This window comes from Oryza sativa, chromosome 9 (genome assembly GCF_034140825.1).
Source record: "Oryza sativa Japonica Group chromosome 9, ASM3414082v1".
Taxonomy (NCBI): Eukaryota; Viridiplantae; Streptophyta; class Magnoliopsida; order Poales; family Poaceae; genus Oryza; species Oryza sativa.
This window is the reverse complement of record NC_089043.1, coordinates 13,938,867-14,045,515: the sequence shown is the minus strand read 5'-3', so window position 1 is coordinate 14,045,515 and position 106,649 is coordinate 13,938,867. Positions and strand designations below refer to the sequence as shown.

At 42.9% G+C, this 106,649-nt stretch overlaps 13 protein-coding genes and 1 long non-coding RNA gene across 29 annotated transcripts; 7 read left to right on the top strand and 7 right to left on the bottom strand.

Moving 5' to 3' along the window:
• Positions 1-17,209: 17,209 nt before the first annotated feature.
• On the bottom strand, positions 17,210-30,601 carry LOC4346750 (putative disease resistance protein RGA1). Of its 5 annotated transcripts, XM_015756684.3 has the most exons (8): positions 30,253-30,601; positions 28,506-29,660; positions 25,732-25,784; positions 25,597-25,638; positions 24,373-25,528; positions 18,012-18,071; positions 17,788-17,872; positions 17,210-17,678 (listed from the first exon to the last, which is right to left on the bottom strand). In XM_015756684.3, exons 1-8 carry the CDS (start codon positions 30,544-30,546, stop codon positions 17,389-17,391), a joined length of 3,135 nt encoding a protein of 1,044 aa, XP_015612170.1. In that variant the 5' UTR covers positions 30,547-30,601; the 3' UTR covers positions 17,210-17,388. The 5 variants fall into 5 exon arrangements, with proteins under 5 accessions (XP_015612170.1, XP_015612171.1, XP_015612169.1 ...); XM_015756685.3 differs by lacking the exon at positions 30,253-30,601 and having other exon boundaries at positions 24,373-25,460; positions 28,506-29,574; XM_015756683.3 differs by lacking the exon at positions 25,732-25,784 and having other exon boundaries at positions 24,373-25,638.
• LOC107276964 (uncharacterized) lies at positions 21,119-22,834 on the top strand. Its single transcript, XR_001540061.3, has 2 exons — positions 21,119-21,285; positions 22,456-22,834. It is a non-coding gene; the product is annotated as an uncharacterized lncRNA (long non-coding RNA).
• A 7,159-nt stretch (positions 30,602-37,760) lies between the features above and the next one.
• LOC9272502 (putative disease resistance protein RGA3) lies at positions 37,761-45,565 on the top strand. Its single transcript, XM_026020098.2, has 7 exons — positions 37,761-38,156; positions 39,180-40,228; position 41,177; positions 41,872-41,967; positions 42,170-43,486; positions 43,930-44,089; positions 45,107-45,565. The coding sequence occupies exons 1-7, from the start codon at positions 37,842-37,844 to the stop codon at positions 45,241-45,243; spliced, it is 3,075 nt and encodes a 1,024-aa protein (XP_025875883.1). The 5' UTR covers positions 37,761-37,841; the 3' UTR covers positions 45,244-45,565.
• Positions 45,566-46,799: 1,234 nt separating this feature from the next.
• Positions 46,800-48,984, top strand: LOC9267432 (uncharacterized). 3 transcript variants are annotated; one of them, XM_015795998.3, is made up of 6 exons: positions 46,800-46,842; positions 47,013-47,135; positions 47,233-47,409; positions 47,737-47,859; positions 48,038-48,181; positions 48,270-48,984. In XM_015795998.3, the coding sequence occupies exons 2-6, from the start codon at positions 47,049-47,051 to the stop codon at positions 48,723-48,725; spliced, it is 987 nt and encodes a 328-aa protein (XP_015651484.1). In that variant the 5' UTR covers positions 46,800-46,842; positions 47,013-47,048; the 3' UTR covers positions 48,726-48,984. The 3 variants fall into 3 exon arrangements, with proteins under 3 accessions (XP_015651484.1, XP_015651486.1, XP_015651485.1); XM_015796000.3 differs by having other exon boundaries at positions 46,989-47,135; XM_015795999.3 differs by having other exon boundaries at positions 46,940-47,135.
• Positions 48,985-49,510: 526 nt separating this feature from the next.
• LOC4346748 (altered inheritance of mitochondria protein 3) lies at positions 49,511-50,686 on the top strand. The gene has a single exon (XM_015755643.2). The coding sequence runs from the start codon at positions 49,511-49,513 to the stop codon at positions 50,684-50,686; it is 1,176 nt and encodes a 391-aa protein (XP_015611129.2).
• Positions 50,687-53,359: 2,673 nt separating this feature from the next.
• On the top strand, positions 53,360-56,985 carry LOC4346747 (putative glucose-6-phosphate 1-epimerase). The gene is made up of 10 exons (XM_015795965.3): positions 53,360-53,470; positions 53,589-53,708; positions 54,619-54,732; positions 54,809-54,860; positions 55,269-55,406; positions 55,524-55,622; positions 55,708-55,805; positions 56,317-56,424; positions 56,511-56,592; positions 56,727-56,985. The coding sequence occupies exons 1-10, from the start codon at positions 53,388-53,390 to the stop codon at positions 56,790-56,792; spliced, it is 960 nt and encodes a 319-aa protein (XP_015651451.1). The 5' UTR covers positions 53,360-53,387; the 3' UTR covers positions 56,793-56,985.
• Positions 56,986-57,503: 518 nt separating this feature from the next.
• On the bottom strand, positions 57,504-60,281 carry LOC4346746 (bifunctional protein FolD 1, mitochondrial). Of its 2 annotated transcripts, none has more exons than XM_015795885.2 (5): positions 59,946-60,281; positions 58,965-59,284; positions 58,422-58,658; positions 58,163-58,330; positions 57,504-57,830 (listed from the first exon to the last, which is right to left on the bottom strand). In XM_015795885.2, exons 1-5 carry the CDS (start codon positions 60,217-60,219, stop codon positions 57,642-57,644), a joined length of 1,188 nt encoding a protein of 395 aa, XP_015651371.1. In that variant the 5' UTR covers positions 60,220-60,281; the 3' UTR covers positions 57,504-57,641. The 2 variants fall into 2 exon arrangements, with proteins under 2 accessions (XP_015651371.1, XP_015651372.1); XM_015795886.3 differs by having other exon boundaries at positions 57,504-57,819.
• A 1,617-nt stretch (positions 60,282-61,898) lies between these two features.
• Positions 61,899-68,174, top strand: LOC4346745 (pentatricopeptide repeat-containing protein At4g02750). Of its 4 annotated transcripts, none has more exons than XM_066304195.1 (4): positions 61,899-63,572; positions 63,936-65,108; positions 65,198-65,586; positions 66,099-66,348. In XM_066304195.1, the coding sequence occupies exons 1-2, from the start codon at positions 62,112-62,114 to the stop codon at positions 64,740-64,742; spliced, it is 2,268 nt and encodes a 755-aa protein (XP_066160292.1). In that variant the 5' UTR covers positions 61,899-62,111; the 3' UTR covers positions 64,743-65,108; positions 65,198-65,586; positions 66,099-66,348. The 4 variants fall into 4 exon arrangements, with proteins under 4 accessions (XP_066160292.1, XP_066160294.1, XP_066160293.1 ...); XM_066304197.1 differs by having other exon boundaries at positions 63,936-65,374; positions 65,474-65,586; XM_066304196.1 differs by lacking the exon at positions 66,099-66,348 and adding an exon at positions 68,037-68,174 and having other exon boundaries at positions 63,936-65,586.
• Positions 66,594-68,931, top strand: LOC4346744 (ras-related protein RABA1f). Its single transcript, XM_015795704.2, has 2 exons — positions 66,594-67,007; positions 68,037-68,931. Exons 1-2 carry the CDS (start codon positions 66,790-66,792, stop codon positions 68,467-68,469), a joined length of 651 nt encoding a protein of 216 aa, XP_015651190.1. The 5' UTR covers positions 66,594-66,789; the 3' UTR covers positions 68,470-68,931.
• On the bottom strand, positions 68,035-71,245 carry LOC4346743 (uncharacterized). The gene is made up of 2 exons (XM_015755913.3): positions 70,761-71,245; positions 68,035-70,677 (listed from the first exon to the last, which is right to left on the bottom strand). Exons 1-2 carry the CDS (start codon positions 70,929-70,931, stop codon positions 70,042-70,044), a joined length of 807 nt encoding a protein of 268 aa, XP_015611399.1. The 5' UTR covers positions 70,932-71,245; the 3' UTR covers positions 68,035-70,041.
• Positions 71,246-74,411: 3,166 nt separating this feature from the next.
• On the bottom strand, positions 74,412-77,974 carry LOC4346742 (eukaryotic translation initiation factor 5). Its single transcript, XM_015756429.3, has 2 exons — positions 77,841-77,974; positions 74,412-76,318 (listed from the first exon to the last, which is right to left on the bottom strand). The coding sequence occupies exon 2, from the start codon at positions 76,048-76,050 to the stop codon at positions 74,698-74,700; it is 1,353 nt and encodes a 450-aa protein (XP_015611915.1). The 5' UTR covers positions 76,051-76,318; positions 77,841-77,974; the 3' UTR covers positions 74,412-74,697.
• A 2,784-nt stretch (positions 77,975-80,758) lies between these two features.
• On the bottom strand, positions 80,759-83,034 carry LOC9267898 (protein transport protein yos1). Of its 6 annotated transcripts, none has more exons than XR_010735049.1 (3): positions 82,926-83,034; positions 81,843-82,542; positions 80,759-81,162 (listed from the first exon to the last, which is right to left on the bottom strand). XR_010735049.1 is itself a non-coding variant. In XM_015795862.3 (3 exons), the coding sequence occupies exon 3, from the start codon at positions 81,158-81,160 to the stop codon at positions 80,924-80,926; it is 237 nt and encodes a 78-aa protein (XP_015651348.1). In that variant the 5' UTR covers positions 81,161-81,162; positions 81,843-82,055; positions 82,926-83,034; the 3' UTR covers positions 80,759-80,923. The 6 variants fall into 6 exon arrangements, 2 of the variants coding, with proteins under 2 accessions (XP_015651348.1, XP_015651349.1); XR_010735050.1 differs by having other exon boundaries at positions 81,843-82,484; XR_010735048.1 differs by having other exon boundaries at positions 81,843-82,121.
• Positions 83,035-83,894: 860 nt separating this feature from the next.
• Positions 83,895-92,088, bottom strand: LOC4346741 (26S proteasome non-ATPase regulatory subunit 2 homolog A). Its single transcript, XM_015756998.3, has 25 exons — positions 91,842-92,088; positions 91,659-91,759; positions 90,961-91,081; positions 90,816-90,875; positions 90,519-90,586; positions 89,942-89,984; positions 89,391-89,456; positions 89,198-89,236; positions 88,999-89,081; positions 88,785-88,896; positions 88,626-88,706; positions 88,318-88,476; positions 88,104-88,211; positions 87,934-88,038; positions 87,703-87,843; positions 87,497-87,601; positions 87,182-87,403; positions 85,878-85,991; positions 85,563-85,778; positions 85,176-85,235; positions 84,982-85,095; positions 84,788-84,873; positions 84,596-84,704; positions 84,331-84,509; positions 83,895-84,251 (listed from the first exon to the last, which is right to left on the bottom strand). Exons 1-25 carry the CDS (start codon positions 91,950-91,952, stop codon positions 84,179-84,181), a joined length of 2,676 nt encoding a protein of 891 aa, XP_015612484.1. The 5' UTR covers positions 91,953-92,088; the 3' UTR covers positions 83,895-84,178.
• A 1,410-nt stretch (positions 92,089-93,498) lies between these two features.
• On the bottom strand, positions 93,499-103,457 carry LOC136351692 (uncharacterized). The gene is made up of 2 exons (XM_066303955.1): positions 103,172-103,457; positions 93,499-93,857 (listed from the first exon to the last, which is right to left on the bottom strand). Exons 1-2 carry the CDS (start codon positions 103,455-103,457, stop codon positions 93,499-93,501), a joined length of 645 nt encoding a protein of 214 aa, XP_066160052.1.
• Positions 103,458-106,649: the final 3,192 nt, after the last annotated feature.

Sequence of the window (106,649 nt, the reverse complement as noted above, 5' to 3'; positions counted from 1 at the left end):
ACTGTCGGTGACATGGGGCCGGGGGTATCGTGACTAGAGGATTGGGTAGCCGCGGTCGCCCACGTGGCCTGACCCCCTCGGGGGGGGTCGGGCCCGAGGGTGACGTGGCCACCCCTCCCTCTGTCTCCCCGAGGGGTCGGGCCGCTCCCGTTTCGGCCCCGAGGGCTCGGGCGCCCCCGTTTCGGCCCCGGGGGCTGGGGCGCCCCGACCCCCTGTGGTTTTGGCGCCACGTGTGTGGGTTAGGTGAGCACAGCGGGACTCACCTAACCGCATTTATAGCGGGTTGGACGAGCGCGCCACACCGCATTTAATGCGGCGCAGCGCACGCTTATCCGGTCTGTGACCGGTCGTGGTGTGTGACCGGTCACAGACCGGTCAGATCTCGGGTTAGGTGGCAACAGGCGGCCTGTCACACGCCTCGCCCCGTCCCGTCGGAATGATGAGAGCTTCCTGGCTCTCGTCCCTAGCCGGAGCCGGCGTGCTAACTCCTGGAGTTGGTATGTCAGTCCCGGTCAAATCCATTCCAGGCTTCAGCGCAAGCATGGCAAGGAAGTCGCTGGCCATTGAATGAAGGTTGAAATGGGCGTCCACCGGAAAAGCTGGCGAGCGGGGCAGGAGGCGTGTGCTCTGCTTGTCAGAGGTCACTTCCTGCTGTAGACTAGCCCTGATTGTAAAAAGCATGTTTCCTTTCTTAGGCAGCTAGAGGCCCATGTGGTGACCCCTGACCAGATAAAAAGGAGGCCCAGGCCTAGGGGAAGGGGGGTTGGGACTCTGGCGAATGGGTTCTAGAGCCTGAACTCTCTCTCGCTCTCGAGCTCTCTGTATTCCTTCACAAACAGATCCACCAGAACACAGGAGTAGGGTGTTACGCTTCTCAGCGGCCCGAACCTGTCTACGTCACCCGTGTCTTGTGCGCTTCATCTCTCGCTGACGTTCCTCAGATCGAGGGCGAAGAACCTCACTTAGCGCCCCCGACCGAACCGGCAAAGGGGGGCCTGCGCGGTCTCCCGGTGAGGAGCCCCACGCTCCGTCATAACACAACAACAATAGATATCATAAATAACATCACAGAGTTTCACAAATGGTACATAAATCATGATGCAATCGACTGCATACATACGCAGTCCAAATAAGGTTCATCCAAAAGATACATCAAACTAATCATCAATCTACTCGTCAATCTAGGTAAGAGGGGGGTGTGTCTCGCATGCTATCCAAAAACCATCTGATACGAGATCGAAGCTGCAAGGAGTCTGTCAGTCTAGTCCTCCAGCCATCCGCAGGATCCTGGGGCAGGTAGAGGGTGGTCGCTAGCACGCGCAAACCTGAGTCCCCACGGCTCAGAAGTAGTGGCCTCTGGATCTGGCTTGGGCCTCTTGCCCGGAGGTCGTGTGCTCTTGCGAGCAGTGCTGAGGGTGCGAGGGCCTCCGAGGAAGGTGATGCGGGGAACAGGGGTCTCAGCCTCTGAAGGATCAGTGATGTCTGGCTCGATCTCTGGCTCGGTGTCGGTCCCCTCTGTCTCGGAGTCAACCTGGATCGGAGTCTCCAAACTGGAACCCAGCTGCGGAGAAGGTGTAGGGATCAGTGGAGTGTGCACCATCTCCGGGACAGGTGGCTTTGTCGCTGTCGGGACCACTAGGTAAGGTGCTGACTCGGTAGCTAGCATACTAGCCTCTCCCAGAAGAGCGTGGAACGCCGGTGGGTACGGCGAGGTGAGGAAGAAGTAGCGGTCACGGCCTACTGCTGTGGAAGTAGAAGCCCCTGTGGTGCTGATCTTGGCTGCTCGAAGCTGCTCCTCCAGCTGGCTGACGTGCTCCTGACTCTCTCTCAGCTGTTCCTCAAGAGTATCCATCATCCCGCGGCGATCGTTGTACTGGTCAAATAACTGCTGGAACTGGTCGCCGTGGACCTGGAGCTGTGTCTTCAGTGAGTCTATCTCACTGCCCCAAGCCTGGTGCTCCTCCTCCAACTGAAGCTGCTGCACTGAGAGGTCAGTCAACTCAGTCTCCAGCTCTCCCATACGTCTCTGGTGGTCGTCAATCTCCAACAGAGCCTCCTCGTAGTAGTCACCTACTGCCTCAGCCCATCGTGACAACCGAGTCACCATCGGGTTGTAGCAGCAGGGCGTGTCCTGAACTGTGCAAACTGAGTTGCTCTCCTCCCGGAACGGGTGATGAGCAAACTCGGTACTCGCTAACTCAGCTCGGTGGATAGAGCTGAGTCGGAGGAAGGCCTCCCGGGCTGCATCCTGCATCGCGGTCTCTGGCAGGTCTCGGTGGTGACGTGTCTGAAAGCTGTAGTCCAACTCGGAAGGGACTCAGGGGTGAACCTCGACCCGAGCCTCCCAAACTGAGCCACACTGTCTCACTCGGTATGACGGGAACCCAGAGTATCGCAGACGCCTCAACATCCGATGCAGCTCAATGACATACCCCTCTGATTGAGGTAAGCTCAACTCCCAGGTAGCGGGTGAATCCGGATCTGCCATCTAATTTTAAGAAAAACCCAAAGTCAGTTGAGAGTAAAACTTGTTTTGTAAAGAAAATAGTTAAGAGTAAGATGAAAATCGTACCGAGTTTTGTAAACATAGCGTTTTTATTTTTGAAAGTATTACTAAATGGGAATTTCTCCCTTGGCCAAATTAGAAAAGGGGTGGGGCGCCTTTTGGTCTTTTCCTACAGTCGTATGGCTCTGATGCCAGCTCTGTGGACCCCTGTTTTTATAACAGGAATCATTCGTGTAAACAATACCATTTCCCTGGATCAAGTAGTCTGGTACACACGAGTTCATAGCTGAAATACCAAAAGCACATACACGAGAGTCTAGTGCTAATTATTACATCATAAGCCCGTAGGCATTGTCTTAAATCATCGGACCGAGCGGTCCGGAATACATCCAAAAGCAGAAATAGATAAGGCAGCGGAATTCAGGCAGCGGCATGCCATTGCCACAGGCAACGACCGTACTAAGACCTACTGAGCGTCATCGTCTTCATCTCCCTCCTGGTAGTAGGCATAGGGATCCTCCGAAGCTTCATCTCCCGCTTTTGATTAATTTTATATTTGCAAGGGTGAGTACCAACCGTACTCAGCAAGTCACCACAGCAACAATGCATATGAAAGGGGTATTTCAATGGATGGCTATGGCTCTTTTGCGCTAAGCCAGTTTTGTAATTCTTTTCACAAACCTAAGACCTAGCATTGACTGATCAAATTTTAGTACCAGTGTTTGTATTTAAACAACGACGGTTCTGTCCACCATCCATTGTGATCCCAAGGATAGCTTCCCGCCATTGAGTCGTTATGGTTTTCTGAGGACGCCCACCTTCCCCCTTCTCCGGAAGTGGCTCCAACAGCATAAAAATTCGTCATGCAACAACCCATCCCACACAAGTTAAGAATTTAGAGACTAGCCAAGTGTAATACATGTCCCGGTGCTCAATAACCGCGAGCACGGCTATTCGAATAGATTTGGTTCACTCACACTGCAGTGGATGTACACTTTACCCGCACTCCGCGACTGCCCAACACATGAGCCTCGTCTCAACACATGAGGCGCGTCACGGCAAAGCTTTTCGATAACCTCGCATTGGCAGTATCCGCTCCATGAACTTAAATCCTCATGCACTCTAGGCGTCCATGTTTCTAGCAGTGTGAGGAGTTCTGGCGCTCCCGGGAAAGAGAAGTCTCACACATATTAAATTATGGTTCAAGTTAAGTTCTCTCTCTCACACACTCATGGCAGTCCTACCAATGGCGACACCAATGTAGGGCACGCCTCTCGGCTCTACCTCAACGGCTGTCCCATCGTAGCGCACCTGTCTCACTCAGGGGTGAACCATCTATGTAGGGATACTGCCTCCGCTCGGCTATCTAATCCGCTAGGTCTATACCCATTCGAGAAGTACGGTTGTACGGGGGTCGTTTCATGCTTAACTTCATGGCTCGGTCCTTAATTGACCGGGGACGGTACTAGCCTTTCCCAGATACCACCCAAATCATCCGTCCGCCCCAGTCGAAAACAGTTGTTTTCGCTTTATTTTCCTTTCACAAATCATGTTATCAATTTCATGGCAATGTGGCGCTCATGTCTCCACATGCCGCATCTCAATTACCTTCCCAAAGGTAATTGCCCAAGCATTTAGCATTTGATAAATATGAGTATGCATGATCCTAGAATAGCATTTCTAAGCAATTGTCATAATTGACTAGGGACTCATACGTAAACATGGTTACGAAGGAATAACGGATAAACAATAATCAAGGCATGGCATAATCACAAGTAGGATGTTCATCATTGCATGCAATTTTATTTATAAACAAAATAATTTCGCAATTAGGATCAACATGTTCAAGGAATAGTGATGACTTGCCTTGCTCAAGGTCTTGGGGGTCTTGGCCTTCACTTGGATCTGCAACTCCCTCGGGCTCAAGGTCGATTCTTTTATATTAACTTTACTATTCGCGTACTAGGGCAAACCCAATTTCGATTTATATATCCTAAACTATTTTGTGGGTATAAATATTTTGTTATCATAAGTTTTTAATTTAATCTACCCGATCGTTATATCCATATAATAGGTTGGAAATTTCTATCGCAAGCTAAATATCGGACGGAATCCAAAAATTATCTTATAATATTATACGATTTAATTTTAGTCTAGGACTAAACGACTAAATATAATATACGTCTAAAATTCCTAGTGATTAAGTCTGAATTTCTACCGTGAATCAATTACTTATAGAGATTACCCAAAATAATCTATAACAGTCTATAAGAATTCATCTAATCGTTTAGTTCTTAATTACATTTAAACTACTACCGCGAATTGATTTCTTGTAGAAATTACCAAGAATAATCCATAATTTATATTAAATTTCACAATTCTACGACTATAACTAATCTATAACTAAATTCTAATTATTTTAAATTTTCTAAACTTCCCTAATCTCCCTCTAATTTCCTATTTATTTCCCTTTTCTTTTTCTTCCCTTCTTTTTCTTTTTCCTTCCTTTCTTTTTCTTTTCTTTTTTTTTTCTTTCTCTCTCTCCTTTATTTTCTTTTTCCTTCTCTCTCTCCCTTTTCTTTTCTTTTTCCTTCTCTCTCTCCCTCCCAGTTTCTCTCCTCCTTCCTTCTTTCTCTCCCTCGGCTTCTCCCTTCCTCCCTCTCTCTCGGCTCTCTCTCTACCCGGCGGCACAGCGACAAACAGGGGGGGAAGGTAGCGGCTCACCGACGGCGGCGGCGACGACGACGGCGCACGGCGCGGCACACACGGCGGCTTCGTGGCGGCGGCGCGGCGGCTCGAAGACGGCGGCGCGGCGGCACGACGACGGCGACGCGTGGAGAAGGGGAGGGAAAAGGGAGAGGAGGAGGGGATGGAGTGGGGAGAGGGGAGAATGTTGGGCTTTTATAGGGGAAAGAGAGGATAAGGGGGAGAGGGAAGAGAAGGGAAGGGCGGTGGAGGGGGGTGAGGCGACGGCGGCGATGTGACGGCGCGCGGCGCGCGGGCGGAGATGACGACGGCGCGGCGCGGCTCGGGGCACAAGGCGGCGCGGCACGTGGCAGCGGCGCGGGGCGCGAGGCAGCGGGCGCGCGGCGCGAGGCGACGGGACGGCGCGCGGCGCGGCAGCGGCACGGCTCGAGGCGGCGATGGAACGCGCACGCGGCGACGGGATGGCGACGGCGACGGCGCGGCAGTGGTGACGGCGGCGCGGCGGCAGGCGACGATGGCGACGGCGCGCGGCGGCTGGGGGCGCGAGGCGGCGGCGCGTGGTGACGGTGGCGACAGAGAGAGGGGGGAAAAGGAGGAGCTGGGTTAGGGGACCACGTCGAACACCTGGCGGCCGATGAATAGTGACTTTTCCTATTTATCCCGATTTTAGTGTATTTTCCATATAAATTTGATTCCACAATTCCTAATTTTGCATATATGCATTTTACTCAATATTTGTGTTATCTTAACTAATGAATTCACCCTAGATTAATATTACCCATATTTTATTTTTATATAATTTATTTGAGTTTTAATTAGGGTTAATTCTTATTCCGTCATATTTAAATTTAATTGATCCAAATATGGTCGCGATAATATTTTATTTATTTCTATCCACACCTAATCTTTATTTTAATTTGTATTTATTTTACCAATTTGTTTTTAAGGTTTATTCCTAATTAACTATTCTTTACTCATGATTAATAATCTTCGAGATCAAATCCAGATAAAATAGACGAATAAGATCGGCATGATGCAATTAATTTAAAAAGTTTTTGAAAATCCGCATTTTTAGAGTTTTGATTTTGTCGGTCGAATTTTCAGGGTGTTACAATCGGAGTGTCTGCATTCTTCCAATGGAGTTCTGGAGAAAAAGCCGGAATTGTCGGCCTTCTTCTCTCGCTTTGTACCTCGGCGGATGCTTCCTTTATCAAAGTAAGTGTTTGAGTTCCTTTATGTTTAGTTTATTTAAGTGAGATATTCTCATCAGTACAGATTTTTGCTTAGTGTGCAAATGAGTGCCCTAGTATTAGGACTCTAGATAAAGAAAGAAGTTCTTGTGCAAGGCTAGAGTAGCTAGTAATTAATAACTTAGGTGTTGTGTCTAGGTTAAAAATTATCTTGGTTTGTTCTGTGCTCCAAAAAAGTGAGGTAGACGACAGGTGGTGACAGCCATGTCCGTCCTTCGTATTCCTCCATGTTCGGGTACATCGTAGGGCTCATGGCTGTCACGCCCAAAAATTCCCGAATAGAATTCCAAGCAGAATGTGCATTAAAATCATCGTCCAGGACCGGCCGGGGTACACAAACGACAATGTTGACATTCAGATCCACGTCTTACAAACATCATAAAAGTCTTACACAAATGCAGCGGAAAAACAAAAGATAACTGGGGCTAAGCCTGGACTTGAACTGCAGCGGGAACACCACTCCACAGGCACCCTCGACAGCACGGACGAAGCCTACTCCTCGGAGAACCCGCCATCGGACACATACTCGCACTCTGGGGTTGGGAAAAATAGAGCAAGACTGAGTACTACCCACTGTACTCAGCAAGTCATACTGGAATAGGGGTATGATGCAGGGAATTATCAAAGGAGAGCTAGAGTGGTTCATTTGCATGAAGCGAGCATTTATAAACAGAAGTTGAAAGAATTAAACAGTTGCAATAATTAATTAATATTGATCATCCGCTGTCCAACGCTATCCCACGTTGCAACAGGCCCAACCCTTGCCTGGATGCGTCAGCTAGAGAAAAGCTACACTACAAGCCCAGCCGTTGCCCACGCTAGCTTGTGGTAAGTACGATAAGTTCTTCCAGGGCATCACGCGAACCGATCCTTAACTGCCATGGGTGCGACTAGCAAAACCATGCACCCACAGCCCACCATGTGATTCATTTTAATTAACCAACACCAAAACGGTGGTACTAAACCAACCTTACCAATTGAACCTAAAGGCTATATTTTAGTGAGCTTTCCCCATTGTGTGCTAGTGGAACTAAGCATGGCTAAGCAATTCCTAGTCCAAAATCTATTCATGTTATAACCCAAGCTAACAAAGGAGCATGATATCAAAATGGCATGGCTGTAACCAATAGGTAAACACCCCATAGTAACATTATAAAACAATGCAATATTTGAAGAAAAACAATAGAGCATTTGCAATATAGGATCAACATGTTCAAGTGACAGCCATGACTTGCCTTGCTCTGCTGCTGGAGGAACCTCGGCGACTATTTCGAAGTACACCGGAGCGTCGGAAGAACCGGAATCTAGCGACATACAAGGCAAACATTGCAAATAGGCTATAAGACTACTGAAACATGGAACAAAACCATTTTTAATGGATTCTACACATTTTTCTTGATTTACTGAGACTTGAATGGGCTTAAACGGAGCTCGGATGAATTAGTTATGAATTTTAGAAGATTCACTGTGTTTATTACTATAACAAAAAGTCCTTAAATCATTTATTGAGCAATAAATCCCAGGGCTGACGTCATCAAGGGGGGCGCGGCGCCGACATGCGGGGCCCACTAGTCAGCGGCTCGGGAGAGAGGGAAAAGGGGCGCCGGCACACAGGCCCCACACGGCAGCGGCTCAAGGGGGGGCGGTCCACCGTGGACCGGGACCACGCGGGTGGTCCACCGCCGGTCCACGGGACCAACGGCCCAGATCACCCCCGGGGTTGATCGGACGGGCGGCGGCGACCCGGCTTGGCTCGGCTCAAGGCCGGCCGACCGGCCACGACGATGGCGACGGCGCGCGCGCACGCGTTGCCGGCGACGGCAACCGGCGGCGGAGGCGGCGGCGCAAAGGCGACGTGAAGGCGGCGGCGCTAAGCGGTGGCTAGGAAGGAGAGGGAGGGGAGTAGAGGGGAGAGGACGCCTCACCGAGGGTGGCCGGCGCGGAGGAAGACGATGGCGAACGGCGACGGCAAGCCACGGGAGGACGACGACAACCAGCGGACGGGCTTCGGGGTGCCCTAAGGAAGGAGGAGAGAGAGATTAGAGAGAGGAAGATGAACCACGGCGGCCGGCATCCATGGCCGAAGGCGGCGGTAGAGGTAGAACTCACCGTAGCGCGAGGGGATGCGAATTCCGGCGACGAATCCTGACGGAGGAAAGGCGGACGGGGTGGAGTTCATCCTTGCGAACCCGACGGCGGCAACGGCGCGGTGCGGCGGCGAGCCTAGCGGCGACTAGCGGCGGCCGGAGCGGCGGGAAAGGCGGCGGCGAGTGGGTGCACGGCGCGGGAGCGATGGGGAGCACAAGGGAGTTCGGCGAAATGGGGAAAAAGAGAGAGAGGACGACGGCAGAGCTTAAATAGGGGAGGGGAGTCTCGGACGTGGCCGGTAGGGGCGAGATTCCGCCGGCCAATGTGGGGGAGTGGGAGAGGAGAGAGAGAGGCGGGATTCGAAAATCGAATCCCGACCGTCTCGGGAGCGCGGGCGAGCGGCAGCGAGGGGGAAGTGGGCGTGGGAGACGCGGCGCACGCGCGGGCGTGGCCAACGTGGCCCAGAGGATGTCACATCCTGATTTTCGTTTTAGGATTTATAAATTATTTAATAAATTATTAATAGAATTTATATTAAATGTTCTTTAATTTACAAGTGAAGTTAAATGTGGGAAATAAAATTTCCTAAATATAAAGCATGGATGGATTTAATTTTTATTAAATTCTCCATGATTAAGTCAACTCTCTGAAATTTTCTCGGATTTTTCACAGCTCAATTCCTAAATGATACAAAGAACAGTTCAGTAATTATTTGATCATTAATGATCTAATTATAATTGTTAGGAGCTTTTCTTGTTTAAAAATCCGTAAATTATAAATTGTTGTTTAAAAGGAATTATTAGAAATGATTTTAAAAGCCTAAAAGAAAAGATATAATTTTAATTTGTTAAATCTCAATATAAAATTGGGCTAGATAAAATTTTGTTAAATACTTTGCTTAATTCTATAATTCCTAGATTTTTCTGGGACTTATTTGAGCTAAGGAAGTATTGTTAATAAATGGAATTGCATTTCATGAATAATTTAAATTGAAAAAGGTTTTTAAAAGTCTCTTTTGGCTTTGGGCCGAAAGCCGGCCCAAAACCTCTCTTTCTCTCTCCCTCGGCCCAGTCCGGCCCAGTCCGCCGAGCCGCCGCTCTCTTCTCTCTGTCGCTGACAGGTGGGCCCCACCTGTCGGAGCCGTCTTCCTCCTTCGGCCGCCGCCGCCCGAAACCCTAGCCGAGCCGCGCCGCCGCCGCTTTCCAATTTGGCCGCGTCTTTCCTTCTCCGGTGAAATCGATTGAGGGGAAATAATCTCCTCGATCTCCTCTTCCTTTTCTCTTATAGAAACTCCGATCAATTCCCTTTGGAAATAGGCGGATTCGAGTTTAATTCGGATTCGTTTTTCCCAACCTTTCCATCCCGCCGCCGGTCGCCGTGGGCCTCCGCCGCCGCCTCCTTGCCCCTTTAAAAGCACCCCCGGTGTCTCCGCTACCCGCCGCCTCTCTCGCCTTCGCCCGCCGTCGTGTGTAGCGCCCTAGCCTCGTGAGCTTTTGCGCCGCCGTCGCCGCCGTTCGTTCTGCCGTGCGCCGCCGTCGCTACGGTCGTCGTCGTCACTCGGGAAGGCCACCGTCGGGATCGCCAAGTCGCCGCCGTCCCCGTCCACTGTTTCGCCCCCGCCGAAGACCGCCGGAGCACCGTCGCCGCCGTCGACCCGATCTCCGCCGCCGCTTCTTCCTCGTCGCCGGCGCCGTCCGTTGCTTTTCCGCCGCCGTTTTGGTCACCGGTGAGTTCGCCGCGTTGCGCTCTACCCGTTGGTGCCTTCCGTTCGCGCCGCCGTGCCGTCGTTCGCCGGCGAGCATGCAAGCCCGAGCCGCCGAGCCGCCGCCGCCGGTGGTGACGTCATCGTCGCCCTCTCCCGTGAGCCGGTCGTGGACCGGTTGATCTCGGCCGTCTGTTTTGGATAGGATCGATCTCGGCCGTCCGTACCCGTGAACCGTTGCCGTGCGCTCGGTCCACCGCAAACCCTAGCCGCTGACGCAATAATCTTTCTTTTCCTTTTCAAAAATAATTCATTATTGCGTCATAATTCAATAAAAATCCATATAAGTGTTTTAATCCGATTTAATCTTTAAAAATTCATAACTAATTCATTTGAACTCAGTTTAATGTGGTTCAAGTTGAAAAATTATATAAAATAAAGATCTACATATTAAAATTGTCCATAAATTGAATTAAATTTATTTAATTCTTTTTAAATGGGCTTTAATTAGATTTAATCTTGTAAAATTCATAATAAATTCATTTGAAGTCAGAATGAGGCCGTTCAAGTCTCATAATTCATCTAAAATCATGACCTACATGTTTGTTTACTTTATATGTATTGTTTATTTGGTTTTTATTAGTCTTTTTCCTCGTTTTGCGTGATAGCTTGTCGTTTCCGTCGTTGCGAAGGTTCGCGAGTGCGCCGGAAGTATTCGAGAAGATTAATTGAAGACCGATTATTGCAAGGTAAGTCACACAGATCCTAAACACAATCCTTTGAGCATGTTGATCCTATATTTAAATTCTCTATTTATTTCAACTGTGCATTTATTTTCGAATGTCATTGGGTGGAATTAACCTATTCTTTGTTATGGCCCTTTTGATCTTGATTACTTTATTCCTTGATACCTTGGGTGATTATAATTGGACTAGTTGAGCTTTATATATATTGGTTCAACTAGATACTAGATATAATTGCTTAGCCATGCTTAGAAACATTGGCACACTATTGGGATAACTTATGACTTACTATTATTTAATGATGGCTTAATGATAGTTCACGATGGTCAATCGTGATTGGTTAATTAATTACTTGCCAACTAAAACTTGATAATGGTGGGTTGTGAGCACATGGTTTTGAGAGTCGTGCTCATGACAATTAAGGACCGGTTCGCGAGCTACTATTGTGAAACATTAACCGTGCCAACCACAAGCCAGCGTGGGCAACGGCTTTACCTTTTGTATAACATGATTCATTTCGGAGCACCAGACTGAGAAGTGGCGGAGATAAGCCCACGGGGGTCGCTGGGGAGTCCATGCCTTGTTTTATGAGGGGGTGATTATGATCCAGGAATGGTGCACTGTGGTGAGTTGTGTTGTGCAGAGGGTATTGTCACAGCCTCTATTCGGGTACTTTCCAGTATCGCGACGCATGGTAGACATGATGTTGAGGCTGTGTCTTGTGGGTACAGTGGTACACCTCTGGCCAGAGTAAAACTATTCGAATAGCCGTGCCCGCGGTTATGGGCGAGTTGAGCAATGTTTTTCGTGATTAGTCTCACACCTCTCACAATAATTATGGATGTTATACCGGGTAATAATTTGCTTAGCTCCTGATTTGGAGTTAGATCTGTTCAGCCGGGTATGGTTGTTCAGGATGGTTGGGCCTGTGCAGCATGGGTGTGCTGTTCAGTGTTGATTAAAATTCCTGATTAATTACTCCACTGTTTTACTTCTCTTAAATGTTTTGCTAAATGCTGCTTTTGCAAATGAGCCTATATTATGCCATCCTTTGGTATCCTTGTGCACTTGCATATTTGCTGTGTGGCTTGTTGAGTATGTCATATGCTCATTCTTGCAATAATCAATCAACCTCAGTTGAAGAAAAAGGATCCAGAAGGGGAAGACGTTTGGCTTATACCCCAGTTGAGCTGCCTGTGGGAGTGGAGCCGGAGCTTCGCTAGATTTTATTTTCCGCTGCAGTTTTCTTCATGGTGAGGACTAAGTGCCTCTTAAGTAAGTATTTATCGTTTTAGTTAGTTTGATGAATCTGTATATTAAATTGTCAGTTTGTGTACCTCGGTTGATTCCTAGACGAGGATTTTATGCACAAATAAGTTCGGAAATTACTAGTGAATTTCCGGGCGTGACAGAGGAGGTGGAGGCGTGGGCGCGGCGGCGGTTACGGGCGCGGCAGCGCGGCGCGAGGTGGGAGACGGGTCCGACAGGTGGGCCCCACCTGTCGGTGACCCCGGGAGAGAGGAGGGGGCGCGGGCTGAGCTGGGGCGTGGCCTCCGGCCGGCCCAGCAAGGCACGGGGAGAGAGGAGGGGAAGTGGGCCGGCGGCCCACTAAGGGAAAAGGAAAAAGAAAAAAGAAAAAGGAAGAAAGGAATTTCCAGGGATTTAAATATTGCTTATGCTCAATTTTAATTGGTTAAAATTATTTCTAGGGCTCTGAAAATTCCACTAAAAATCCTGTTAGTGAATTTCGACATGTAGAACTCAAGAAAAATTCCACATGTCAGATTCGATTATTATTTGTATTACTTTCTTAGGGTTTTCTCTTGATTTGCACCGGCATTTTCTTAGGGTGATTTATAAATTCAATTTTAGGCTTAGGGGGAGAACTTCAGGGTGTGACAATGGCCGGACTCAGCCTGGCAGACCAGAGGAGGGTCGGTTCCCGAAGCATTCGATGGAGTTTTACCTTGGAAAAAGTACGAATTACCCCCCGGACTATTGGGTGAGTACGAATTAACCCCGTAAACCCGAAAACTAGTAATTTTCCACCCTCAACTACCGATACCAGATAAAAAAACCCCAAGCAACTTTGCAAGCGGTTTTGGTCTATGTGGCAGGCCAGTCAGCAAGTTTTTTTATTAAAAAAGATAGGGCCCACCTATCAGATATCTCTTCTATCTATCACTTTCCCTCTCACCCCCTCTCTCTCTCGTTAGATGCCGGAGGCTGCGGCTCGCGCGTCAGCGGCAGCGGGTGCCTCCTCCGCAGCTGTCCTCGCGGCTCGCTCCGCCGCCCCCCTCCACTTCCCTGAGCGTCACTGGTTGTGGGTGGCCCCTCTGTTGCCTTGACAAGCCACGCGCTGCCGGCTACGGGTGCTCCCTCCGCCGCTCGGAGTTCCGTACTCCGTCGCCCCCTCCTCCCGCCGCTCCGAGCTCCACCGCCCCCTCCTCCCGCCGCCCCGAGCTCCATCCTCCGCCGTTCTCTCCGCTGCCCCCGAGCTCCGCTGCCCCCTTGTCCCTAAGTTCCGCTCACCGCCGTCCCGAGCGTCGGTGGCAACGAACCTCCTCTTTGCCGCCACCCACTCCGCCCTAATCGCCGTCCCGAGCGCTGGTGATTGCAACGCCCTCTTCGCCGCCGTCCACTCAGCCCTCAACGCCGTCCCAAGCAACAGTGGTTGCGGGAGCCCTCTTCGTCGCCGCCCACTCCGCCCTCATTGCCGTCCTGAGCGCCGGTGGCTGTGAGCGCCCTCTTCGCCGCCGCCCACTCCGCCCTCACCACCGTCCTGAGCGCCGTGGCTGCGGGAGCCCTCTTCGCCGCCTCCCACTTCGCCCTCACCGCCGTCCCAAGCGCTGGTGGCTGTGGGCCCCCTCTTCGCCGCCGCCCACTCCGCCTGCCATCGTCCCGAGTTCTACTGCCCCCTTCATCGCCCCGAGCTCTGCTCGTTGTCATCCTCGAGGTAAGGGAGGGAGAAGAGAGAGGATTTTGGAGAGAAATAGAGAGGTGAGGGTAAAAGAGTGTGAGAGACTGACATGTGGGGCCCACTGATTTAAAATGAAAAGAATTGTTAACTGGACTGTCACGTAGACCAAAACCGCTTGCAAAGCTGCTCGAGGGCTTTTTCATCCGGTATCGATAGTTGAGAGTGAAAAATGACTAGTTTTCAGGTTTAGGGTGTAATTCATACTCATTCAATACTCCATGGGGGTAATTCGTACTTTTTTTTCTTTTACTGTTAACTTAATTAACTAATTAAAAGACATAGTAATCCTCTCTAGCCAATTTATTCTAGACTGTTGTCCTTGGATTGAATGCTGATTATAGATCGTTCCTCGTGTTCGATACCCTTAGAATACTCTAAGGGGAAGTGCTATAACGGTGTGGTTAAGTACTTATCTGTGATCTTAAGACTACCAACAATACCTACCCTCATTAACTAACTATATTTATTTCTCAGGCCAATCCAAGTATGTACGGATTCACTATGTGGTCCAACAATGCCAGTCCGAATTATCATGGCCAAAAAATAACTAAGGCTAAAACACACAAATAGAGTACATGCGAATGAAGCAGCAGGAAATTTCAATACGCGCTGAAGAACATAGAAGGGGCTGGTAGGCAAGATCAGGCTCGAGTTGTCGTCACAGATATACTCGTATCGTTCATCTATGAGACATTTTAGCTCTATTATCATATCCTTCTAATGGTTTCTGCTACTGTATGGGTCATGAATAGAAAACTAATGTATCTATTTCATTTTCCCTCAATTACCTAATATAATGATGTGATGTGGTGAGAACGCGCAGCTCAGTTGAGAAGAGACGTGGCGTTGACATGTTAGGTTGATTTATCGGTTTATTAGTGCCGATAAAATTAGAGAAGGGAAAATCCTACCTTTTTTTCTTTCCTAACAAGAAATAAACTAAGAGATAAAAAATATTTTTTTATCGTACAAAACATATTTGAATTTTAATTGAAGACAAACCCCCGAACCACGAGTGTCACTATAAAAGAAAAAGGAAGAAGAAGCAAAAGGTTAACCCGAATTCTCTCTAACCCTAAAACCCTAAACTAATCGTCCGATCAATTTTGACGCTACTAAGGGTTCGTGAGGTATCTCACGCAAGAAGAAGAAAGAAGCAAAAGAAGAAGCAAAAGAGGAAGAAGAGAAGAAAAGAAGAAGACCAGAGCAATCAATTTCAATGGCTTTAAAAACATGTCAGTGGATCGATTAATATTTTGCAATTAGAGAAGGTGATTGTTTTACAGGCTAAAGTAATAAGATATAATTTGAACTCCAACATGACATAGCAGCTCTACTCGGCAGAAAAGAACACGTACCGCGCCTTCGACTTGTCGATTCTTCCTACGTGCTGTCGCTCCCTAGCCTAGCAGAGGTGGGCGTCACCGTACGTCGGGCAGACGGATGAGCTGAGCTGACGGAGTGGAGAGGAGCGGAGCACGGAAGCGGGAGGCTCACACTCGGGGTAGATGTAACAGCCGGAGCAGTTAATTAAGCCACTGGACGAATGGAGATATATATAGCGCAGGCAGCGCCGGATTCAGGGAGTGGGTGGCTGTGCGACTGGAGAGGAGATGCGGCAAGCCGGCAATGGGGTGAGGGCGGCCGCTGTCGACGAGCTAAGCTCGCTCGTCCTGAGGATACATATGTATTACTCGCTCCGTATTTTATTATACGACGTCGTTTTACTATTCATCTTATTTAAAAATATATATATAATTATCATTTATTTTAATATGATTTGATTTATTATCAAATATTCTTTAAGCATGACATAGATATTTTTATATTTGCAAAAAAAATTTAAATAAAATAAATGGTCAAATATTGATAAAAAAATCAACAGCGTCGTGCATTAAAATACGGAAGGAGTATTACATCTTTTTTTTGGTTTTACGTTATTTGTATCGCTAATATATTATTTTACAAATTGACACTATTGCATAGTATTTTCGCAATACATGTTGGGTTTAGATGATCTCTCCTCTTTTGTTATATTAGGGTAACAATATTCAAAGTTTGTCTACAAAACACAAAAATTCGCCACAATTGCTAAAGCTTGTGGCAAGTTCAGTGGCAATAATCCAGACATCCGCCTAGTTCAATTTGCCACAACACAAAGTTACTAACAACCAAACAATGCTATCTATTATATTATTAAAGGAATAGAAAAAAAAGCCTCCACATTTGCTCTCATGGCCTAAAAATTCTCACATTAATCAGAGAAAAAGAAAAAACAGAGTCCATATAGAAATACAATTTAAAAATAGCTGAAATTCGGAATTAAAAAATAAGAAATATTAGAAGAGGAGACTAGAGTCCATATAGATATACAATTTAGAAATAGTTGAAATTCGGAATTAAAAAATAAGGAATATTAGAAGAGGAGAGTAGAATCCATATAGAAATACAATTAGAAAATAACTGAAATTTGGAATTAAAAATAAGGAATATTAGAAGTAGAGTATAGAGTCCATATATAAATACAATTAGGAAATAACTGAAATTCGGAATTAAATAAGGAATATTAGAAGTAGAGTATAGAGTCCATATAGATATACAATTAGAAAATAACAGCAATTTGAAATTAAAATAATAAATATTAGAAGTAGAGTATAGAGTCCATATAAAAATACAATTAGGAAATGACTGAAATTTGGAATTAAAATAAGGAATATTAGAAGTAGAGTATATAGACCATATAGAAATGCAATTAAGAAAAAAAATAGAAATTTGGAATTAAAAATAAGGAATATTAGAAGTAGAGTATAGAGTCCATATAGGAATTTAAAACTAACTAAAATTTGGAATAAATATAATAAAATTAAAAAGTAGAGTTTAGAGTCCGTATAAAAATACAATTTACAAATAACTAAAATTCAAAATTAAGAAAAACATGGGAAGAAGAGTTTAAAGTCGATGAAGGAACACAATTTAGAAGTAACTGAAATTCGAAATTAAAAATTAAAGAATATTGAAAGATGAGTTTAGAGTCCACATAGAAATATAATTAGAAATAATAAAAATTCAGAAATAAAAATAAATAATATTGAAACAAGAGCATAGAGTCTATATAGAAATACAATTTACAGAAAATTAACTAAAATTTGATATTAAAAATAATTAATAACTAACACGTATATAAAATACAATATGAATATTACACATTAGTAGTTTTGTAAAGTTATTGCAAAATTTAGAATTATGTTGTCATTTTAATATATTTGAATAATATAATGAGAAAACATATATGCTATTATATAAGAGAAAATATAATAATGCTAGCCGCGTAATCTGTATGGGCTACCATGCTAGTTTTTCATTATTAAAAAGAACAACCCTATTTTCACCATAAGACTAGCCATGCCACAACTTTAGCACACGCCTAAACTGTGGCGTGGGAAGTTAAGTTGATCGACCAAGCTTTCTTGTTTCACAAACGACCAGCTCTTCGGCCACCGCGGCATCATCTTCATGAAGTTCTTGCTTCCGGAGACTGCTGCTGCTGCCTCGAACTCTTCGGCCTCCGCCGGCATCGTCTCCACGATATCAGCGGCGCCTACATTGTTTCTGAGTTTCTTCAGGAGCTTGTTGGTGTCCACACCCTCACCGATCACCATCAGCAGGTTCCTGTTGCCGCCACACAGCGTCACCGATTGCACGCCTGCATCAAAACGCTACCTCTCGAATCAACGGAATGATGTTCGCGAAGAAAAACGGAAGAACAACTACAATTTCAGACTAGCATATATATTGTGAAGGTATGTGCGTACCGGTGACACTAGCCGCCTTTTTCATCGCCTTTTTCATCGTCTTCTTCATACATTTCTCTTTTTCATCATGTATCTGGATGATGATCTGAATTTTTTTCCCACAAGTTCCATAAAATTCACAAGATTTTAATGATTCTATATTAAAAAGGGGCAATTGTGTTCTTACCCCTACTTTCATATACAATTATAATTTTACTCTTGTTTTTCAGGGTTTGTGATTTTACCTCTACTTTTTCGAAACGAAGCTTCCGTTTACCCTTGCTTTGGATGGACGTTTGGTGGCCCTAAAATAAGAGAGTAAAAAAATAGATTAAATTACTGAAAAAAGTGTGGATGGACCATTATACCCTTGAACCAAATAACAACAGCGAGGCCTCTGTTTTTCTTTTCTTTTTTTTTCTTTTTCCGGTCTCAGTACTGTAGTACTATTTGCCAGGAATTTGCACGATGATTTTTTTTCCCGGTGCATGACTGTATTGATGAATAATTTTGGTGAATTTTTTCCATCCAGTGAATCCTATTAACTTCTGTTCTTGATGTAAAAAAAAAAGAGTAAAATTGCAAAGTTCTCAGTAGAGCATGGGGCAATTTTGCAAGGGCATACATGTCATTTTTGACAAATTTAACACCGTTTGGATGACTTAACATAACAGGGGTAAACCATAGCTTCATTTCAAATAAACAGGGGTAAAATCACAAACCCTAAAAAACAGGGATAAAATCACAATTGCACATGAGAGTAGGGGTAATAACACAATTGACCCTATTAAAAAACAATTCTGAAAAATAGCTCATAAACACAATCCATGGTAAACACGCTTTGAGAATATATTTTGAAATGCTACAAACTGTAAAGAATCAGACAGTTGCAACAGCTATCTCCATCCGAGATTTGCTCTGGTCCAGCAAAATGTATGTTGAAGTACTGGTACCTCACGGTACTAAATCGTTTCCGATGTGCATTGTTACATCCAACGAGATATTTTTTCTTGGATCGAGCAAATCTCATCTGCATTGTCCGAGCACAAATATATTCTGGCCGATACGCCCTAGGTGAGCATAGCAGCGGTAAGATACCGATACTTCCTCTCTTAATGAATAATTGATATTTAGAAAAGTGAAACTTTCAAAACTTTGACCATCAATTTTACATTAAAATAAATCTGTAAATTCTAATATATATAGGTTTATAATATTCTGATAGTGTTCACCAAAGCAAATCTACGCATGCCTCTTTTCAACTAAGCATTTGAAAAAAATATTTGTCATTAAAGTTTGAAGAGTTTCAACAAATGTTCTCCTAAATAGTACTCCCTCCATTTCATATTATAATAACACCTCTTTGTTTAGGCTTATATAAACTGATTTATAAGCTAAGAAGTTTAAGCATAAACAAATAAGCAACATTTTTATTTAGCTTTTTTAAAGCCAAGCCACTCTTACCTTGTTAAAGAAAAGACTATGTTGGAGTAACTAGCTAACTATAATTTCAGACTTAACCCTTAAAATAAAAAATTGTTTGCAAATAAAGTTACAAACAGTATCAAGGAAGTGCATTTTGTGACTTGCCATCAACGAACGGTTGTGAATCACCGATGAAGGACTCTAGGTCCTCCAATTCAATGGTTTCAAAACATAACACACAAAACGAGAAAAAAGCATAAGGAAAACCAAATAAATAGTACATAAAATGCATATAAATATGTTCTTTGTATTTCAGATAAATGGGGTATAGAGACTTTTTCTTTAAAAATATATATTTGGCTAATGCGCATTGGACCGTGCATATGTGCTGCGATCCAGGCACGAGAAGAGAGATAAAAAATAATTACGACAAATTCATTGCAACCCCAAGGTAAAATAGTTTCCATAAAAAAATTTTACACCCTATCACATTGAACGTTTGGACACATGTATGGAGTATTAAACATAGATAAAAAAACTAATTACATAATTTGCGTGTAAATTGCGAGAGGAATTTTTTAAACCTAATTAGTCCATAATTTAACAATGTGGCGCTGCTAATAATAGATTAATTAGGCTTAATAAATTCATCTCGTAGTTTACATGCGGAATATATAATTTGTTTTGTTATTAGTCTATCTTTAATACTTTAAATGTGTGTATGTATATCCGATGTGACACGCCAAAATTTTACACCACTGGATTTAAACACCCCTAAGTAATTTTGTTATTTCTTTTCTTGTGCACCTTCCTAACCTCTTAAGAGGGAATGCAGTTATGCAGATGCCTATAGGTCTGGGCCATAAATAGCTATCCGCTAACGCACCTAGTGGATCGCGCTAGTCGTTTTCTCTAAATTATTTTAATTTAAAAGATTCTTATGTAAATTTCTAAATTTCGCTCTACATTTGTTGTATGCACTAATTTTCTAAAATGTTTTTTACAGGAAAAAGTGAGGGAGATCCCACGGTATTTTTTTTTCTTCGATTAAGCCAAAATTTTGCTCCCTTGGGAGCCAAACCCAGGACTAGAGGTGCTACATAGCACTGTAACCGCTATGCTACAGCCCCTTTTGTAATTTTCTAAAATGTTGTGATGTGTGTCACTACATATCATGTCTAACTATATCCTAAGGATATTACTATTGTCCCCCTCCAGGCTGATAATTAATACTTATCATAACTGATGTCAAACTTTAAAATCTTTGACTGTGAATAATTTATAAAATATTTGTCCTACAAATATGGAGACCACATATATATAGCTTAGTCTTAAAAAATACTGCAATAAAATCATAGGTCTTTATTTGCTCTCCAATTGCTGCTATTATTAGAGCCCCAACCGTTTCACCAACAATTATGGCACATTCAACTTTAAATATACCTTCATGCATGTAAGAGCAATTGTAAAGTCTATCCGTGATTTGTATTCTCTCCATTACGTTGCCGTTTCTTTCCATTAATATTCTTCTTAAATTATTTGTGACATTTAAACATGTATTTACTTCACCTCAAGCACACCGTATGAACTCAAGCTAGTTGTTAGATTCTATATTTTGCCTTCTATTCTCAGTTATCTTCACAACCATGCATGCATCCCTGAGAATAGATTGTTTGTATTGGCCAGCTTCGGTTGATTTCCTTTTGTCTCCGACCATTTTTACTGTAGATGAGTGAGGTCCATGCTGTGGCCAGCCAGCCTAAGTTTCCCCGTTAGGGCTTGTTCGGTTGGGCCGTTCCCGGCTGGGATCGGGGTCTAATCCCCGTGGAAAATCCCGGCGTGGAAAGGATACCAGCCCATGCAAGTATAGGCGTTCGGTTAAGTCCAGGCGAGATTTTATCCCGGCCCACCCCAGTGTTTTCCCCTCGTCATCGGCCGGGAAATATTCAGCTTCTCTGGTGGCGAGGAAAAAATCCTCTCGACGCAGCGACGCAATGAGAGGGGGCGCTGCGGCGGGGACGGCTGCACGGCGCGGCGCGACTACGACGTGACGGCAACGGCACGCTCTCTCCTCCGGTGGCCACCTTCTCCCCGGTGAGTTCATTCCCTTCCCATCTCCCCTAGCCTCCTCTTCCAGTGTTAGGGTTTCTTGCGCTCGTGACCTCGTGCTATTGCGGCGGCAAGGAGAAGCAGGAGGGCATGGATCTGTTCTTTGTTCCTCACAAGGTTTCTTGATTTATTCTTCTTTCTCCCTTGATTTGTTCTGAGTAATATTCCTAACATAGTCTGAAGCTCTGATCATGTCCTTCCTGGATCTGATCCTCTGTTTGTAGTGCCCTAGTGAGAATATGCTGATTCTCCTGGTAGTTGAGTAGTTGAAAGACCACGTTTTCTGATTCTCAATGTGAGTTGTTTTAAATTTGTACATAAAGGTTATGAAAATGGTTTATTCTTAAAATTAGTTGGCAGGTAATAGTAATGCCACAAAAACATGCAGTGCGTAATAATATTGAGGCATCAGAAGTGAATGCTGTTCATTTTTCAGAAATACTAGACAAATGTTGTTCATCAGAAGTGATTCCAACAAGTTGTCTGCTCTTGTAATCTCACCCATACTTGACAGTGCCCATAATACAAGTAGATCAATGAGCCATTCCACATGCCATATTTTCTGAACAAAGTACAAAGTTCAAATTGAAGTAGTAAGAAAAATGAGTCATGTGCAGCTTTAGTTCAGGCCTGTAAAAAGCTCTTGGCAGTCGGCAGAATACAACTTAAATCTGAACTATTTTGGTACATGGTTCAAATGGTCTAAAAAATAATTTCCTAGGTTGGTCCATTTTTAGTAGATCTTGTAGAACCATGTAATGAAGAAATTCTGGATGTAAAACATGATTTTTGCAGCTATTGCTTGCTTAATCTGCAGACTACTGATTTTTGCTTCTACTATAGCTACTATTGAATTCAGTTTTTTGCTTGCTCAATCTTATATGTGTCCTAATTTCATTTTGATATCTGAAGCACTGCTAGCATTAGTCTCATATGCATATCCATGTTTCTAGCACTGCTAGCTATTGGGCAAAGCACACAATACAGCTTACAAACAATCACTTGTCAAACTGAAAACTTGGTAAAAATGTTGCCAAGGATCAATAGTTGGCTGGTTTCAGGAAATTTGAGACAATTGCTCACTGCGCAAAAGCATTGCCTAAATTATTGCATTTTACAACTGAAAACTGAAGGAAACTTCTTTCTTCTCTACAGGCTTTTGGAGGAAGTCTGAGAGGATGGTGGTTCAGATACAGAGTGAATGAGCAAACATGTACAAGATGATGGCTTTTTGCAGGAGCAACAAATGTTGATCTCTGAACCATTGTATATTGCTGATGTAACCATTTGGTCTGGGAGTCCTGGTGTGGCAGCTCACATTTATTTTTATAGCTCAAGTGAATCATGACATAGTTTCATCTTTTTCTTTTTTTATTGTCAAATTTCACTACTATGACTGTATTTAGTTGTCTCTGTATTGTCAAGTGACCTCAAGCTTTGTTGGGTGATGCCTCCTTGCCTTAAACCGGATACAGGCCTTGATGATACTGCAATATTTTTGTTTTAATGATTAATCAATGTGATTTTCGCGTAATTGATGAGGTTACTGCAATATTTTTTTACTGAAGTGAATTTCATCATGTTGCACTTTTCACTTATACAAAAATATCGGTTTGCAATATTTTTTTGCTATTCTAAGCTGCCAACCTGAAAATCAATTTTGCTATTCTAAACTCAATGGACAGCGTGCAACGTTGAAGCAGGAAAGCACCAGTACTCCTTCTGTTGTTGCTGTTGCCTATTGCTGCCTTGACACGGGATTTAAGCAGGCGCACAAAGCCAAAACCGAACAAACGTTTTGAAGACAGGGATTAGGAAAATCAAGGGAATTCATCCCACAGGGATTAAGTGACATGGGAGGGATCCACTCAATCCCTCCCTAGATAGGTTCCCCTTGGGGGTTTAATCCCAAGGAACCGAACATAGCCTTAGGGATGCCATTAACAGGTCAGCTGGCTTTGGAGAAAAATTATTTTCTGTGCAATGGAATTATTCATGTTTCGTCGATTGTTCTGTAGGAAATTATACGGATGAATGATAATTGCAAGACGGTTGAAGGAGCCAACCATTTCAGCCTCAAAATCCCATCCATCAACAAGAGCAATTTTAGCACTTACTCATCTACATTAGTCTTTAATTAATTTTATGTTTAATGGAATAGTTTAAATTTGTTATCATAGTATATATTTCTCCGGGAATTGGGATGCATGGCACCCATAACTATATATACACACTTTCATGGTTTTCATATGATGCTTATGTTATTATATTTTATTTTTTGCGACCATATGCATAGTGCATTTTGCACTTGATGTTTGTCTGTTTATGTGGGTTTGTTGTTTCTCTTAAAAGATTCTTTAGTTGACACCATTTACTGATTTTGATACATAGAAAATTGAAAAGCTAACACCCTAAATCATAATTCAGATGTTTAACTACAAATTGGGTTTTGCTTTAATTTGTTCTTTTCTATAGCGGAATTTTTTTTAAAGTCCTTTTCATATGAATGCAGCTATCCCGCAACAACGTGCGGGGTACCGTATAGTATTTTAGTATACACAATACCACTAGGAGCGCCCTAAATGTTTCTGTGATAGGACACGTCTTGAGTTTTTTTATAGAACGAGAGACTTACCGAGTATATGGGAGATAGTTTATCCTTGCAAATATACCCCACTTTATATATCATTTAAATAGTCATAAAAACATTTGATTTGTCATTCAAATAATCATTAAAAAATAATGAGATAGATTAATGTGATATGTTCCTTTATAAATATACAACTTTATTTTCAATTTATACAAGTTGAAACAGCATAAACAAATACGATTGTGAATATGTGCGCTATTCACAGTCATATTTGCTTTTTAAAAAAGTTGTATACGCCGATTTAAACTAATTTCTGTGGAGTGATATATCATTATGTTTTGTCTACATTTTTACTTTCTTTTAAAGATTATTTGAATGATATGGAAAACGAGGGGACTTCCTTGAGGGATGAAAATGTATCAGCACTTCAGCAGGCTTGATCAAAGAACAAATGAAAGGGATTCGTTCGATAGTTTAATTACCTCATCAAGACGACTGGAAGCAACAAGTTGACGCGCTTGTTCTTGCATCTCCTCTATTTTTTCATGACTTTCTAAATGGTGAATATCGTGGAGATCGCCTAGGTCATGTAAGCTTCGTATTTTCCGCAGAGTAACTCTCTCATCAGATGTTTCCTCCGTCACGAGATTTGCATTATCTGTTGAGCATCGAATATTATGGTGTACATAAATCTGAAATTGCAACACCACAATTTTTTTATTTTTGAGATTGAGAGGCAGCCCTCTCCCATTTCCACCAGTAGAAATGGAGGAACAAGACATTTCAACACCATAACGATCTCTCAACATAATATTGAGATTAGGCATCTTCCGTATAATGTCTGCCAATGTTGGAGGGACGCCTGATGATAGCGGTAGACGATAACCAGTAAGGTCTAGCGTATGGAGCCTTTCCAGCTTGCTTAGCGACTCAGGCAGCTCAGAGATGACATGTGAAAGTTTCAGATACTGCAAATTTACTAGTCCTGTAATAGAATCTGGCAGTGGCAGTCTCTCGAGCCTAAAGCAACCTGACAGGTTTAGATCCTCCAAATTTGTTAGGTTACCAAACAAATGAGGTAACTGTTGAAGCTCAGAGCAGCCAGAGAGATCTAAGAATCGAAGTGCATGGAGACTGCATAAGTAGTCAGCATCCTCACTGACTCCGGGGCAGTATGATAAGTTGAGATATTCTAGTCTCTTGAGATCCCCAAGTGTTCTGGGCAAGTTCCGAAGTTTCTCACATCTCTGAAGGTTCAAATATGTTAGCTTCTGATAAGATCCAATGAATGATGGCAGCTCCTCAAGGTGTGATTCTGAGAAATCCAAAGCCTCAAGGTTTTGTAAGCTACTCATCTGGTTTGGTAATTTACGAATTCTTAAGCCAAAACCAGCAAGATACCTGAGAAGCTTCAAATAGCCAATGGATGCTGGCAATTCTAGATCATAACAACAGGTAAGATCCAAGATCCGCAGATGATTCAATCTTAAGAATGCATCTGCAAGAAGACAGTTTTTGAATGATATTGCCCTGGCCCCGGTGAGAACATCTTTCTGAAGGGTTGAGTGTCCTGTGTGATTTATCAGCACAGCGTAAGTGGAAGAGACCTTTTCAGCTGAAGGGCCCCTTGATAGCTCTCTACCATCAGAAATTACAATGTCACTACCAGCAACATATTTTGCAAAAGCATGCACCAAGCTATTCACCTGGAGTAATGTACGACGATTGGTAGGACTGATTCCAGTGGCCTAAAAAACAAACATATCAATCTCACAATTTGCTCCAAAACAACATGGTTCAATTTGGACTAAATGTTGAAATGCTTAGCAGTAAGCACTGACAGAGACAGGCTTCTGCACAGGAAGCTGCGTGTTTGAATATCTTCCGCATTTAGCTAGCACATCAAAGGTAATTAGTTTAAACACCCAAAAAAAATGTTTCTTTCTATGAAAAAAATTAGCAATATTTGTTTCTCAGCACATTGAGACAAGTACTACCAATTTGCAATCACATTAAAATATAGTAACAAAATCATGATCTGCTATCATGTTTACCATGTGAACTGCTATAGTCATCAATCATCATTAGCAAACTACAGAAGTATATATAAAAACATTCACATCATTCATAGTAAAGACTATTACTAAATGAGCAGAGTTAGATAGAGTGATTTACTCGTAGCTACATGTTTCAGTTACAGAAGGCCCATAGATGATGCTGTAACGTCTTATTTTTAAAGGAAATTAGCACATAATTTACATGCAGTGCCTTACTTTCTGACCACACACCATGAGCAAACATAAAATGGGAAAAACATAAATGACAGGATAACTAGGATACCATACTGCATCAGCAACATCGCAAAGTTTAACTATGTTAATGCTTACTAAATGTCAATTTATTGGAAATATAAATCTCCCCTTTTTTGTACAGAATAGGTAATGTATTTCACGAGGGGTCTCTGCCTCTGTAAATTTACTCCAATGTAATTAGTATTCTGCCTGACAGAAGGGGTTTAAATATTTCCTAAACACATCAGGTTCTCTTTGGAACATGGAATTCTTGTAGGAACTTAATTTTAGACTTCTGTTTCATCCAAAAAATCATGTGATCTAAGCTTCAAATAGGCCTTGAAATTTAAATTGAATAGAAATGCCTAACATAATTTATGTACCCACCCTTCTGTGCCACAGTAATTTTACTAGATGTGACAGCATATTTTGTTCAAATAAAAAATTAGAACAAAGAGTAAAATACATGGAGGGTCATCCAACTTGTTTAGGTGTGTCACATAGGTCACTTTGCTTTTGAGATGCACATGTGGGTTACTAATGTGAGTTAAGTGAGTCATTTAGCCATCTAACTATCCACATGAGCACACCTCGTACACGTGTGCCACATAGGATTGGAAAAAATGTTTGGGCATCCGCAGCCGCTGCCCCCTACGATTTCACCTCCGTTGCTGTTAAGCTTGTCGTCGTTGCCGCCTAGGATTTTGCCTCCGTCACTGTTTATATTCATAGCTTATCATTGCCACCAGCGAGTTTGATGGCAAGTGAGAGAGTACTGAGAACTAGAAGAACTCATCAAAACAATTACAAGTGAAATGATTTGGTTTCCCTAATTCCGTGTATTTCCAAGTGCTAGTGTTGTGAGAAAGGGAAAAAAAATACGCATGCGATTTATGCACATGTCCGAAAGCAATTTTTTCAATCGTAGGTTGCATGCCATGTATACAAGGTATACTCATTTGGATAGTTAGATAAGTAAATGACTCACTTAACTCACATTAGTGAACTAAATGTGCATTTTAAAAGTAGAGTGATCTACCTAACACACCTAAACAAGTTAAGTGACCTTCCATGCATTTTACTCTTGGAACAAAATGGTTGTCAAGGCGTCGCCAAAGCGTCACTATGACAGTAAGGCGCTACCAGGAGTCAGTGCGTCTAGCCCGCCTTACCATATTGCTTATGGTGTCCGCCTTATACCCAATGCGCCGTTATGGCGTCTATATCGCGTCCTTGGCGCTACAACAGCTAAAGGTGACGCCACAGGAAGTCGAGGACACGGTTTTTGCCCCGATTAGTTCAAGGGCCCAAAAAATTGGCGCCATGGGTCCTGGACGCGAAACAGAACTAACAAGCGCCAACTTTTAGGGTGAAAAGGTCCCCACGTGCCAAATCCCACCAAATCAATGTGAAAACAACAGAAAGAGGGTCGCTGGAGCCTGAGGCTGTGGCGATCCATTCGCCTGCAGCTACCCTATGCCTGCACCATCATCCTGGTCCTCTGCACCTGCGCCATCATCCTGGTCCTCACCATTGACACAAAAACTAAAAGCAGGCATGCTCTTCTTTCTCCTCTTCCCTCCACCTCTACTTTCCTCTGTTTCTTTCTCTGTTCTACGTGATCCTGCTTTGCGCCTTCCTCTGCTGCTCTGTTTTGGTGTTTCCTCCCCCCTTTTCTACATCCTATCTACTCTGCTCCCTCATTTGCTACTATGTTGTGGTCTTTCCTCCCTCTCCTCTACATCTCATCTACTATACTCCTCCCTCTACTGCTCTGTTTTGCTCCCTGACTCCCTGTTAGTAGTAGTACTCAGCACATATTTACCCTGCTTTGCTCTTCCCCCATGCCGCCTCTCTCTGTGTATTCATAGGATGGTGTTCTTTTAGTTAATAAATTGATATCTAGTTAAGTAATTACTATAACCATCTAGTGGGCTCAAGATTTGCCAAGAACAAGGTATATATACGTGTGTTGTACTGCTCTTAAAATACAACTTTGATTTGCTATCAGATTAGATTATTTTGTTTGCCACCTAATTAGTATGGAGTGTCTAAGGTGTTGCCTCACCTTGCGCCTTACTGCTATGGCGATAAGGCAGCCCGGGATCATCTTAGGACGCTTTACCACCTTAACAACCATCAACAAATGTAATGTTGTATACTTTTTAAGGATATAGATTTTCCACGTGCTAATACACGAAATTAAAGTAAAAGAAAAGGAGTAAGATAACAATCACCGAAAAATATCATTATTATTCACGTGTAATTTATGTACTGGTACACAAAAGATAGACAAGGCTTTAGCTTAAAAAAAAGTTACTTACAGAGGGTATCTTTTGGATTTCAAGGAAGAATAGTGATAAGAGTTCCTGAATGAACATCTCTCCATGCACATAAGCAGGTAAAGCCCCGTGCTTTGAACCAACCATGTCAAGTGCTATCCACTGTTGAATCAGCTTCTCTCTATCTATTACGAATCCTATGGGGAAGATTGACAAGTAAGAGAAGCATGATTTTAAAGCTGAGGGCATACTGTGATATATTTCACTGAATGGTGCAAGTAACTCAAACCCATTAGCAAATACTTTTGGCAATTCCCATATTTCCTTATCCCTTGCCCATAACCAGGCATTATCATCCTTGTTACGCATCATTGAACCAAGAGAATACGCTGCCATAGGTATGCCTTCGCACCTTTTCACAATTTGCCTCCCAATTTCAGCACGGTCCATGTTTCCGGCTCCATTATCAAATGCTCTCTGACAAAATATTCCCCAACAGTCATCGTCAGATAAAGGGTGCAACTTGTATGATGGAACAGTGCCTATTAGATCTGCAGATACTTCACTGGAAGTCGTCACAATGATCTTGGTGCACTTCTCTGTACCCCTCAACATCTCCTTCAATTCAATTAGCTGATTTTTATCTGTGCTAATCAAGCCATCCAAGACTATCAAACTGCTTTTGTCAGAAAGAACTTCTTGGAGGCGATTCTTCATAAACTGCAAGTTGTTATGAATTTGATCATTCAGGACAAACTCTGAAATAGTTTCTTCTTTTTTGTTAACCTGTGAAATTATATCATTGGCAATTTTATTAAGCTCTAATTTCCTGTCGATACAGATCCATATACGTTGATCAAAGTTCCACTCTTCTCCATAGTCTTGGAAAATTAACCTTGCTAGAGCTGTTTTCCCTATCCCCGCAAGGCCGACAATGGGAATGATGGAAAATTTATCAGCATCATTTTGGAAGAGCAAATTCTTTACATTTTCTCTGTCATTGTCCCTCCCAAGGATTTTATATCCATCAAAAATTACTGGCTCATTGCAATGCTTAAGGTTGGATGGACTGTGCTGCATTAAACTCAATACAACAGAATCTTCTGTTGACAGATCTAACTTTCTTTTGATTATCCTTATTCTTTGCAATCTACTACTATTAAAGAAACAAGGACTTGAGGAACACAACAATATTTCCTGCAAATTATACATTGAAGTCGTAGTTTTAGTGAGTTAATTTCAATTGATAATCATATTTCAAAGGATTCATTTTGGGGAACAGTAGGGGAGAGCCCTTGCTAAAAGTATACAATAGCACTAACACTGCCGTAGCTAGAAGTAAATAATGCGTGGTCATAGAAAGAACCCTTGCTAAAAGGATACAGCAATATAACACTGACACTGCGTAGCTAAGAAGTAAACAATGCATGGCCATAGAAGGATGAAGCAGAACTGTAGGAGTAATAGCATAAGAAATACTCCAGACATCAATACTTTTACAGGTAAAGTATTAGTCACTTGAACGATGGGAACAGCTATAATACTGAAACAATGTCATATTGCATTTTTCAGGTCATCAGCAGTAGAACTTTTGTAATTTGCACAGCCAGTTGTACAGAAAATAAACAATAATTTGTTGAAGGATGAAATAATTAATAGTGAACATTTGACACAGTTATTTTTCTAAAGGAAAAAAGGTAAAAGGACTTAAAATCTCTTAAATCAGGACGTAATCTGAAAACGAAATTCCACTATGGGGGTTACCCCTTTTCAAAGGATTGTGACGAACCTTTGCAATCCAGGAACTGCCCCTTTGAGATCCGGCCTCACTGCAGTCCTCAAATTCATCTAGTAGATCTTGGATGTCATAGGAAATCTGATTGATCTTCCTCATCCATTCCTGCGCCTCCATGCTCATCTTGAAGTATTTCCCCTCCACGCTTAGCAGCACATCTTGCAACCTTGCCAGGGTCCGCCGTACCTGCGCCATATCCTCGTCTATGCTCGAGGGCAGCTTCAAACGACCAGCATCTGCGGCTAGCCGCCGTAGAAGCCGGTCCACGGCGGCACCGGCTGTGGCCATACGGGCATGGCAGTTTTGGAATTCTGTTTTTTGAAAAGAATGGTTTTGGACTTCTGGTTTTGCATTTCAGCAGGGTAGATAAGATAGAAGGGAGGAAGATTCCATCGAGAGAGAAAATTACGAAAACGCCTTCGCTCAGCCCTCCTTACCGAGAGGGAAAAAAAAATCGTACGCATAAACAAAGCGAATGAGTGCACTGGGGAACCCACGAAAGATGTTTTTAATTTTATTTTTTATACATGGCTGACATAGGTCATAGATCACTAATACTCCTACGGTTGTACTCCCTCCATCCCATAAAAAATCAACCTACTACCGGATATAATAGGTTAGTTTTTTATAAAACGGAGACAGTATCGCCGTCACAACAGCCCACGGACTATGTTGGGCATTTTCTGGTTTCATATGGCACCTAAGGGTTGTGTTATTTCAACTTATATATGCAATCCTTATAAGCCTGTGGAATGTCCAGATAACTCATCGGTTGAAAGTTGAAACCCCGATGAAAGCCTTATTGGCAATCCACAAGCAGGCTAGAGATTATAGTTCTAAGCACGACTTAGCAGATCGAATGTACTGATGCAGCACTAAGTATGAAAAGAAACATAATATCTAGACAATCAAGCCTTTGATTGATTTTCAGGGTGGTGGATGTCTAAACTAATCTAATCTAGCAAGACGATTTAACCGATACCTTATCGGTAGAAACCCTAAAGCGAGAGACAACCGATAGAACTAAATCGAGATGTTAAGACTAGATTAACAGAGACATACGATAGATAGGTTCTTACATGCACAAGATCAGAGTGTCGAAACCCTAGCCCCGCCGATGCAAACAACCATGACAAGTAGAAACTCGTCGAAAAAGTAGAAAAGGTAAAAGGTGGTGATACACTAAATTGTATTGATCGTAGAGATAGTTTAGAATGACCCCGGGTGTACATATTTATACCCATGGATAGATACTAGTCCTTATTGAACAAGAAAGAAATTTTTCTAAAAATAAAAGAAAAACATAAAAACCTTATAGGACACTAAACACACTTTCCTAAAGATAAAAGGAAACTAACAAACTATTCCTAATTAATAAATAACTTGCCACGCCGCATCCTCCTTGAACTCGGTCTCTTCTCTTTTAGATAAGCTTCCTTGAATAGATTTAACCGAGTCCTCCAAGAATCCGACTGCTGGCGACTTGACGACTCCCATCGGCCGATTCCAGAACTCTGAAGCCGATATTGATTTTAGGCCGATGATGACCTGGGGGTTTACCAAATTTCACGGTTAACTTATGGATAAGACATACCTAATAGTCTTAGGTTAAACTCGGCAAGGCCCACCATTTAACGAGTCTTATACGGAATCATACCTTATATACGGAGGATTTTCCGGATAAAGAAGGAGAAGCAGAGTACTATATGGAAACTATAATGACTACTCCGAACATATTCATATTTATTTCCCTAGTTCTACTTGGACAAGGGGATATCCGTGGGTATAAATATAAGACTCCCTTGGAGAAGAAGAGAGACCAAGACAATACATGTATAACTATAAGTCATTTTGAATATATACTCTATGTTTCAGACTATAAGTCATTTTGACTTCGGTCAAAGTCAAACTGCTTCAAGTTTGATCAAGTTTGTAGAAAAAAGTAGTAATATTTTTAACCCAAGATAAAAATATTATGAAAATATATTTAATTATTGATTTAATGAAACTAATTTGGTGTTGTAAATATTACTATATTTATCTACAAACTTAATCAAATTTAGAGTAGTTTGATATTGACAAAAATGAAAATGACAGGGAGTAGTCTATGTAGGCCTGTACATCTTTTATATATCAAGGCATTATATAGTGGATATGAGTAGCTGCCACTGAATTATGTGGGTCAGGGCCTATATGCTACAGCAGTCGATAGGGGACTATATGTAAAGTGATGTAAGCGGGTTGTGTAAATTGGCACAGCAGATTTGTGCTTAATGTGGAGAAGAGAAGAGGAGATAGAAAAAAGTGGGCTACAGATTTATGCTTAATGTGGAGAAGAGAGGAGAGGAGATAGAAAAAAGTAGGCTATAGATTCATTGTTAGTTGTAGTACGAGTTCCAATAAATTATATAAGAGATAAATGTGGGGTTGTATTAATGGTGTAATATATATATACAGTTAACTATTATATGTGGGTTATTAAGTTAACTTAAGATGATGTGTGTAATTTTAAAAGTGTAGGATATATCTTTAGTTAACTATAATTTGCTTGGGCTATTACGTTAACTTAAGGCATATCTCCTCTGCACGAAAAACGGAGCGGTCCATTAGCACGTGATTAACTAAATATTAGCTATTTTTTAAAAAAATAGATTAATTTGATTTTTTAAGTAACTTTGGTATAGAAACTTTTTGCAAAAACGTATCGTTTAGCAATGTGAAAAACGTACACACGGAAAACGAGGAATTGGGGTTGGGAACAGGCTGTAACGAACGTAGCATTAAGATGATGTGTGTAATTTTAAAGTTAGTAGTTGACTATATTATTAAATATATTATTAAAATTGCTCTAAACAACAGCTGGAGGTGTTGCACTGCGAGGATGATATAGTGGTCGAGCTGGCCAAGGGGCCAACATGCTCAGAAAAAAAACGAAAAACATCTTGTTTGGTGGTTGCTTGAAATAAATAAGGTGTGCGAGAGACACTAGTGGCCATAGAAGTTTTTTAAAAAAATTTAAATTAAATTAAGCACAGAATACAATGAATTTGGCAACATCATCAAGAATAGACTGCTCGCTTGCCCTGTCTAATTTATTGTCGCGCTGGCCTAGTGGCTAACATGCTCCCAAAACACAAAAAAACAGAGGGTTAATTGGATCATGTCACTGCAAATATGCCAAATTAGAAAAATACCACTACTATTCGCATTATCGGTTGGGTCCCACTAAAATTTTCTAAAATTGGAACCATGCCACTCCTATCATTATTTCAGTCCTTCTCTCTCACGTCGGCACAGAACAAGGCTAAGCGGCGCCGGCGAGCGACGAGGATAAGGCGGCGGGGAGCGGGCGCGGCCGCCGCGCCAGCGAGACGCCGACGTGCACCGTGCAAGCAAGGCTGTGGCCTGCTTCCCGATGCGGCCGCGCACTTGGACCATCGCCATTGCCACTGACCGGGCGGAGGTCCGCGTCCGGGGGGCGCGGTGAGGCATCGTCGGTCTGCGAGATGCGGCGGAGAGAACGTTGAAGCTGGTGTCTGAGGAGCTCCCGGCGAGATGCGTGGATCCGCCGTCGTCGTCGATGACTGAGGAGCTCCCGATGCGTTTGCGTTTGATGCCAGGCGTGGGGAGCATATAGCGGGGAGTAGTTCGGCGAGCGGCGAGAGGACGAGGAGGCGTCGGCGAGCGTCGAGAGGACGGGGAGAAGATGAGTCGGCGTCGGCGAGTGGCCATGGCATCTCCTTCCCCGTCGTTGATGAGCTCTTCCGCAAGATCCGCGCCCCTCTGTGACCATCCTCACCGACGGCGGCCGCGCCCCTCGGCGAACTCCGCACGCCCCTTCGCAACCTCCCCGCGACCGTCCTCGCTGGCGGCGGCCACGACCGCACCCGCTCCCTGCCGCCTCATCCTCGCCGCTCACCGGCGCCGCCTCGCCTTGTCCCCGTGCCGACATGAGAGAGTAGGATGACGAAGTGAGAGAGGAGGACGAAAATAATGACAGAAGTGGCATGGTTCTAATTTTAGAAAATTTTAGTGGCACACAGCCAATAACATGAATAGTGGTGGTATTTTTTTTATTTACCACATTTACAGCGACATGGATCCAATTAACCCAAAACCAAAAGTATCTTGGTGAAGGGTTGCTTACACTAAATAGGGTGAACCGAAAACACCAAAGGCGTAGTTTAAAAAAAAAGAAGAAATTGAGCACATAATTTTGTTCGTACAAAATTGAGTACTTTATCCGTCCTCATTATACCTTTGTCTGTTGCAAAGCCTAAATAGCTAGGGGCTATAGAAAGACCCCACGTCGTCTCCCGCTTAGGCGACACGGGGGTGGAAACCTAGCCACCGGCGCCACCCCTCTCCACAACCTCCCTCTGCCTTGCCGCTGCCGGAGTGAGTGGCTGGCAAAGCCGGCGGCTTGCCATGATGGTGGCGGCGGGACTCGCGGGGGTGGCCACCTTCAACCTGGCGCGGGCGGATGTGGAGGTGGAGGTTGGCCGGGACGACGCCGGTGTCAGGGCTGTGTCAAGCCGATGTTATTAAACACATGTTGCAAAGGTCAATTTTAAGTGGGAGAATTGGTAAGTGGGCATATGCTTTGATTGAATATGATTTGTCTTATGAACCGTTGAAATCTATGAGAGGCCAAATTGTATGTGATTTTATAGTAGATCATCATGTAGATATTGCTTATGAGAAAAAAGTTTGCTCAGTTGAAGTTATACTTTGGATGATTTATTTTGATGGTTCTTCTTGCAAAGAAGGTCAAGGCATAGGGGTAGTTTTGTTTTCACCTAATGGCATGTGTTATGAGGCATCGGTTCGTTTGGAATATTATTGTACAAATAATCAAGCCGAATATGATGCTTTATTATTCGGCTTACAAGTGATGGAGATGATTGGAGCTAAGCACGTGGAAGCGTTTAGTGATTCGGAATTGATAGTGCAACAAGTTGCCGGAGTCTACAAATGCTTGGACGGATCACTAAATAGGTATCTTGACTCATGCTTGGATATTATTGCCAATTTTGATAATTTTGCTATTAGATATATTGCTAGGCATGATAATTCTAGAGCAAATGATTTGGCACAACAAGCATCTGGCTATAATGTGAAGAAGGGATTATTTCTGGTATTAGAAGTGTCGATGCTTGATTTTAAGTCTTTGTGCAAAATTGGTAAAACTGGAGACCAGAGGCGGTCTGACCGGTGACCAGGGGCGGTCTGACCAGCCACATGCCGCCAATCTGACCGGCCACCCCGGGCGGTCTGACCGGCCTTGCACGGCCGGTCTGACCGGTTCTGGACAGAGCACTGGGGGGCACGCCACAATTGATTCAAAGGCCGAATTAATTGTAAATTCGGACATTTGTGCCCAAGATACAGAAGAAGATTGGAGAATTCCTTTTATTAGATATTTGAAAGATCCTACACTTAAGGTTGATCGGAAAATTTGGCGGCAAGCGTTCAAATACACATTGCTTGATGAAGATTTATATCGCCGAAATAAAAATGGTGTCTTATTGAAGTGTTTAGATGAAGATCAATCTAAAGTGGCTATGGGAGAGGTGCATGAAGAAATTTGTGGAACTCATCAATCGGCCCACAAGATGAATTGGTTGCTTAGGAGAGCAGGGTTCTATTGGCCGAGGATGATTGAAGATTGTTTAAAATACTATAGGGGATGCGAAGCTTGTCAATGGTTCGGCAATGTTCACTTGGCGCCCGCCGCCGTGTTGAACCTTATCATCAAACCATTGCCGTTCCGAGGTTGGGCTTTGGATTTCATTGGTCAAATTTATCCTTCGTCATCAAAGAGGCATAGGTTCGTGCTAGTTGCTACGGATTACTTCACTAAGTGGGCCAAAGCCGTGCTGCTCAAGAATATGACTTATATGGAGGTAATTGACTTTATTTTGAAGCATATTACTCATAGATTCGGTATTCCGCAAACATTAACTACGGATCAAAGAGCTTCTTTTATGTCTAAGAAAGTAAAGAGTTTTGCCGAATCTTATGGTGTTAAATTGTTGAGTTCTTCTCCTTACTATACTCAGGCTAATGGACAAGCCGAGTCGAGTAATAAGACGTTGTTGAAGCTAGTGAAGAAGAATATTGAAGAACACCCAAAGAAGTGGCATGAGGTGCTTTCCGAAGCATTGTGAGCGCATAGGATATCTATACATGGTGCCACTAAAATCACTCCTTTTGAGTTGGTTTATGGTCAAGAAGCCGTTTTACCGGTTGAGGTAAATCTTGGTTCTCTTAGTTATATCAAGCAAGATGATTTGTCAAGTGAAGATTACAAGACATTGATGGGAGACAACCTTGATGAAGTCATCGACAAACGCTTGAAGGCTTTGGAAGAGATAGAGAAAGAGAAGAAGAGGGTGGCCAAGGCGTACCACAAAAGGGTGAAAGTGAAGTTGTTTCAAGTTGGAGACTTGGTTTGGAAGACAGTTTTGCCTTTGGGTACTCGATCCAGGGAGTTCGGTAAGTGGTCTCCTAGTTGGGAAGGTCCTTATCGATTATGCGGCATTGTTCGAGGGAACGTGTATTTTTTGGAGACACTTCAAGGGGAGCGTTTTTAGCGAGCAATCAACGAGAAATACTTGAAGAAATACTTCCTGAGCGTTTGGCAAGACGCTTAGGAGGTGCTATGGCCGGTAATTGGATTATCGCCCTAAGACCAAAAACATGTTCTATGCTTTTAGATTCACGTTGTTCATCAAAAAGGCAAGGGGGCATATGTTTACACCCAAATTTGGCACCTAGGATTAAAATAGGAAAAATTGCCAAAGTTTAGAAGTCTACCGATTTCCTCCGAGTAGGCTGGTCTGACCGCCGTGTGTTGGCCGGTCAGACCGCCGGTTGAGGGCCGGTCAGACCGGCGGTGTGTGGTCGGTCTGACCGGCAAGTCCAAGTCCAGGTCTGTTTTACCGGGTCTCGAAGTTTCCTTGCTTGGGAAGGTATGTTTCGGGTTTCCTTTGGATTCTATCCCGAGTTGGACGTGGAGGAGGGCCTGTAAAGGGCAAGACCAACCCCTATATAAGGGACATGGCCGGTTCAATTATAACTAACCAATCTACTATCAATCAATCGACTCGTTTTTCATATTGCTTTTAGTTTTCTCTTAGTTTGTCCATCTTTGTCATTTTGCGCTGTAAATTGTCCGCCGCCGCTGCGAGAGTGCGACACCTCTTTGTAGGTTTGTCCTGAAAACCTTCCGTTTTGCCCACAAGACGGGTAGCTATCTAGAAATCGGCTTCGCTAGTCGGTTTAGTTATCAAAACCCATCTTGGTCTAGTTTTTACTAGATTGAGGTAGTTGGCGACTCTAAGATCATCGCAAGGCGTAAGATGCTGTGATCGTGGTTGTAAACTTGTCACAAAAAGTTGGCAACTGAAACATCAATCGGTGATCCGAAATGAAATTTAATAATGTAAAAACGACGCGAGGACTACAAAGACAACAGTTCCCCCTTCATTCGTCTAGTCAACACCGTTTTGCAATACCTCCCCCATATCTGCATTGGTGTCTTCCCTCCGGTCACTCCTAGCTCCCCCATCCGTTGCAGCATGGTTGGCGCCGAGATGCTTGTGGCCGCGGCGGTGAGCCAGGTCGCCCGGAAGATCAACGGCATCGTCGGCGTCGCGCAGGGCGAGGTGAAGCTGTGCTGCAATTTCAGCGACGATTTGGAGGGCATCAAGGATACCTTGGTGTACCTGGAAACCCTTCTGAAAAACGCCGAGAACAACTCCTTCGGAAGCGACAGGGCCAACCTGCGACACTGGCTCGGCCAGATCAAGTCCCTGGCTTACGACATCGAAGATATCGTTGATGGGTACTACTCTTCCAAGGAGCAGTTCGATGGGGGCAGCTATGCTCAGAAGGTAATGGATGCTCTTCGGAAAGCCAATCTCTTCCCTTTCTTTAGTCCAGAAGAATTCCTTCTGCAATTTCAATTTAATTTTCGGAATTAGCCGGTGATTGGATCTGGAGTGTATTAGTAGGGGCACGTGGCACCACTAGAATGGCTTGTTGCCTAACTGCGAATCAGCTCGGAATTGGGAATTTTTCCTTTCTTCTTTTTTATAAGCTGTATAAAGAAAGGGTCTCATAGGTTGCCCAAAAGCTGATTATAAGCTGTAATGGTTTATTAGCGACCAAATAATAATTTGTGTAAAATTTTTATATATGTGTTCTCAGCGATTTAAAAGTCAATGCTGAAAAAATATGTTGAAAATATCTTATCTTAAAAATCAACTTCAAAATTAAGTTTTAAAATTCAAATTTTGGCTTTGGCTTATTCTTCTTTGGGCAACCTATGGGGCTGAAAGAAGCAATATCATCTTATCTTTGACATCCTTCGATGGTAACTGTTTGGATTAGCCCAGTCTTTGTAGCCTACATCAATCTTTTTTGGGTTGTTGGATTAATCATTTTGTCAGTTCCATATATTGCAATTTTGCAATTGCACTTTACACACCAACATCCTGCAGCAACGCACAGGGTGTCATCTAGCGTAGCTTATATAAGTCAACACAATCGATAATTAGAAGCATCCTTCCTTTTGTTAAGAAATTATTTGGTAATAGTAAGAGATAAGCCGAATACTTACACGTAACTTATCTTTAGACTGTACATTTGCTTGAGGGGGACTAGATAGTGAGAGATGAGAAACTTGTAGGCATGCAAAAAAATGTCCTTCGTATTATATGAGAAAATGCAAGGTTTATACCAAAGACTTGTGTATCTATCAGCTATGTAAGGGCTGGTACCTTCCTTGGCTCCTTGATGCACCAACTCTTGTTTAGCTGTCCCCTTTTTTGTCTTCCAGCAACATCGTTATCAAAATATAAAATATATTTCATGATAAAGACTACTTTTATGTATATATGTTGGTAAATTTACAGGGGTCATTATTCTGCTCACTATCGAATCCAATGCTTCTGAAAGGTAGCATGGTTTATAAGATGAAGTCCAAGAGGGAGATGTTACAGCAAAGGCAACAATTGCCCAATCAGTATCATTTCCTTTCACATATCAACTCAGCAGTGAATTTTGAGGAGAAGCAAACAACATCATACAGAAATACTGACATTGCAATTGTTGGGAGGGATGCAGACTTAGATAATCTCATGGACATTTTAATGGAAAACAGCGCTGAAGAGCTTTCCATTATATCCATAGTTGGGCCTGTAGGTTTTGGGAAGACAAGCCTAGCACAGTTCGTTTTCAATAATACAGGAACAGAGGTATTCAGCTTTAGGATATGGGTTCATGTTTCCATGGGTAATATCAACCTTGAAAAAATTGGAAGAGATATAGTTTCACAAACTACAGAAAAAATTGAGGGAAATATGCAGCTGCAGTCAATCAAGAATGCTGTTCAGCGTGTGCTAAATAAATATAGTTGCTTGATCATATTAGATAGCCTTTGGGGAAAGGATGAAGAAGTGAATGAATTGAAGCAGATGTTGCTTACTGGTAGACATACAGAAAGCAAGATCATAGTGACCACTCATAGCAATAAAGTAGCTAAGCTGATTTCCACCGTTCCACTGTACAAGCTGGCAGCTTTATCTGAGGATGATTGTTTAAAAATATTCTCTCAAAGGGCAATGACAGGTCCGGGTGACCCGTTGTTCAGGGAATATGGAGAAGAAATCGTTAGAAGGTGTGAAGGCACACCCTTGGTAGCCAATTTTCTCGGTTCTGTGGTGAATGCTCAACGACAAAGGCGTGAGATTTGGCAAGCTGCAAAGGATGAAGAAATGTGGAAGATAGAGGAAGATTATCCCCAAGACAAAATTTCACCACTATTTCCATCATTCAAGATAATATATTATAATATGCCCCATGAGCTAAGATTATGCTTTGTATATTGTTCAATCTTCCCTAAAGGAACTGTTATAGAAAAGAAGAAACTTATTCAGCAATGGATTGCACTTGACATGATTGAGTGTGAAACCATGTGTGGTTATAGTTCTTTTGTGATGGGAAATTGACAAGTACTGGAAGTGCAAGAAGTGTGTGCGTGGACTAACATTGGTCAGATTGCGACATCTGTGCCAAGACAACGGTTGTTTGGTTCATGTGTGTGCAGGTGATCGGGGTCGATCTTGGTCAACGGCGGATCGGGACTAGACTCAGGGAGGAGTTGAGGTCCAAAGCGATCAAGGATGCCGGGTGACAAGATTGGACATAAGGTTGCACACGGTGGACGAACACCGTGTGAGGAGGTCTTCGCAACGGACTTCGCAAGGTCAAGTGCAAGTGCCGGGTTCGCGAACAGAATGGAGAATGGAAGAGGAGCTTGTATACATGCACTGGCATGTGCATATGCAAGTATGGACAGTGGTGCTTCGGTTGTGCATGCGTGCACATGGCCGAATGCCATGCACGGGGGCAAGACATGCATGTGTGCATGAGGAGCTTGCTAGCCCATTGGTGCATGTGAGCTGTGATTGGTTGGCAGGGAGGCCAAGCCAATCCAGCCCTTCCTCGTGGCTCAAGATGATGGATGGATCAGCAGGCAGGGAGGCCAGGCCGAGCAGGCCCAAGACAAGACGACGGCCCACGGCATTGGCACCATGCGCGGGCAAGCGCGGGAGATCGCGCGAGGCACGCGCGCGCAGTGGACACGCGGCGGCAAGGAATTCGGCGCGTGCGGGCGTGGGGTCCACGCTGTTTCAAGTGGCTCGGAGGCGGGAGTTGTACTGGGACCCACGCGCGATTTCGCGAGCATGCGCGGGAGCAGCTCGGCGGGACGCGTGGAGGCTTTGGACTGGATGCGCGCAGGTGAGCGTGGGATCCACGCGGTGGAGCGCGCGCTCTCGCATGCTGAGGCGTGACGTGGCGGCTCGTCACTGGTTTGGAGAGGGAGCACGCGGATCAGTGCGGCGTGGAGAGTTTGGATCAACGACGTGGCAAGCATCCAGGAGGCTTCCTTCGGTTCTAAGGAAGAATGGGTGGACCAGATCCATTCTGAGTTAGGGTTTCGCCCTAGGGGTATTTGAGACAATGTCTTATGGGTCTTAGCCTATAAATAGAGAGATGGATGCAAGGGTGGAGGTTGCTTCTTTGGCAATCCTTTTGAGATGCTCGGTGAGAGAGTTTCAGTTTGAGTTTGGAGTGTGTTTGCCCGAGAGGCTTTTGTATTAGGATTAGTTTGAGTGTGTTTGTCCGAGAGATTTTAAGTTTGTGTTAATGTTCCTCTGAAGGTGTATGTTTGCTCCTAGTTGAGCGGTTATTTTGCATCACCTATAAATGAAATGATTTGAAGGATTTCATTTTTGCCTTGTCCATTTAAATTCCGCAATTTAAATTCCGCTTGCAATTTGAACTTTGCGATGATGAGTTTTGCTCTCTCTTCCTCACCTCTCTTCTAGTTTCGGGAATTCATTTTCTCTTCCTCCTCTAGTTTCGGGAATTCCTTCTCTCTTCTTTTTCTCTCTTCTTTTCTAGATCCGGCTTCTCTAATAGCTGCGGTTCTAGTAAGGATTTTGAGAAATCCGGCTTGATGAGTATTTTCGGGGGTAAGATTTGAATTGCTATATTCACCCCCCCCCCCCCCTCTATAGCTGTTCTTGGTCTTTCATTGAGTCCAAACATGGAACCTTGCCACTTGATGTAACTGCGGAGAAATATATTGATGAACTTAAAGCAATCTATTTCCTTCAAGTTTTAGAGAGGTCTCAGGTAAGTTCATGGGTTCTTTTTTACCTTCTCCTGTACATATCCTATGTAACTAGAATGTGGTTAAATATCTCCATTAAGCATAGTAGCTTATACCATTGTTTTATTTCTGAATTCTCAACAAGTTTCCGTAAGAAGATTGACCATGATAGAATGGCCATATAGGGATATCTCAACAAACAAGTAACACTGTTTTCCTCCGCAGAATGATGCAGAAAGATCTGGTGCTTCTGAGGAAATGCTTCACATGCATAACTTGGCGCATGATCTTGCTAGATCAGTTGCTGGTGAAGATATCCTTGTTATTTTAGATGCTGAGAATGAGCGCAATGCCAGATATTGTGATTACCGTTATGCACAGGTGTCTGCTTCTAGTTTAGAGTCAATCGATCGCAAGGCATGGCCTTCCAAGGCAAGGTCACTAATTTTCAAGAATAGTGGTGCAGACTTTGAGCATGTCAGTGAAGTTCTTTCAGTGAACAAATACTTGCGTGTTTTGGATCTCAGTGGATGCTGTGTTCAAGATATTCCATCTCCTATCTTTCAGCTGAAACAACTGAGATACCTCGACGTTTCATCTTTATCTATTACAGCACTCCCTCTGCAAATTAGTAGCTTTCATAAGTTACAAATGTTGGATCTTTCAGAAACTGAACTTACAGAGTTGCCACCCTTTATAAGCAACTTAAAAGGGCTGAATTATTTGAATCTCCAAGGTTGCCAGAAACTTCAACGATTGAATAGCCTTCATTTGTTGCATGATCTACATTACCTAAACTTGTCATGCTGCCCTGAAGTTACTAGTTTTCCTGAATCTCTTGAAAATCTGACCAAACTCCGTTTCTTGAATCTTTCTGGATGTTCTAAGCTTTCAGCATTACCTATCAGATTTTTGGAATCATTTGCTAGCCTCTGTTCTTTGGTAGATCTTAACTTAAGTGGTTTTGAATTCCAAATGTTGCCCGACTTTTTTGGCAACATATATTCACTTCAGTATTTAAATCTGTCAAAATGTTTGAAACTTGAGGTATTACCACAATCATTTGGCCAACTTGCATATCTGAAAAGCCTAAACCTTTCATATTGTTCTGATCTTAAACTGCTGGAATCCTTTGAATGCCTTACCTCTCTTCGGTTTTTGAATCTCTCGAACTGCTCTAGGCTTGAATATTTGCCATCGTGCTTTGACAAGCTTAATAATTTAGAGTCTCTGAATTTGTCACAATGTCTTGGACTTAAAGCACTACCTGAATCACTTCAAAACCTTAAAAATCTTCAGCTTGATGTTTCTGGGTGTCAGGATTGTATAGTACAATCCTTTTCTCTAAGTACCAGAAGTTCCCAGTCCTGCCAACGGTCGGAGAAAGCTGAGCAGGTCAGATCAAGAAACAGTGAAATTTCAGAGATCACTTATGAGGAACCTGCTGAGATTGAACTTTTAAGGAATAATCCAAGTAAAGATTTGGCCTCCATCTCACACCTAAATGAGGATAGAATTGAGGAGCCTGAAGTTGTCACTGAGGTAAACTTACATTTTATTAAAGAAATAAAAACAATTTGCTTAGTGTTTCCTTTGAAATTTCCTTATGTCAATACTTAATTTATCTTTGATAGATTTGAGTTACTGGTGATTGAGAAAGTTGTATGCCAATTTGAACCAGTTTCTCACTACCAACTGAAAATGATGACGAACGGAAACTTTGTTGTATAGTTGTGCTCGAATTGAAGATCCCTTTTCTAATGAGGTGATCTAATTGGGTACCAGAACATGAATCATACTTTTTTCAGTAGTTCTTAACACTTCATAGAGAAAATACTAGAGTGTTCCTTCTATTAAAAAACTCCCTAGAGGCCAGCAAGTTATAAATTTAAATGGGATTCTCCTTATTGCCTAGATTTATGTTTTCACGAAAATTTTGTAATATCATACTAACTAATTGTCCATGTCCTTGTTTCTTGATGTAGTCAAGTGCAACTAGAGGTATGGTACAACAGATTCCAGGAAACCAGCTCTCATCGCCTTCATCTCATCTTTCTTCCTTTGCATCAAGCTCAGCGCCATTTGCATCCTCCTCTTGGGACACCTCAACAAGTGAGCATCCAGTGCCTAATGAAGAGGCGGCAGGTATGGTACTTCAAATAATTTTCTCCCGATTTAATCATCTCAAGATGAGGTTCACTTCTTTATTTGAATATACCATTATAAGGAAATAGATCATGCGCCCTCTTGTTTAAAGGAATTTGATGTTTTTTTATATCCGCTCTCTTTGCGATATACTCCCTCCGTTTCAATGTAAGTCATTCTAGCATTTCCCACATTCATATTGATATTAATAAATCAAGACATATATATCTATCTAGATTTATTAAGATGAGGTTCACATCAATATGAATATAGAAAATGCTAGAATGACTTACATTGTGAAACGGAGGAAGTACCTGTCATCCAGCAGTGTTAAAAAGGATAGTATATAGCTGACAAATATGCTCATATAATTTCCTTGTGGGTAATTTTGATATTCTCTTTCTATCTTAATACGTGTTATGAGCACCGGCTAATGACCGAATGGGATATGAATTAAATACCGGAGGTCGAGGCTTTGGCAGCCTCTTCGACGTCCGGCCCATGATTGGCGACGAAAGCAAAAGCAGGGGATGAGAGAGTAGAGAATTGGAGATGGGACTATAGATTGAATCTTGCTTGGTTTATTCATGATTTCGTGGCCCTTAAGTAGGCTTACAATTGAATTGAATTAGCTAATAAAAAGGGATAACAAACTCTTCTCTAAATGTAAGCAATCGGATCATTATCCCTATTCCGGCATGCCACGTCAGTTTTCAGCTCGCGTGATCTCCTTCGACGCTGCGTGGCCCGGTTGCCACATCCGCGTAGTTGCGTTTCTTCGTGGAGACGATTCCGACCCTAACATTACAACTACTTGGAATTCTTTGAGTGTTCTAAAATAATTTGGATAGTGGTACATATGTGGTTACATTTTCTTAATGGTGACATTTAGCCAAGTTGGACTAAGATTTTTATTTTTTGTGGAATGAGAAAGAGTCAAGACAATTTGATACGTAGAAGTTTGCATATTCAGAACCTTATACTGGTTTGTCTTGGTTTATTTTCTTGACAATGCAGCTTTGACAGTTCCTCGGTCCAACGAGAAATGCGACAACACTCCCATGCCGGTAAAAGATGGCCTGATATCTGAAGATGATGCACCGGTACATCTGCATCAGACGCCCCTGCAGGCGACAGCGATGGCAGCCACATGACTGACCTGTAATCATACAAGAAACCAACTGAAGACTCATATGTGGACTGAATGAAATTATGAAAGTTATTGGAATAAATTGTTGCTCTGTATGTGAGAGCAAGCTTCAGTCCGTTAGCCTGGTTCCTTTTAGTAGTGTTCTACTATTGGGAGATTTTCATCAACATTTTACATGAAACGTGATGTAATGAACCTCTGTTAATTGTTAATTGTCAGAGCTCTAGTTTTTTGTGGTATAAATTTTGTTGCAAGGGGGCAATGCACTCAACTTTTGAATCATTTGATTGGTATGGAAATCATTGCATTTGTGCAGAGTTCAGGCAGAGTTCAGTTCTTGCATTTGCACATCGTATTACTATTACCTGGCCTTGTTTGGCACATCTCCAGTTCCAGCTCCACCTCTCCTAGAGCTGGAGCTCAGCCAAACAGTTTCAGCTCCACCGAAAATGGGAGCGGAGCTGGGTGGAGCACTCTAACAAAATGAACTAGAGAGGTGGAGCTAGGTTAAGCTGTTCCACAACTCCACTTCAGATCTAACTCCTAAAGTTAAATTTAAAAGTTGAAGCTCTACCAAACGAGAAAACGGACGATATGCCACTGTATAGGTTGGGTTCGAATGAAATGCCACTCAATACAATGTATCGGATAAAATGCCACTCAATACGTTGCCTATTGGATGAAATGCCACTTTAAAGATTTTTGTGCTCAAAATGTCCCTGGAGAGAGAGGGAGAGGGGAGCGCCAGGGAGGGCCAGCCGGTGACACCGGAGACCTCGCTAGATGGCGGCGGTGGCGGGGACGACGGGGGAGGAGGACAAGGCGGAGGAAGAGGTGACGGCGGTGGAGCCTCAGACCGTCGTCCCCGTCGCTGCCCAGCTGCTGTTGTTCGCCGCGCCGTCCTCCTCCCCCCGCGTGCCTCCTCCTCCTCCTCCCCCTGCCCCTATCGCTGCCACCTCCCGACGAACACGTGGGTAGGCGTGCTTGCCGCCCCGTCCTCCTTCCCTGCGTCGTCGCCTCCTCCTCCTTCCGCCCCCATCGTCCTCGCTGCCGCTCGCCCCTCGCCCTATCCTCCTCCCCCTGTCATCCCCACCGGCCGCCAAGGCCTCCGCGGCCGCCCGGCCGGCCCTCCCCGGCGCTCCTCTCTCCCTCCCTCTCCAGGGACATTTTGGGCACAAAAATCTTCAAATTGGCATTTCATCCGATAGGCAACATATTAAGTGGCATCTTCATTGTATCGAGTGACATTTCATCCGAACCCAACCTATACAGTGGCGTATCGTCCGTTTTCTCCTACCAAACAGACCCTAATATACCATATGAGCTTTTACTAAGCTACAGTATCCGGCCCATTTTACTCATTTCAGGCCGTAGCCCACTCCCCCCTGAATCCAGTTGGCATGTGGGCCCAGTCTGAGCAATCCTGCTGGATTCGACGTGCTTCCTCCAATCGACCAATCCTCGTCCCTTCCCGTGGTTTCGTGTTCCTCCGTTCAACTCCATGATTGGTCCGAGCAAGAAAAGCCTCTCTTTTTCCTTAGGCCCTTCCATTTCAGAGCCAGTCGCCACCTGAGCCGAGCTCTGATTCTTCCATTTCTCTCTGGTTAGATCTTGCACTTACCTCTCCATTATATTGTGTCCTCTTACTTCAAAGCTCTTTTTTTGGGGTAATTTCGATGCAAGATTGCTTCTTGTTGTAGCCGGGTGCATCAATCTGCTTTCTGGGTCTGAAAGATTGATGTAGCAAAGATTTGGGTTTTGTTCCTGTTTCAGTGACCGAGGGAATCATCTACCAGATTCGGTTTCTTGATGGGAAGCAGTAATCGTGAACCCGTGCCTGCGCGGGGATTCGGTAGCCTCGTGCAGATACCGGATAAGATTCAGAACTCTCTCAAGGTTGTTTTTTTTTCTTCAGAAGTGAGGATTTTTTTTTTTTAGAGGAGTTCGAATTAGCTGGGAAGGTTTGAGTTCGTTTGGTTGGATCTTGCTACAGGTGCATTTTGGGCGTTTCTTGAAGAAGAATGGCTTTGGTGGTGGTTCAGAGGCCGAAATGCTGCCGATGCAAATGCAGGGAACTTGTACTACTGTTGCTCCTGAGGTTAGGTTGGACAAGCAGCTCCAAGCTTGGAAGAACAATCCTATTTGGTCTGATGAACCTCCAGAAATCAAGGTGTTTGTAGTTCTTTCAGTGTTAGAAATGATTGTAGGTCATATACAAATCGATTGAAGTTGGGCTCTTTCAGAAAATGAAATGGTGGTTAACTGATTGTCTGAGAACAACAGTTATATAATATATTTACCAGAACCGCTAACTTTCTTCTCATTGTAAACCCCCGAATATTTTCTTCAACCTCAATTTGATGTATTCAGTAATTTTGGAAAAAAAAACACTTATAGTTGTTCATCATTTTGTGGGAGATTTCAGGAATGAGCAATGTAGGCGACTACTGTCTTGTTGAAATGCTAATGCTAACCTTATATGATCAAATCTTTACAGGTGACTGTGCCACAAGGCTCTCTTTGCAACCTGAATCTGAAATTTAAGGCAGGATTACCTCCAGACGCAGTTTACAACATTATAATTGATCCAGAGAACAAAAGAGTTTTCAAAAACATCAAGGTATGTATAAGCAAGTTCCTGAATAGGGTAACAGGAAACATGAAGGCTCATTCATCATGATATTGTGGCACTTGCTTGATTTCCCTGATTTGGTTACTGATACCAAATGAGCAGAGGAATTGCTCTAGTATCTTAACCGGCCAAGTACTCGTGAGAAAGTTCTTGTTCCAATTTTCAGGAAGTAATATCACGGAAAGTCGTGCTTGATGAAGGACAAAGGCAAATAGTTGAAGTGGAGCAGGCAGCAATATGGAGATTTCTCTGGTGGTCTGGTGTCTTGTCAGTTCATGTTTTTGTCGACCAGAACAGAACAAATCACACTGTAAAGACTTGAAACATTGCTACTAGTCTTTGAGAAACAGCTAAGATACATTCTCTGATATGTGGCTTCATGCAACAACTATTGGCAGGTAAAGTTCAAGCAAGGAAGAACAGGTTTTATGAAGAAATTTGAAGGTTGCTGGAAAATAGAGCCTCTATTTGTTGACAAGGAAGCATGCCATCCTTTAGACCCATGCACATTAGAAAAGTATGATTCCTGCACCAATGGCACAGGAAGAGTTGGATCTTCAATTACCTTGGATCAGCTTATTGAACCTGCTATGGTACCCCCGCCTCCGTTTTCATGGTATCTGAGAGGGATTACCACGAGGACAACTGAGATGCTGGTCAATGATCTGATAGCGGAAACTGCTCGGCTGCGAGGTTTGGCAAATAATGCTATTGACAAGCAATATGTTGAGGGAAAGTGTGATACTAGTAGAGATCATCTAACAGAAGAGTGCAATGATATTAAGGAAAGATGGCGTCAGAGAAGAAAAACAGGACGGCATGGAAACTCCCTTAGATTAACTGCTCAAGGATAAACTAGGCATTTTCGCTTCTGGACAGGATGCATTTTAGGGCCAATTTACCTGTACTCCAATGGTAGGTGGTTTTCATTGTAGAATTTGATGAATTGCAGGGTATTCATATTGATATTTTGTAGATGGCTAATAACATCATGTGACTAGTTTGTGGACTGTTTCACACGACTCTTTCGTACAGTAATAATGTAAAATGGATGTTCAGCTGTGTACAATTGATGAGGTGAATAATTGCCCAGTTAAAATGTCTGCTACTGAACACTGCTCTTCCATTTCTACCATTTATCTGAAGCACAGTTTTTTTTAACGAACCGGCCAGCGCCAATTTGTTCAAAAGAAAAAATATATGTGCATCAGACTGAAGCAAAATTGAACTTACTTGAACCTCACGACAGTTCAAACATGATAAGTATGCCTGACACAACATTTTTATATGTGACAATATGAAATCACAATTTTGGTACCTCTTTTCACGAAAAAACATATGCTAAATCGGTGACTGAAAACTGAAGCTAGATAGAACAACAGATACCATTTCCTGAGCCTGAAGTCCTGAACCAAACTGACGGCAAACTCAAGTTCAGTTGACAACACAAACCAGTTCATCCTTTCTCCAAAGCTGCAAGCCAAGAAAAGCCCCAAATTCCTTACCTTTCTTGACATGCTCAAGGCAACAGCAAACACCTTCCTTGCATTGCATGAGACTTATGAACCTAAAACTCTACATAGCTTCATGGACAGTTCAAACACCTTCGATCACTCGATCGAGCTCGTCGACCCCAGCCATGTCCGGCCAGCCTCCGCCGCCGCCGTCACCGGCGATGCCGTCGCAGCCGCAGCCGTTTCGCTTCTGGCTCCCGTATAGGAGCAATGTGGCGTCATCCTCTCGGCAGCAACCGCGGCCATCGTCAGGGACGGCGCCGGCGCCGCCGCCACCAACTCCGGCAGATCGTCCGCCGAGAGCGTCACCGGCGCCGGCGCGGGCAATGGGGGAAGATATCTCTGTCCATGGTGAGTCGTCCGATGAATCGGACACGATCCCTGTCCAGAGCGTGGACTCGCCGCGGTGGCGCGGAGCTAGGCGGCGGCCGTCCGTGCCGGACATGGAGCTGACGCTCTCGAGGTCGCCACGCGCCGGCGAGGAACGGACCCCGCGCGCCGGCGGCGAAGGCGGCGAAGGCAACGACACCAAGATCTCCATCTCCGGGTTCCCGAGGTCGCGCCTGTTCGACGGCGCGCGCGCGCCGTACCGGCGGGAGATCGAGGACGGGCTCAAGAGCCTTGCCACCCGCGGCCGCGAGGCGCCGGCGGCGAGCGCGGACGGCGTCCAGGGGTACCGCGTCATCACGCTGGCCGGCCACAACGTCGGCGCGAGCATGGTTCTCGGCGGCGGCGGCGGCGGCGGCGGCGGCAGGGAGCACGGCCCGTCGCCGACAGCCGCCGAGGCGGAGGGCTCGGCGCGGCCTGCGCCGGCGGTGGCCGCGAACGTGAACAGCAACGTGCAGAGCGTGAACAACTCGTCCATGGAGGCGAGCACGTGCAACGCCGGCGACCCCGGCGTGCGCGTCGACATCAAGAACGCGCGCGACGAGCCGGTCCTGGTGGCGCCGCCGAAAAAGCAGCAGGAAGAAGAGGAGCCCAAGGAGCCGGTGCCGGTGCGGAGGCCGCCGATCGCCGTGCCAGCAGCGCCGCAGCCGGAGAACCGCGTGGCGCCGCCGCCGCCGCCGCCGAGGGCGAGGCGGTGCCTGCGCGCGCTGATGATGGAGAGCGGGAGCGACACGGAGGCGGCACCGAAGCCGAAGACGAAGCCAAAGCCGAAGCCGAGCTCGTGCCGGTTCCAGTGCGTCGCGGATCACAAGCCGCCGCCGCCGCCGCCGGCGACGACCAGCAACGGCGGCGGCGGCGGCGGTGGTGGCGACGGGAGGAGCGGAGAAGAAGGCGGGAAAGAGAACACGAGGTAAAAATTGAAATGCGTGCGTAATTTACGAAATTGAAGACAGTGTGTGCTTTGATTTGTAATGGTTTTGTGTAAATTTGAAATGAATTCTTCTGGGACAACGAAATGAAATCGCATTAATAATAAGCTGGTTTGAGATCAGAAGAGCGAGAAATTAAGCTGCATTCGTTTTGTAAAATGCTGCTATATCAATGATTCAACAGCAATGGTTATCTCAATGTCTGACAGGCTAACAGCACTAAGATCAAATGATCATTGATCAATGGTACCTTGTCTATTTCATATCAGAAAGTGAGATACATTTCTGAATAAATATAAGTATGTATCAACTTTTGAGCGCTTCTTTTTCGAACATGGAGATATTCTCCTATTCCTGCAACAATTAAACTGTAAAATATGAAATTCATGTGAAAATTCATCGAAATTTCTAGATTTCAAACAAATGCCTTAGCATTCAGGTGAGAGCAGGAATATGGGAGAGAACAGAAATACAGAAGATCGAGAAAAGAATCAAAAGAAAATATGCGTGGAGATATCCTCCAGCCGAGGCCTTTCAGTCGTTCAAAAGGCATATCCCAGAATAAATTTGTTCGGAAGGGACAATTGCATTTTGTGCCTCCCTGAAGGCCACAAAAACATGCTACGCGAAGCATCAAGGATCTTCTCTACAGACTTGGCCTAGGCTCATGTGTGTGCTTTTGTTAAAGAGACGGAGTAGCATGCCGGTATTGCACATTTGCTGATTTGCACAGTTGCTGTGGTTCATGAGATGAAAAGAAAAGATAACTGAACTGCTCTAACTTACCTACACATCTATATTTTTAATTGAATTCGGTTGGTAAGAACTTCCAGCTTAAAAATAATATGAACGCGGTCAATCTCGATTGAAACATGCAAGTTCACTTCCTCCGCCTGATCACCCGGCGCCATCGCCCGACCTCGCCAGCGCATGAAAAAGGCCAAGAGTGTCAGCAAGGCCCACCATACCCCCCCTCCTCCGCCTTCTTAGCTGTCCTCCTTAAGTCAACAACGCTACCCCCATCTCGTCGTCTTCCTTGTCTTCGGCAACTCCCTCTCCTCCTAACCACTCTTTTTACTTTGCCCTCACCGCTAATACAGGTCCACCGTTTGCCGCACATCACGCGTGGAGGCGGATCTGTAGGGTGGTTCGGGTGGTCCCTGGATCATAAAAAAAATCACAACCAACCCCTCTACTATATATAATTTCAGAAAAAAAAGAAGAAAAGAAACCAAAACAAAGTGCCGCTACGTTTAGGTAATTGCGGCATCGGCACATCGTGTTGGATTGGATGCCACGTCTTCCGCGCCCCGCCCGTGATTCCGCACCGCATCAACCAACAAGTCGACCCGTCGCCGAGTCCGAGACTCCGATCGCCACCTCTCGCCGTCGCTGATTTGACACGCAACCATGCCAGAGTGGGCGAATACCATGCTCCTCTCTCTTCTCATGTGAGGTTGCAACTCATGAACTCAGCAAAGAGGCGGTTGATCTCTTGGCACCGATTTCTATCTCCGCGGTGAGCACTAGGTGCAAGGCCGAAGCAGTGCTGGCAGCACCTACAAGTCTCCAAATCTGCAGGTACAAGCTCCCGTGTTCTCTCTCTCTTTCTCTTTTTCATATCTCCTTTCTACAATCTGCATTGTTCTTGCCTGAAATCCATGTGCTCTGCTGTAATATATGCTTCTACTGTGCAATAGTAATACAACACCGACCAGAACTAATGCCAAAGAGATCATAGATTCAAAGTTGATCTCATGTCGCTGCTAGGTAATTCGGTTCTGTTTTATTAACGTGTGTGTACTGATTCGGTGAAACAACCACCGAGTTGATCTACTGAAATGTAGTGCTTGTTGATCTGCTGCAGTGCAGTGCTAATTGATCTCACCCTTAAAATGAAATTAATTGGTGTCGAAAAAAAGAAATTAATTGTTTATATGTACTTCTATACATTTTGTGAGTCGGACCACCTATACCCTAAATTTTAGATACATCACTAATCACGTTGCTTCGATGACACCTCCTTCTTGTTCCGCCGCCTAACTTCCCCCTCTTCCTCCTCCCCCAACCCCCCTTCCCCCCTAACCCCAACCTAAGATGCTAACCGATCGGTTTGCCACCATCATGCCGAAATCCCCATTATCTCATCGGAGCTAAAGCCAAAATCCCCACTATTCATCTTCCTTTGATCTGGTTTAGTTCCTAAAATTTTTTTTCTCAAAAATATCACATCGAATCTTTGGACACATGCATGGAGCATTAAATATAGATAAAAACAAAAACTAAATTGCACAGTTCGCATGGAAATCACAAGACGAATATTTTGAGCCTAATTAGTCCATGATTAACCATAAGTGCTACAGTAACCCACATGTGCTAATGACGGCTTAATTAAGCTCAAAAGATTCGTCTCGCGGTTTCCAAGCGAGTTATGAAATTATATTTTTCATTCTATCCAAAAACCATTTCCAACATCCAGTCAAATATGCGATGTAACACACAAAAATTTTCTTTTCGCGAATTAAATACACATTTCTTTTTTTTTTTCAAAAAAGAACATGAAGAAAAGGCACAATGATGACAACAGACAGTTTCCCACAGAAGATCCAAGACGCCTGCCACTCTAAACTAGGCAAAACACCTCCGAAGTCTCAGCTCAGCTTCTCCCCTCCTCAACCAAGCAGAAATGGCGGCTTCTTGCGCGCTCACCCTCCCCTCCGCCATCTCCGTCTCTGTCTCCGTCTCCTCCAATTCACCTCGACGGTTCAGGTACTAATCTCTGTGCCCCTGACCTGTACTGGTTCAAGTCGATCTCCTGTGCGTGCGAAGGATTGATCCCTGGTGGTGGTGTCTGTGTTTTTTGGGGGGCGTTCTTGGATGGATGCAGGCGCTCTAGGAGGGTGGTGGCCATGGCCAGCGTGGGGCAGAAGGTGTACGCGCCCGGCGTGGCGGTCTCCGAGGGCAATGGCGGGCTGCCAAAGATCGACCTCAAGTCCCCGCATGGGAGGTAATTCTAGGTTTGGTTGATTTGGGGTTTCTTTTTATTTTAAGGTGAAATATTTGGGGTGGATAACTTGTGTGAGATTCTTGGAGGGATTGTGGTAGTTTGGTTTGTGAGTAGGAATGTTAGATGTATGGTGCCAAAGGTGGAGGAACTTGGTTGTGTTTGTTTGCTTGTTTTTTTTTTTTTTTTTTGTAGAGATGGGATAAATATTTGTACTGCATTGAACTGGGTAATGCAGCATGAGTAGCAGAAGAACTGATTCGGAGAATAATTTACCATTCGGTTGCTTTTAGTTTCTGGATATTTCTCTGGCCAGTACTCAAAAACTGGAAAAGAAATGAATTTTTAGAATGGTGATTTTGTATGGTTTGGTCTTCTTATTTTCTACAACGTACTTGATTGTTGGACTGTGAAGATTACGGAAGTGGTTTCACAAGGCTGGAATGGAAGGTTCATTGTTCAGAATTTGGCGCTGTGAGATGGAACTGTGCACTACATAATATAATCATACAGTTGCTATGATACTGAAAAGCTTTGAGATATACTGAGAGAACAAAATGGTTTCAGTGAAAAATGAAGCAGGAGCATTTGCCACGTGTTTTCAAAAACACACAGATGTCACAATGATTTATTGTGCAACTTGCCATTCAAGTCCAATCTTTTCCATTGTGCTGTGTGATTAGTCAGCTAGTACAAAATAACACTACGAGCCATGAATTGCTAGAGTTGGATAATCTTGAAATAATATTGAATGGTCCAGATTTGTATAATTTGGGATCTTGGGTACCTCCTAACTTACCCTTCAAAGTTTCAAGTTACTATCGGTTTCTTTCAATTGACACAACAAAGGTGTGTTATCAGGTTTTGTACTTTTTTTCAATTTGTTAATTATGTGCTCATTTTATGCATGAAGTGAGGCTGAAATTTATCTATTTGGAGCCTGCGTAACATCTTGGAAAGTCCCCAGTGGAAAAGACCTCCTATTTGTCAGACCAGATGCGGTGTTCAACGGCCAGAAACCCATCAGGTTGGCGCTGAAGTTTAGGATAAATTATCTGAAGCTTAACAAATGTCATGCTAACCATCTTCTTTCCTGAAACCAGTGGTGGAATCCCACATTGCTTCCCCCAATTCGGTCCTGGTACCATGCAGCAGGTTTGTGAAACCCATTTTCTGTTGTAGCCATTTAGATAGGAAAGAAACTAATATATTTAAATTCTCATCAGAGCATATGACTAAACAGACTTTGATACAGTCAAGTGAATGATATCATATTTCAGATTGATGTCACATTTAATATATACATCAATCTGGAAAATGCATGTAGTAACATGTTAAGCAGGGAACCCAAGTTAGCCTGAAATGAACTACCTGCAGCCTGCCAACATTATACATTCCTTTACCTTCTGTGCAGTACGTGATACAACTAATCGTTCTTAAATAGTTTTACATGTACCATGGTGTTGACAAGTTAATGTTCATGTACATTCATCAGCAACTGCAGAAAACACGATTTATGCTGAACCCTTTTTTAAGTAAATCTAATTTCACTTTTTTTTACAGCATGGATTTGCAAGGAACATGAATTGGTCTATCACTGATTCAGAAGCTAATGAAGGAGATCCAGCTGTAACTTTGGAACTAAAAGATGACTCTTATAGCCGTTCAATGTGGGATTTTAGCTTCCAAGCTCTGTATAAGGTTAAACCCTGCTATCGTACTATGTGCCATTGTGCCTTGCTGCACTCTGCAAAACCAGAATCTTATCAGCACTATCCAAAAACTGCAATTCACCAATTCCAATTAATTATCTTGCAGGTTGCATTGCACTCTACAAGCCTGTCAACAACACTGAAAATAACAAATACAGACGATAAGCCTTTTTCATTTAACTCGGCACTCCACAGCTATTTCAGTGTAAGTAGCAGTTTCATGAAGGAAACAAAATCTTATTTGTTTATCAAGCACATCATTATTAATTCTCAAGTATTTGGTTGTACAGGCTTCAATTTCTGGTGTTTCAGTGAAAGGTCTCAAAGGTTGTAAGACCCTAAATAAGGATCCCGATCCCAAAAACCCTTTGGAGGGGAAAGAAGAGAGGTCAGTTTTGCATTTTGATCAGTCTTTTGTTATTTTTGTTTATATTTTGTTCTTCTATACTACAGTAACATTTGAAACTCCCATGGTCCCACATTTTTCCAATAATATATTTCTTTCCCTGAATTGTTCACTGCATTGGTGGAAAATAAGAGCTATATTCTGAATTTCTGATTCCTCCTAGGTGTGTTCATTCTTGGTTTTAACGGGTTGGGAAAAAAATAACATGACGTCATTTATTTGTTCCTAGATCACATATGTCCAATCTTGGAGGGTTATGAAAAAAATTTAATGAGCAACCCTAGTTCTTGCCTTGTCTTATCTTACTGGATTTGTCACTTTTCTAGACGGTGGGCACTGTTAGCAGCTTGGTGCTGTTGGCCATTGCATTGCTTGTCTTTTTATCCTACCCTGTGTTGAACTTGGGAACAAATGTGCACTCCTTTTAATTGTGTAATATGTTGAACACAACGTAAATATTAGATATACTTCTCAGCCACTTCATATGATACAGGGAAGAGGTGACTTTTCCAGGATTTGTCGATTGCATTTACCTTGGTGCACCGAGTGAGCTCACCCTGGACAATGGATTGGGTGACAAAATTGTGATATCAAATGCGAAGTATGCTAAATTGATTTGTTACAAGAGGAATCGTATAAACTCTGTAAAGATTGCATCATAAAATTGTGGTTAATTTTTAAATACAGTTGGTCAGATGCAGTGCTGTGGAATCCTCACTTGCAGATGGAGGCTTGTTACAAAGATTTTGTCTGTGTTGAAAATGCAAAGGTATGACAACTAATACAACAAATGCACATGAAGTTTCGCTAACAATTATAGACACCACAAATGAAAATTTAAGAAAAACATGTTGATAATTAGTATGTAGTTTTCTCTAATGATATGATCAATTGCTGATGCAGATTGAAACATTACAACTGGGGCCGAACCAATCTTGGGTGGCAGAGCAGAAAATTGAACTGATATGAATTATGAAGCTAAACTGGGCAAAACAATAGAGTACAACAATTATGTTGCAAAAATGAACTTCTCTTTTTCTTTACATCATGAAATGCAAATGTCATAGCCCCTAATGTATCATCTAGTAGGTGGCATAAGTCATATTTTTGAAATTGTTTTATGTAATAAATAAGTAAATAAATAAATTCAGTTCTCCCATTATTTCATCCTCTCCTTTTTATTAATGAGCGGCCTGCTAAGTTTTAAGTTTCAAGCTCTGTTTTTCGCATATCTTGCAGTATGCAATTGGAGGCTTTGAGCTTCAGATCATCTTTTTTTTTTCCATAAGATGACTGTTGAAGTGCACTGGAATTAGCATTTTGTTCATGTTTTGTCGTAGGGAAGTGTTGCAATCAGCTTATTCTTCTCTGTTCCAGTTTTCCTGGATGTCCATCTTTAAGTCCGTGAAATCTTTTATAAGTTCATTACAAACACTCTTGCATGCAGTGTGGTTTTAAAGTGAATCACAGCTCATAAGATCCTTAGGTTCATAGATTCAGCCAGTGCAAAATTGTTTTCTGCACTCTCATAATCATATATCAAGACTCCAAATGAAAATTAATAATGATATCCAGCCCATTTGGAAATAAAACTAGTTGTGTTTCTGTTAATTTCCTTTCTGAATGCTGGTTCATATTCTTCATACGATTCATTACCAGGAGATACTTACTGCAAGCATGGACATGCTAATCATACAATATTTATTCAGCAAAATGTATGTTACACTTACATCCCAGCTCTCAAACAGCCAAAAGTGAGAGCAACGAGCGATAAAAAGGGGAAAAAAAAGTAATTTACAAAGGCAAAGTGAAGCAAGATTACAATTCAGGGGATTCAGTAGCTAAGCCGTAAGCTAGTTTCGCTGAGTCAAGTGTATTCGCAAGAAGCATCGCAATGGTCACCGGTCCCACACCACCAGGAACTGGAGTTATAGCAGAGGCCAACTTCACAGCTTCTTCGAAGCAGACATCTCCAGTTAATCGATAGCCGTAATCACTGGTTGGATCCTATGAAAGAGTATCATGAGTACTAAATGGGCAGAAATAAGTAGTGTAAAAAAAAAGGGGAAAGTGCATTGATGCACAAATCCAGAACTGCACTCATGAAAAAAGTTCAGTAGGAGGCATGGTTAGCTGTCTATATCAATTCACATTCAGGACATATCATAGGTAGAGACAAATTCATACATAGAATACCAACTAAACCGGAAGGGTTCAACAAGATGCTATTAAAAATGGATGTGCTAAATAATAACACCAATAATGCAGTAAGCCAGTAATGTTGTAAATCAAGCATTTCTGTTCTCGGCCCGAACTACTATAAACAACATTTCCTTTACCTCAATTGGGTTTGTTCCAACATCGATCACAACTGCACCTTTCTTCAACCAGCTTCCTCTTACAAGATTGGCCACTCCAGCAGCTGAGATCACAATATCAGATTGACGGGTAATCTCTTCTGGATTTGTTGTGAAAGCATGGATAATACTAACAGTGGCATGGTGTCTCTGGGAGAAAAAAAATCAAAAATACTATTAGTTTGTCACAATACTGGCCTTGTAATAATGAAGAATAATCAAGGTAATAGCTTGGCTTTACCTGTAAAAGTAAAGAAGTGGGCAACCCAACAACTTTGCTTCTCCCAATCACAGTGACATGTTTCCCCATGAGTTCAATCCCAGACTGGAGCAATAACTCAAGGCAAGCCTTTGCAGCACAGGGCACAAATAAAGGCTTCCGGCTTCTGAGGGCAAGATTACCAACATTCAATGGATGGAAACCATCAACATCCTTCTCTAGGCTAATAGCGCTCAGAATCCTTTCTTCATCCATATGCTGATTTAGCCAAAAACTAGCATGTTAAATAGCTAGCTTGATGTTCATTATGTCAATATTGAAAATGAAAAAGGCAAAGCTTGGATGTAAAGTAAACTGAATCTTAACAAAACATACTAAAATGAAAACAAAATAAAGGATAGCTGAAGTTGGCTGTCTATTACAATGACAACAAAAGTAGTTTGCATTAGTCATCGAACAAAACAATCATCTAATTGGTGCAAATGAAAGGTTTTCATAATATAAATCTACAAACTTAATCCAACTTCCTGCAGCTGCAACACTAGAACACTAGACAGTAATTACCTGTGGTAGAGGTAGTTGCACAAGAATGCCATGAACAGATGGATCTTCATTGAATCTTGACACAGAATCCACCACTACGTCTTCCGTACAGTTCCCAGGCAACTCCGCCAACAAGGACTTTATTCCAACCTCCTCACAGCCCTTAATTTTGTATCGCACGTATGACTCAGAGTCCCTTCTATCGCCGACCAATACAACAGCTAGGCCAGGCACATGCCCCACTGCATTTTTCATTTGACGAACTTCTTCAGCGATCTGAAACCTTATGTCTTCCGCGACAGACTTGCCATCAATAATGGTCGCAGTGGAGTCATAATCAACTACAACAAAGACAAAAGCACAAGTACAGAACATCAAATCATTAACATAAGAAGCTAAACGACAATAACATAAGGCTCCCTGTATGACCAATCAATAGTGAAGAACTGAAGCTTCACAGTCTTTTCATGGAAATGGAAGCGTCCACAAGCATGAAGGGTATCAACCTAGAAATTTCCCTACAACCTTTGCACCAACTAAACCAAAGATTATTGCAGCCGCCAAATAAAACTACTCTATACTCTACAGCATGGTTTCAGGCTTTCAGCTTGGCACAAGTAAATCTATAATTTTTTTCCCCACTGCACCTTTCCATTTTTCAGCCTTACACTAGCATTCATTCCATTTGAATTAACATTCTGTTCTACCAATAGCTCCATTCTCGGATGTCATCATTCATTAGCAACAACAGCAAGTCTTTCGACACTAAACTGCTACAGGATCTGGAGGTGGGTTCAGCACCACTAAGCTGCTAATCTCCAAGTGGGTTCTGCACCAATCAAGCGAGAACCACTGAATTTAAGTATCCGCAGCACGCTCTCAAAACCCATGTACTAAACCCCAAAACCATCCGAATACTTCGAATGGCATCTCCCGGCGAAACCACTGGTCGACGAAGCGCACGCCTAGCAAAAGCTTCACATCAGCAAGCCCGCCGGTTACCTCCGGCGCCGCTCGGGGGAGACGGCCGCGCCGCGGCGCGCGGGGGCGAGTCCCAGGTGTCGGGGATGTCCGGCCCGAGAAGGCGGCTGCTGCTGCTCCTCCTCCTCCGCCTCCTCCGGGTCCTCCCCTTCTCCTCCTCCGCCGCCGGAGCAGCAGCCTCGTGGAGCCCCGCGCGGGCCGCGCGAGGGAGGAGGAACGCCAGCGGGCCCGCAGCGGGGCGCCGGCGAGTGGCCGCGAGCAGGGCCACGGCGGCGGCGGCGGCGGCGCCGCCCATCTCCGTCGAAGCGGCGGCGAGCGCAACGTGTGTGAACTCGGAAGCGATGTGGATGTGTGGATGGAGGATTTGGGCCTTTTGGGCCCTCGACAAAAAGAGATATTTTTGTCATGATTGTTTTCCCTTTTCTTTTCTTTTTGAAACTTTTTTTGTCACATTTTTGGGCCACAGGTTTGAGTTTTTGATGCATTTTTTCTGAAAAAAAAAAGATCTAAAGTAGCAGGAAGATACTGTGCTTGTGGAAGATGCTGTTTCTGATGTCATTGTCGGGGTATATTCTGATGAAATCTTTGCCTGATACTTCACAACAATCCATCGAAATCGTTGTCGATGTATTTATTTTGAATGAAAAATCCTTGCTAAGAAAATAGAGAACACTGGATTGAATTGTAAATTTAAAATTATGTTTTCTTAAAAGGTTTTGAAATTAAATTAACTCGAAAACCACCATATACTTTATGCTCGGACCAAAAGAAAAACCAAGGGGTAATATGTTTGGTGAATGTCCACCATGTCAACCATGAGTCATCTTTTGCGTTTCAACTTACTAGTCACAATCAAAATTCAAAATTTTACAGTTAGTTGATTTTAATGTTTCTTTATTTTAATTTAATTTCTAAAACACAAATATAAAAAGTTTTATGCACATTTTTTTCCCGCCAATAAGCATAACGGCTTATGGGCAAAACGATGGAACTGAAGTCATGTACAACACTAATGTGACCAGTTGAGGTATTTTGTTGTAAATCATGATTCATTGATTTGAAGTAATTTATTTTAGCACTTTATTTTGATGTTGTTTTCTGTATGGAAAATGAGATAATTCAACATCTTTTTATGGATTGTCATTATGCAAAGTTTATATGGAGAGCAGTTCAGTTATCTTTTATACCTTCCTATTAGCATATCTCATATTTTTTATGGGCGGCTGTTGGGGTGAACAATAAAAAGAGTAAACTTATATTAGTGGGAGCTTATGCAATATGTTGGGCTTTGTGGTTGAGTAGGAATGATATGGTTTCTGACAAATCATCATCTATTTTATATATGCAGATAATTTTCAGGGCAACATATTTGCTCTGGTTTTGGGCACAACTACAAAGGTGTGATGAACTCGAAGAGTTCTTAAAAGTTGCACGTCGTAAGCTTGAGACAACGGTTATGCAACTTTTGCCAATTATAGATGGAGATTCACAAATAGACTTCAATAATGTGTTCTCCTTATCTTATATTGGTTAATTTTTATATTTGTGTGGTGTTTTTTTTTCTTATTTGAACTAAACTCATTTTAGAGTGTTAGATTGTAACAATAAACTGTAACTCTCCTGAGCAGAGGCCAGGACGTTATATTCCATTATTAAAAAAAAATAGATCTCACCCTCTTTAGAATTTATTATAACCCCGTCACGATTGGATAGAAATTAAGTAATCCGGCTAGGGCTGAGAATACTCGTTAGTACAAACAGATCTCAAAGATGGTCTGAATTTTAGTGAGTACTCTACATGATACATTCAAAGTCGCTCGTAAGAATAAGGTGCGCGCGTGTTACGAGAGTTTCTTTTTCTCGCCTGTCTTTGGAAAAAAAAAGTTCACCCGTATATATTCTTTCCGACCTGGGCCCTGCAAAATTCCTTCGAAGCCCACACAACAAAATACGACAACAGTCGGGCCACTCCGCGAGTTGGGCCTAGCAGCCCAACCTCTTCTCCGCCCCACTGCCGGTCGCCGCCTCTCGCCGTCTCGCGTCGCGCGAGCTCTGCCTCTGCTCCGGCCTCCACGCCCCATCGCCGCCGCCGCCGCCGCCAGCCTCGTTTTGCGCCACCGCCATCAAGAATCGGTGACACAGATGCTGTTTCCTACGGAGTTTGAACTTTGAAGGCGCCAGCCAACCATGCTCCCTTCCCGCCACCTCCGTTCCGCGGCGCGGCAGCGGAGCCACCGGCCGCCGCCGGCCGCCGGGGACGCCTCCTCCTCTTCCTCCTCGGGGAGGCTCGAACCGGAGGTGATCCGGAGCAACAAGGCCATCACGGCGCACATGCGCGCCGGCCGCGTCGCCGACGCCGAGCGCCTCTTCGCCGCGATGCCCCGGCGCTCCACCTCCACCTACAACGCCATGCTCGCCGGGTACTCCGCCAACGGCCGCCTCCCGCTGGCGGCGTCCCTCTTCCGCGCCATCCCGCGGCCGGACAACTACTCCTACAACACCCTCCTCCACGCGCTGGCGGTCTCCTCGTCCCTCGCCGACGCGCGCGGCCTGTTCGACGAAATGCCCGTGAGGGATTCGGTCACCTACAACGTCATGATCTCGTCCCATGCCAACCACGGACTTGTGTCGCTCGCGCGGCACTACTTTGATCTTGCCCCCGAGAAGGACGCCGTCTCATGGAATGGGATGCTTGCGGCGTATGTCAGGAATGGACGGGTTGAGGAAGCGAGGGGTTTGTTTAATTCGAGGACAGAGTGGGATGTGATCTCTTGGAACGCACTGATGTCGGGGTATGTGCAGTGGGGTAAGATGTCAGAGGCAAGGGAGCTATTTGATAGGATGCCTGGGAGGGATGTCGTATCCTGGAATATTATGGTCTCGGGTTATGCAAGAAGAGGGGATATGGTGGAGGCAAGAAGGTTGTTTGATGCAGCTCCAGTGAGGGATGTATTCACATGGACAGCAGTCGTGTCTGGGTATGCACAAAATGGAATGTTGGAGGAGGCCAGGAGGGTGTTTGATGCCATGCCAGAGAGGAATGCGGTGTCTTGGAATGCAATGGTGGCAGCCTACATTCAGCGGAGGATGATGGATGAAGCAAAGGAACTGTTCAATATGATGCCCTGCAGGAATGTGGCATCATGGAACACAATGTTGACAGGGTATGCTCAGGCAGGGATGTTGGAGGAGGCAAAGGCAGTTTTTGACACGATGCCACAAAAAGATGCAGTCTCCTGGGCTGCAATGCTGGCTGCATATTCTCAGGGTGGTTGCAGTGAGGAAACCCTGCAGTTGTTCATTGAAATGGGGAGGTGTGGTGAATGGGTGAATAGATCAGCATTCGCTTGTGTGTTGAGCACATGTGCTGACATTGCTGCACTTGAATGTGGAATGCAGCTTCATGGGAGATTGATTAGGGCTGGTTATGGGGTGGGATGTTTTGTTGGGAATGCACTCCTAGCTATGTACTTTAAATGTGGGAACATGGAGGATGCTCGGAATGCATTCGAGGAAATGGAAGAGAGGGATGTAGTTTCATGGAATACTATGATTGCTGGTTACGCACGACATGGTTTTGGAAAGGAAGCACTTGAAATTTTTGACATGATGAGGACAACATCCACCAAGCCAGATGATATTACTCTGGTAAGAATTTGTTTCTTGGAACATACCACATACAATTAGTGCTAGCACACCAATTTGCCGATAACTAAATTCAGTTTATCTCCTATAAATGGTTGATTAAATCTGTAGAAAGTTCACCCACTTTCGATAAAATATTTATTATAAATGCTAACAGTGAGAACTGTCCCAGTTTAGTAAAAAGCAATAGTAAAAAGAACTCCCTGGTTTTTTAAAGGTAATGGAGATTTCATTAAGCAAATGAAAGCATCTAGCTTCTGCACAAAAGTGTACTCAGCCAGCCTGTTTTCTTTTTTAGTAGTAATAAACAAGAAGATTTGTTCCCTTATTCTATACTCATGGTTTTGGGGTAACTTTAACTTTCAGGTCGGAGTGCTTGCAGCATGTAGTCATTCTGGCTTAGTTGAGAAAGGCATTTCATACTTCTACTCAATGCACCACGATTTTGGTGTGACGGCAAAACCTGAGCACTATACGTGTATGATAGACCTCCTTGGGCGCGCTGGACGATTGGCTGAAGCACATGATCTTATGAAGGACATGCCATTTGAGCCAGATTCTACCATGTGGGGTGCATTGCTCGGTGCAAGTCGGATCCACCGCAATCCTGAACTTGGCAGGAGTGCAGCTGAGAAAATATTTGAGTTGGAGCCTGAAAATGCTGGCATGTATGTCTTGCTTTCAAATATATATGCATCTTCTGGGAAATGGCGAGATGCGAGGAAAATGAGAGTTATGATGGAAGAGCGGGGTGTGAAGAAGGTGCCTGGATTCAGTTGGATTGAAGTACAGAATAAAGTCCACACTTTCTCAGCTGGTGATTGTGTGCATCCTGAGAAAGAAAAGATATATGCTTTCTTAGAAGACCTTGACATGAGAATGAAGAAAGCTGGCTATGTATCAGCTACAGATATGGTTTTGCATGATGTGGAGGAGGAAGAGAAGGAGCACATGCTCAAGTACCACAGCGAAAAGCTTGCTGTTGCTTATGGAATTTTAAATATTCCTCCTGGGAGGCCTATCCGAGTTATAAAAAACCTCAGGGTATGTGGAGACTGTCACAATGCTTTCAAGTATATCTCCGCAATTGAGGGCAGGCTGATCCTATTGCGTGATTCTAACCGATTTCACCACTTTAGAGGAGGGTCTTGTTCCTGTGGGGATTACTGGTGATGGCTAATTAGATTTCTTGTGCAATGAATCCCTGAAGAATCTGTAGTTGACAACGCAACAAAGATGGTGCAATGCAGGCTACAAACAAAATATTATAGGCATCTTGATGACTCACTCGGTCCACAGGCCTTCTACTAGGCCACCATTTCAAAAAGATTACATGAGTTGGTGATTGTTTCCATGCTGAGTGAAGAGGTGATACCTAGACAAAAGCATAATATACAAGATCATAATTCCAGTGTCAAGTGATAGACTGATGGTAACTCAGGTGAACAGTCTCAAAGGACAAGTTTGCTGAGGCAGGTTTAGATTGGAAGAAGTTTGGACAACAAGGTGTTAATCCTCCCCTGTTAGTGACATCTTAAGGTACCAATTCAACTGAGATATACTGAAAATCAAGGGGTCATAGTTGTTTTTAGGCCATCAACAAATTATCTTTGTTTCTATGTGACCAGGTATGCTATTAAAATCAAGGATGGTGTAAATATTCAGTGCAAGTATTCTCTGTTGAACTCAAATATTGGTGTTACAATGGATATTTGTTATTCCATTTCTGCGAAAATAAGCATGCCAGAGAAATGGAGCGCCTGACGGTCTTACACGAGCAGTTGGGGTTCACATAAAGATTCATTGTCAGTGCAGCTAAACTTTGCATGATATATCAGATGCGGCTATGAAATCGTGAGAAGAGATAATCTGTGGTATCTGATCAGGTTGCTATCATGGTGCAGCAGGCAAGTAGCACAGTGGCTGATTATGTGTTGCCAAGCTGAAGATTCTGTTCAGTGAAGTCTAACAGTGGAGCTGTGGACGCATCTTCATATCTGTGGCTCCCTCTGGTGTTGTAAGTTGTACATTTCCTTACAATACTTCATCAAACTAGTTGCTTAATTCATATACTTTGCCTGAAAGTTAACATGGAAAGCCTAAGGAGGATATGTGTTGGGTCATGGCAGCCTGATAAAACAAAACAATTTCAACCAATGGTTTTGAATCGTGATTTATACGGTTCCAGGGCAGTGTGCCCAAAAGGCGGTTAGTAACATCACAACAGCCCTCAATTTTTCATTCCACAGCCACCACGATTTTATATACACATGAGCTTATCATTTGACCACCAAAAAACATGATAGCGCCATGACAGCCCCTGATTTGAAAAACACTGGTTGCAAGTTTCAACATCTTGTTTAGAAAGCTGTGTGCCAAACATGCTTCTTAGTTCTCAGCCACACCGCAAGCAGAAACGTGCACGCACGCACGCACGCACTGGTAACAGAGTGTCATCATCTTGTCCCAAAAATCACTACGTATGCGTTTCTGAACTTTGACTGATCAAGGTTCATTCACTTTGGGCAGAGCCTGGATTGAGCTGATGCTGAAAGTATCTGGCAGAACATTCCCAGCCTGAACCGGAACTGAAGAAAAGGATCAGAGGAACATGGCCTGCCGGAATCCGGCACCGATCGCCACCCATGTGAAGGAGAAGAAGGCTGGCCGCATCGCCGGGTGGACGCATGTCGCCGCAGCCCGCATGTGTTGGGTGCAGGGATTTAGCTTTGCGAAGATTTCAAAGTAAAAACCGCTCCTCACCGGTTTTCCAAAATCTGATAAAAAACCCGGTAAAAACCAATGACTTTGGGTTGACGCCCGTGCGAAAACCGTCTAATACCAATCGGTTTTCATAAACCAAGACCTAGCGGTTTCACGAAAGTCGATCGGTTCTCGCTAAATTCCATCGGTTGGGTGCATAAAAAAAAAACAGAAGGGCGAAACAGCCATCAGCAGGGAAACCTGATTAACTGACAGCTCCACCCCGTTTTGCTATTCCAGGGGGGCCCTCTGCAACAACACAAGGTTTGCCTCCACCTCTCTTGCATTTCCTATTCTCTCAAATACTAGGACGCGCACCCCGCGCGCCATTCCGCTTCCCCCTCCCCTCCTCTCGCTCTCGCTTGCGGCCGCGCGCGCGGGCCCCCGGTGGTGCGAGCAGTCGTCGTCGTCGTCGTCATCGTCTTCGTCCGGGGCCAGGTGGTCGGGGGGCGAGGCGATGGCGTACAGGGCGGAGGACGACTACGACTACCTGTTCAAGGTGGTGCTCATCGGCGACTCCGGGGTCGGCAAATCCAACCTCCTCTCCCGCTTCACCCGCAACGAGTTCAGCCTCGAGTCCAAGTCCACCATCGGCGTCGAGTTCGCCACCAGGAGCATCCGCGTCGACGACAAGGTCGTCAAGGCCCAGATCTGGGACACCGCCGGCCAGGAGAGGTGAGGTCCCTTCTCTCTCTCTCTTTTCTTGCTCGCGTTCTCTTGTTGTGCCGCACGCCCTCTGTTCTGATCGGTTCATCATCCAGCATTGCTTGGTTCGGCACTGCGGCCAATTAGGTTGATCACGCTTCGTTTCTTCAGGAAATTCAATGTTTTTCTGTAGGATTCAGTCTGCGCGATTTGTGCGTATAGTTTAGGAAATGCGCAGGTTGTTTCTGGTGCGCTCTCTTCTGTGTGGTTCAGGATTAGTAGGCACAGCATATTGGTTTAAGATTGATATTTCTTTGTTTTTTTTTTTTGCCCCATGCATTGGATATGTGGATAGTTTACATCACGTCGTGTACAGTCAGCAAAACTATAGCCTTTCTTAATTATGCTCTCTCTCATGCGTCATTATTTTTGTTTTTCATGTAAAATCCTTTATTTACCTATCTTTGAATGTGAGCCAGTGGGGCATGCTATCTTCCTGTGAAGGAAACGTTGCTCTATGACTTATGTTCTGAGAGAGATTCTAGTTTATTTTCTAGCATCGCTATCGTGCAGTTTTATTCTACACCTGCATTGGTGATGTCCTGTTGTTGCCATGTACTATTTGGCATTTGATAATTCGTATGGACATTTACATGATTTCAATCCAACTGTCTCCTCACATTATTTAGAAAATTGTTCTGCTGCAACATCTGTTTGTCTTATGGCTCTAAATAAAACCTTTTCTGGCAGTTGACCATCCATCCTTCAAATAGTAAATACCATGAGTGGTCGTCCAATAACTATAGAATCACTAGGAATATTCTTTTTTTATTTACAGCTCTATGCTGATGTTTACAGTATTACTCTTGTGCCATTTACAATCAAATTGCTGTCCCTAGTGTCTCAAAGAACTTCATGCATTTGATATGGAGTATTAGGCATATCCTTTGGGATCAATTTCTTTGGAATCTGCTCCATGTATTTGATGACATTTCAGTCATGTTGATAGTTTCAGTGCTCGGTATGGACTTTGAAGTTCCTTCTGTACTCTCTCAACAGGTATCGGGCGATTACAAGTGCATACTATCGAGGGGCAGTTGGCGCACTTGTCGTGTACGACGTGACACGCCATGTCACCTTTGAGAATGTAGAGAGGTGGTTGAAGGAGCTCCGGGATCACACAGATGCAAACATCGTCATCATGCTTGTTGGCAACAAGGCTGATCTGCGTCACCTTAGGGCCGTATCGGTTGAGGACGCCAAGGGCTTCGCCGAGAGGGAAAGCACCTTCTTCATGGAAACGTCCGCGTTGGAGTCCATGAATGTAGAAAGTGCCTTCACTGAGGTGCTAACTCAGATCTATCGCGTGGTCAGCAAGAAGGCCCTCGACATCGGCGATGACCCTGCTGCTCCACCAAGAGGACAGACCATCAATGTTGGTGGCAAAGATGATGTTTCTGCTGTGAAAAAGTCTGGATGCTGTTCATCCTAAATCCATTATGTCCATGAGAAGGAACCATATGCTCACCTGATTATATCATGAGTAATTAAAAGGATAACTTTCTTTTGCTGCCTAACCTGGTTGCCTGTGAGATTTTAGTGTTACATCAAGAAGGTTGGGGCTGTTAAACCCAGGTTGGGAAAAAGCTAACTTTGAAGTGTCAGTGGTTTTATGGTTTGCATTTGTGGTTTCTTCATTGGTGTACTATTGTTCCATGTAAATTGACAGGATTTGAGATCCTCCCCACCTTTCACTGCATAACATATCCCAGTAAAATGTTGTTGTAATTGGATATCAGACTGTAGCTGATTGGCAGCAAGAGTTCTAATTAGAAGGGCTATTATATTCTGTAACTCCTACTCACAAATGTACAAAAGTTTGCATCCTTGAACTTCTTACCAGCCTGTATATTACGGTACTGAAAGATTGTTTAAGATAATTTCTTCTATTTCAGTAGATGTGCGTAAAGGCGTAAACTATAGCATTTATCATTTTCTGCATATCTCTGTTTTGCAATATTACTACAGATTGTGACTGACCTACAAGATGTTTCCTTTCATTTTATCAGTATTAATAGAGTGAAATGATCAGCTTTGAATGTCTGTTGTGTAGGAGTACTACATTCTGGCAGATATGAACAGGTTGCACTGGTTAAATGACCTTTCGAGAGGGCAGAAGAAGAGGGTATCAAGGTCTAGTTGCAGTGGTTAAATGACCTTTCATGAGCAGTGGTTGCAAGGTAGCCTTAATACAATTCAAAGGACAGCAACATTGGTTAAAGCAAGTTCAATTTAGTGGAATATGGTTGGTCCGGTGATTGCCCATGTTCTGTAGTTACATTGCCAAGTGTAAGGTAGGATGCAATGCAATGGTTATGGCATGACAAACCTAACTGCATTGCTTTAGCAAAAATGATGAATTCCTGATGGCCATGCCTGGCGCCATGATCCTGTTAAAGAAGTAACCTATCTCCATTTTGTGAATACCGTTGCATTTTTTTTGACCGATTTAAGCAGCACTGATCTGACATCATGTTATCAGCCAATTTCTGAAGCCATACATTTTTCTGTAGCAAAATTTGCATTTTTTAGAAGCACAGATCTTGAGTTCTTTGACATTAAGGACTTGTTCACATTGTTACCACTTTCAACCATAGTAAATTTTGGTATTATCAAATTTTAGTACTGCTACCTTGCCAATGCTAACAAACCAAACAAATCCTTGCCAATGCTACCTTACCAAACTTTGGTAATTATAAAAGTTCCCACTCTTAAAAATTCTATCAAATTTTGATAAGCATTCAAACTAAACACAATCAACGATACCAAAATTTGGTAGCAGTAATGCCAAAATGTGCTACCAAATTTTAAGCAAAGCCAGTGAGAATTCGGTGCTTCCGAAGAAAATGCAATTTAATTCTTCCATGGTCATTCAGCTCCACGCAATTCTCAGCTACAACGAAAATCACCAAACAAAAAAGAAAAATCTCCACACGATTTTCAGCTAAAACGAAAATCACAAAAAAAAAATTGTAAGATGAGTCATGGAAACTATTTCTCACTATCAGCAAAGAAATGTAGCCGTGGAGAACGCCACCGTGTTGCCATTGCCTGCTCTGCCTCCCCTTGCCACGGCTGATCTCGCGGCGGCCACCGGCGCCGTCGCCGGCGACGCGTCCGTGCTCCTCGCCGTGAACCGGTGGTGGTGCAGCGGCATGGAGTTGGCGTCGAGGCGGTGGAGCGCGGCGACGGTGAGCACGGAGCAGGCGAGCATCGGGACGGGGCCGAACACCCACATGAGCAGCGCCGTGGCGAGGTAGAGCGCGCGGAGCCCCGCCGCCCAGAAGTTGCCGCCGCGGACCACGGCGCGCTGCGCGTCGCCCACCGGCGGCGCCGCGTCGCCGGCGAGCGCGCTCATGAGGAAGCTCGCGTGCACGAAGTACCGCGCCGACTGGATGAAGCAGGTGAAGGAGGCGAGGAAGCAGGCGAGGAGCGCGACGCACTTCACCGTCGCCGTCGCGTGGCTGCCGTCGCCGTAGCCGAGGACGACGACGCCCGCGGCGCCCGGCGCCGGCGAGCTGCTCACCCACGCGCCGATCAGCGAGCCCAGCGCGATGCACAGCGACGCCAGCGTCGTCGCCGCCGAGATGTTGTCCGAGATCACGCCCAGCGCCAGCGCCGACTCCTCCGGCGCCGCCGCCTGCAAGAAACCACTAGAATCTTTCGTCACCATTGATCAGTTCTTGAACAAACAAATTGAATTGATCGAACAAGATGATGAACCTGCAGCATGCGCTCCACCCAGGCGAGCTTGTTGTGATTCTCGTAGCCGATCACGGTGGTGTGCGGGTGGCGGAGAATCCGGTGGAGGAGCATGAGGTGGTAGCCGACCATGATCGCCAGCCCGCATGGGACGAGCACCAAATCCATGGAGCTCTTGTCAACAAGCATCATGAACTGACTACCTCAATTTCTGTCTCTCAATTTCTCAACCTATATATCAATTAACCTCTACCTAGCTAGCTTAGCTCTATAGCTAATTTTTAGTTGCTGAATCTTGCTGTTCTTCTCTTCTACTCTTATCTTGATTCGATCTTGCTCCCTTTCTCTGGCATGATTGCAACACGATGGACAGAATGTGTACAAACTGTACTTGCCATTGCTTAGATTGTTAGGTCAATTAATTTGTGTTAACTTGGTAATGGGCACTCTCGTTTTCATTCTGTCCGTGATACTTGATAGTAGTTGCTTGTGGGTCTCAGCAGAAAAAAACTATTGTTGTGGCTTTGGATGCAAGAGAAAATGACAAGATGAAAATTTCATCCTATGCAATGTTTGCACCATCTCAAAAGGAGGAGGAAAAAAACAAAAACTGTACTTTGCAGTTAGGAGAGAGTGGCTTTTGCTTGCACTTAAAAGCAACATGGGATTACAAGAAAGAATAATTTCTTAATGGACTTCCTCAAGCTAAGCCAGCTGCATGAATCCAAATTTGGTACTTTTTTTCGTATTTTATTTTTTTTCTCGTGCATGTGCTGCAATACTTTGGCTCTAAAATTAGGGGGAAATCTCACAAAGGGGGGTATTTGTGCATGGATAAAAAGTTTGGGGCTGTTCAGATTGATGCCATTTTCAACCATACCATTTTTTTTGTAAAGTTGCCAAAAAAATGCTTACGTTTTGTTTGTTACTAAATCCTGCCAAAATTGGTAATGCCAAAATTTGGTAAGATTTATTTTGGTAACAATCTAAACAAGTCCTTTATACCTTGCAGTTGTGCATGGTTTGGGCTGTCCGGCCCACTACTGAGCTGCATGCCTCATGATCAATCGCACCTGTATCCCAAGGCCCAATGCGGTCAATTAAACAAGAGGTTTTTCCTACATTACAGCGATTTTGCTATATATTTATCGATAAATTTTCTTCCTAAAATTTGACAAATGTAAATATACGATCATAGTGTAATTACATTATAACTTGTATGTAACTTTCACATAATTTTAAACCGTTATATTTGCTTTAAATCTTATATATGCAAGCGAGAAAGAAAAAAATCACAGCGTGCGCACATATGATAGGATTTGGTCCTCCACTTTACGAAAATAATATGTTAATGAGGTATTTTTAAAAGTTATATACGAGTTATATGCAAGTTACAATATAATTACAATTTTTTTAGGGAAATTTGTCGACAAATGTACGAGCAATCCCACATTACAATATTTGGGTTTAGTTTTTCTAATATGCAAGGACTTAGGACAGTTGAAGTTATTAAGCAAATTAATTTAATATAGTTTACCTTTCAAACTCTACAAGCAAACATTTTTTTCCGATTGCACGGATGATGCACAGATGCACACCTATGATGTTGCCCTCTTACTCTCGCAAGAAGGGGCCAGTGGCAAATCTATGACGGCTTGATTTAATTGGATTTTTGTTCCTTTATTGCTTCCCTGAGCCTTTTAAAAAATTACTATTTGAATGGAAATGTCTGTTATTATGAAGGACAATTACGTTCTTATCCATGTTACGTTCATTCACCAAGAGGGTCTCTTCAAGATTTTTGCTCATATCCATGATCCATCCACAGATTTTGAGCTTGTTTCTAAAAAGGGACATCGAGAGGAAATGGATTAAAATTTGGAAGTACATATACTGATATTTTATACCCACATATTGGTACAAATATACTCGAGAATGTTTGGAAAGGAACGAGAAAATCGTGAATTCAGAAAAGATTTCTGTTGTATTCTACTAGCTTCAGTTGAAGTTCGGAGACATTGGATGTAGTACAATTTGTGAAATACCATTAAAGATCCCGGTTGGTCAGGAGACATAATAATGGCCCAGTGACAAGAACAGCCGGATCATAACAAGAACTAAGCTTCTCCAGTACTGACATGTGACTGACTCGCTTTGCATATCTGTCGCCTCCGTTATTATCTCTAGCGGTATACTCGATTCATTTCAGGAACTTTGTGTGGGAAGCAGAAGGTGTGTTATCACTTACCTGGTATATATGTGTAAAATTAAGATTGGTTGTATTTCAGGGGGGGTATTTAGTTGTTCCACATTCTTTAAGTTGGTCATCACCATGCAATGAAATATAAGGAAAGTATATTACCTCTGTTGATCAAAATGATTGAGGCTAATTGAACCTCTCAAATTTCTATATACATATATTCTTGCATCCTATATCTATAATTTTGTACGGCACTAATGCAGTTTACCTTTTAGGCGTCCACATGTTCAGCTGTATATAGAAACTAGTAGAAAGCTTCTTGTCCTGTAAAAGCAGTCTCTGGATGTTGCAGAGTGTGTATGTTCACTTATGGAGTTCAGGAGAATTGTATGTTCCAGTTATTCCCCTTCTTGTAGATCCCGGATTACTGGCTACCTCGATGAATAGAAAGGCAAGAATGTTTACTAGTAACAATTTACCAGGTGGGAAGTCCATGACAGATATGTTGGGAACTTGCAAGTCTGGACCGGAAAATGTTGGCGTGAGCACCTTGTTGAGATGTCGGAAGCACTGGTAAACTGAAAGATTTTTCAGGAGTTTCCATGCAAGGCACAACATGAGAACACCACAACCTGGAATTCCAGGTTTCTGCATTGTTCAGGCACTGCCGTTTATCCTAGCATATGTCATCAGATTACCACTGGTTTGTTCTGACGCACCTCAACCACGGCAACAAACTGAAGGATATGGACGCAGTCTGCAACTTACACAGTAGAGTTCTCACTAACAGATGTAAATCGGACTGTTCAGACAAGCGGTCACACTGTTCATCGTACAGCAACAAAAACATGGTAACAAGGGATATTATTGAGATTAATTTTGCGCAGTCCTTAATCCTTAAGGCATAGTGGCACTTATAACTGCACCTGATCTGAATCGTTTACCTAGTATAGCCTACTACGGTGCTCCTCCCCTTAAAAAATAAGTTTATTTTTCATCTATTCCACACATACTACTTTCACAAACTTTAATATAATGATTACTAAAAGATAAGATTTATTTTAAACAAATAAGATGAAACAAAATGAACATGGGAGGGTACCAGATACCCTTGCTACTTGGAAATATATTGGCACAACGTTACTACCTATCCTTGTGTACAAATAGCGGTACATTTCGATCAGTGTGACGCTCAGTATCACTATTGAGATCATAATACATACTGATCAGTGTGTGAATTTCAGTTTAAGTATGTAGATTAGTACACGTCGAACACAGCGTGACGCTCAGTATCAGCAGAAAGATTAGTAGCTGGACAAACACATGTAATTAGACCAGAAGCTTATTAAGACCTTTCCATACTGAAGCAACAAAACCATCAAAACACCAGCACATCCTGCATCCAGCCGCTAAGAACACAGCGCAAGATATATTAACACAGATAATATCAAGCAAGTAACAGATGCAGCCAGTAATCTCACAAGAGCCAACATGAGACTCCGATATTAACCATTGACACGTGAAACACATTAAGGTTTGATAAATAAAAAGATCTCCAGCTGGAGTGTGACACCACATAGTCTCTGAGGACTGTCTGGGACTCTGGGTTTATTTATTGACCAACATTACAGATAAGAAAGCGCACAGCACAAACAAACTCGAAGCACTCATGACGCGAACTGGAAATACTCATGACGAACGAAATACTGAAAAGACGATAAGGCGAAGTAGGCGATGATTGGGAGGAGATTCGGCGCATCACTCTTCCTCAGATTCAGAATCCGCGCTCTGGAGCCACTCCACGAACGGCTTGGCATTCTTCACCACCTGGGACTCCTTGCCACCAGCAACAGATTCATTATACCACTGAGTTATCACTTCTTCATCCAGGACGTCCCCATCATACAGGGCCTTGAGAACAATCGGCACCTCCTTCACAGCTTCGGGGCTTGACTTGGCGCCGAAGGCCACCAGCGCTTGCAGCAGGACCATCTGGGAGGCTTCATCAGGCACAGCAGCAGCGAGGAATTTCTTCTTCTTCACAACCTCCTTGGCGAATCCTTTGCCGAGGCCGCCAAAGAGTGCATCAAAAAGAGCATTCATAGCATCCTGGGGTGGCAGCGCTGAGGAAGTCATCAGACCCTTGAGCTGAACAGCATTGGCACCCTTGCTCAAGTTATCCTTCATCTCCTTGACCAGATCATCATAAGGACTGCTTTTAGCCTCTTCAACCACATGTTTTGTACTTCCGTTGGAGGCACCCTCCTTGTGTGAGGCCTCATGCTTCTTCTTCTTCTCAGGTTCTTCAGTGGACAGCATTACCATCTCAGCAGTTGCAGCGCTCAGTTGTTCCTGCATGCGCTGTTTTGCAGCCTCCAACGAAGTGTCAGTCTGCCACTGGACATCATCATCATCATCCTCATCTGCAGCCACATTGTCACCATCATGGCTGCGAGTTGGTGAATTTGAATGATCCTCATCAGAGCCAGCAGCAGCCTTCTTCTTCCCAGCACCACTTTTAGAGGAGGTACTTTCCTTGGATGCACCTTTCTTCTTTGCTTCCTTCTTTAGCTTCTTCATCTCCTCATCAGCAGCCTCACCTTCCTTTAGACGCTCCTTCTCAGCTCTCCTCATTGCCTTCTTGTCTTTCCCAGCACCCTTCTTCTGTTCAGGTGGATTCTTCAGGATAAAAGTTGTGAGCTTGTCCCTCATGTCAACATCTGACACAAAACCACAGGCAGCACACTTCAGTGTAATCATCTGGGTCTTGGAGATTAGGACCTCAGTCTCAGGGTTGCCACATCCATAGCATTGGACATACTTCTTGATGAAGTTCTCAAGGAGACCAGCCAGCTTAGCAGTATCATGTGCCCCATTAACCAAGGAAATACCAGTCTTCTCATCAAATTTAGACTGTGCACCAAGCTCACATCCAAAGTACTTTGTTGTGTAGGAAGCAGGCCTGGCTAGGGCTTTTGCTATATCCACCATGTTCACAATGTTAGTCTTGATGCCATTGCCACGGCCTTCTATTTTGGTGATCATCCTGGGCATCTTATACCTGTAGAAGGCATCATCACGGTTTGAAGCACCAATGTTTTGCAGAGCCATCTTGGATTAATTTTCTTTCGCTGAGATAATATCAGAAGCACCAAGAGCCAAAAGGAACAGTAGTCTTGTATCCTTGAAATGAATCAGCAGAAACCAGTGCGCAGCAGGGCCTTCCAAGCGAGAGCTTGTGCCTTTTTCTCGTTGTCCGAGAATATTCTCCAAGCAATCCAACTGATCCCAAGTAAAGCAAGTCTTGTTCAGACATAAAAGAAGCTTCAACTTTTAGACCCTCCACTTTGTCAGATTGCAGCGAAACTGATGTTGCCTCCTGCATCACACGTCAACATCAGATTCTTCATTCAGACAGACACCATAGAAATGGAGTACTTATGTAGGAAATAATTCAAATGCAAGTAAAATATACAATATACAACATATCTGATGCATATATGATACCAAAGTTCAAACAAATACTATAAATCACTTAATCACATAAATATTCACTCCATCGACAAAGTAAACAATCTATCTATTTTTATTTTACTTGCATGATCCTGTATAAAATATTGGGATAGTGAACATTACGATGCCAGCAAAAGTTGAAAACCACAAAGCATACTGAAAGCTCTAATATATCAGACACACTGAACAAACAGTCCGTACCATTATACAACTGAAGCACGTATTACACATTTGTCGCATTCAGCATATACTGGATTAATGTGACATCTAGCTCAACTGCTTACTACTGTAATATCAAACCTTTCACCACTGAGAAACTCTATGGACCTAACAAATAGCATAACCGTATCCATCAAAAGTGTAACCATAGCTAAATAGACAAGGAGACTATCACTCAGGAAAAATAGAAAACAGAAGCTCGTAAGTGCGACATAACTATGAGTAAAGAAGTAACCATGCATAAGCAAATAAAACTGGGATTTTGCTGGCCAACATCAAAAGTGCACACTTGGCATAGTAAACAATGCCATAAATAAACTCAGCCTAGCAGATTGATGACATCATGGAATAAATGAATACAAAAGGAAGGATAGCAAATAAGGAACACGATAGCAATTGGCAAAAACAATTTCAGATGGCAAACCATTGCAGTAGTAACTGGGAAATGGTTGTATTAGCACGATGAAACGCAATGTACCAGTACAACTACTACAAGATTCATTTACACAATGATAGATCACTCTCTAAATACTGGACTGGCTAATTCAGCATACTATGAAATATAGGAGACACAAGTCTTTTGCAGAGTTCTACATTCGATGAACAGTCATAAGTTTCATAACAATCACAACAATAATTAATGATAGTAAAATCTAACCAATAGATGGTAACCAATGCAATCGCAACATGTTTAACACATCCTAGCAGCATGAAGTACAACAGTATTAACTGAAAAAACTACACGAGGCACAACAATCCAAGTTGGATGAACTGCAACAGCCTGAGCCTGAGTATATGAATCATCCACCCAACATCACATGACCGAGCTGACACACAGATAATAGACGCAAAATACACACACAAGCATTTGTGTTCCCCCAAACTCCCATTACTAGCAAATTAAAAATCAGTACTATCAAATGACTTTCCAAGCCTTAGAATCGTTCGATCCGACGAGATTTGACCATGAGAATTCCTAAAAGCAAGGGCGGATCCAACTTGGGACATGGGGGAACGAACAAACAAACTGCTATACAGGTTAAGGCTCTGAAATTAAGAGAAGAGCTTCTTCCAGATCTAGGGTTAACGAACGCAAGCAAATTCCAGACAAAAGTTAAGTCCCGGTGGGAGGGGGAGAGATGGATCAGGAGGAGGATGTGGGTGCTCACCAGGATCCCCTACCCTGCTCTGCTCGCCGGATGGAGATCGGCGCGCCCCTCCCCTGCTCAGCCGCGGCTCGTCTTGGGCGCAAGGAGCGGAGGAGACGACGAGATGGGGAAGATTTCTCTCTTTCTTTCACGCCGAGGGAATGTAGGAAGGGGAAGACACTCGACTGCTCCACTTTTTATCTTTCGACGGATTTTCTTCCTAGGGTTTCACATCATCCAGCCGTAGGATCAAAACGAACGAATGGACGGGATTTAATGGGCCATCCACAAGACATAAAATTCACTGGGCCAACACCAGGTCCACTTTTGCTCCCTTAACTAGTGGGTCCGATTCGTATCCATGAACCACATTACCACATATCTCGACCCCGAACTATTGAAATCGGTGTAATTTGATTTCCTCGGTAGTTTTGGTGAGTGTTTTGGCTAGCATGGAGATTGCATGGTGGTGTTGACTTGTTTTTTTTGTCCCACGTGGCGTTGATGTGGTGTTTAGGTGGTATTAGAATTAAAAAAATATATATGGGATCCATTTTTCATTCACACAAAGAAAAATTGTAGGACCCACTGATTATGTGGGGTCCACATGTTATCCCCTCTTCTTCCTCTTCTTCCTCTTCTCTCTCTTTCTCTTTCTCTTCGTATACTTATTGATAGGCTATTATTTCATTTTCAATTGCAGGAGACAGGGATTTGCTCTACTAATTGAGTTCATATGATATTTCAGGAACTACGGTATTACAAGGATCTTATTCTTATGGTGGACAAATGCTATATGATGAATATTGTCGATGTTTTAGATCATAACTACGGTATTTACATGGTATAGGATCGTTGGTACCGGAGTACGTGCGATATAGAGGTAAAATAGACAGGGACAAGGATTTTTATACATATTCGGGGCCCTTAACTGGCAGTTAAAAGCCCTACTCCTACTGGTCGAAGCCGGTGTTGCTCTTATTCATTAGAATCACACAGGTACAATATTTGGGATAACCTATCTAGTCGTCGTCGACTTGACGACATGGAACACTAACACGTAGTCAACGACGGGGTAGTCTTCCTCCTTGAATACGTACTCGGCGAAATCAGAGATAACGCTAGATCCCTCGTCGGCCTCTGTAGGCGCCTGATTGGGTATGTCTAGGCTAATCTCTCATGTCGATATCTGGCAACACGTATTGGTGTCTATTCTGACTGAGCGTGTTGGTCTGTGCTGGCTTATCTCCCTCCCCCTCCTCCTAGGGGGTCTTGTATAAATGTTTCCTTGTCCAAGTAGAATTAGAAAGACAAATATAGATATGATCCGAATAGTACTTATAGTTTTCATGTAGAACTCTACTTGTCCTTCTCTATCTGGAACTCCTTCTATATACGAGATATGATTCCGTATAAGACTTGTATATTGTAGGCCCCGCCAAACTTAGTCGACTATTATTGGGTATGTGTTATCCATAACCCTGACAAATATGGCTTACTAAATTCGGACGTAAGGCTTGTAAAGAAAAAAAAAACTTATTCGCTAGTGTAACTAAATTCAAAAATATGTACTACTAATATGAACATTTCCGGGGGCAGGGAGGGGGGGGGGGGACTCAGCTACACAAATATGATGCAACATGTAGGCCAAACTCGTTGCATTGGATTGCAAGGCAATAATGTATGTATTATTATGCAAAAAATATTAAAAGAATAATCAGAAAATAGTTTAAAAACTTTCTACCAATGCATGGAGGACTACAAGAATTCAGAAACCTACTTCAAACACCACTAGGATTTCAGGTAATACATGCAATTACTTGAATATAAAAAAGATAAAAGAATACAGTACTAACGTATTTTATATCATTTTCTCTTGTAGAATTTTATGATTTTGACAACAAGTAGATTTTCCCTAGAAGCAACAACTCAACATATGCAATCAGCAGAACTCAACATTTTCCCTAGATGATCAATTATTATTCCACTGGAAAAAAATATCATTTATATTCAAAATGACATGAGCTGAATAAATTAGTGTCATGTATAAACTCATCAATCGTGCTTACTCACACTGCCGCAAGCAATCCTGGCCGTTGATTACAATCCAACGACACAGGCTAATAGGCCTACGCGCACGTTCGCTCGTGTCTAGGCCATCGCGCTCGCCCGTGGCCTACTCGACTGCCTGCACGCGTTACGGGCCACACGTGCCTCCGTGCGCGATGAAGGGCGTCCTCGCTTAACGAGCCGCGCCGACCAAGCCTCGTGAATTATCATACTGGCGTACACTGTTTTGGGCCACCGCCAGGTTTCGGGCCTTATTCATTTCCCTTTATTGCCAAAAATACCATTTATTATTTACAGAATTAATTTTTAATCACTTTGAGCTATTATTTTAAGATAAAATTGCAGTAACTTTTGTATTTGCGAGATATGTACAAATTCGAGATTTTGTGAACATGTGTTATAACTTATAAGTACACATGCAATCTTAACCATCTGTATTTGTTTTATATTCACCGGTTACAACGCATAGGCATATTTGCTAGTTATCTAAAAGTTAAACAAGTCCATGATGAGTTAATAACAGATGGCAGTGATATCATTGATCAATGTTAAAGCTAATTGAGCATGGCCATATACTACAAAACATTCCTCAAAATAAACTACATAATATAAGAGGGTGGATAAAAATACATCTCTGGGAATCATGTATACAATTGGCAAAGATAATACTCAATTAAGGCCGGACATAAGGCATGACCATAGTAGGTAATATTTCCATTAAAAACGGCACCTGAAGGCTGAAAATCTGAATGTCAGATAACCCCTGAGCATAACACACACCAACAAGCAAACAAATGTGTGATTGATTCAGAACAGAAATAAGGAAAAGGAGCCCTCACAACACATCGCCAGACCACATACTCTCATGGTTTATGTGCCAAAGAAACAGTTTGCGGCTCAGAATTAATTTACTAGAACAGTAACAGCATACATTAGAGACAAATTAACATAACTGCAGCAATCTTTACTGTGATTACTTTTACATTACGCTGTAACAGAAATTAAATCAAACCCCAGAACTGAAACCTGCAGTCTCAGCCAGATACCAACTTCACAACAATGATAAGAACATTAAGCGCTATCAACGGCATCCTCAAGAACTGTGTGGCATAGATGAGCCCTACAATCTGACCCTTCAGTGACTTGGTTTGTCCATTTCCTGAGACTTCAGACATGCTCCATCCTCTGGGGCCAAGAAAGCGGTCTTCATTTAGTATCGCTAATGCATTTGCGAGAAGCAAAAAGCCCTCCAGCAACGTCCACAGGCCCATTCCTGCAGGTAGTAGGTATTTTAGTTCAAATAAATATATACCAGTACAACTACCTGCCAAAACTATCATATCAAACAAAATATTCTCCATAAGCAACAGCAACATCATCCTGAAATGTTAACATACAGGGTGTGTTTAGTTCACGCTAAAATTGGAAGTTTGATTGAAATTGGAACGATGTGACGGAAAAGTTAGAAGTTTGTGTGTGTAGGAAAGTTTTGATGTGATGGAAAAGTTGGAAGATTGAAGAAAAAGTTGGGAACTAAACCAGGCCACAGTATGGTTTTCAATAGCACAATACGAGCAATTAAATCTATAAGCATACATGTAGAATTTCCATGAAAATCATAAGGTTTGCACTGATAAAAAAAAGAAATGTGATACTGTGATAAAAGATCGGACATGAGTAGATCATTTGATCACGATGCAGGCATAGTGACCAGTGCCATGAATTCACCCAGCTATATGACATCTGGAACGAATAGTAGCATACATGCAAGGGATTAGCTATGGTCCCTACCTGCTCAACCAAACAGATCAAGTCATACACCCACCCAGCGCTCTCAGACACACCAGAAGAAACCACACTAAAAGTGGGATCTGGATCAATTTGCGCAAGGAAAGCCTTCTACAGGACAGGCATGTACCTAGCAGGTAGGGGAGGAGAACTGATAAGTAGTACCTCGTGGCAGGGATGACCGCTGGATCTAGCCAGCCAGGTGAGAGCAGGCTGGGAAACTCCCAGGCCGCTGCACAGGGACGTCTAAGCAGGGAGAGGCTCTCAGCTTCTTCTCCTTCCTCACCTTGGCTGCCTGCCTGGTTCCTGGTCGATCGTGCTTTGCTTCCCCCTCAACCTCAAGCACCGATCCAATATATTACCAGGCTGGGTTGCCTCCTGGATTGGATAGATTAGGCCAGTAGATTAGTGCCTTTGTGGGCTCTTTGTATTTGGTACGTGTCACTGTAATAACAAAATGCTGGATTAGCATGAAGAAACACAATGTACCAGTAAAATTAGAAGGAGATTGTACAAGGCTAGGCTATTGTCTAAATACTGAAAATGGAAGTAGTCTTTGAAAGCCAGGTAAATTTGCCAGGCTTTCTTTGAAAGCCAGGTCTATATATGATCTGATTTCCAAAAAAAAAAAAAAAAAGCCGGCATCGGGCACCCGCACAGAGGCAGCCCGTGCGCGGCAAGGCAGCGATTGGCGTCGTCGTCAGAGCTCTTATCCAAACAAACAAAGAAACCATCACAGTATGGGAGGGGATTAGCCCAATCCCGTCTCCGTCGATCTCCGCAGGAAAATAATCGGAGCTGGATGAACTGCAACACAGCAACAGCCTGAGTATATGAATCATCCACCCAACATCATATGACCGACCTGGCACATAGAAAATAGACGCAAAATACTCACCCCAAGCATTTGTGTTCCCCCAAACTCCATTACTAGCAAATTAATAATTAGGACTATCAACGACTCTCCAAGCCTTAGACTCGTTCGATCCGACGAGATTTAACCATGAGAAATCCTAAAAGCAGGGGCGGATCCAACATGGGACATGGGGCGTTCAGTTCAGTTGAACCCCCAAACTTTTTGGGGAACAAACAAACAAACTGTTATACAGGTTAAGGCTCTGAAATTAAAAGAAGAGCTTCTTCCAGATCTAGAAGAGAAGCTAGGGTTAACGAACGCAAGCAAATTCCAGACAAAAGTACTCCCGGTGGGAGAGAGAGATGAATCAGGAGGAGGATGTGGATGCTCACCAGGATCCCCTGCTCTGCTCTGCTCGCCGGATGGAGATCGGCGCCTCCTCCCCTGTTCAGCCGCGGCTCGTCAGGAGACCACGGGACGGGAGATTTCTCGTTCTTTTGCGCCGAAGGGAAGGAGGGGAAGATACTCGAGTAAACTGAGGTTTTTTCTTAGGGCTCACACGATTTTTCGGCCATTGGATCAAAATAAACGAATGGACAGGATTGATACACTAAAATGTACATGCAAATCAAACTTCTGCATATAAATGGGCCATCTGCAAGACATAAAATTCACTGGGCCAACACCAAAAGTAACTTATTTAACAAGCCCAAACTTGCCATATTAATGCGAACTAAAGCCCAAAGCTGTAATAAAAGAATAAGTTTATTTGACTCCCTTTACTAGTGACCAATAGATTCATATCTCTAAACCACAATATTTAGACCTCCCAACCGTAAAATTTAACTCCCTCAGTAGTTTTGGAGGAATGCATTGTATCTAGTTTTATGGTTTAACGGTTTAGGTATGCAATTCAAATTGGATGTCAAAATGAAGGACCTAAAGTGAACTTATTCCCCGGAGACGACGATGATGTCCACCACGAGATGGAGCCCAAATTTTTCCCAAGAAAACGGCACGAGAAACCAGGGGAATTTATATCCTCTGTGATGCAGCAATTAATGCCGCTCTAGCAACCTACCCCTATCAACACAAACACAAATTTCTCAGCTTCTCGATGCAGCGCTAGATTACTATATTTTGATACGGACAAACTAATATTCATGCAGTCGGTGGCATATTACCATCAGGATATCCCCAGCTGTATATCTGTACTCAGTGCACAACATCACATAAAGTACAGCGTTTCTGCTGCTAGAGTGCGAGCCACTGTAACAAATGACCCAAACAAAAAACGATCAATTCAAAAAAAAAAAGGAAACATCAGACAACCGAGTAGTAGGGCTGCATATACATGGACGTGGCAACAAACTCTTGGGTCATTTTCATTCTGGTATAGTCAAAAACATTTTCGGCCATGCCATTACACCCACAGATTCTATTCCTAATTCTTACAAAGTTCTCCTGTCATATTGGCCCCATTATACCTGAACTCTTTGTTACAACTCAGTCCTCACCGTATCAAGTATGCATTGTCTTCATCGTGCTATTTGTTCATTGCTTTGTGTGACAATTAGATATTGATCCAAGCCTCTTCCTAATACTCCAGGCCCTTCCTGCATTTTGCGTGTGCCATATCTATCCCTTAATCTTCATGATACTCTGGGTTATTTCTTAGGATCACAAAACCCTCAAGAACTGGTGTCAGTGGAAGATATCTGCATATAGAAAGAACATAAGCATAAGCAAAGATCAACTGACAAATTTGAAAATTGTTCTCCAGATGTTTTAGTTTACTTTTCAGTTGCCAGCTCTGCTCGTTCCCCTGCGGCAAGTAATACAGGCGTTGAATGCGTCTGGAATCCAGTAATTGTCTTGGGTCGACCCGCCTGACCGACGACGTCAACTGCTTGACCAACACAAACCGGAACAGAGAGGGGCTTGAGATCCTCATCCACAGTCAATAGCATCCGAGGCTGTTTCAGTAGAGAAAAAACTGAGAATCCATGTGACTGGTTTAGCTAATATGTCCACTACCAAGATCTTTGAACGAGATATATACCTGCATAGCTAGGGCAAGGATATAAAGCATGTAATGGTACTTCCCCAGAATGATGGATTTCATGTCAAGGCAGGCATGCAGAACCGTCACAAGACCAGCAAGTGCTATGCTGAAAAGTGAAGAATGGACTCTCTTAGAAAATGTGGTTCCAATAAGATTGAAGGAGATTCAACAACTTTGCAAGTTACTCACGGGGACAGAAGGAACCGGTCAGAGTGATATGGCGAAAGGGTCAGCAAACCCTTCCCAAGGTGAACAAGACCTTGAGCAATCCTCACCTGAAAGTCAAATGAAAAAAACTGATATGAAACTTGAATACAACAGCATGAGATCAGAATAATTGGCAAAACAAAGATAAAAAATGTTTATTTTAGATTTGAACTTACACAAAACAGATGTCCTGCTTCTTTGTAATAATAACTTGAGAGGTTCCGAAGCATCCCAGCTATTCGGGCATTGTTTGTACCAGCCCCTATCAAGCCCAGGGAGATTATTGCAGCCTGCATGTACCAATTTGATTGAATAAATATCAATGCTCATAGAACTTAATATGGTAGGTTTTGTTAGTGAGGTTACTAACCATAGAAACTTCCGCATCTGCATCATGGCTCAGTCTGCTCATTGTGTCCATAACATTTACCTAATTGACAGGCAAGTGGTAGAAATGTAGACATCAGAAAACTATATGAGATATTTATCTAGCCAAATGATACAATCTACTAATTTTAACTAGAAATATGCTACTTTTCCTCGAATAACCAGGATCAAATAGTAGTCGTGTGACAAAGCACATTCTCAAGAGTAGTGAATTGAAATTGATGATGTAGCAGAGTGCAAAACTAACTGTCATGGCATGGTATCGAATAATTCTTTATCAGCAATTCTATATATTGAATGATTGTGTGCAACGGCACAAAGATAACAAACATTTGACGTTACTACAAAAATAACAAATCATGTACCATACCTTTGGATTGGATATGCAAAGCAAGCCCAGAGCTAGAGGAACCGCCCTTCTAATATTCTGCTCGCCATACTGTAAAAGACGTTCAAGGGAACGTACAGCCATTTCCGCCCCTAATTCTTCAGCCATGGAAATTAGGGAGATTCCAAGAACTGCTGGTCCTTGGTGGGTTTCACCTTTCTCAAGATGCTCGGAACAGATTCCAAGGAGTTTTTGAACCTGCAAATCAAACGGAAAGATTCGTCAAAAACAAATAGGCACTAAAAAATATTGTAATCCTATAATCCATGCACAATTCTTCTGTTGATTGGGAATCACCTTAAGCACGTTCCCTGTCCCAGCATATGCCAGCGACATCAGTGTCACGTCACAATAATTCCTTATCTTCTCATCAAAGGTTTTAGAAACCTCAGCGGTCGCCTCCACACTTTCCTGAGAACAGTACTCAAGAATGAGTATAATAGTATATAAACAGAAAAATGGCTAAAAACAGACGGTGTAGGTTGCATGTTACATTTGCAAGACAGCTGACAGTGCTTAATCCAGAGAATATAGCAATTACCGAAAGAGTAAAATTGTACTTTGGATGCATGAACCTACATGGTAGGTGCAATTCAGCACAACTAAAAAACATTTGAGCCAGTTCAACTACTTGCATGGTGCGTGCGAACAAGGCCAAAATAGTCCATGTTAGCGAATCGGAGCGTTATGCTGCTGAATGCATGCATGAATCTTGTGATCCAGAAAAGATAGGGATAGTTCTCCTATGCCTTTTGGAAATTATCTTGCTAGGGAAATCTGCAGAAGATTGATAGCGGTGCCTGACATTCCTGATAATGATGGTAGAATGAGTCACCATACATATGAGGTTGTGTGCCTTGTCTTTGGATAATCGTTATCTCATCCTTGAGCTGTCATCATTGCGGACATCCCGTGCCTCCACCCAGAAAAAACGAAATTCCAGTTTCTTTATCCTGATTGATCTCCCTCACTGCACAAATCTTTCATCTCACAACTCGGTGCCCTGGTTGCACTATTTGTGCCACACTGCATGAGTGGGCCCCATGCGTCATGTAAAAAATATTCAAAGAGAAGGTAGCCTCTAGCAGGAAAGAAGCAAGTTCCGGGAGGGCATGTTACTGTTCACTCACATGCCTTATACGCATTTACATGCTTGCTGGTATGGCATCCTAGTCAGCACTCAAATGATTTGATTAACCAAAATGTGGACTATTCTCACCCTTGGTTCACACACACACAAGTCATTGCACTGATTTGAGCATTTTACAACTCATTGTACTAAACTGCACCCATCTTACAAGTTTGTGGACCGCGAGCAGTTAAGATCAACGATTATAATAGACAAAATGCACAAGGATAAGCATACATAAAACTGGTAACTATTATCGCTTAATAGCATCAAAAGATTATCAAACTCATTATGGGAAAACAAAGGAATCAACAAGAGACTGGTTGTGAGACATAATCATGAAACAATGTACAGAGCAGTACAAAGGCAGTATTGTATAGTTAATGTGTTCATATGTACTATATGGTCCTTGACCTCAATAAAAACATAAATGTAGAATTTGGGAGTATGAATAAGTATACAGTCAAATTACCTGCTTTCCAAGATATAGAAGGCCAAGGGCAACAGGAAGCAAGCGTATAATTGGCTCTGCAAGCTCTGGCTCACTATGCTCCATTAAGACACATATGATTGTCTGTGCAATCTCTTCATTACAAGAACCAACGAACACCAAACCTAAGGAGATGGCAGCGAAGACTAAGACCTCCAGAGGTACTTGGGAGTCACTCAGAAAAGCTGTAAGATTCTCTCTAACCTGAAATGTTTGGAAACCATGTTAACACAAAATAACACATGGTTAATAGTTTTTAACCAGTGGGATAGCAAGGCCAAGAGCAAGGATTTTGACCTCCTCTTTCTGGGAGCCAGCATAAGCAATACCAAGACCAAGGATTGCTCCAATTCGTATAATTGACTCATCCCTGCTGAAATACTCAGAAATAAGAGCAAATGCCTGGAAAAGATGTCACAACATCAGTACAGAGTCTTGCGCATTAGAAGTTTTAGAAGATGTACAGAGACTTGCGCATTAGAAGTTTTAGAATATGGACATACCGGATCGCAGTCACTCTTCACACCACAAGAAACAATTCCAATACCTAGCAAAGCCCCAGCAACAACATGAATATCATTACTGTGCAGGTACTTATCAAGTTGGGCAAGTCCTGAATCAGAATCCCACAGAAGAATCATTCCCTGAAAAAGATTGTTTTATCATCACTATGATCACCTAATAACCTAAATGCCATGTATAAGGAAATAAACCAAGCTGTTGCATTGCATTACCAGACTAGCGGCTGCACTAGCTTTCCCATGTTCCTTGTTCTTGAATAACCAGTTTCCAGAAGAACCACTGCCCGAAGAATCTGATGGTGCGGTCATGAGTTTATCCTGCAACAAGAACATTGAGAACTTTGCTTGCCCTGGAAACCTTTGATGAAATTCGCATAACTAACCTGGCCAAATCCAGCATTCACGAATGCATTGACAAATGTTGCCGCCAGATTCTGTCTTGCAGAATCAAGACTGGAGCTTGTAGCCCCTCGGCCATCAATCAAATGAACCTAACAAATTAGCATGCATTTTTTAATCATTAATAGCAAGTTCATAAACAAATAAATAAGTAGATACATGCAATCAGCAGACAGCATTTCGGGGAAACAAGTTAACCTTATATATGTCTTCTGGAGATTTTGGCTCCATGACCTCAATATCTCGTGCAAGTGTAAGGTACCCCTCACTCAATTTAATATTAGAAATTATGTCCTGCAAAGCCTCCTTCTCATTTTCATCTGCAGCTATGTCATCATCAATGTCGGTGCTTAAACCCTTCAGCAAAGGAAAAAAAGAAACCATTGAACACATAAGCAAAGAGGAAATGTGAACAATGCAGACTACCAATAATACTGAATTGTAGACAAGAACACAATAGAAAATTTGCTTCTGTTGCATGTTTATGTGCATGGGATGAGGCTCACATGGCGTGCTATGATAAACGCGAATTGCTTCTTCAGGTGAAAATCATCAGTTGCTGTAAAAATCTGCTTCAACTCCAGAGACTAACAAATCAATGAAATCTTTGTCAGTGTCATTATGTACTGGACAGCAAACAGGAATGATAACATTCATTCACCCACCTTGTCATCAAGCAGAAGTGCAATACGCAAAGCATTTGCAAAATCTCCAAATTTCATGTAAATCTCAAAAGCTATTTTAAGTGCCGACATGTCATCAGGAGCAGGAAGATATCTGCAAGTTTGCATCCCAACACAAAAGAGTGAAGAAAGTTCAATTCAGTAAAACTAGAGAATACTAAGCTTTAATCAAGTGAGATCAATTTCAGTGGCATACTTAGAAGAACTAGTGAGGTACAAGCAGGTCCTTTTGTAGTTTGTGGAGTCAACGTGCTTAACTAGCAAATCAAGCTTTTCGACCTATGAAGTAATTTGATATCACACATCAGTTGTGAACCAATGAACAAATAATGAGAACTCTTAATGCAAACAAAGGAACATTTTTTTATACGTTTAAAAATAGAAGTTTCACATACCTCCATTAGGAGATCCACAGCTTCAGGTTCAGCATTATGCTGCAATATAAATGATAATCAGTATCAGTCCATCCATTGATCGAGCACTAGTAGTTTATTTGCTAATATTTAATGCATTACACCAAGTGTAACAAGACATTTGCAATGAAATTTTTTTAAAAAATGACACCCATGGACTCTACTCAAAATTGACCTTCATGTGGAATGAAACAATTTGCTCCACCAGTTCCTTCAGGGAATCAGTTGTCATGCCATCATCCTGCAAAGTGCAAAAACAAAGTTAGGATGATAAAAATGAGGTCCACACACCTAAACTTTTCACTGTCTTAGTCCATACACATGTGATAACATAATTGACAGAAGAAAACATGTGTGGGGCTTCTAACTGAACCAAAAAAAAAGAAAGCAATCAAGCTATCTCAATTCTTGCCAAATAACAATGGTGTATACATCAATCAGTACAATATAGATGTGGGGTACAAAAATCAAAAAGGTCTGAGGGAAGATCACTTAAAAACACTTGTTATTAAAATCAACAGCAGCTAGACTAGACAATGGATGTTAAACTAAAGAATATAGTCATTTAGATAATATAAACAAGGGTGATCTTATCTTGTGGCTTTAAGACCTATTGCTAATGGAATTAAAGTTTTGTTAGGGATTAAAACAAAAGTTAAAATATTTCTTTCTTTGGGGTGAAGAAATATTATGCAATTCATATGATGATATGGATAAGGGTCCAACCTGGCGCTTCTGGAATTCCTGTGCAATTTCACCAGCCAAGTTTCTAGCAAGTGAGACATTGACATTGTTAGAAAATCCAATCTAGATTCGAAAGACAAACATATGTATTCCAAGTTTCCAACAGCAACAACCTTATTCTCAATAACAAACAAAGGAAACAGAAAAACTGAAAACTCCAAAGTTATTTCCAGATACAACCTAAATCCGCAGCATTACTAACCAATCATTTCTTTTGATTAATGATTAAATCAACTAATCAAATAAGCATGCACTTGAAAACCTGAAAAGAATAACTTCTTATCTATAATTTCCTGAGTTACGATTCAATATTATTTAATACACTGATAACAGTTAAATATTTGACCGTACCATAAATTCTAAATAAGCCTAAGGATTCAACTTCAAACATAACAGGGAAAAACATCAAGTTGTCAAACAGGATATGAAGGTACTGTTTGGTAGTTCATCATAAACTATCTCAGGAATAAATGTTTACCATTAAGATTCACAAGAAGTAACTGTCTCGTGAATAAAAGTGAGTGCTAAAAAATTTAGGAGGCCTGGCAATTGATGTTACCTCACATATTCATGACCCCATGAACCAATGTCACCTTCAGAGCCTATCATTCGGTACTTGAGGCTCTCCTGAAACAAAAAAAGAAAGCATATTAGCCAATTCTTGAAGGATTGATATTGTACAGTTAACAGTGAGAAAAAGTTAAACTCTATATGTCTATCATTTAAAACACACACAAAAAATGTATGACTATTTACAGAAGTAAATCATTCTCAGAAGTTAGCATACAAGCAAATTAAAAAAAAACACTAGGAAATTGACACAAGGAAAAGACATCAGAATGGCATTTTCACATACTCTTTCTCCTTCAGCGGACATTGTCAGGGCCAATACTGACAAGATATCAGCCATATACTTCTGCAAAATAATTGAAGAATACCATATAAGCATCAAGTAGTATTTGAACCATGACTCAACCTAGAGATCGAAGATTGGTTGATACCTTCAGCTCAGATTCTGGCATTGTCTCAAAGTAAGCCTTGAGAATTCCATAGTGCGGGCGAAGGAATTTGAGAGGCTTTGGGACAGAGGTCATTGAACTTGTCGCAGAACGGATCTCCTGCCTGTTAAGCATAAATCACCATTAACAAGAGATCAATAAGACAAATGTGAAAACTGTGTATGCACTAACTGGTTGAATAATGCAAAGTGATGCCACCAATAGCAGCAGTAGCCACTAGGATGCGAGATTCCAGCTGAGCAGATAAAACAATCTCACCATGATGCAGTAGAGATTGGAGAAATTGAACAGTTAAAGCATGACCTCATGGTAATTGTGATTACGTAGTATTGTACCCAAGATTTAAGGGCAAAAGGATAAACAAGCCTCCAACAATGTGCCGCCAAACCAATAGCTTGGGCCGAATTTATGCGCATTTTAAATTCTCACGACAGTAAGTTTGCAGAACAACGAACTCTTGCACAGGACAAGTAAGCAGTGCAACCAAAATACCTATGAGTTAATTAGTCTTATAGTCTACTAGATGACATGATCATCCTCAATTGGCTAGCTCCTCTCTCATCCAAACCATAAGTAGTGTGATAAATGCATCCACCCAAACCAGATCACACTAAAACATAAGTCATCACGAACTATCAGAATTATACAGTTACACACCATCAGAAAATCCTCCTCGTTACCTCATGCTCTCGAGGGCGAGCTTCTGGACGCCGGGATCGGGGTCCTGCGCCCGCACCACGTAGAGCTCGAGCTGCTCCTTGAGCGCCTGGTCCTCCTCCGACTGCAACCACGCAAAGAAATCCGTGAGAGAGAGAGAGAGTTGGGGGGGAAGGAGACGGCGAATCGGGGGGTGGCTAGCTCACCAGGTCGTCGTCCTTGTTCTCATCCTTCTTCTTCCCCTTGGCCTTGGCCGGCTGCGGCGGGGCGGGCTCCGAGGGGAAGGCGCCCCCGTTGGGGTCCTTGCGCGGCGGCATGGCGAGGGCGATCTCCCCGGCCCGCGGCGGCGGCGGGGCGCGGCGAGGTAGGGTTTAGGAATCGAGCTCCGCGGAGGCGAGGGAGCGAGAGGAGCGCGGCGCGGCCCGTTGGGATCCTTTCTTGTGTGCTTGCCATGACATTCGCCTCTTCTTTTCATATCTTTATCACACGATTGCTGCACCCCACCAACGAGAGGGCAAAACTCCGAAAATGCTCCAGTTGGAACGTCCAATTAGATAAAAAAACGTCGGACGCTTGTGACCAGCTCACTCCTTACTTTGCTATTCGCTACTTTCTTAGAGCATCTTCAACGGCCTCTCTACTAGCCTCTCCAAGCCAAATTTTAGCCATTCAACCACAAAAACGAGGTCCAACAGACTGGTCAACCGGATGGCCAAGCCTGGCCAAAATCGCTGGCTGGCTGGCTAGATTTGGCCAGCCAAAACGCCTCGCCAAACCGGCCCGCAGCAACTGTACTCCTCGCGAGGTCGTCGGGGCGCCGTCGTCGTCGTCGGGGTCGTCGTCGCGAGCCGCCGCCGCCATCGCCATCCCCGCCCCGAGCTCCGCCGCCGCGCCCCTCAAACCATTGTCGCCGTCGCCGCCTCCCGCCTCCCAGCGCCGCTGCCATCGTATCCTCGCCCCGAGCTCCGCCGCCGCGCCCCCCAAATCGTTGTCGCCGTCGCCGCCTCCCCGCGCCTCCCGCCTCCCAGCACCGTCGCCATCGCCATCCCTGCCCCCTAAACCGTTGTCGTCGTCGCCGCCTTCCGCCTCCCTACGCCGACTCCCGCCGCCCCGCGCCCGCCGCCTCCCTCCTCCCAGCGCCACCGTCATCGCCGTCGCCGCCTTCCGCCTCCCCACGCTGACTCCCACTGCCCCGCGCATGCCGCCTCCCTGCGCCGCCTCCCTCCTCCCAGCGCCGCCGTCATCGCCGTCGCCGCCTTCTGCCTCCCCACGCCGACTCCCGCCGCCCCGCGCCTGCCGCCTCCCCGCGCCGCCTCCCTCCTCCCAGCGCCGCCGCCATCGCCATCCCTGCTCCCCAAACCGTTGTCACCGTCGCCGCCTTCCGCCTCCCCGTGCCGCCTCCCGCCGCCCCACGCCTGCAGCCTCCCCGCGCCGCCTCCCGCCGCCCAGCGCCGCCTTCCGCCTCCTCGTGCCGCCTCTCCGCTACGCCATGCGTCGGCCGCCTCGACGGGAAGGAAGGGGAAAAAGAAGTAAAGAGAGAGGAAGGGGGAGAGAGAGAGAGGAAGAAGAGGGGGGTGAGGCTGACACGTGGGTCCGATTTTATTTCGGAGAGGATTAATAGAGAGTCTGTTGGAGTGAGTATCTAGTTTGACTAGCTAAATTAGATGGAAAGTTGGCTATATGGGTGTTTGGAGAATTCGATTTGGAGATGCTGTTGGAGATGCTCTTAGAGCATCACCAACAACCTCTCCATCCCACTCTCCAAGCCAAATTTTAGACATTCTAGTTAAAAATCATGCTCCAACAGCCTTTCCAACCGGATGCTGGCCAAAACCCTCCCTCCACTAGCCAAATTTGGCCACTCTATTTGGCTGGCCAATGGCGGGCCCCACACAACCCATCTCCTCCATCCCTAGTTCCCCACACCACAACCGCACGGAAGGAGCACGAGGAGGAGGCGCTCGCCACAACCGCCGCCCCGCTCGCCGCCGCCGCCGGCCCCCGCGCGGCGCGGCCGCTGTCCCGCGCCCACGGTGCGGCCACCGGCCTCCGCTCGCCGTGGCCGCCCGCCCCGGCTCGCCGCGGCCGCCGTCCCCCCGCGTGGCGCGGCCCGCCGTCACCCGCTCGCCGCGGCCGCTGGCCCCCGCTCGCCGCGGCCGCGGCCGCCGTCCGCCGCACGCCGCACCCACCGCCTCCGCTCACTCCCAGCTTGTCGGCGCCGCCTGCTTCCAACCAACGCGAGAAAAAAGAGAAAGAGGGGAAGGAAGGGGAGAAAGAAGAAGGGAGGGGCTGACATATGGGTCCTGATGTCATAGAGTCAAAGTAGAAAGGGTAGATAGAGAGGCTGTTGGAGTGAACAACTAGTTTGACTAGCCAAATCAAATGGAGAGTTGGCTATATGAGTGTTTGGAGAGTTAGATTTGGAGAGGCTGTTGGAGATGCTCTTAGAAAATACTACAAATCGGTAGCCTGTGGATTGGACGAACCCCTGTCACTGTAACAGTGACATACATGCCTAGCCGTTTTTTTTTTCATTCTTTCCTCATCTCTTTAAATATTTTTTCTCCTAAATTATTTATCCGATCTATGAACCGATCACACCGTTGTATTCGTTGCAATTAAATCTTTACAATAAGATATCACATGATTATATTATGTCAAAAGAAAAACATGTGTTTCAAACCGTTATAACAAAATGTTTCATACGTGATGAAGCATCTAGGCCCCCGGTGTTAATTTTGGTAATTCATGACAAGCACTAATTGTGGACTAACTGTTGTCTTTGAGCTATATATTTTAAGTTAGGTTCACATCATGTGTGCGCATGGATGATTATCGATGAATTAAAATTGACGGCACAAAGCAAAAGGAAGAGAAGACGATAAACTAGTGTTTTCATTTTTAATTGATCGATGCGTTGGGCGATCAAAATTATGGTAGTTTATTTATAGCTTTGCCGTACTATTAAGAGGGGAATGACCTAGCAAAGAGATGATTTTAATTGCCACATTAGGTCATTATGCATTAAGACGTGTGCTCGCATTTAGACTCCCCATATTTCAATTTACGTATTCACTGTGTGGCCTGACCAGAGCCGGTCTGACCATGGCCTAATGGCTAGTCTGACCGGCCTATGCAGCCGGCCTGACCGCAGGGTCACTACCGGTCTGACCGCTGCCACATAGCCGGTCTAACCGGCAGGTGTTGCCCGGTCTGACCGGCCGGTCATATGGCCGGGATGGCATGCTCTGGGATGGCCAATCCCGAGCCGCCGGAGCCGTATTCGGTCAGACCGAGCTGGTGGCGGTCTAACCGAGCCGAGGCCGGTCTGACCGGCCACCCCATGTCGGTCTGACCAGTCGAGGCAGTGGGGCCCAATGACAACCCTACAACGGCTAGTTTTAGAGCACGGTCTGACCGGCCACATACCTCCCGTCAGACTGGCAGAGCACTGAGTTGGGGGATTTCGCCCCCAACGGCTAGTTTTGGTTGGTGGGAGTATAAATACTCCCCCTCCAGCAGCAAGGGGACTCTCTTGGCACCCAATTCAATTGTATACACTCCTTGCACCTCTCTCACACACCTTTGAGCTTAGTGTTCATCCATTGTAGTGATTGAGGTTGTTCTAGCCAAGAGTCAAGTGCATTGTTTCCATTTGTAGAGCTAGTGTGGCACTCGATTAATCATCTCCACGCCGGGTCATTGTTTGTTACTCTTGGAGATTGCCGCCTCCTAGACGGCTTGTGAAGGAGTTGCTCGGTGACCTCTCCGAGAAGATTGTGAAGGAGGCCCGGTGCCGGTTTGTGAGTGGTTTGGAGTTCACCACCTTCGGAGTGAAGAAAGAACTACCCCGAGTGATCGAGGCTTGGGTAGTCCTCTCCGTGGGCCGGCTCCCGCCTTGCTCACCCCTTGAGAAGGGGGCGTGCGGTGGCTTCGTGGTTGAGCGGTGGAGTTGGGCTCGCCTCAACGGGGAGTAGGAAACCGGCGAGTTTCCGAACCTCGGTGAAAAATTTCTGGTCTCCTTTTTCTCATTTGATTGTCTCATTTACATTTGTGCAATTTACATTTCTAGAGACTTTCTTGAGATCATATCACCCTAGGATTGCTAAACATTGATATAGGAGTGTAATTTACTTTACTAGAGATATAATTGAGCCACTATCACCCTAGGTTTGCAAAACATAACTTAGTTGCTTAGTTAGAGTTGACCCTCACCGAGCCTACCATCTTAGGTTAGTTTTGATTAGGTGTCATTTAATTTTAAATCGCCTATTCACCCCCCCTCTAGTCGACATCTCGATCCTACACGTGATAGTGATATGTTTCAATATGTGTCTTCAGTGTGTTTCACAAAATTCCTGAAACTACCTATTACTACTCTCTCTACCTCATCCATGCATACATATATGTATTTTAGCAAGTTTCAAAATGATTTTTCTCTTAAATTACTTATCCAATCTATGATCTGATCACATTGTTGTATTCGTTATAATTAAAAGATAAACGCATGTTTCAATCCGTTAATATTTATTGTTTCATATGTGACAACGACATGTTTCAACGTGTATCTTCACCATATTTCATAAAATATATAAATGTTTCAGTTGCTGATTTTTTTTGTTTCACCATATATAACTTAACGTTTCACTTGTTGGTCAACTGCAACATTTGACCGTCAGATATTTTTCGAGGCATCGGACATCCGATGGATAGATTCCTCCGGCAAAACTCTTCTCATCTATCCCTTCAGGTCCTATTTGGTAGAGCTCCAACTCCTAAATTTAGCTTTAGGAATTGGGTTTGGAGTAAAGTTGTGAAGCTGCCTAAACCCAGCTCCACATCTCTAGTTCATTTTGTGAAAAAGCTCCACTCAACTCTGCTTCCATTTTAGGTGGAGCTGAAACTGTTTGGCTGAGCTCTAACTCTAGGAGAGGTGGAGCTGGAGCTGGAGCTGGAGCTGTACCAAACAGACCCTCAATATATGCATATGAGATTCACTCATATTTCCCATATGCATACATTAAGGGAGAGTTTTTCTCACTTCTTCTCATTCAAAATTAAATTTATACTCATTAAGAGGAAGCGATTTTGACATCCTATCACACCAAGCCTACGCACCAAAGGTTTACGCGTACAGACATTGTTGTGGTTTGCGAGACGTGCGTAGAGTCGTGAAAGGTTTGCGCGTGCGTGTGACTCGCGCACGTAAACACATCGAGCCTATGAATCTATGGGTCTTTCAAACATGAACATATCAATTCCTACCGTGCTTCGCGAGGGGCATAAATGGAAAGCGAGCTCAACCCATCAAGGTCCATGTCGCTAACATATGTAAACGATTTTGTTCATAGTGCGTGCATGCAGAAGTGGGGGGCCCATCCCACAAGGTGGTCTTATCGCTGTCCCTCCAAACAAAACGACCAGATGTGACGGGCTCATGTACCAGCTGACATGTGGAACAGGGGATGCAAGTCTTCAATTTAACTGTCCATAGGCCCAACTGTCAGTCACCGCACGTGTCCCGCCACATTGCTTCACCGCAAAGTCTAAGCACCGGGCCCTTTGGTGCATGGCAAAGTTGCTTTAACAAAAGAATTTCACTTTTCCAACTTTTTACTCTCTCATTTTCTATAGAAAAATTGCTTTAACAAATCATTAATTCATTTTCAAGTTCTTTTTACCTTACTCCTATACCTAATTCTAGCTATCTATCTAGTATAGATTCATCGTTAAAAGTAGTCATATATTATATCATATTCCATACTACTTAGAGCAAGTACAATAAAATTTTAGCTAGCGATAGTGCATCCACGCTGACGTTATCGATGACCAGGATAGGAGAGAGGGTATGAGCCGGCGACTAATTAGTCGCCGACTGCACACGAGATCCAAGGCGAAAGAAACAATAGAAAAGAGCAGGACGAAGCGATGGCGACGGGAGCAGGCTGTGACGCGACATGCCAAATTAAAAAAAATGATATATTAATCCATTGAAGCTTGTGCTTATAGCCGGCTGCTGTATGTATCTAGCTTTTTGCTGTCTCCACTGCTGACGTATTCCTTTTTACCACCACCAGCCATCTGTTGATGTAAAAACACGAGGCCTGGGAGATCTGCTTAACTCCAGTGCAGGTCCAAAGCTTGCTTTTAGATGTATGAGCGTGCCAGTTGATTTGATCCTGCAATCAACAAGAAATAAAGACAGAGAAACCACGGTTAAATCCATAAACGATAGTCGATCGGCTAGTTGCCGATGTTGTATCATTTATCTTTGAGCCGATGTCATATTTAGATCGATCGGCGGTCATGAATAAGTAAGAAAGAGCTAAATCTACTCGATCGGCTGTAGATATTAACAATATATAATCCTTATGTCGATATATACTTAAATCAAGTGATTGGGATAGATTGGTCACCATGCCGAGACAGTATAAATCACTTAGATCGAAATATATACTAACAACGAGACTATATATGTTCATACTATAGCCGATCAAATAGATCTAGCATGTATCGGCTAATACTCCGATACCACTCTATATTAAGATATTAAAGCAAGTAGAATATATCAAATGAAAGCCAAATATACTTAAATGCGACAAGATCTTAACATAAAGGGCAGATTTAACATGTCAATCGAGCATATAAGATAAATATAGTTAAATCAGATAAGATCGGCTGAAACCCCGATACTACCCTAATCGGCAACCAAAAGCAGGCTAGAGATTGAGACTCTAATCACGACTTATAAGGTCAAACTCAACTGATGCAGCTATAAGTATGAAAAGAAGGACAATATCTAGACAATCAAGCCGTTGGATGTTTTATAGAGTGGTAGATATCCTATGTAATCTAAGTCAATGTCGGTATTTAACCTAATCGGCTGTCTTCTAGTAACAGACGTTAGCCGATTGACGGTTAGATAACAATATTGCCAGAGATTACATAAGATATATGATAACTCGAATTACATAAACAAGATTAGAGTATCATAAAGATGGAAGCACTAATCCCGAGAACGCAAGCCGCCATAACAAGTTTTACCTCTAGTTGAAGATCGAAATCGATGCAGCTCAACCCAAAAGTAAGAACTCGTCGAAACAGAACGAAAGTAAAAAGGGTGGCGATGCGCCGAGATTGTATTGAACGTGTGTTAGATTGATTACATGGGGCTCAGGGTCTATTTATACCCGAGATTACAAAATACGTCCATGTCGGACACGACTCGCATTTCTAACAAACTCTAAGATACCATAAGTCTTTGCGGCAGATTTTTGCCCAAACATATCTCTAAGGAAATCTTATATTATATTATATATTAAAAGTCCATTAAACTTCCTACAAACGCTCCTAAACCGCCATGTGGTATCCTATAAATACTCCTAAACCGCCATGTGGCACTCAACAAATAACCATTGATTTTTTTTTAAATTTGGTGGACCCATTACAACCATTAGATTTATCTTTTTAAAAAAATCCACCTCCTAAATCGATCCAGCCCCACCAAGCATCTAGGTCGTAAGTACGTTAAATATGTATAGGTACGTACGTATATGTATAAGTTACGTACCTTCTCTTCCTTCGATTCCTTCCGTATTCCACCAATTCCTTTTTAAAGCAAAAGTTTATATTAACAAAATTAAGTAACAACAATATCTAAATCATACAACTAACTTTTTACCCGCGATGTCTTTGTGCTCCTAGACCACTGTGGCATTCTACAATCCCATTATCGATTTTCATTTAAATCGATGGACCCGTTATTTTACACCATCAAATTATATCTATTTAAAAAGTATATGCTTTCTATACTCGAGATAATCCGTTTACCGAAAATATTTATGTACGTACGTTGAATAAGAAAGATATACATTTAGGTAATGTTTATTCGAAGAGAAAAAACAAAGAACATAGTACATACGATAAAAAAAACTGTAAAAGCAAAAACAAACATTAATATACTGTTCGCCTAGAAAAAACAATGGATATTTATCATCTACACACGATTAAAGCTCTAAAGGAAAATATATATATACAACGTTATATAACCATTGAGGCCTTTTAAAATAGGATCTTATATACTATAAAAATAAAATTTATTACTCTACAAACATGGTCATTTGCTGCTTCTACTAGCGCTCTTAAACCGCCATGTGACACTATTTAATTTCACCATCGATTTCCATTTAAATTAATGTACCCGTCATTTTATACCATTACATTACATTAGCTCGCTTCCTTTTAATCTCCTTTTTATACGAGTGAAGCTGTTTACCGGATGTTTGAAAAAAAAAACTAAAGTAACATACGTACATACCATTAAAATGCATATATATATGTTCGTACAACCATCAAAAAAAATATAGACAGTTCTCAAGATAGGATTTTCTACACTGTAAAACCAAATTTATTACTCTAGAAATATGCAAGTTAAACTAGATCAATATAAATATCAAATAAATATATTTAAACACCCATTTTTTAATTATTTTTAAATTTATAAGATGAAATTATAATCCATTGTATTCAAATGTTGATGACTTATCATAGTTATATTATGATGCTAAATACATTACAACACATGGAGATAATATATAATAATTAATATTATAATAATTTTCAAATAATTTAGGTGACATATAATAATTAATTTCATCATAATCTTTGAATAATTTCACATCATATTTTGTGGTGTCAAATATCACTTGGCAAATATATAGTACACTAACTGAAATCTACATGTGTGAAAGCGAAACAACATTATGTTTTGTCAATTATATATGATTTAATTTTAATTTATGGAGACTAAGATTCTCAAATGTTTTGTTTCAGATTTTTCAAAACTATTTCATTGGTATTTCTAGGCAATAATTTTGCTATAATACGACCCCTTAATCCATACCTTTTTCCATATTGGTTTGGTAAAAAACGAAAAATCATATAACATGTGCATTAAACTACTCATGATAATATATTTTTTTTATAGTCGAGTAACTCTAATATATCGGGCATAAGTGATAATTGATAGATGTATGCTATATACACTCCACCGACGTGACTGCAAGTGCCCTCCAACAAATTAGTTATTGTAAATAATTTTGATAAATAAATAAATTTTAAAAATAGTAAAGGTGTATGATGCAATTACGAACAATAAGTGACAAAAACAAACTAGAAGCTAAAATATAAATCTTAGTCAAAATATAAACAATGATATGATGATATGATACATTGAAGATGATTACGGTCATATATCTATTTAGCGATACATTTTTTAATGATCAACCTCACTCATTTCAAAAGAGAATATTGTATCTATACCATAAAAATTTGGGCAGTACTGATTAATACCATAAACAAATTATGACTACACAAAACATGAAAACAACTATTTTTTATGTGAAGAATTATTTTCATTACATCCATTTATTCTTGCTTTCTCTAAAGGGCATTGAGCAGCTTTTACAAGTATAGGAGGGGCATACATATGGTTGAGTCGAGGTAGCCCCAGTGGAGACCACCGTTGACAATAGTGCTCAACTTCCTACTTACTAATGCAATCGTCTTTGAGGGTGTTGATAGTGAATTAAGCCTTAAAATTACATTATACGCTAGCCTTGAGAGGCACGAGTATGTCGATACAGAACCCATGTTTCAAGGCAACAAAGAAAAAAAAGAGTTGGTAGCTCCACCTGTTAGAGACGACATTCATATCTAATTGTTAACGGTGATATCCCATTAACCAATAGAAGCATCATTTTAAGAATATTTATTTATAGATTTAGAAATAAGTGTTGACATAAACAATGTTATGTAGTGGAGACAAATGTGTTATGTATTAATAATGTATTAGGTTTATTTTGGTGGTGAAGATGCAATTTCATTTATTAAAAAGGCATCTAGCGACAATGATAATAAGTAATGGTGACAATAGGCGAGTTTACATAATTTGGACAAAAGTGATTTTTTAATATAAGAAACATTCGTTTCGTTTATATTAAAGTATGTAGTATATTTCACGGCATAGATTTTTGTTATTATGAGGTAAAATATACAATTTCTTATATGCATATGGTGAGACATGATTTAATTCTCCAAACACATAATAAATAAGATGCCCACGCATCTGCGCGGGCTTCCTTCCTAATTACATGAAATATCCTAATTAATATATACAATTATCTTCTCAGGACTCTATACATACATGGCAATCCTTATGAAGCACATTAACTCAACCCGACAACATATGTCGTGTCATATTATCGGATTCGGCTCAATCAGCTAACCTTGTCCAACTTGGACTCTGTCGATCCTGGTCGCAGCCGATTCGGACTTTAGTCCATTCTTACTCTGTTTGCGGAACGATCTCCATCTTGAATTCTGCTTCGACTTTATCACCATCTCCGATACTCAGATTACCAAATTTGGTTGTTAACACCATCGTCATTATTAATCTTGCTCTTAGTCCAATTATGATGATAATTAATGATGTACCCTATCCTACTATATTGATGTTCATTTGTCCAGAGGTGCAACGCATTGTTCTCTGTGTCGCGAAGTAAAAGTCTAATCAATGCCTGCACCCTACAACATTGCAACTCATTTGATTAGACAGTGGAGTGTTGCGACGCATCAAGCTTGATTCGATCTGGGAGGTTGGGCACCAGCACTAGTAATAATATGGTTGTTTTTCCTGATCTTATTGTTGTGGAAGCTTCTCTCTCCTACTCCACACACGCAGTAATTTATACTCCTATATTGCCACGTACGCATGCCAAAAATTTAAGGGAGAACGTCCCAGAATGAAATACTCTGAAGAGAACTACTCCCGCTTCTTATGTCAGCTTAACTGGCTAGGAGTAGAAAATTACTCCTACTCCAATAGGAGTACTTTAGTTGCGGGAGGTGAATTGTGATTTGTCAAATCAGTAAAATCGTGATTATTCGAATCAAAATTACTCACATCAGCCTACACCAAATCACAATCGACTATAATACAGTCAAAAACCCAAACAACGTACTATACCCACAGCGACTATTGCGTAAATGACGATGTGCTCGATTCGGCACCAATATATACGAACCGATGTCACGTAACCCATGAACCTCTCGATATGAACAGTGCTAGCGGCAATAGGGTACGTAACCATAGGGCAATCATGCGATACACATGATGTAAAATAAAGTACGATAAATACACTACCAATTCATCTTCAAGGTTAAGATTTAACTAAAATCCAAATTTGGCTTATAAGCAAAAGCATAATTACCATGGTTGAGCCTATCATACAATGTATTTTAAATTAGAGTAGTAGTAGTACAAAAGAGAAGGGATATCATCGAGGAGATCGAGCAGATAGCATCGGTATAACAACTATTTTGTAGTTGAACTTCGGGAAAAACAAAAACAATAGATCTAAATCTTTAATAATATGACTTACTACTAGTAGTAGTATACCGGTACGAATACTAACTAAAGGTGTCGTTCACTGCCCAATGGCATGCAATGCATTCCTATTTGCCCTAACCTACGCACCATGCTTCTCTAGTGATGCTTCCTCCGAAGTTGTAGCCTTTGGGTAGCCAGACGGGCGAGAGACGATGGTCACCATGTCGCCCTCTACTGTTGTATCCAAGGCCTCTGCCTCCGCCATTGTCTCCAAGGCCTTTGCCTCCGCCACCGTCTCCAAGACCTCGGCATCCAAGCCTACTACAGTGTTCGCCTCTGCCTCCGCGCCGGCCTCGGCGACCGCTTGCTCGGTCGCCTTCACGTTCATGGAATTCATGGCCTCTGCCATCACCTCCTCGATAGCTTTGTCCATGTCAACTTAGAGCTCCGATAAACCGTCCCCTTGCACCTCACAGCCGACATACTCGTCTTCACCGAAACTAAAGACGAGGGGGTGGCTGGGGTTGTTGCTCAAAATGAATCACTGCTTATCAATGAACAACTCCTCCTTGATAACAACTCCTCCTTGATACCAATAGACAACTCCTCCTTCGACTTTCGCTTCGACAACTCCTCGTTGTCGTTGCGGATCACTAGCTAGCCTATAGGCTATAGATATGGAAGATTGGAAGTACGTTATAATACTACTAGAACTTAGCAATCTATACTTTCTATAAAGTTGCAACCCACTAACTCCAAAGCTTAACATGCAACCATGCCATCATCACCCACTAGCAATAATACATATTTAACCTCATACAAGCATGCAACATTATCTACAATATATTTAATTATACAAATCAACATGCAAGCATATCCAATCATCACCTATCACATCATTTCCACTATATACAGTTTAACTAGGATGAAATTTACAATGGTAATTCGCTTGGATATTTTTTTTTAGAAAATCATGAGCTGCAATTAGGAGTCCTACTTTTATCTCAAGTTAGCATGCAAGTTTTTTTTAAAGAAATTTCTTATACGACTTCTTTTATATTTCGAAAACTAAACGAATTTAAAATCTGACTCATACATAGATTTGTATTTTCAAAAGCGAACGAACTTAAAAACCGATAAAATTCACTATGGAAATTCGCTTGGATATTTTTTTTTAGAAAATTATGAGCTACAATTAGGAGTCTGACTTTCATCTCAAGTTAGCATGCAAGTTTTTTTTAAAGAAATTTCTTATACGACTTATTTTGTATTTCGAAAACTACACGAATTTAAAATCCTACTCATACACAGATCTGTATTTTTAAAAACGAACGAATTTAAAAACTGACTCAAATACGGATGACGTACCAAAATACCAACAAAGTAATAGTAGAGATTTAACATATACTTATCAACATGTTCCACATTAAAGTGCAGGTATCATTTGTTTTTCTTTTTGATAAGATCACCTGCTAGCAATAATACATATTTAACCTCATGCAAGCACGCAACATCATCTACAATCTATTTAATTCTACAAATCAACATGCAAGCATATCCAATCATCACCTATCATATCATTCCATAATATTTTAGGCCCCCTTTGATTCAAAGAAAATTCATAAGAATTTTAGAGGATTTCATTCCTATAGGAATTTTTCCTACAAAGCCCTTTGAATCAAAGGAATGAACCCTATGGAATCATATGAAATTCCTATGGAATGCCTCTTCCCATACAAGTTTTGGAGGAATTTTAACAAGAGGTAGAACCTCATGGAAGAAATCCTTTGAGTCTTTATCTCTCCTCAAATTCCTGTGTTTTTCCTGTGGTCCAATCAAACGGTCATTCCTATGTTTTTCCTGTGTTTTGCAATCCTCTGTTTTACACTTACATTCCTGTCAGAATCCTATGTTTTTCCTATTCCTCCGTTTTTTCATTCTTGTGATTCAAAGGGGCCCTTAACAAATATACATATTATTTTTTATAGTATTTAATATTTACTTATCAACATGTTCAACATTAAAGTGTAGATATCATTTGTTTGTTTAACAATAAGTACTTATAAACCCTGACGTTTTATTTTTTCTTTTTACTCCTAGATTGATTGTTGAAAAAATATATTTAAAACTTGCTTTGTAATTTCCGCAGCAAAATACGGGGAATCATATAGTATACTAGATTGTTAGCAACATGGTGTAAAGACGTCGTCGCCCTTGGAGCTGATGGCTCGATTGGTGGTATACTGGTACTCAAATTAATCGATGAAAATAAGAGGAAGCGATTTTGACATCCTATCACACCATGCTTACGCACCAAAGGTTTACGTGTATAGACAGTGTTGTGGTTTCAAGACGTGCGTGGATCCATGAAAGGTTTACTTGTGCATGCAGCTCGCGGACGGCGGCGACTGCCCCACTCCCCTCCCCTCGTCGTGGTGGGAGGTATCGTGGGGGCTAATCCGGCGGCGGACGGTGCTCAGGTGGCGGGGGCGTGAGCAGTCCTCCACAGCGGTCAAGGAGGTGGATCTGGATGCGGCTGCCACGACGACAACAACCGGGCTCCTCCAACCCCCTCCTCTCTCCTAGATTCGGCAAGCGACGGGTCAGGGCCACCCGGTGACTGCGATTCGGCTCGAGCGTGGGCTTCGGCGGGTGGTGACGACAACAATCGTGGCAGCCACGGCGACGTCTGCAGCTCGACGACGGGAACTGGCGACTAGGGGATTAGGGATTTGTGACGGGGGATTATGATATGTGATTGGAATTTGTGTTTCTCATTAGCTGTTCCGGACTTGGATTTTCAATATTTTGTTCTTAGAAAAAAGTTTTCACTGGCAGGTATCTTAACATTGCCGTCAACACAATCTTATTTTCGCTAGTGGTCATCTTAGCTTAGCTACCAGCAAAGATCGATTTTCACTAGCGGCCGTCTTAGCGTGGTCGCCAGCGGAAATCAATTTTCGCTAGCGGCCAACTGCCCTGTCAGCGCAAATGCATTATTTTCACTAGCCTTTGGTCGCTAGCGATACAATCAGCCACCAACAAAAACCCATTTTAACCGTCAACGAATTTTTTTTAGTAGTGGATGTTTGGCTCAGTTCGATGAATCAGCTCCTTGATTTGGCCCATGCCTTTCTTTTCTTCGAAACACAATAAACATATCCACTCATATAAACGCGCGCATATTCATGGTGTCACCAGATGTGCCTATTACCTCTGTAAACACATCTGAAAATTATGCCGGTATATCTTGAGTATCATAAAGTCACCACAGAAGTCTTATTTTTGACACAGATGCGTCGTCTATCACTGAAAGAATAATTACCCGTAAATACGAACAGCCGTGTCAAGTTTAGAATTTGAACTCATACGAATATGTTTCACCACCAGAGTGTAGTTAAGCTACACTAACTTTATTCGTAGTTACTATCTCGTTTTTCTTAAGCATGAATCTTAAACTGCTGATTTTTTTTTCAAAAACTTTTTATAAAGACTTATTTTAAAATAAATTAAAAAAACATTTTTTAAGTTTGTAATACTCCCTCCGTTTCAAAATATGTGACACCGTTGACTTTTTAGTACGTGTTTGACCATTCGTCAATTTTTTGTTCTTTTCATATCATTT

What these genes read in the sequence shown, in the direction of transcription:
- LOC4346750 (XM_015756683.3), bottom strand. Translation starts at nt 30,546, where the DNA reads ATGGCCACAGCCGGTGCCGCCGTGGACCGGCTTCTACGGCGGCTAGCC. An exon ending in GCAGTTCCTGGATTGCAAAG is followed by an intron (nt 29,661 to 30,252) that starts GTTCGTCACAAT and finishes TATAATTTGCAG; the next exon opens with GAAATATTGTTGTGTTCCTC. An exon ending in AAATCCAAAAGATACCCTCT is followed by an intron (nt 25,639 to 28,505) that starts GTAAGTAACTTT and finishes TTTGTTTTTTAG; the next exon opens with GCCACTGGAATCAGTCCTAC.
- LOC9272502 (XM_026020098.2), top strand. Translation starts at nt 37,842, where the DNA reads ATGGTTGGCGCCGAGATGCTTGTGGCCGCGGCGGTGAGCCAGGTCGCC. An exon ending in AAGTTTTAGAGAGGTCTCAG is followed by an intron (nt 41,968 to 42,169) that starts GTAAGTTCATGG and finishes TTTCCTCCGCAG; the next exon opens with AATGATGCAGAAAGATCTGG. An exon ending in AGCCTGAAGTTGTCACTGAG is followed by an intron (nt 43,487 to 43,929) that starts GTAAACTTACAT and finishes TTCTTGATGTAG; the next exon opens with TCAAGTGCAACTAGAGGTAT.
- LOC9267432 (XM_015795998.3), top strand. Translation starts at nt 47,049, where the DNA reads ATGGGAAGCAGTAATCGTGAACCCGTGCCTGCGCGGGGATTCGGTAGC. An exon ending in GAGTTTTCAAAAACATCAAG is followed by an intron (nt 47,860 to 48,037) that starts GTATGTATAAGC and finishes TCCAATTTTCAG; the next exon opens with GAAGTAATATCACGGAAAGT. An exon ending in AGAACAGAACAAATCACACT is followed by an intron (nt 48,182 to 48,269) that starts GTAAAGACTTGA and finishes AACTATTGGCAG; the next exon opens with GTAAAGTTCAAGCAAGGAAG.
- LOC4346748 (XM_015755643.2), top strand. Translation starts at nt 49,511, where the DNA reads ATGTCCGGCCAGCCTCCGCCGCCGCCGTCACCGGCGATGCCGTCGCAG.
- LOC4346747 (XM_015795965.3), top strand. Translation starts at nt 53,388, where the DNA reads ATGGCGGCTTCTTGCGCGCTCACCCTCCCCTCCGCCATCTCCGTCTCT. An exon ending in AATTCACCTCGACGGTTCAG is followed by an intron (nt 53,471 to 53,588) that starts GTACTAATCTCT and finishes GGATGGATGCAG; the next exon opens with GCGCTCTAGGAGGGTGGTGG. An exon ending in AACGGCCAGAAACCCATCAG is followed by an intron (nt 54,733 to 54,808) that starts GTTGGCGCTGAA and finishes TCCTGAAACCAG; the next exon opens with TGGTGGAATCCCACATTGCT.
- LOC4346746 (XM_015795885.2), bottom strand. Translation starts at nt 60,219, where the DNA reads ATGGGCGGCGCCGCCGCCGCCGCCGCCGTGGCCCTGCTCGCGGCCACT. An exon ending in TCCCCCGAGCGGCGCCGGAG is followed by an intron (nt 59,285 to 59,945) that starts GTAACCGGCGGG and finishes TCTTTGTTGTAG; the next exon opens with TTGATTATGACTCCACTGCG. An exon ending in TTGGAACAAACCCAATTGAG is followed by an intron (nt 57,831 to 58,162) that starts GTAAAGGAAATG and finishes ACTCTTTCATAG; the next exon opens with GATCCAACCAGTGATTACGG.
- LOC4346745 (XM_066304196.1), top strand. Translation starts at nt 62,112, where the DNA reads ATGCTCCCTTCCCGCCACCTCCGTTCCGCGGCGCGGCAGCGGAGCCAC. An exon ending in AGCCAGATGATATTACTCTG is followed by an intron (nt 63,573 to 63,935) that starts GTAAGAATTTGT and finishes TTTAACTTTCAG; the next exon opens with GTCGGAGTGCTTGCAGCATG.
- LOC4346744 (XM_015795704.2), top strand. Translation starts at nt 66,790, where the DNA reads ATGGCGTACAGGGCGGAGGACGACTACGACTACCTGTTCAAGGTGGTG. An exon ending in GACACCGCCGGCCAGGAGAG is followed by an intron (nt 67,008 to 68,036) that starts GTGAGGTCCCTT and finishes CTCTCTCAACAG; the next exon opens with GTATCGGGCGATTACAAGTG.
- LOC4346743 (XM_015755913.3), bottom strand. Translation starts at nt 70,931, where the DNA reads ATGATGCTTGTTGACAAGAGCTCCATGGATTTGGTGCTCGTCCCATGC. An exon ending in GGGTGGAGCGCATGCTGCAG is followed by an intron (nt 70,678 to 70,760) that starts GTTCATCATCTT and finishes GGTTTCTTGCAG; the next exon opens with GCGGCGGCGCCGGAGGAGTC.
- LOC4346742 (XM_015756429.3), bottom strand. Translation starts at nt 76,050, where the DNA reads ATGGCTCTGCAAAACATTGGTGCTTCAAACCGTGATGATGCCTTCTAC.
- LOC9267898 (XM_015795862.3), bottom strand. Translation starts at nt 81,160, where the DNA reads ATGGGCCTGTGGACGTTGCTGGAGGGCTTTTTGCTTCTCGCAAATGCA.
- LOC4346741 (XM_015756998.3), bottom strand. Translation starts at nt 91,952, where the DNA reads ATGCCGCCGCGCAAGGACCCCAACGGGGGCGCCTTCCCCTCGGAGCCC. An exon ending in CTAGTGCAGCCGCTAGTCTG is followed by an intron (nt 87,844 to 87,933) that starts GTAATGCAATGC and finishes AATCTTTTTCAG; the next exon opens with GGAATGATTCTTCTGTGGGA. An exon ending in TCCTTGCCCTAGCTATGCAG is followed by an intron (nt 84,510 to 84,595) that starts GTATATATCTCG and finishes CTACTGAAACAG; the next exon opens with CCTCGGATGCTATTGACTGT.
- LOC136351692 (XM_066303955.1), bottom strand. Translation starts at nt 103,457, where the DNA reads ATGGACAAAGCTATCGAGGAGGTGATGGCAGAGGCCATGAATTCCATG. An exon ending in AGCATCACTAGAGAAGCATG is followed by an intron (nt 93,858 to 103,171) that starts GTGCGTAGGTTA and finishes GGTTGGAAGCAG; the next exon opens with GCGGCGCCGACAAGCTGGGA.